The sequence below is a fragment of the Bos mutus genome, chromosome 4 (genome assembly GCF_027580195.1).
Source record: "Bos mutus isolate GX-2022 chromosome 4, NWIPB_WYAK_1.1, whole genome shotgun sequence".
In the NCBI taxonomy this organism is placed as follows: Eukaryota; Metazoa; Chordata; class Mammalia; order Artiodactyla; family Bovidae; genus Bos; species Bos mutus.
The window spans coordinates 12,328,312-12,472,490 of NC_091620.1; the positions used below are offsets into that span (position 1 = coordinate 12,328,312).

A 144,179-nucleotide genomic window follows, 5' to 3' on the forward strand; every position below is an offset into this window, starting at 1 on the left:
GCTTTTAAAGCAGTCCCTGTTTCCTGCAGCCCTCTGGCTCTCCTGTACACAAGCCCTGCTGGCCTGAAAGCCAGTGGGAGGTCACTAATTTAGGCAGGTCCCCAAGAATGAGGCTGGAGAAGCCTGCCCCAATCTTGAATGGGCTACCTCTAGTTATAAGGCTACTAACCTTTGTATTATGTATACGTATTATGTATATGTATTATGTATAGTAATACTTCTTTCTTAGAAGAGAAAGTGTGATAGAAAGGTAATGTTTGCTTTGGGAGGATATTTCTCTGTGGTCTGGAATATATAGATATCTATAGGGTCCCAACTGTGGTGTTGGAGAAGACTCTTAAGAGTCTCTTGGACTGCAAGGAGATCCAACCAGTCCATCCTAAAGGAGATCAGTCCTGGGTGTTCACTGGAAGGACTGATGTTGAAGGTGAAACTCCAATACTTTGGCAACCTGATGTGAAGAGCTGACTCATTTGAAAAGACTCTGATGCTGGGAAAGATTGAGGGCAGGAAGAGAAGGGGACGACAGAGGATGAGATGGTTGGATGGCATCACCGACTCAATGGACATGAGTTTAAGTAAACTCCGGGAGTTGGTGATGGACAGAGAGGCCTGGCATGCTGTAGTCCATGGGGTCGCAAAGAGTCAGACACGACTGAGCGACAGAATTGAACTGAGGGCCCCAAAGGTATACTTTGAGAAGGACCTTGGGCTTGCTCTGATAATCATTTATTTTATGAAAGTCACAAATTTTAAAAGTGTTAACTAAAACTTTATATGTGTAATTGATAAAGGCAGTAAGTCTTTTGTATGCCAAGAATCTAAATCCATTTTAACAAAATTATGAGCTAAACAGTAAATGAATTTGCTGCCATTCCGGTTCAAGCAAATTGATTTGGGTGATTTTTTAAAATGGATATTAAAAGTGAAGACCATATAAAAAAAAGTGAAGACCACATTGACCAATCTGTCCTTACATGGGAAAAGACACATAAATATGTTTTTTAAATTAAAACTAAGACAGAAACTGAGTTTGCCTCTATTGGAATAATTTCACTGTTACAGTTGATGGTCAGGAGGTGCGTAGCTCAGTTGGTAAAGAATCCACCTGCAATGCAGGAGACCCTGGTTTGATTCCTGGGTCGGGAAGATCCCCTGGAGAAGGGAAAGGCTACGCACTCCAGTATTCTGGCCTGAAGAATTCCATGGACTGTATAGTCCATGGGTTCGCAAATAGTCGGACATGACTGAGCGACTTTTACTTTCACAGGCGGTGCAAGGTTTTCTAGGTGGCCACAAGGGGGAGACAAAGAGTGAGCAGAGAATCAGATTTATTTAAGATAGGAATCACTTTAATTCTTGTTAGCATTGCTTATTGTTTCATTTCAACAATATTCACCTCAAGGATGAGGTTTTTTGGTCCCATTTACTGTGACAGATCACTAATTCTTTAAATTTTTTTGGAAATTAACCATCCATCCTTCTAATCAGTTGGCAATATTATGCTTGTGGGGTAAGATAGAGGAATAGTCCTTTTTATTCTACTTTCTTTAATAATCCTATAGTGATTTGTTTCCTTTGTAAATTATCCAATTTGCTAAAAGTCTGGATATTTCAGATATTGGATCTAATAACCTAGAGGACCTTGGGTTTTGTGCTCCTTTGTCCAATAACTCTCAGAAATGAGGATGGAAGTTTGGGTATCCTTAAGAGAGAAGGCAATGGCACCCCACTCCAGTACTCTTGCCTGGAAAATCCTACGGATGGAGGAGCCTGGTGGGCTACAGTCCATGGAGTCGCTAAGAGTCGGACACCAGTGAGCGACTTCACTTTCACTTTCATGCATTGGAGAAGGACATGGCAACCCATTCCAGTGTTCTTGCCTGGAGAATCCCAGGGATGGGGGAGCCTGGTGGGCTGCCATCTATGGGGTCACACAGAGTCGAACACGACTGAAGCGACTTAGCAGCAGCAGCAGCAGCAGCAAGAGTGAGCAAAGGTCACTTAGACAAAACCTCTGAGTTTAAGACAAGCTTCCTTCTAGGACTCCACCAAGTTGTTACATGAAGCATGGCTCTTTAGAATTCTCCAGGCTGGTCTTGATACTGAGGGCTGTGTGGCTTGGATGAATGACCCTGCGTGTGCATGTGCTAAGTTGCCTCAGTCATGTCCGCCCTATGGGATGTAGCCTGCCAGGCTCTTCTGTCCATGGGATTCTCCAGGCAAGAACACTGGAGGGGGTTGCCATGCCTACCTTCAGGGGATCTTCCCGACCCAGGGATTGAAACTGCATCTCTTGCATCTCCTGCCTTGGCAGGCAGGTTCTTTACCACTAGTGCCACTTGGGAAGCCCCTGAACGACCCTTATGGGTAAATAGTTCCTATTTGAGTAACTAGAAATAACCTGTTTGGATTTTGGTAGTGTTTTTTTAATATTTCTTTTCATTGGAAGATAATTGCTTTATAATCTTGTGTTGGTTTCTGCCATTCATCAGCATGAATCATCCACGGGCATACAGAGGTTCTCTCCCTCTTGAATCCCCCTCCCACCACCCACCCCTCTGGATTGGCACAGAGCACCAGGTTGAGCTCCCCGTGTTGTCCAGCAACTTCACACTAGCTATCTATTTTACACGTGGTGATGCGTTTTATTTCAGTGCTACCCTCTAAATGCGTCTCACCCTCTCCTGCCCCTGCTGTGTCCATTTGTCTGTTCTCTATGTCCGAGTTTAATTCCTGCCCAGCAAATAGGGAATTTTGGTAGTTTTCATCTGGTCATCTGGTGATTCAGTAGCCATACACATAGTTCCATGCAAGCAGAGCTGCAGGTTGTGGCAGACGCAGTAATATCGTTCAGTATGCTCGTTAAAATTGTGGGTCCTGAGTACAACTTCCAGGGGGGAAATGTGCTTCCTTCCCTGAAAAATGGAGACAGCCATAGTACTTATTCTGTAGGACTGATGTGAGCATAAACAAATAAAAAGTACTTAGAACAGCTCCCAGCAAATGGCATTTATTGGCAATTCACCAGAACTGCGTTGACATCCTTGAGAGCAAGTATGCTCTGGAATACAGAATACTCGGAGTGTCCCAGCTACACACAATGAATTCTGAACTTAGAAACAGCAGCAGAGACACAGTCTTCCTGTAGAAAGGAGAAAGGTGCTAGATTCTACTCCAGGGCACCTGGGGGAAAATCAGGTTTTGTCTTTGTCTCTGTGGCAGCCTCTTCAACCCAGCTTTATCCATTCCCTTACTCATCCTTAATGTCATGGCTAAGAACACCAGTTCTGGAGTTGAATTGCCTGAGTTCAAATCTTTTCTCTGTATATAGGGAGGTTAATCACATGCCAGGGCAACTGGAAGATCAGGTACCGATACATTTTTGGAGGCTAAATTTGATATTTAATAAAAATTCAATAATGAGCATGGATAAGCCCAAACCTTATTGAACTTCCATTTTTCCAGGTGAATTTTTTTCTAAATGGAAAATTATCCATGGAAGAAAGCTCCATGAGTTTGTCATTGCTATGGGCTTCAGTCAAGCCCCGACTCTTCCTCTTACTGGCTTTGTGACTTCAGAAGTTATTTAATGTCCCTAAGTGTTCCCTTTCTCAGCTATGAAGTGGGGTAATGATACTACCAACCTCAAGAGGTCTGTGGTGAAGATTATACAAGGTAACTCATAGGAAATGCCTCTCACCAAGCCTGGGGCATAAAGACTGTTCATTATGTATTAGATGGCGTTACTGCTCCTTCAGTGAACAAATATTTATTGATTTATTCTCCCATTTTATTTATTTATTTTTTTTTTCACAGGTTTAATGGGTTTAATAAGTTTACCCCTTCAGGTCCTATTTGCAGCACCCAATATTCCTTTGAAACACCAGACAGACTCAGCAGTGGCCAACAGTCAAGATCAGACCTCCAGAGTTTAAAAGTTCAGGTTCTCTGAGCATCCGTGTTGCAGTGGCACTTGTCCGAAATTGGTACCTCCCTATCTCTGGGGAGCTTTAAATGTACCAGTGAAAAAAGCTTTTTCCCCTGCAAGGGGAAGAAGGAAAGTCATTCCTCAAACCCAGTGGAGTTCTGGCTGAGGTCTTTCTTCTGTCCCGTGTCTTCAGGCTTGTGTTTTTGTTTTTTTGTTTTTTTTGCAGTGGAGCAAGAGACCAAAATCTAACCTGAGTTACAAGAAACAAGACAGTGATGGCTATAAAGGGAGTGACCAGGAGCAGCGGAGCCTCCTGTCCCTCCCACATCCAATATATGTGCTTCACAGAAAAACAAAAAAACAGGTCCACAAAACACAACAGCTAAAATGACAAAAGTCCATTCATCCAAGGGCGGTGGGAGGCAGAAGGGGAAATGGAAGGGAAATGGCACAGGGAGAGAGTATTCAAATCAGTCCAGGCACGGGGCTGGCAAATGCTAGGAAAGAGCTGCAGAAAAACCTGTGGTCCTTTCAGACTCACCAGTGTTTAAAATCCATACTGGTCGCAGGAAGATTCTGCCTTATGTGCACCAGAGACAAGAATCTGGATTCCTCAGAGAGAAGGGAATGTGGGCAGGGCCCTTGGCAGGGTGGGCCCTGCCTTCCCTGGGAGAGGTGGAGGTGAACCAGAGAAGAGCCGCCACAGCATCCTTCCGATCCCACCCGGCCCCTCCGGATGGCGGGTGACCGACTCAGCGGCCTGTGGCAGCCTTCAGTTTGGCAGGAGACGGGTGCGGCGAGGGTAATTTTTCTGCAGAAGTGGAGCTGCTCAGGGCCGACTGTAGGTAGACCGTCTTATGGAAGAGTGTGTTGCTTAAGAAAACCACCAAGGAGAAGAGGTGCAACTGGAAAAGGTATGCTTTGCCAGGGGTCTTTGCTTCATTGGCGCTGATAATGAATAAAGGAAAGAGGATAGAGAAGAGGCAGCCACTGACAATGTAGGAGGACTGCATTGCTGTGAGAAAAGCCAGGGGCAAACCAAATCCAAAGTAGTAAGGCCAATTCCTTTCTATGTTTGATAACCGCTGGTGCATTTCAATTCCTTTATTGAACCAACGATATTCGAAGCAGTATAGTGAGTAGAGGAGAGACATATGCAGGAGACTAACCAGCTGACCAACAAGATGGATGGGAAAGAGACTCACAAACATCCCCTGGAGAAGGAAGAGAGCCTGAAGCAAGAGGTTGAAGAGCATGTCAGCAATTATTTTGCTGACACTAGGAAATGGGTGAGGTTTCCTCCCAGATACCTCGAATGCCAAGTCCGCTATATCCTGAAACCAAATCGCGTTGACGACTTTGCTGAGCACAAAGAGGGGGAGCACCCAGAGAGCACTGAAAATTGATGTGAGGAAGAACTCCAGCCACGACCAGACATCCCCGTGTAGCGATGGGTCACCAATAATCTGGGCCGTTACTGATTGAAGGACGGGAATAAACACTCGATAAAACAAGAGGAGACTGAACCAGAAAACTCCACCATTCCAAGCGCAGCACTGAAAAATTCTGCTCACAATACGTGGTTCACTCTCCTGCTTCCTCTCTATGCTCTGGGCTCTCCTCTGAGCCAGGATACTGCTTGCCCTTCTTCGACGCTGCTCCTCTCTCTTTTGTTGAATTCGAGCATCTAGCTTTGAGATGGTACAAATTCCCCAGATGGAGTCTTTGATTCCCCTGGCAAGGTCCTGCAGAAAGGTTTTGACACTGTCAGCCATCTCTTTACCGCCCAAACTATAAGCTACACAAAGGAGAGAGAAGTGTCCCCAGATTTTTCATTATGAAGGACCCGGCAGCTTCGCCGCCGCGGCTCCGGCTCCGGCTCCAGCCGGGTCTCTCGCCCACCGAGGTCTCCTCCGAGCCCCTCCGCACCGGGTCGCACGCTCCCGCCCGGGCGCTGCCAGGGCCGGGGCCGCTGCACCCGCACTGGGCATGCCCGGGCCGCACGGGGCCGCTGGGAAGTTGGGCGGGCGCCGAGTTCCTCCCATTTTATTTTTTAATTGGAGGAAAATTGCTTTACAGGGTTGTGCTGGTTTCTGCCATACAGCAATGCAAATCAGCCATAATTATGCATGTATCACTTCCCCCAACTCCCTCCATCCCACCCCTCTAGGTCATCGCAGAGCGCTGAACTCAGTTCCTCGCATTCTAGAGCTACTTCTCACCAGCTGTCTATTTTAAGCTTGATCGTGTATGTAAGTCAATGCTACTTTCCCCATCAGTTCGCCTCTTTCCTTTCCCCACCGTGTCCACAAATCCGTTCTCTAGTCTGTGTCTACGCTGCTTCCCTGCAATAAGTTCACTAATACCATTGTCTAGATTCCATATATATGTGTTAACATACAATATTTGCTTTTTTCTCTTTTTGACTTCACTCCGTATAACAGAACAAATGTTTATTGACCTTTTTTTCTGTCAGAAATGCACCTGACGAAGGACATGAGTGAAATAAAAGGAAATTATCCTCGAATTGGGAGAAGGATGTGTTGATGGGCTTCAGAGAAAGACATTCCCCAGGTCCGTTTGCCTGAGGGGCCACTGTGTCTTCGACAAAGCCCAGGGAGTGATACTGAGAACAACAAAACTATGGTTTAAAAACCAGGCTCGAGGAAAATGGCTCAGTGTACACTCTGCTAATCCTGGAGATGAATCTCTAACTGGAACTCCACCCAGCCAAAGAGCCAGGATGGACTGGAATGAGATGATAAGAAAGCTCAGGGGATGCTGGGTTGTGGGGCGGTCAGTGAGTGTGATTAACTCGGTCTGCTACAACGCAGAACGCTGTTCCATCGGAGCCGTCTCAGCACTGCTGCTGTTGAGGACTCACAGTGCCTTGATTCCACGGTGACCAGAGGAGCCAGCTGCCTGTTTTGTGCCAAGAACCAACAGGCTGATGGACTTGGTAGGGCTGCTAGAGTGATTTTCACCTTTGGCTGGAGCAAAAGGACTCGAAGATGAAACTAACCAAGAAGACCAAACCCCAATAGTGTTGTAACCTCCAGCTTGAGTTCACACCATCTCATTTGAGTTTACACCATTCCTGGGGTGAAGTTATATCCCAACATCCTTCCAGAGACAGGAGAAAGGACGCACAGGATGGGCTAGGATCTTGAAGACTATTATTGACACCACATCTGGGCACAACATTCATATTCACTAAATACTTTCACTCAAGTGTTGGGAGCCGTGTTAGGCATTACTGACAAAATGGAGGCACCGCCCCCAGCCCCCTCTCCTCATTCTGCAGGCACGGATCCCAGATCCCGGGATGAAGGAGTTAGGCCTTGTAAATCTGACTTGTCTTTTCCTCTCCTCGGCTGAGTTGACTGAAAAGGAATATTAAGGTGCTTATTATTCTTAAGAGGAGCATGAGAAGGCACAAAGCCTTCTGCAGTTGTGTTCAGAAAATAATTCATAAAGTTAATTATTGACATTTGTTCAAGGACTTTTACAAAAGAGTGTTCCAGGATGAGCACACAGGCTGTAGCTTGAGGCCATGGGAGGGATTGATATCTGAAGCCTATTTGTGAGGAGAATGTCTATGGCAAAGGAGTTTACTGAATTTAGGGCTTAGAAATAATTAAAATAGTTAGAAGTTAAAGATTTAAGGAATGGTGTAAAGTTAGCATATTTTACTATAGCTTATAGAAGTTAGGAATTTTTAGAGGCACTATAGCTAGAAGCCTTTTTAAGAGATAGTGAGCTCAGGATGTTAGGGGCAAATAGGATTTAGGAAGATAAGTAGTAAACTGAGGAATGTAGCATGAGCTACAATGTAATCACAAGTTAACTATAGGACACATTAGAGGAGGTAGATAATAGATGACAAGGCTGATCCCCAGAGAATCACTGAAGCAGGAACTCTGTTTGAAGAGCAACAATGATTTATGGAGATAATAAATCTGGGAGAGGGGGAACTGAAAATGTCAAACCTCTGGCCTAATGTTTTTGTAAAAGTATAAAAGAGAATCTTAAACTTGGAATAAATAGGCGGTCCATAGAAAACTGAGAGGCTGTCTCATTTCTCTTGCCGACACCGTCATCTTTTCAGGTTGAATCCCTGGTTGCTGGAGTTGAACTCCGGCCAGTGGCACCCAGAACAGGGGACACTGAAGAGGAAGTAATCTCGGAATGTAACGCGGGACGGTTAGGTTTGTACCTATGGGTGGCCGGCGCCCCTCTGCAGTTTAGGCAGGGTGAGGAGGGTACAGAATCAGTAAGAACATTCTCTAGAAGAATGGGTCTTTCTGCATCTAAGAATAGACAAAAGTTTATTGAAATATTACTTCATATGTTAGCCCATAGAGGCGTTAAAGTAAGCACAGGAAGACTGTCTAAATTTCTACGTTTGTTTTATACTTTGCATGGGCCAGAAAAGGTTCCTATAGATGCTTTTGCTCTGTGGAATATGATTTATAAAAGTCCTGGACTCCTGTCATGAGGCCGTTAGATAGCCTATGAGGGAGGCTATAGCGGTGGATGGTGGGTCTCCACCTTCTGCGCAGATCATGTTTTCTGCCATTGACGAAGAAAAGGAGAGAGACTGCTCTACCTCCTGAGGAAGGAGAGGGTTTACAGGACGCTGTGGCCAGGGGCCCTGGCGAGCCCCCTCCCCCTTTAAGCAAACCTTTAAAAATTTATCCACCACTTTCTGATTTAAGGCGACCACTGCCACCTCCACTTGTGCCTCCCAGGGCCCAGGAGTTCCCCATTTTGCCTCCAAAGCCTCCCAGAGCATTGCCTAAGGCTAAGAAAGATAAAGAGTTTTTTTTTTTTTTGAAACAAAGGAGCTTTTAAAGCAGACGCATGCACAATATACAGAGCCTGCTCCTTGGAAAAACCCCCTCAGGGGGCCTCACCCAGGCTCAAAAAAAAAAAAAAGAGAGAGAGATTAATCGTAATGGAAACGATTCTACAAATAAAAAATGTTTCTCTTGTGGCCAAATGGGGCATTTTTGCTGGCAATGTCCTGCCAAGCAGGGACAACAAGCCGTGCCAATCAACCCCAGGTAGCGCAGGACTGGACCTCAGTTCCACCACCACAACAATATTAACCCCTGACCGGTTACTCCGATTCTAATGGGAGTGACTGGCCCCCTAACTGAGGGCATTGTAGGACTTGTGCTGGGGCGTAGCTCGCTTTCTTTTCAAGGAATTTCGGTGGTGCCTGGTGTGATAGATTCTGATTATACTAGGGAAATTAAAGTTTTGATCTCGCTGCCTACTAAAACTGTGCAAATTAATAAAGGTCAAAGAATAACACAGCTTTTGCTTTTACCTTATTATCAGACAGGAGAAACCTTGACTTCTCAAGCTAGGGGCCCCAGAGGATTTGGATCTAGTGATCTGGCTTTTTGCGTGCAGGAAATTACAGCTTCTAGGCCTTTAAAAGATCTTTTAATTCAAGGAAATAAAATGTCAGGGCTGTTAGATACTGGAGCAGATGTCTCTTGCATTGCTGGAAAAGATTGACCCTCGTCCTGGCCAACATGCTTGACCAGTGCCGGCCGGGTAGGTATAGGGTCAGTGCCTTCGGTTGCTAAGAGCTCACAAATTTTGACATGGTCAGATGAGAAGGGGGCACAAGACACTTTCTGTCCATATATGATTCCTTCACTACCTTTTTCTTTATGGGGGAGAGATATATTATCTCAGATGGGAATGCTTTTATATAGCCTGGATGAAAAGGTTACTAATCAAATGCTGCAAATGAGGTATAATCCTGATAAGGGGCTTGGTAAAGATCAGCAGAAAATTGTTTCTCCATTAGAGGCGGTTCCTAACAAAAATACAGAAGGTCTGGGATATTCAAATTTATCCTAGATGCTGTTGCTCTTGCTGCCGACCCTATTACCTGGAAATCTGATGATCTGGTGTGGGTGGAACAATGGCCTTTAACAGCTGAAAAGTTACAGGCAGCTGAGGATTTAGTTATGGAACAACTGGCAGCTGGCCATATAGAGCCTTCTAATAGCCCCTGGAATACTCCTATTTTTGTTATTAAGAAAAAATCAGGAAAATGCAGATTGTTACAAGATTTGAGGGCTACTAACGCAACTATGGAAGACATGAGGGCCCTCCAGCCAGGCCTCCCTTCCCCAGTGGCTGTGCCTTTTCAGTATAATGTGATAGTTATAGATCTACAGGATTGTTGCTTTACCATTCGCCTGGCTGATCAGGATTATAAATGGCTTGCTTTCAGTCTCCCTTCAGCTAATTTTAAACAGCCCTATAGAAGGTTTCAATGGAAGGTTTTGCCTCAGGGAATGAAAAATAGCCCTACCCTGTGTCAGAAATTTGTAGACCAAGCTGTGCAAAATGTTAGAGGAAAGTATAAAGATCTATATTTGATACATTATATGGATGATATTTTGGCAGCTCATAAGGACAGAGCCTTGTTGCAACAAATTTTATCTGAATTGATTGAGGCTTTGGAAAACTGGGGTTTAAAGATAGCTCCAGATAAGATACAAGTAAATCCTCCTTTTTCTTATTTAGGGAGGGTATTAAATACCCATGCCATGAGTCATGCCCTGTGGAGTCATTGCAGCTGTGGAGAGATCGTTTACTAACTTTAAATGATTTCCAGAAATTATTAGGGGATATTAATTGGATATGCCCACGTTTAAAACTGACTACTGCAGATTTAAAGCCTCTGTTTGATTGCTTAAAAAGTGATCCTAATCCCAGTTCTAAGAGAAAGTTGACTAGTGAGGCAGAGTGGGCTCTTGTTAAAGTGGATCAGGCTTTAAATGATCAATTGATTAGGATTAATATTACCAGAGGATGGGGTTTAATTATTCTCGCCACAGAGCATACACCTACAGGATGCTTGTGGCAAGAAGGCCCATTGGAATGGCTCCATCTACCAGTGACCCCAAGAAAAATAGTTTTATCTTATCCCAGCTTGGTGGCACAATTAATTATAAAAGGTAGAAAAAGACGTGTGGAACTTTTTGGAAAAGAAGCAGCAAATATAGTGATTCCATTTAATAAGGACCAACTGCAATTTCTTTTACAAAATAGTGATGATTGGCAAGTTGCCCTGATGGATTTCAGGGGTCAAATTTTGTTTCATTTGCCCTCAAGCCCCCTATTGCATTTTTTGAAAACACATCCAGTGATTTTTCCAAAGAAATTTTCTATTCAACCTCTGGAAGAGGCAATTTTGGTTTTCACAGATGGTTCCTCTAATGGTAAAGCAGTCACAATTATTGATGGAAAATCCCATGTTCAGGTAACTGAAGAGACATCAGCCCAGAGAGCTGAGTTGAGGGCGGTTATTTGGGCTTTTCAACATTTAAGAGACCACACCTTCAATCTTTTGACTGACTCCTGATATATTGTCGGGTTATTTCCTCATATTGAAACTGCTAATATTCTGGAAAATAAGACTACCATCTTCTCCTTGTTATTTGATTTACAGAAGGAAATTAAGCATAGAGATAAGAAATATTTTGTGGGGCATATTAGAGCCCATTCCGGCTTGCCTGGCCCTTTGCATGAAGGAAATGCCTTGGCAGATGCATAAAGTAATTGCTTTAAACTTACACGAAAAGATTGACAAGGCCAAAAATTCTCACAAAATTCATCATCAAAATGCAGCTGGTTTAAGGTATGAATTTCATATCCCTAGGGAAGCAGCTAGACAAATAGTTATGTCCAAATTGCCCAACATTCTGAGGCCTTAGGCCGAATGCTCTCTGGCACATGGATGTAACCCACATCCCGGCCTCTGGAAAACTGTCCTTTGTGTATGTTACCGTGGATACCTCTTCTCATGTTATTACAGCCTCTGCTAGATCAGGTGAAGCAGCAAGAGATGTAATTCAGCACTTGTTTCAGTGCTTTTCCCAAATAGGACTCCCCGAACAGATAAAAACAGATAATGCCCCAGCTTATACTTCTGCTGCTTTTAAGAGATTTTGTCAACAATTTTCTATAGTGCATTCAACAGGAATACCTTATAATCCCCAAGGCCAAGCCATAGTGGAAAGGGCGCACCAGACTTTAAAAAGTGAGATAGCTAAATAAAGACAGGGAGAATTTAAATATTCCTCTCCACATCATGTTTTACACCATGCTATGTTTGCAATTAATCATTTTAACGTGGACACACAGGGGCAGACTGCAATGACGAGACACTGGACTCCTAAAGGGGCTACGACTCAGCCTCTGGTTAGGTGGAAAGACCTCCTTCCAGGAGAGTGGAAAGGGCCAGACATACCGCTAACTTGTGGGAGAGGGTATGCCTGTGTGTTTCCACAGGATTCCACTTCTCCTGTTTGGACCCCTGAGGTTACTAAGATCCCTGGGGTCCTGGAGTCCTGGAGTCCGGGACTGAGGAAAGATGGGGAGACCAGAAGCTCATCGAGTCCAGACCTGAGGGAGCCAAGGAAATGCCAAAGGGCGAGTGACCCTTCACCTGAGGCTTCACCGCTAGTACATCGCTTCAGGCACCTGGCGCTTCAGGAGAGACATGCTGATCGAGTTCAACCGTATTCTGCCCCACCTCATGTACCTTACCTTAAGTATCAGAGCTTAAGTATGATGTCGCCGTCATCGTACTTAAACAACCACCTCCAGCACGGTACCAACTTGGGGCCAGCTAAAACATCTTGCTCAGCGAGCTGAAGAATTAATAGAAAGGGGGAGATATGAGGCCACTCCTATGGTACTCTGCTTGCTGTGTTGGCTTGTCAGCCGAGGCCCTCCAGCTCAGAAAAAGTTCATTGGGCTCATTTGCCTAATCCACCTTCTTTCTAGCCTGTTGATTGGATGAATGAGCCCATTCGTGTTTTTGTTAATGATACTCTTCTTTTGGGCGGGGCTTCCATCTATCCTAATAATGTTAAAACAGTGGTCAGCACTCCCTTCAATTTTTCAGGCGTGTCCGTTTATCCACCTATTTGCTTTGCCATACCTTCCTCTCTACAAGGAGCAGCTCCAGTTTTGAATGGATACATTAGCACTTCCTTGAAAGGCATGCTTACTGATTCTCTGAGAAGCGATGGCAGGAGAGACTTTTGGTCTTTACAGCTGCTGATTCCAGGGGCGCAAGAAAGACTATTTGACGACTTAAAAAAGGCAGCCCCTCATTTAAAGGACTATCCGAGCTGTGCACTCCCCACTTCTGACTCTGATGAACAAGGACTACAGGCCTGGGAAAGCATAAGCAGAATTTCTGGCTTTCCTCGTTGGAAAGAATGCATGTACGCCATAAAGTTATCTATTCCCATTGCTGCCACCAGACATTTTCTGACTGAATGGGGGTGCCCCTATCTTTCAAATCAATGATGGGACTTGATTTATGTAGAACGTTATAGGTCCACATGGAATAATTCATTTCTCCCTATGCCTTTAGTAATTACTAGGTGGCATGCTGATGGATGGGTTCCTCCTTTAGTGAGCTTCGATGGGACGGGTCCCATGCAGCCTGAGTTATGGAAAGGACTGGCTGCCATGGCACCTGTGACTTTATATAGACCTTTAAATGAACAAAGATATATCGTACGGGCCTGCTTGCATTCTCCCTATGCCTTTTTGTTGGCCAGCAATCAGAGTGATTTGGAAGTTTCTGAAGGAGAAACTGTTTACAATGTTATATGTGTGGATTGTTTTATATCAAAGCGTGTTGATGGGAATGATTATAATAATTATAAGGCTGCGATGATTGTAAAGCAGCCACCATATTTGATGGTTCCTGTGAAATTAGAGGGACAATGGTTTGATGATTATGCGTTGAAAGTTTTATATGAACTTAATGGCTTAATTTCTTGACCTAAGAGATTCATTGCAGCTCTGGTTGTGGGAATAGCTGCCTTGATTGCCAGAATTGCATCAGTTACAGTTTCTGCTGTTGCGCTGTCAAAAGAATTGCATACGGCCTCGTTTGTCGATCAGCTGTCCAAAACTGTCTCCGTAGCTCTTACTATGCAGGAAATTATAGATAAGAAAATAGAAAATAAGGTCAATGCTTTAGAAGAAGCTGTTCTGCTTATGGGGCAAGAAATTACAAATTTAAAAATTAAATTGTCTTTAAGGTGCCATGCTGAATTTAAATGGATGTGCGTTACCCCTCTACAAGTGAATGAGTCCAGGCACTCTTGGGAATGCATTAGAAATCATATTTTAGGCATCTAGAATCATTCAGATTTTAGTATTGATATTTCTAAGTTTCATCAAGATATTCAGAATATGAAACAGGCGGAGTCTGACTTTTCCTCTCAATGGCTTTCTAATTCCCTCTTCTAAAATCTGGAGGGGTATCTTTCTACATGGATCCTTTTCTACAACAATGATTAATGCGGCCATGTGCTTATGCCTGTTAGTTCTGATTTGTGTAATAGCCCCGTGCCTTTTCAGGATACTCAGCCGAAGTGTCTCTGCTCTACCTACTGAGTTTTATACCTATGCTCTAAAAAATAAAAAAGGGGGCGATGTCGGGAGCCGTGTTAGGCATTACTGACAAAATGGAGGCACGGCCCCCAGCCCCCTCCCCTCATTCTGCAGGCACGCACCCCGGGATGAAGGAGTTAGGCCTTGTAATTCTGACTTGTCTTTTCCTCTCCTTGGCTGAGTTGACTGAAAAGGAATATTAAGGTGCTTATTGTTCTTAAGAGGAGCATGAGAAGGCACAAAGCCTTCTGCAGTTGTGTTCAGAAAATAATTCATAAAGTTAATTATTAACATTTGTTCAAGGACTTTTACAAAAGAGTGTTCCAGGATGAGCACATAGGCCGTAGCTTGAGGTCATGGGAGGGATTGATATCTGAAGCCTATTTGTGAGGAGAATGTTTATGGCAAAGTTTACTGAATTCAGGGCTTAGAAATAATTAAAATAGTTAGAGGTTAAAGATTTAAGGAATGGTGTAAAGTTAGCATATTTTACTATAGCTTATAGAAGTTAGGACTTTTTAGAGACACTATAGCTAGAAGCCTTTTTGAGAGGTAGTGAGCTCAGGATGTTAGGGGCAAACAGGATTTAGGAAGATAAGTAGTAAACTGAGGAATGTAGCATGATTTACAATGTAATCACAAGTTAACTATAGGACACATTAGAAGAGGTAGATAATAGATGACAAGGCTGATTCTGAAAGAATCACTGAAGCAGGAACTCTGAAGAGCAACAATGATTTATGGAGATAATAAATCTGGGAGAGGGGAAACTGAAAATGTCAAACCTCTGGCCTAATATTTTTGTAAAAGTATAAAAGAGAATCTTAAACTTGGAATAAACAGGCGGTCCATAGAAAACTGAGAGGCTGTCTCATTTCTCTTGCCGACAGCGTCCATCTTTTCGGGTCGGATCCCTGGTTGCTGGAGCTGGACTCCGGCACTCAGGCACTGAATGCAAACGTCAAAGAGGTAGACTTTGAAGGGAGATTTAGTTCGCAGGTTGTCCACACAAAACTGGGCTGAAGAGCTCCCTTATGTGCACACAGGTGGTGATCAAACATGTTTTTTATCCCCATGTCATGAATAAGAATCCAGATGCACAGAGAGTTGAGTGACTTTACATAGAACCAAAGCTGGTTCACAGCCATCTCCATTAGAACAGCCTGTCTCTCTTACAATCAGAAAGCTTCTGAGAGCTAGAGATAAAAGGTTTGTTCAGGGCCAGCTGGGGTGAGGGAGTGATATCAGATTACAATGTCATAAATAGAAGCCAAGAGCTTGCAGAAACTCAAAGAAACATCCTCTGCAGGAAAGCGAGGATGGTAAAGCAAGTCTCTGGGTGGCAGCGAGCATAGAGGCAGAGATACGAGAAAAGAAGCACAGCGGTGTTTTTCTGAGAAAGCTGGTTTCATTTTGTCTTAGCATCTTAAAGGACTTCCTGAGGACAGGAGGCAAAGGAGGATTCAGGCTCAGGGCGCACTAGCAAGAAACACAGGGAGGTGGAGTGGGCGAGTGATCACCCCCGCCCTTCTGTGGTCACCCCTGTTCCAAACACACACTGCTGGGTGCCCACTGTTGACATCGCAGTCTAGATGTACATCCTCATGGGATTTTCTTCCCACTCAGGCAGACAGGCCAGGCTAGAAGCCACTTTCTCCTCGACGGGCCAGCCCCAGGCCTCAAAGAACGGAGCCAGGTTCTTCTGCACCTTTTCAGAGAACTTCCTCACCCACAGGTTCATCTTGCCAGGGTTGTCATTGGGGATGTCAGAGAGGGTCTGGTACTCAGCAAAGAGCTGGGTGAACGGCTCCCACCCAAAGGCCTCCTGGAGCTGGAAAAGGAGGAAGGGGCAGAATGAGGTGTAAGTCTGTGAAATACTGCAGCATGCATGTTCACGAGTGTATCTCATTTCCTGTGATTTCTGTGTATGTGTTAAGTCACTTCAGTTGTGTCCAACTCTTTGCCATTCCATGGAGTGTAGCCCACCAGGCTCCCCCGTCCATGGGATTCTCCAGGCAAGAATACTGGAATGGGTTGCCATTTCCTTCTCCAGGGGATCTTCCTGACCCAGGGATTGAACTCGCATCTCTTACATCTCCCGCACTGGCAATGGGTTCTTTACCATCAGCGCCACCTGGGAAGCCATTGCTAGCTTTGCTTCTTTACTTGCCCCTGTCTCCCCATCTCACTTCTGATCATAAACAAGATCGTGTTGGCTCAATCCACTTTTTGGTCACAAACCCTGTACCCTTTGAATCTAGTAGGGGGCTACACAAGAAACCTAACTGTGAAAAGAGGTAAACCCTCAACAAATGACGCTTATCTCTGTTATCTGTAATTTCTTTAATTAAAAAGAAGTAGTATTCTCAGTTCCCAAGTGTTTTCTTGACTTAGGCATCAGATAGATTTGAGCTCGATTGAGATGGGAATTCGGTCCCCAAATCTGGGAACTTAAAATATCTTTCAGACATAATAAAATCTTTTTTTTTTTTTCTTGTTTTTCAAGCCATCTCAGACCTGTGACTATTTTCAAGGCTACCGTTTTTCTCTACAGGACACTGCTTTTGGAGCAAAACAAGAAATTAGCAGGTATGTCACAAGCGGTTCAACATATGAGTGACTCATACTTCATAGGGAAGAACCTACCTGAAAGCCATGGGTAGGAAACTCTTATTTGCTAAGATTATAGAAAGTTTTGATTCCTTGGTGGCTCAGACAGTAAAGGGTCTGCTGTAATGTGGGAGACCTGAGTTCTATCCCTGGGTTGGGAAGATCCTCTGGAGAAGGAAATGACAACCCACTCCAGTATTCTTGCCTAGAGAATCCCATGGACAGGGGAGCCTGGTGGGCTACAGTCCATGGGGTTGCAAAGGGTCAAACATGACTGAGCGACTTCACTTTCACTTTCACTTTCCACAGAAATTTAGAGCTAGCAGTGATCTTGGGGTTTCCAAGATCTCCTCCTTTTGTGGAGGAGAATCCTCTGAGTCTGGGGTATGAAACCGCAGGGACAGGTGCACTTTGATCAGCTTCCCTGTGATCTCACGGCTGTGTCCTCACTGACGTGGCCTGGTGAGTCCTCCTGCTCATCTCTATTAATACATCACCACACTGAACATATTATTACACATATAACATTATGAAACATCTGCAGTGTGTCAGGTACTGCGCTAGGCCAAAATGATTAGGGCTCTCGTCCTTCTGGAGGTCCCTGGTCAACCCGAGAGACGGATGTGTAAGTAAACACATTACAAAAGAGGCTGGCTTGTCCAGGAGATGATGTCGGGAGAAGAGGACAAGAGAGCTGAATTCCGACAGGTGATGTGACAGGAAACAGACAAGACGTTCAGCACATTTCAGCTGCAGGAGAGAAGCATGGGGAGACCAGAAGCCGAATCGGCAAATGAGTTCTTAGTGGGAAGCGGCTCCGTAAACTGCAGGATAATTAAGGAGGTGGGAAACTGGGAGCTGGAGTGTTGGTGAAGGTCTGATGATGAACGGCCTTCGTCACCCATCTAAGCATTTCCCCTTTCTTCTGAATGTGAAGGAGCACACTTGAGGGACTTAACCATGGAATATTCAGATTATTTTGGAGTTGGTGTGGAAGGTGGATTGAAGGTGGTTGAAGCAAGATGGGGGAAAAACTTAAGAGGCTTTTGGAGCGGACAGGAGGATGCAAAGGATCTGGGCTAAGGCAACGGCAGGAGGAAAGAAGGGAAGAAGACCTACCGCAGGTGGAGAAAACAGAAGGTGCCCATCTGTCCTGAGACCAAGTCTTGGACTCCAGGATGAGAGGTCTCCCCAGAGCTTTTGCAGAATGATACTCATGGTGAGTGGGTCAGCAGGTAGAGAGGAATGAGGGCTTTGCCTTACACTTCAGTGGCAACTACCATGTGGGGTCTGTTTCCCTGCAATCCTCAGACTGGCTCTAGAAGAATCCAGATCTGATACAATGCAGTTATCTCATTGACTGGGGCTGTCTCTCACTCAGATCTTCAGAAAATGAATGAAAAAAGAAAAATCAAAGTGAGGGTTTGGATGTGCAAAAGCCTGGGCTTGTCACTCCTGACCATAGGTTCTGGGCCCATCATTTAAATGTGTGATGTTTGTCAGGATGCTTAGACTCTCTAACTCAAGTGTGGCTGTGAAATGTGAGCCATGACCATTATTTAGAGGGTCATAGCAGACAGGGCAGGAGATCTGACTGGGGCGTGGCTTTCACAGCTTGAAAATATTAAACTTCAAAGCAGGATGGGAGAGGGGAAAGGGATTTCTGCTTATGTCACAGGAAATCAACTCACTTTGAGACTTTGGTGTTCTTCTGTTGGGTTGGTTATTTACTTATTCATTCTGAAGACACTTTGGCTTCAAGTGGGTGGTGGAAACCTGACAATTTCGTTGACAGTTACCTCCTAAGAGGTCTTCTTGTGATGCAGTTGCCCCTCACACTATGAAGGGATGCAACACTCACTTGACCCCATAAAACTAAGGTGAGAGAAAGCAAAGCAAGACAATCACCATTTCCAAGGCACTCGTTAGGGGTCAAAGGACAAGCCAGTGAGTGGGAGAGACATGACTCAGTCTCAGGGGTGTTTTACTCAGAGTATCTGCTCTTGCCTGATATACCCAGAGACTGTATGTCTCTCTAGTTATTTTTTTCTCATAATAGTTGTCATTTTCTCTTACATACACAAAAGCACAGGATGTGAGTGGGGCAGGTGTCATTATCTGCATTTTAGAGATATTTGACCTGAGAGGCACCACCCCACAGCCAGGGAAGGTGGTGGGCAGGCTGGTGGGGGTGGAAAGGACTTGGAGAGTTCCTGAGATCTGGGATGCCCCATGATGGAGGGTCTGGGGGCACCCATCTCCCTGAATTTCTGCTCAGTACCTGCAGATATGTTTCCAGAGCTGTCCACACTTTCCAGTCGCACAGGGGGGCTCCCTTCTCCAGGTGTGTTTTGATCCTATTCTCCCGTTCTGGAGGGCTCAGAGCGGGGTGGGCCTGAGCCCTGGGGATGCCCAGGACCGTCTCGTGCACATACACCGACCACAGGTTGCAGGTGGCCTCGGTGGTGTGCGGGGGGAACTCCCACTGCTCCCGCTGCTGGTTGTGGCCCAGCTCGTGCACGGGGCCCCAGAGCCCGCGGCTTCTCATGCCCGTCTCATCGATGAGCTCCGACACTGACTCCAGGTGGCACATGATGGGGTAGCCCGAGTGCATCCAGCCTGGGAACACAAAGGCAGAATGAGGCACGGGGGGAGGGTCCACCCAAACCCATCTCCCTTCGTTCCTCTCCACTGGGTAACTTTTCCTCACCATCCTGCCTGCACCCGATAATTCCAGAATCTCCCTGCTGACTTAGAAAGCTGATGCCCCCCTTGACTTGGTCCAAAGAGTGCCCAGCCTCCTTCCCATACTTCCACTCTGGAGTTACGCCTCCCGCTTTCTCTGGCCCCAAAGAATATTAATTCTTTACATAGCCATTCCCACTATAATTCAGTGCTTCCTTTCGTGTGAGTTTCCTTTGCATGCCAGTCTGCAACATTAGGTCTTGTATCCAAATCTGAGATCCTTGAGGCTAGGCAGTGTTATTCCTTCTCTTGTAGAAACCACTGTTGTCCAAATTCAACAATGCTTTTTAACAATGAAAATCTTGCCCTTTGTTAAAAGATTACAAATATGGCCAAAGGAATTTTTTTGAATTTTTCCCCCTTTTTTTAAGCAAAAGATGTCCTTCTTTTCTCTGCTGCTGCTGCTAAGTCACTTCAGTCGTGTCCGACTCTGTGGGACCCCATAGACAGCAGCCCACCAGGCTCCCCTGTCCCTGGGATTCTCCAGGCAAGAACACTGGAGTGGGTTGCCATTTCCTTCTCCAAAGCATGAAAGTGAAAAGTGAAAGTGAAGTCACTCAGTCGTGTCCGACTCTTAGTGACCCCGTGGACTGCAGCCCACCAGGCTCCTCCATCCATGGGATTTTTCCAGGCAAGAGTACTGGAGTGGGGTGCCATTGCCTTTTCTCTAAACCACTAAGTACTTAGTATTAAGTCTTTTTACCCCCTCTTTTCATTGCAAATCTGAATTATGGTTGAAGGAGATATCTCAGAGGTTATAATCTCTCCTTGAAAGAATCCTCACCAGCATCTTGAAGTCCTAGTACCAGTTTTTCTGAGACTGTTCCACCCTTCTGTGAATTCTTACCCTGTAGGTGAACATGATTTACCTTTTTGCATGTAAACATCTTTTCATCTCCATGTCTTCAGTGTAGTTTTCTCCCCTTACTTTACTGTTAAAATTATGCCTTACACATATTAGATATTTTAAAAGGCAAAATAAAAGTCAGCAGAAAGGAAGCAATAACAAAGATCAGACAGAAAATAACTAAAATAGAGTCAAAAACAATGGAAAAGATCAATAAATCCAAGAGCTGGTTTTTTGAAAGGACAGTCAACAAACTCTGGCCAGGCTCAGGAGAAGAGCAAGTGGACCCAAGTAAACAAAGTAACAAATGGTATTTCTCCCACAGAGATACAAAAAATCCTAAGAGAATCACCAGTCCAGGTTTGATGCAGGATACAGGATGCTTGGGGCTGGTGCACTGGGATGACCCAGAGGGATGGTATGGGGAGGGAGGTGGGAGGGGGGTTCAGGATTGGGAACACGTATACACCCGTGGTGGATTCATGTTGATGTATGGCAAAACCAATACAATATTGTAAAGTAATTAGCCTCCAATTAAAATAAATAAATTTTAAAAAAGGAGGGGAAAAAAAGAATACTATGAACAGTTACATGCCAACAACCTGGACAAGAAGAAATGGACAAGTTTCTTGGGCCAGTTTCTAGAAACACACAGCCTGTGCAAACTGCGACAAGAAGAAACAGACAATTTGAACAGATCACTCACTCACTAGAAGTGAAACAGAATCGATATATAGAAAAATACCTCGGTACAAACAAAAAGTCCAGGACTGGATGGCTTCACTGAGGAACTCTACCCAACAAACACAGTAGAATTTATACCGATCCTTCTCAAACTCCCAAAAGACCGAAGAGGACAGAATCCACCCAAAACCATTCTAGGAAGCTGTCATCACTCTGATACCGAAACCAGACAAGGACACTACAGAAAGGAAGGAAGAAAGAATGAAAGAAAGAAAACAACAGGCCCAAAGAAATGCAAAATAGTAAAGAAAAGGTGTCTACCCGCTAGGAGCATCCCTCTGGAGCACCTACCGGCTGAGATCTGCACATCAGCAACAATCCTCTCTGGACGGCGGAAAGGGAAGGGCTGGGCCGCCAGCCTGGCTATAGCCTCCATCATCTCATCCCAGAGGCGGAGCAAGGGCTCTGGGTCCTCCAGGGCCCGCAGGTCTGCAGTCGGCACCGTCAAGATGATGTTGTCTGTCGCCAGCTCTCCCCAGGGAGCCGGGCTCTCCTGAATACAGCTCCTCCACGCCTCCAGGGATGTCTCACCTAGGCATAAACATCACGGAACCGTCCCCCACTTCCTCCACCTCCCTTGAACTGACCAGGAGGAGGACACTGAGATAAGGGACGATTACCATGCACGACTACATGCTGTGCAGAGAAGGACGGGCCCCCAGACCCTCCCCTCTGTTCTGCCCTGAAGTCTCCATGGACACAGGGATTTCTCATTGCTGCCTCCACTGCCATCTCCAGCAGTCCCTTCTCCTCCTGTCCACCAATCCTTTCGCCTCCGCTCCTTGGCAACCAGCCCACAACTACACAGCATTCCCTGCTCTCCTCCTCCCCTCCACATTCAGTCCACTCACCCAGCTTGTAATACGGGGCAGGCACAGCCCTCTTGATGGTGATGGACACGGGCCCCAGGTTACAGCCCGTGGGCACGATGACGTAGAGAAGGCCGCCCCAGAGGTTGGAGACCAACTGTTCGGTCCTGTCCATATGGCACTGGTGAGTCACCACAGGGGCTCGAGACAGCTTGCTGGCACTCATCAAGTCGTCGGTGTGGCAGCCAATCTGTAACTGGAAAGGGAATTGCACCATGCTGGTTCCCTGGGCTGTGGTTGCGGGGTTGTGTGTGGGAGGTTCTGAGAAAACTCCAGCCTCCCCTTTCTGTAAGTGGTGCATGCAAACCATGAGATGGTAGCACTCTAAAAGTCATATGCACTGAACGGTACGTAGAATCATATTTCTAGGGATTTAAACAGCTCCACAGTGGACTGACTTCCCTGGTAGCTCAGTAGGTAAAGAATTTGCCTGCAGAACAGGAGACCTAGGTTCGATCCCTGGGTTGGGAAGATCCCCTGGAGAAGGAAATCCCATGGACAGAGGAGCCTAGCGGGCTACAGTGCATGGGATCGCAAGTTGGACATGACTTAGCGACTAAACCACCACCACCACCACAGTGGACCACCATCAGGCAGACCAGACATAACCCTGAGGCTGATATTGATTAGCAGCTCATGGTGCCTCTGTACTAGACAGAACCTGGGCTCCTACACCAGGGATCAAGCCCCTGAGGCGGTTCTGATGCCGGGAATAAGGCAGAAGGAATCCTTGGCCGCCCTTCGTGCCAGACAGGAGGCCCATCAGACACAGTGGGACATGGGATGAGGGCTCATCCCGGCCTCCCTTCCTGCTCAGACAGATAGAGTGCATCTTGTCTGGAGGCCTGGGACTGTTTTTCTCAGGGTTATTGCAGGTGAGCAAGAGAAGGGAGACTGACCCCCAAGAGACCCTAACCGTGGTAGGAAGTGACCCTCAGAATTGAGGCAGGAGCAATTTTAATTTGGCATCATGGTCTATTTTTGTGAGTGATGGGGTTATGCACACCCTTTAGGGATGAAGGTAAAGATGTAAAACCCAGAAAGGCTGGGCTGGGGAAATGCCTGCGGTTCAGAATATGTCTGGTGTCCTTTCCCCCACATTCCCGTCGGAAGGTGGAGAGCTGAGGGCTTGTCTTAGAGGACTCGGTCTGAGGTGAGGAGCTCTACACATGCACTCAGTTGGGTCCTCCTCTCTGCGACCCCATGGACTGCAGCCCACCAGGCTCCTCTGTGTCCATGGGATTTTTCCAGGCCAGACTACTGGGAACGGGTAGCCATTTCCTTCTGCAGGGAGTCACTCCCTTAGGCTCCCAGAAGCTTAGCTGCTTCACCTGTAACGTGGGTAGTACGATGCCTTCCTGCACTCTGGCAGAAGAGCAGTGAGCTGGATGAGAATGAAAGGAGGCAGTGGTGGGGTCCGAGCCTTACCTTCAGGCCGGCGCAAGCTGCAGCTTCACACAAGCAGACTTCTGTAAGTTGTCCGTTTGGGAGGTAAAGCCCTGTACTCATCCAGGCATCATCGCCTGGGTGACAAAAGGCACAGCAAAGGCTGAGTTATTCCCCTGCTCCGCGCCTCGCAGCACCTCCCAGAGGTACAGCCCTGCCCTGCACACCTCAGCTCATCCATGCTTCCTGCCTGAAGCCCACCTAAGCCCAGGGCAGAACCCCACTCCCATCTCCTTGAAAGTGCCTGATGGAGAAAGGAACTGGCCCACCGAACCTTCAGCCCCTACAAGATCCCACGGAGCCCACGAGCCCCCTGCCTGTCCCCCGCCAGGCCCCTGGTGGCCTACTTGGGTTGCGTGCATTGATCTCCACTGTGTGTTCTGATGGGCACAGACTGGAGCCGCAGGACCAGGCTCCAAGCCCCTGTGCCAGCTCGGAGCAGTCAGTGCCGGAGCGCGCCAGCTCCGTGGCCAGGCAGAGCACCACCGCCTCACAGGAATCACCGGCCACCGGGTTCTCCCGGCTCACAGCTGGGAACCCCGAAAGACGCAGCCGCAGCTGCTTCCTCAGGAGCTGGTGCAGGGAGGCATAGGCAGGGACCCCCTCTGCGGGAATCTGGAGGAAGGCGGCTCCATCCACTCTCAGTTTCGCCAGCCAGTTCTTCTCCAAGTTGCCACCCTCGAGGTTCAAGGTAGCCTGGAATTCAGACAGCGCCTTGCGGAAGTGGTAGTTCAGGCTGTCGGCGGAAAGGACCGGGAAACAGCCCGGGTCCAAGGTCCAAGGTAGGATGCTGAGGCCAAAGCTGTTCAGTATGACGTTACCGGGGAAATCAGCCAACGCGGAGCGGCCAGGGTTCTGGGAGGCCCACCACCAGGCGTGGCCCCCGATCAGCAAGCCACCCCCTTCGGCCACGAACTCCTGCAGCTGCTTAGCCTCCTTGTCGCTGTAAGCTGTACAGCAGTAGACGCACACGTCACTTGTCAGATGGGGCTCAAGACTGCACTCAAGACCATGCTCCAACAGCAGGGTGTGCAGTTTTTCTAGACTGGTGTTCACCCCAACTTTGCCTGTCTGGCCTTTGGCCAGCCAGCGCACAGCATTGAGTAAAAAGGGTCCCAAACTGGGAGCAGAGAGCATGCCCTCATGGGCAGCCAGGACCACCCGGCCCCGGCCATAGCGGGCAGCTGCCAGGAAGCAGCGGAGAGAGGCATCTAAGCCCAGGGGGAAGGCCAGGGCCCCGTGCACCAGCAGCTGCGAGGGGAGTCCCCTCGTCCCGATGTCGAGCTCCGAGATCCCTTCCAGGAGCTGCTGCTGATCCTGCCTGAGGTCCTCCCCACACCTGGAAAAGGAACAAAGGGGCTGCTCTCAGATGCGGAACCACTGAGACCGGCTCACTGAATACAGAAATCTGGAAGGGTAGGAGGTTACACAGTTCACAGCAATTTTCTCACTCTCATTAATAACACTGGAGATTTGAGTCACTCGTGTGACGCACTTGATTGCAGTGGTCTGGAACTGAACTCACAGTATCTCTGAGGTAAGCTTACTATTGAACATAGAAATGAATGAAGTTAAAAAGTACCTCTATTCTTCAGAGTAACATTTCTGTAAAGAAGGCAGTATAGAACATCAAATCCCATTCTCCACATGCTAGCTCTGATCTAGGAATGTGTTACAAGTAAACTCTTCATACTACACTTGAAGATTTATACACTCTTTTTAAAGGGCTTCCCAGGTGGTGCTAGTGGTAAAGAACCCACCTGCCAATGCAGGAGACATAGGAGACAGGGGTTCAATCCTTGGGTCGAGATCCTGCCATGCCTGCAGGAGGGCACGGCGACCCGCTCCAGTATTCTTGCCTGAAGAATCCCATGGACAGAGGAGCCTGGTGGGCTACAGCCCACAGGATCACAAAGAGCCAGACACGACTGATGTGACTTAGCGTGCACTCTTTTTAAAAAGTGTCACTTAAATATGATGACTGCATTTACTACTTGTTACTGAGAAAAAGAAAGCTGACTGCCGAAGGATTACTGCTTTTGAACTGTGGTGTTGGAGAAGACTCTTGAAAGTCCCTTGGACTGCAAGGAGATCCAATCAGTCCATCCTAAAGGAAATCAGTCCTGAATATTCATTGGAAGGATTGATGCTGAAGCTGAAACTCCAATCCTTTGGCCACCTGATGTGAAGAACTGACTCATTGGAAAAGACCCTGATGCTGGGAAAGATTGAGGGCAGGAGGAGAAGGGGATGACAGAGGATGAGATGGTTGGATGGTATCACCGACTTGATGGACATGAGTTTGAGTGGACTCCGGGAGTTGGTGATGGGCAGGGAAGCCTGGCATGCTGCAGTCCATGGGGTTGCAAAGATTTGGACACAACTGAGTGACTGAACTGAACACACAGAGGGGGCTGACTCACGTGCCATAGTTTGCCAAACTCTGATGTAGAATCTAGATCAAACTTCTAATTTACAAGAAATATAGGGAACAAAGGACTTTATTCAACTTCACGATAGGGATTCAGTCAGCAAAACACAGACTTTTTTCAAGGAAACACATTCTATACTATGGGGAAACTGTTCAGGACAAAGTACCTAGTTTCCTTAAGAAAAAAACAGCAAGAGATAAAAAGATTGGAAAGAAAACTCAGTATTATATGAGACATAGAAGTCATATCAAGCTATCAAAATATTTGGGTTTTAATAAAAGATCAAAAAACTGTGAAAAAATAAGACCATTATGGAAATGGATAATGACATTAAGAAATTATTACTTCTTTTAGATGTGATACCTTCTGGTTATGTTTTCAAAACATAAACAAAACAAAAGGTACTTCAGATTCCGTGGCAGAGATGAAAAATGTAGGCGTAGATGAAGAAAAACAAGAAAACAGGTTTAGTTTGCTGGATAGGAGTCCTTGGGAACTATTAAGAGGAATTAGTTGGTGAGATTTACCTGTTTGTCCCTCAGACTTAAAGAGAAGTTGGAATGAATCAGATCCACCCTGGTTCTCTGAATAACTCATCACCTCCCAACCTTTTCAGAGGGAACCAAGTCTAAGCGTGCCAGGCCTTGGGGCTGGGGACACTGCTAACTACTTTCTAAATGTGTGTCTGCCCTTCCTTGACTGGTCTGATCTCCAGTCAAGATCAAACAAGTCATTCCTAAACAAGGCAACCCTGAATATTTATTGGAAGGACTGATGCTGAGCTTCAATACTTTGGCCACCTGATGCAAAGAGTCAACTCATTGGAAAAGACCCTGATGCTGGGAAACATTGACGGCAAAAGGAGAAGGGGATGGCAGAAAATGAGATGGTTAGATAGCATCATCGACTCAATAGACGTGAATTTGAGCAAACTCCAGGAGATAGTGGAGGACAGAGGAGCCATGTGTGCTGCGGTCCATGGGGTTGCAGAGTCAGACACAACTTGGCAACTGAACAACATGCCCTTCCTCACAGCAGAATCTTGATTTCTTCAGAGGTGCCAAATATTCAGCTCTTCAGGCCCTCTGGCAGCTAGAGTTGGCCAGGTGAGCTAATTTTGGCCACTGAAACATTACAGAAGTCTGATAGTCAGGGCTCCCAGAAAACATATTACTATCTGCATTAAAAGAGACATATGCAGCACGTATATTCATTATAGCTTATTCTTGCTGGGGTGTAATTATATTGCCAAAAATAGTAGTAGCAATCTTGAAATCATAAGGATAAATGTGAAGCATCATCATAGGGAGGGGTGTGGGTCATGGAAGTGGTAAAGGGGAAGAGAGACAAAGATAGAGGGAGATTGGGAGGGAGAGAGAAAGAGAGAGCAAGAGAGGGAATGAATGAATATGCATGAATGAACCTGGGTTATCATAAAGCAGGGAGTTAATGCCACAGCCCTGATTATCTGCCTGGACTTTGTTACAGAAGAGAAATAAACTACAAGATCAGTCCACTACAGCATGGCTTCTGTTACCCGTGGCCACGCACACCGAGTCACTGATTTAACGAGCTACACAAAACCACAAATATCCAAAACTCTGACCTCCTCTAATCTTTCCTTTCCTAGTCCTGTAAAGCTCCCTAAGTGGCAACAACCATCCTTAAAAGTATTTGATCATGGAAATCTCGACTCCTGTCCTCTCTCCTCACTCCAGTTCAGTTCACCAGCCAAGCCTGGAGGCAGAAAGGAGCCAAGGTACTTGTCTCCCTCAAGCTGTGTCTCTGGCTATCACTGTGTCTTCTCTTGGGCTCCAGTTCCCATCAGACATCCCTCCATCAGGACTCCCAGCTCTCCTGCTGAACAGGCCTAGCATAGCTCCAGCCTTTACCACTAAGCCACCTGGGAAGCCCCCACCCTGCCTAACCCAGGCATCAGACAGACTGATGAATAAGACAAGCACTTCTAACAGATCGATTGTTGCTCTGGCCACAGCCAGCAGGAAAAGTGAGAACTCAGCCCTTCCTGGGCCTTAGTGCATTATAGTTGTCTTTACCTTTCTTTCTGGTGGTTCTGAAAAGCAGTAGAACACCATGTGTATTAAAGCGGAAGCTCACTGATGAGGATCAGATTTATTGTGGACACGCATCAGACTCCCGGGAGGGAAACACCACTTACCTGACCTGGAGAGGGATCTTGGGCACCTTCTTGGAGACCTTGAAGCGGCCTTTGACCCCGTAGGTGTCAGTGAAGTACACTCCGGCCACACTGGTCACCTGGTTCCCTGGGAACTTGGACAGCACCTGGTCACTACCGTGCTGACTGGCCCAGTGCCAGGCCTGGCCCCCGATGAGCAAGCCCGCACCACGTTTCACAAACTGGATCAGTTCCGCAGTCATGGTGTCATTGTAGGCACTGATGCAGTAAACCCCCAGGGGTTCTGCTGGTTCTGGGTGAACCTGTGCCTCCACCCCGGAGCCCTCCAGGATGTGTGCTAGTGATGCCAGGGATGGGTGCACACCAACAGGCGCCCCAGGAGAGGGAGAGAGCCAGCGCACTGCATTGAGAAGAAACCGGGCCAGGCCAGCATCCAGCAGATAGCCCTCGTGGGACACCACCACCAGGCGGCCTCGGCCATAGAAGGAGGCCGCAATGAGGACCTGGCCTTTATCGTTCACCATCACTGGGAAGGCAGCCTCTCCAGTAAGAAGGAGTTCACTGGGAACAGGGCCTTCGGGTAGCTCCCAGCTCGTCACTCCATCCATGAGGGCCTCAAAGGCAGCCGCAGGAGTTGTCGCCATGGTTCAGTGAGCTGCAGGAGGAGAAAGCAAAGACTCAGCTTGGTCAGAACAAAGGAAGAAATGTGTGGGGCAAAAAAAAAAAAAGAAAGAAAGAAAACTAAATGCATTCAGGGACTGCCTTGGTATTCCAGTGGTTAAGAATCTGCTTGCAATCCAAGGAACACAGGTTTGATCCCTGGTCCGGGAACTAAGATCCCACATGCAGCAGGGCCATAAGCCACCCTTGAGCCCCAACAGTGAGCTGGTAGAGAGGATCCCACAAGCCACAGCTAAGACTTTATGCAGCCATAAATAAATACATAAATAATGCATTCAGATGAAAACCACTTGTTAGGTACCCCAAGTGGTGGAAGGCCCGGGGGTTCAGCAAGAAACACAACAGACAAGGTCCCTGCCTTCACGAATCTAATATTTGAGAAGGGGAAGGACAATAATTAGGTAGACAAGCAGATAAAATGCAGCCATTAATAACTGTTAGATGAAAATAAAAGTTATGTGATATCCAGCAACCAGAAAATTACTTTAGATGGGGTTACAGTAAAGGCCCACATGAGAGAGTGACATTGAAGCTAAGACCTGAGATTTAAGTTGAGACCTGAAATGCTGCAAGCGAGCACTTTTTTTTTAACTTTTTATTTTACATTGTATTGTGGTATAGTCGATTAACAGTGTCATGATAAGTTTCAGGTAAACAGTGATGGAGAAAGTGAAAGAAAGTGAAGGTGAAGTCGTGCCCGACTCTTTGTGACCCTAGGGACTGTGGCCTGCCAGGCTCCTCAGTCCGTGGAATTTTCCAGGCAAGAGTACTGGAGTGGGTTGCCATTTCCTTCTCCAGGGGATCTTCCCAACCCAGGGATTGAACCCGAGTCTCTCTCATTGCAGGCAGACACTTTACCGTCATTGCAGGCAGACGCTTTACCGTCTGAGCCACCAGGGAAGCCAAAGAGTGATGGTAATGTAACTCAAGCAGACACATACATGTATCCATTCTCTCCCAAACTCCCCACCCCTCCAGGCTGCCACATAACATTGAGCAGAGTTCTCTGTGTCATACAGTAGTTGTTTATCCATTTTAAATATGCAGTGTGGATATATCCATTAAAAACTTTCAAACTATCCCTTCCCCGCAGCCTTCTCTCTGGGAGCTTTTTAACAGAGAGAAGCCCCATGGGGGCTGGAGGAGCAGAACCTGAGTGGTGTGAGGGTGGGGCTGGATTCCACAGGAGCAAGAAGATCAAAGTAAGAGTTAAGCTGAGATGACTCAGGACATTATTTCTCTGGACAAAAAGGTCAGTTGACCTTTCAGAAACAAAATTCGTTCTGGTAGCTCTGACTAAATGATTGGGAAACACCTCCCAGTTTCTTAGGTCTGCCCTCACTAGGGAGTTCCCTACCTCTACTTTGGGGAACATTCTGAGGTTCCCCAGGACTTTGAAAATTTGGTGCGCCTAAAACTGAGTTCATTTTTCCCTTCAGAGCAGCTCCTCTTGGATAAACTATACACCAGTCTTCCCATTTGTATAAAGAGAATAGTACATCCTTTGGAGGATTGTTTTGGAAGATAAAGAGAATGCAGATAAAAACGTCCAGTGTCAGGTATGCAAGGAGAACAGAAATCACGAGTGTCTGTCCCTCTACTGTGCTTTCTGGCCTCTCCAAGTGACAAGAGCCAGGTAGCAGGTGCGCTGTGTGCCCCAGACCTCATCCAGCAAAGCCCTGGAGGACTCTCCTGGGCACTGGAAGACCTTCTCACCTGGGCAAGGGTCCAGGGGCAGCCCTGAAGTGGCGGTGAGCTGATATGGGGGAAGCTTCCCCTGGGGTAGAGCCATCCTAGGTGCATCCTGGAGCCCCTCATGGGTTACCCCAGGAATTGGGCTCGAGCTGCCCACAGCGATAAACAGCTTAGTGAGAGGTCCTTCCTTACTGGACCAGGGTCCTTCCCGGTTTCCTCCTCTCCACGTCCTCACTGTGCAGTTCTGGGCTCACTTCCCAAGTAAACTACCTGTGCTCAGGTCCTTCTATAAGGCTTGGCTTTGGGGAACCATCGAAACTGACACACACCAAACCCTTCCCTTCCAAGGAATCGCCTCCCTCCTGTTTCCATACACTGTCAGCCTTGCCCTTGTTTTTCCCACTTATCAAATACCACTCCCTTCAACTTACATTCTTATCCAGAGGAGAGCAAGCTGGTTTCTGTCCCTAAGATGCATTCTGTAGTCTCATCTATAATCTTCCTCAAGCATCTTGTCCTCATTAGTTTCATCCACTCCCCCAGGTAAAGCTGAGTGCCTCCCCCTGGATTTTAAGCCTGCAGAGTCTGGGCTTTCCACAGTTTTCTAAACTTTTTTTCCTTTCACTTTCACTACCAATTCTCTAGAAGGCTTGGCTCCTTAAGCATGCCCAGTATTCCTCATAAAACTCCAGCTCCTTTTCTTTCTTTTTTTTAACTATCCTTCCCATCTGAGGGGCTTCCCTGGTGGCTCAGATTGTAAAGAGCCTGCCTGCAATCTGGGAGACCTGGGTTGGAGCCCTGATCCAGGGATCCCCTGGAGAAGGGAATGGCAACTCACTCCAGTATTCTTGCCTGGGAAGTCCCATGGACAGAGAAGCCTGGTGGGCTACAGTCCATGGGGTTGCAAAACGTCGGACACGACTGAGTGACCAAACAACAACAACAACCCATCTATTGCCTTATTCTGAATATTGCCCGCAGGAAAGTGAATTCACAAAAAAGTACCAGTCCCAGCTGGAGTATGAAAGCCAGAGGGTGAATGGTTTCCGTATGTGGGTTTGGATGGAAAAGCGCAGCGAGAGATCAGGAAGTCTGAGGTCAAGCCTCTGACAAGACAAGTGAGCTCTTTCATGAATCTGAGCCTCCCTAGCTTTACAGGAAAAGCACCAAAAACAAAACAAAACAAAACAAACAAACAAACCCCGAAAACCACAGGAAATGAGAAAAAAGACATTCTCAGAACTCTGACTGCAACTGTTACTACGTTCGCATGCATGCACACGCACCCACAAACACACCCCCATACAACCACACATCTTCTGTCAAATTCTTGACCCAGAAATGCAAAGAGGCGAAAGGAAAGCGTTTCGAGACAAATGAAAATAGGGAAAGGAAGGGCGAGAGGAAACCAGAACGTGAACCTAAGGAGACCAGAGACACCGCGACTGCCCACCGCCTGGAATGATCTCCGGCCTGCATCTGGCACCTGGGGGCGCACCGGTCTCCGCAGGTCCTCGGCCCCCGCCCGAAGCCACCTACCCTCCAACTGACGCGCTTGACCCGCGAACTCACGCTTCGGCGGGGCGGGGTGCGGGGAGCGGACCAGGGCGCAGGTACAGATGCGGAGGCGCTTCCTGTGCGCAAAGACTTGTAGGCCGGGGGAGCGGGGCGGGCCGGGGAGGGGGCGGGTCCCGGGGGGCGCGTCCCTCCCGGAGCCTCCGCCCCGCGGCCCCGCCCCGCCCGCCGCACCCGGGGAGGTGCCCTGGGGGATGGGCAGCCCTGATCATGGACACCCCTGGGGGTCAGAACTCCTGCTTCCCCAGACCCTACGAGGGATCCTGTTGTGTGCGAGGGAGCTGGGCAAAGTTGCTGTCACGTTTGATGAGGAAAGCACACGCCGAGTCTCCAATAAGAGACTCGGGGCGGACAAGCCAACAACACCGTGACCCTCGACCCGGGTCGGCTTTGGCCCCGCGTGGATCGGGGCCCCTTCCCCTCCAGTCCCGGATGCGGCGCCCGAGAACCGAGGCTTCCGCGTCGTCCCCACCGGGTTGCTCCTGCGTTGAGGGCCTGTCCCCTGGTGGTCAGTCTCCCGCCGTGCACCGTGTGCCGGGAGGGATTCGCGGGGATCCACGGAGTTCCATCAGAACCGTCTGGGACTGTAGACAGGAATGTTGCCCAGGGATGTGCTTGCTGGCAAGGAAACGTGCCTGTTAACAACATCAGACACGTCCACTCCAGCTGAAGTGATAGAGGGGCTGCGGCTTGAGTTTCTACCCAAGAGGAGTGGGAAGGTCTAAATCAAGGTTAAAGAGGCCCAGATTTGCTGGGAATCTGATTTTGCAGTTTTGCGCAGTCGATACACTATATTTACTTTCAAGGATTTTTTGTTGTTTGTTTTGTCCGGAGAAGGCAATGGCACCCCACTCCAGTACTCTTGCCTGGAAACTCCCATGGACAGAGGAGCCTGGTAGGCTGCAGTCCATGGGGTCGCTAAGAGTCGGACACGACTGAGCGACTTCACTTTCACTTTTCGCTTTCATGCATTGGAGAAGGAAATGGCAACCCACTCCAGTGTTCTTGCCTGGAGAATCCCAGGGACGGGGGAGCCTAGTGGGCTTCCGTCTATGGGGTCGCACAGAGTCGGACACGACTGAAGCGACTTAGCAGCAGCAGTAGCAGTTAGTTTTATCTTGTTTGTAGAAGGAGAGAGTGACGGTAGGGGTGGGGCAAAGGGTGTAGTTGAGGGTGATTGTAAAGATGTGGACTTGAGATCCCTATTTTATAACCTGTCTCTCCTTCTGGGCTAACACTGGTTATACATGGAAATCATTGCTCTGTTTATGGAGTTACTGGATGTGTCTGTTTTTCTTAAAGGATCGTGACTGTCTGTTTACAAAATTACTTAAAAGCATCCATTAATGTCACATCCTCATTGAATTTTCACATGTACTCGACACTTCACTCATATTCCCTTCTGTCTCAGATCTCGAATCTTTGTAAAACAGGTGGTACATCCTCCAGTATCTTCCTATCCAGTTCCATTTTTTCTATTTTCATTTTTTAAGTTTATTTCTAACTTCTTCTTTGATAAAGATACACTTGGTAAACTCCATTTCTTAAAAAAAATTTTTGTTGTTGTTGTTTTCTTTTAGGGTATATAGCCTATTAACAGACAATGTTGTGATAGCTTAAGGTGCACAGGAAAGGGACTTGGCCATACGTATGCATGTATCCGTTCTCCCCCAAACTCCCCTCCCATCCAGGCTGCCACATAACACTGAGCAGAGTTCCATGTGCTATACAGTAGGTCCTTGTTTGTTATCCATTTTAAATATAGCAGTGTGTACGTGTCCATCCCAAACTCCCTAACTATCCCCCCACCATCCTTCCCCCATCCTTCCCCTCCCCTGCAACCATAAGTTTGTTCTCTAAGTCTGTGAGTCTCTTTCTGCCTTATAAGCAAGTTCATTTGTATCTTTCTTTTTAGATTCAACATATAAGAGATGTCATCAGTTCAGTTCAGTTCAGTCGCTCAGTCGTGTCTGACTCTTTGCGACCTCATAAATCGCAGCACGCCAGACCTCCCTGTCTATCACCAACTCCTGGAGTTCACTCAGACTCATGTCCATCGAGTCAGTGATGCCATCCAGCCATTTCATCCTCTGTCATCCCCTTCTCCTCTTGCCCCCAATCCCTCCCAGCATCAGAGTCTTTTCCAATGAGTCAACTCTTCGCATGAGGTGGCCAGAGTACTGGAGTTTCAGCTTCAGCATCATTCCTTCCAAAGAAATCCGAGGGCTGATCTCCTTTAGAATGGACTGGTTGGATCTCCTTGCAGTCCAAGGGATTCTCAAGAGTCTTCTCCAACACCACAGTTCAAAAGCATCAATTCTTCAGCACTCAGCTTTCTTCACAGTCCAACTGTCACATCCATACATGACCACTGGAAAAAACATAGCCTTGACTAGATGGACCTTTGTTGGCAAAGTAATGTCTCTGCTCTTCAATATGCTATCTAGGTTGGTCATAACTTTCCTTCCAAGGAGTAAGCATCTTTTAATTTCATGGTTGCAGAGATGTCATAAGATCTTGCTCCTTCTCTGTCTTACTTCACTCATGACACTCTCTAGGTCCATTCATGTTGTCACAAGTGGCATTATTTCATTCTTTTTAATGGTTGAGTAATATTCCATGGTGTATGTGTACCACATCTCTTAAACTCCATTTCTTGCCTCTCTGTATAGAACATGTCATTTCTTCACTGCAGGTCACCCTCTCCTTTGCCAAAAATGAGGTTCAAACTTCGAAATCCAGCTTCTGATTCTACCATTTCGTTTCTTCCCCAAGGTCACTGGTGGACGCCTTTCCAAATCTCATCTCCACCCTGCCTCCTGGTCTTCAGTACACATTGGGTAAGTAAGTGCTGACTGAGTTCATTTTCACTCTTTGCTCTTTAACATCGAGGGAGGAAACAGACAGAACAGGCTCTGTCTTGAAAGCAAGACTCCATCTTGGGCTGGACTGTGGACTTTGAGCTGTATGCCCAGTATCTATGGAAACGACGTACCAGCTGGAAAACCAGACCCCCCAGATGGAAGAGCCCCAGGGCTCGTACCTATACTCTCTGTTGCCTGAAAGAATACCCTAATTATCTGTGTAACCAAATAGAATCATAAATTCTATTATGCTTATGGGGTATGACCACAAGCCTATTGATAAGTGTCCACTGTTAACTACCTAGGCTTAAGGCATATGAATCACGGGTTAACTTTGATTATATCTTTCTTTTCCTTTGTTCAGACTAGTTTCAGGGAATTTCAGGAGGTGGGTTTGGACACATACACTTAGGATATATAAGGTTTTCAGAAAAACTGGTTGGGGTCCTTGGCTAAGAGGAGACTCTGCCTTGGGCCTGCCAGTGTAATAAACTGCACTCCACTATCTGCATTTTCCTTCTGAGTGAGTTTGTTCCCCAGAATGCGTGGCTACAACATTTGGTGCATTGGCCAGGAAACTCCTCACTTTGGGGAGACAAATCCCATTTGGGACTACTCCAAGGCCTTGCGACTCGAATCATCTAGAGTGGGGAATGTGCTTCACCCTTCTGGAAGGATTTTGCTTCTCAATGCCTGGACCTTTCGTGTTAGCAGGTAGTGGACGGCAGCAGGGGAACTGAGCGCTCAGGTGAGGAGGAACCCACCCATCAGGGTGGAAGAAGGGGCCTGACCACCACCCTGGGAGGGACTAGAAGGGGCATGGACCCACAGGAGCCTGGAATAGGCAGGTGGCAGCGATTGCTTGGTACACAGGTTGACGAGTGTGTTAGAGCTTAGGAAGGAAATTTGTGAATGTCATTTAGGGGGTGGTGTCCACGCTGTCTTGGGGAGAATTATTACCAAGCAATCGCCAGGGAGTTGTTAGAAGAAACTTGGTCTTTGTGTGCTTGTATTCTGCCCTCCCTGAGGAGGTGTCCCATTTGCTGTGAAATTCTTGACCCCCTCGGAATTATCAGGCTAGAAGGAGGGGAATACATCAGTGAGTACCAATTGGCTTTTCTGGAGACGGCCTGGGACGTGGGATATTTAACCCATCTGTCTTTTCGTCCACAGCTGATCAAGCCTACCAAGCCAGAACGGACTTTAAAAGTTAAGGGAGAAACAGTCTTGGACCACGTGGTGTTCTGATTTGGCCATGCCAACCGACAGGTGAAGACATGCCGATCCCCCTTCTCCCTCTGGGATCTGGCAGGTAAGGCTCTTCTCACCCCATTTAGGAAGGAAATGGAATGGCAATATAAGTGTTTCATTGAGTGGGAATATCAGAAGTACATAGAGTACTGAGAACTTCATAGACAGAATGAAAAGGAAAACTAGAAGACAGTCCAAGAAGGTAAGCAAGATGGGGGGAAATGAATCTAAGGCAACTGTATTGGAGTACATGATTAAAAGTTTAAAGAAGGGATTTAGAGGAGACTATAGGGTGAAGATGATGCCTAACTGCCTCCACATACACTGTGAGGTCGAATGGCCCCCTGTGGGAGTAGGATGGCCACCAGAGGACACCATGGACTTAAAAATAGTGGAAACAGTCTATACAGTAGTCACAGGAGAGTCAGGACACCCAGATCAATATCCATATATTGACTTGCGGCTAGGGTTAACTCAAGACCCTCCTCTGGGACAAGGTTCTATATCCAGAAGGGAAAGGGAAAAATATTAATGGCACAAAAATTGACTGATGATAAAAAAGAAATTCTACAGGATTTGGACGGGGATGACCTGCCCCCTCCCCCATACTGAATGATGACACGCCCGCCTCCCAGTGAGTGCACCACCAGGACCAGAGGCCGCCTTAATGCCTGATCCACAGCCAGGTGAAGTTCCTGCAGCAGACGCTGCTCCTCCGCCAGCTCTCCCGGAGATCGTAGAGCCACAGTTTCAGCAGGCTCTGATCCCAGAGATGGAGACTTCTGGTAAATGCCCCCAGGATTCCACCCCAGCCAGATCTCCTAGATTGTATCCACCTCTCCCAGTGAGTACTGATGAGAAGGGGGAAGAAAACACAGCAATTAGAGGCTGCGCTCCACCAAGGAACAGGGGGAAAGAATCCCACTACAGATGCCCCTCAGAGGCTACAACAGCCTCCATTTCAGGTCGCATGGGGCACTACCATCAGCCCTCTGTAGCCTAGTATTACCAGCCATTTTCCTTTGCGGATATATTAAACTGGCAGAGACACGCTCCACCGTACTCGGGGGAGCCACAAGCCATGATTAGGCTAATGGAGACTATTTTCCGAGCCCACCGCTCTACATGGGATGACATAATTCAACTACTAGTCTCCCTTTTTTTACTGAGGAAAGATACAAGCTCCTAACAGAGGCCAGAAAATGGTTAAGAGAAATGGCACCTGAGGGTACTGCAAACCCGCAGCGGTGGGCAGAACGAGCCACCCGCGATGAGAAGCCCAGCTGGGACTGTAACACAGAGGAAGGGAGGGGCCACCTGGAGAGATATCAGGCAGCCATTTTACAAGACGTCAAGAGGGGGGCCCAAAAACCTATGAATATGGTAAAACCCTCTGAAGTTATTGAAAGGGAAAGCGAATCACCCTCTGAGTTCTACAAAAGACCGTCCGAGACCTATAGACTTTATAGATCCAGAGGCTGCTGGGTCTCAGATGGTGATAAATGCAGCCTTTGTGTTTCTAGCCTACCCCAAAAATGTCAGATGGGGGGACACCAAGGGACTCATGAATTTTTATACATCCCTGAATGCCCAGTGCCTTTGTTGGGAAGAGACTTGCCATCTAAATTGGGGCCACAAGTGACCTTTCCCCCCACGAAAGACCCACTCTTCAAGTGGGCTCAACCACCTATTTACTCTTCCTCTTGGGAACCCCTCAAGATGAATGGAGGTTGCACAATCTCCTGGAAGGGAAACTGGACAAGCTGAGCAGTTGAGAGAGAGAGTTAACTCAACAATTCCCCGAGGTCTGGGTGGAAGACAACCCCCCTAGGCTTGCAAAACAAGTCCCACTGGTAATAGAACTCAATCCCGGTACAATGATGTCCGAACCCGCCTTGGGCCTGCCAGACCTTGCTAAGCCGTTTACTCTTCACATGACTGAAAAGGACAAGGTGGCTATGGGAGTGTTGTCCCAGACTATGGGGACACGGGATAGACCTGTGGCTTATCTCTCAAAACCACTGGACAGTGTTGCCACTGGGTGGCCGGGATACTTACGGACAGTTGCTATGGTTGCCTTACTGGTCCAGGAGGCAACCAAGCTGACTTCAGACCAAGATTTGATCGTAAAAGTCCCACACGAGGTCAACACTCTCCTGTGAGGGGACCCCCATAAATGGCTGTTGACATCCCGGATTACTCAATACCAGGGACTGTTATGTGAGAAGCCCCACGTTACTATTGAGCCTTGTCAGGCCCTGAATCCAGCCACTCTCCTTCCTGTGGGAGAAGGTGGGCCCTCACATGATTGCAAGGAAATCCTAGAAGTTTATGCCAGCGGAACTGACTTGAGAGACCAGCCAAGCCCGGACCCAGAGTGGGTCCTGTACACAAAGGCACCAGCCTGGCGAAACAAGGACGACGACTGTCGGGATACGCAGTAGTCACGGAAGAAGCCATCGTTGAAGCCAGCTCTCTGCCATCACGAACTGTGTGTCTAATCTGGGCCCTCCAGCTCTCAAAAGGCAAGAAGACAAACATTTACACAGACTCCAGGTACGCTTTTGCTACTTTACATGTACACGGGGCTTTATATAAAGAGCGAGGTCTTCTGACAGCCAACAGAAAGTGTATTAAAAACAAAGAAGAAATCTCGACTCTATTAGATGCTGTATGGGAACCTGAAAAGGTTGCAGTGATGCATTGTTGGGGTCACCAAAAGGAAGACACCCCACAAACGGGGGGAAACCGACTAGCAGATAAAGCCGTAAAACACGTGGCTGAGAAATCTGGGCCTGCTGGTGGGGGATCTATCAGAACCTTTGTACTCTCAAAAATGCCTGAGTTAACTTTAACTCTCCCACAGTATACCCTGGCCCAAGACCAGCTGGCTGAAGCAGAAAGGGCCACCAAAAATGAAAAAGGGCAATGCTGCCCCGGGACATGAACAAAAACCTCCAGGAATACAGATAAAAGGCACTCTAAGTGGACTTTAAACCCTGCTGACACTCATGGTATGTACCTTCTCAGGATGGGTGGAGGCCTTCCCCACCCCAAATGAAAAAGCAAATGAAGTGGCTCACTGTCTGCTTTGAGAAATAATCCCCGGATTGTGTTCCCAACCAGTATAGGATCAGACAACGGCCCTGTCTTTGTACCCGACTTAATTCAACAGGTATGTAAAGCTCTAAATATCAAGTGGAAATTACATACGGCATATAGGCCCCAGAGTTCTGGGATGGTGGAACGAACCAACCAGACACTTAAAAGAGACACTCTCCAAGTGGATCTTAGAGACTGACTGCTCCTGGGTGGACTTGCTTCCAAAGGCTCTGCCCAGACTCAAGATGACCCCACGGTCGCATGGGTCGCATGGCTATTCTCCGTATGAAACTGTGTATGGGAGGCCCCCTCCCATTGTAAAACAAATTTGCCTCAGGTAAGGGGAGATGAGATTTCACAGCAGATGGAACAACTGGGTAAGGTAATAAATCAGGTAACTAAGTTTATACAAGAAAGGGTGCTATTCCCCCTTGGGGAACAGATTCACGAATTTGTGCCCGGGGATCAGGTATGATGAAGAACTGGAAACACTTCTCCTTGGCCCCACATTGGAAGGGTCCATATACTGTTGTTCTAACCAGCCTTACTGCAGTTGAAGTTGTAGGTGTCACTCCCTGGGTCCACCACATGAGGGTGAAGAGAGCATACCACGTAGACCCAGAGGACGCTGAGTGGACTACACAACAGGACCCCACTGATCCCTGTGAAACCAAGATCATCTTAAAGAAGAAAAAGAGATGAAGCTCTACAATTAACTGCTGCTCCAAGGACTTGCTGTTATCATCTTGAGACTAACCATAGTTTCAGCACAAAGAGGGACCTGTGGTATAATTAAAGTTGAATGTTGTGTATATATTCCTGATTTATCTGGCTATATATCAGCCACCCTAGATGACGTGAAAGGTCAGGTAAAAGTTATGTCTGATGATAATCTTCCTTTTTGGACTTCAGTCCTATCTTGGGTGAAGGGTGATTGGTGGAAAACTATATTTACCATTATTATAGTTGCCTTGATAGTTCTGCTTTCTGGACCCTTTATTTTACAATGTATTATGAACTTTGTAACTCAAAGGTTGATGTCGTTCTCCCAAATTGGCGGTCGGAGAGTCAGGGTGCAATATATCCCTATGAATGATGCTCATACTATGAGTTAAGAGCATCAAGAGGTGGGGAATGAAGGAGGAAACAGAACAGGCTCCATCTTGAAAGGAGGACTCCATCTTGGGCTGGACTGTGGACTTTGAGCTATATGCCCAGTATCTATGGAAACGACATACCAACTGGAAAACCAGACCCCCCAGATGGAAGAGCCCCAGGGCTTGTACCTAGACTCTCTGTTGCCTAAAAGAATACCCTAATTATCTGTGTAACTTAAGAGAATCATAAATTCTATTATGCTTATTGGGGTATGACCACAGGCCTATTGATAAGTGTCCACTGTTAACTACCTAGGCTTAAGGCATAAGAATCACGGGTTAACTTTGATTATATCTTTCTTTTCCTTTGTTCAGACTAGTTTCACGGAATTTGGGGAGGTGGGTTTGGGCACGTACACTTAGGGTATATAAGGTTTTCAGAAAAACTGGTCGGGGTCCTTGGCTAAGAGGAGACTCTGCCTTGGGCCTGCCGGTGTAATAAACTGCACTCCACTTTCTGCATCGTCCTTCTGAGTGAGTTTGTTTCCCAGAATGAGTGGTTACAACAACATAATGCTGTATTATTTGTCTCTTTCCCTTTGGATCTCTACCAAAATATACTTTCAGCATTTTAAAGCATTTTTTTTTTTTTTTTTAAATTCTTTGAGAGTAGGGGAAGCAGGAATGAAGTGCTGGTACATATTTTAGTATGTTGTGAAACACTTCTCATTTTGGGTGGGATTGTGTTTCCCCAAAATTCCATGTTGAAGTCTCAATTCTCTGTACCTCAGAATGTAACCATATTTGGAGGGAAGGTCTTTAAAGAGGTGACTGAATTAAAATGAGGCCATTGAGGTGGATCCCTAATCCAGTATGACAGGCGTCCCCGTGAGAAGAGGATGAGACATTGGGAATGCTCTCACAGGGAGGACAAACCGTGTGAGCTCATGGCGAGAAAGTGAGGGCCTTAAGCTGTAGAGAGAGTCCTCAGGGAAACCGAACCCTGCCAGGACCTTGATCTTGGACTTCTACTCTCCAGAACCACGAGAAGTAAATTCCTGTTCTTTAAGCAAAAGGCAACTCAGAATTACCTAATCAGTAAGTTCTGTCAGTAAGTTAGTGGTTCAATTAGTCTACATCATACAATGTGTTGACTAAAAAAAGATGCACACGGTGAGAGTTTTCACTTAAGTGTTTATTTGGAGCAGTATGAGCACTGCAGCCTGGGACGCAGCACCTCAGATAGCTCTGAGAAACTGTTCCAAAGAGGTAGAGGGGAAGGACAGAATGTATGTGATTCTGGTAAAGGGCAAGCAAGTACATGCAGTCCAGCACATATTTTTTGTAGAAAGCTTTGGTGGTCTCGTGAAGCTTCTGCTAGTCACGAGAAACAAGCATCATCACAAAGGATTTTAGTGCTTTTCTAGAGATGAGGAGATACAAGAATTGGGCTCATAAAATCGGCTCCTGAAAATATCTCACTATCTGAAGACTTGTCCTGCCAGTTTTCCAGGAGCACAGAATGCCTTATTTCTGCTCGCCACCCTGAACTCCTTCAGGGGGTGTTGAAAATCAGCAGCTGTAGCAGCACATGATTTAATCCTTGAAGAGGTGGATGGCAAGAGCTGATGGCAAGTGTCAATCTGTAACTGACAAGTGGAACCCTTTCCTACTGTTAAAAGAAATAGAGTAAATCTGCAAGTACTTGTATGCAAATGTTGAAAAGCTTAATGTTTAAAATGTTTTGGTTATGGGACTTGCCCGGCAATCCAGTGGTTCAGACTCCACTTTCCAATGTAGGGGGTGGGAGTTCCATCCCTGGATGGGGAACTAAGACCTCTCATGACTCACAGTGTAAAAACCCAAAACATATGACAGAAGTAACAGATTCAATAAAAGACTTTAAAAATGGTCCTCATAAAAGAATCTTAAAAAATAAAATGTGTTGGTTAGTGTGTGTAGTATTATCTTGTTAATGTTATTAGAAAAAGCTTTTATATAGATACGCAGCTGTTGCTGCTGCAGGGGGTGTGTGTTAGTGTGTGAAGAACTTGATAACCATGATTATCTCTAGGATATTTGGGAATGGAGAATACTTTTTATCTACTGTAGTTCTTTTTTAAATATAGTTTTTATTTTTCTTTCGGTTTTATTGATATATAACTGATGTACAGTGCTATGTAAGTTTAGCGTGTGCAACATAATGATTTGATTTATATATGTCATGAAATGATTATCACAATAAATTTAGTGAACATCCGTTATCTCATATAGATGGAAAATTAAAGAAATAGAATTTTTTTTTTCCTGTATGATGAGAACAGTTAGGATTTACTCTCTGAACAACCTTCGTACATAAGGTATAGCATGTTTATTATCTTTATCATATTGTACGTTATATCTTATTTGTGTTATAACTGGGAGTTTGTGCCTTGTGACTGCCTTCATCCAATTTGCCCTCTTCCCATACCTGGCCTCTGGTAACCATGAACCTGATCTCTTTCTCTATGACTTTGTTTGTTTTTGAAGTTGTAAATGATCCACAACATCATGGTAGTTTGTATATAACATAGTGATTTAAGGAAAGTTACAGTATTTGGTACCTGCCACCTGACTTCCCAGGCGGTGCTAGCAGTTAAGAGCCCGCCTGCTAATGCGGGAGATGAAAGAGGCGTGGGTTTGATCCCTAGTTTAGGAAGATCATCTGGAGGAGGGCATGGCAATCCACTCCAGTACTCTTGCGGGGAGAATTCCATGGACAGAGGAGCTGGGTGGGATACAGTCCACAGGGTTGCAAAGAGTTGGACACGACTGAAGCCACTTATCACGCACACACGCCTACATTTAAAATAATCACCTTGATAAATCTAGTTGTCATCTGTTACTGTAGAAAGATATTACATAATTATTGACCATATTCCTCATGCTGTACATTTCATACCTGTGACTCATTTATTTTGTAACTAAAAGTTTGTATCTCTCAATCTCCCTCACCTATTCCCCCACATACCCCCTCTCCCCTCTGGCAACCACCTGTTTGTTCTCTGTATCTATGACTCTTTTTTGGTTTAGTTACGTTTATTTGTTTTGCTTTTTCAGTTCCTCATATAAGTGAAATCATACAATATTTGTCTTTCTTGTCTAATTTATTTTAGTTAGTTTAATACCCTCTAGGTCCATCCATGTTGTTGAAAGTGACAAGACTTCATTCTATTTTATGGCTGAATAAGGGAATGGCAACCCACTCCAATATTCTTGCCTGGAGAATTTTCATGGACAGAAGAGCCTTTCGGGCTACAGTCCAGGGGTCACAAAGACTTGGGCACTACTGAGTGAACTGACTGAGTTGCAAAACTTCCTCCTACCAAAGTGCAATCTCCTTTTTGTAGAAAATGACTCCTTTTTTCTTATCTTAGTTCGGTCATCACTTCCTTAGAAAAAGACTTTCCTAATCTCCAGACTATACTAAATCCTACTTCTGATATGCCTACACTAAATACGTGTGCTTCTTAGATCTTATCCAGGCTGTGATTTTACATTCATTTGTATAATCATTTGATTAACAGTCTTTCTCATAGGCTTGTATGCTGAGTGTAAAGTCTGTCTTTTTTTGCCCACTATTGAGTCTGTTTCATTTCTGGTATGTAGTATCTTAATGAATACATAAGTGTATGTTGAGTAAACATGTATATAGTGAATGTTCAAGAAATGTCTGATGAATTAGTGAGTAAATAAGTCTTTTGTCGCTAGTAGAGACCTATTTGGTAGAGAACCAAATGCAATCAGGTTTCAGAAAGAAAGAACATGCAGAAGCCTATACAAGGAAGATGATCAGATAAGACAGATGGGAATTTCTGAATATTTCAGAGTGGAAACCAGATGTAAAGCGGGGTTAGTTGAGCTCTTGATCTCATACCAGGAAACAACTGAGCTTTGGGAAGCAAAGTGGGAATTGGACACTGAGGGTGGTCAGGCAAGTTTCATGTCAGTGCTGAGTTCAAGGTCTCTTTTGTGAGTTTGTTCTCTTAAGTTTTAACTAGTTTCTACTTACAGCAGCCTCAGTCTTTATGGTGAAGTAATATTTATTAATATTTTTGGCCATATTGTTCTTAAGGACGAATGAGAAGATTAAAGGGTTTCAAACAAAGGTGGTTTTCCAGGGTCAGACAGCAGAAGAAGCAGGCCCACCATCTACCATTTGGGAGCAAGGCTGCTTGAAGAATGGAAATGAAGTGACACGGGAAGAACATAAGGGTCCATTTAAAAAACTGGGAAATGAAAGATCGTGACCAGCGTGGGTCCAACTAAGTCATGTGAAGGTGAGGACCCTCAGGCCCTTCCTCCCACCCAGGAGAACACAGAAACTGGTCCATGAAAGTCAGCATATTCTCACTGGGCACATATTCTGTGGTACACTCTAGGAGATGGAGAGGATGCTGTGGTCAGTAAATCTAGGGAGGGGAGAAGACAGGAAACTACGGTATCAGATGGATTTATCTAGGTGCTGAATTGGCTGCAAATTAAGTGCAAGGGAACAGAAAGGAAGAAGCAATTATTTCTAATCAGGGTATCAGAAAAGAACTTCCAGAGGTAACACTAAAACTTAGCTTTGGAAAAATGTGCATTACAATGTGAAGCTGTCATAATCCACAGCATGAAGGTATGAGTGTGGAAAGCTTAGTTTGAAAAAGAGAAAATGTTCATGGTGAGGGAAGCTTGTTAACAAGACATATCCAAAGTGGTAGCTCTACAGAGCTGGGCCAGGTTTTAAGCGATTTTGGCTGGTATGATAATGGGTTTGGATTGTACTTTCCAGTTTCTAGGAAAAGGTTTTTAAGAAATGTCATGTAGGAAACACTGAGGTTTCCTCCTCAACATCTATCTCCTACTTCACCTCACTTGTCCTTTCTAACCCAATTCCAAATTTATTCAGATAATCCACCTCTTCCCTATGAGATTCAGGGGGATATGAAGCTAGTTCCAGTTCCAAGGTTAGATATGAATTAACTCAAGCCAAGCATGCTAGTACATACCCTTTGCACTGCAGCGACTGGCTGTTTGTGGGTTATAAGTAATATAATACTTCATTGCCTAGCATATACAGTAATTGTACACATTGTCTAGCATATACAGTAACTGTACACAAATCAGTATTGTCATTGTTACTAGTGGCACGTCAGTCCATTTCTGTCAAAGAGAGGAAAAAAATCTTCGCAGTAATTCCAGTTTCCCGCATGTGCTTTCCAACTACGGGCTAGCATTAATAATGCTAGTCACTGGCCTCCTGCTTCGATTATTTTTGGTTATGAGTTAAATTTAACATGGTCCCATGTATTCTTTCCCTGAAGGGCCTCAAGGATTTGGGAAGGATTAGGCACACTCTAATTTAGGAAGAAAGATGGATGAATCCACCTATGTGCATTTACTGGTATGAGTCACTGGGGAGGTTAATTAAGTCAATGAAATGATCCAGAACAGGTGTCCATGGCTGTTTTAAGAACAAGTGCTTTGATGGCGGTGAAAATGCACGGCTCAGCTCTCCAACTGCAGGGAGCGGGTATGCAGTTGACAGACGGCCCCAGCTGATGTGTTCTAGAATCCTCGGCGCCAAGGCCACACTGCCCAGGAGCTTCTGCTGGCCAGTGATTAATTATGGTGGGGATACTAAGGAGAGGGGTTTCCCAGGTAGCTCAGGGGTAAAAGATCTGCCTGATACAACTTAGCAACTGAGTGTGCACACTAAGGAGACATGGGGCGTTATTTGGCAGGTGACTTTTGCTCAAGGACTCTCCAGAGGCCTTGACAAAACTTTCTGAGACCTGCACTGCAATGTAAGTCCTTCCTTCTTTCACTCTCTCCTTCACTGAGGTTACAAGGACATCACAGTCTGATGGCCCTTCCAGTCTCCTCTGGCTCCCTTTCTATTTTCTCTCACAAGTGTTTCCATGAATAAACCTTAATAAACCTCCTGTATACCTGACCTTATCTGGCTTCTGCCTCTTGGAGGACCCAGGCTAATAGAAGTGGTTGTATCTCCTAACATTAAAATGCTCGTTTATTTATTAAAATTGTGTTGTATTCTGAGTAAAGGGCAAAGTCATCAGCTTGAGAGTATTTAAGAAAGACTCATCCACTACATTTTTCTTTCTGTAGTAAATGTATGATAACTTCTATTCAAATTATGGGGCTTCCCTGGTGGCTCAAAGGTAAAGAATCTGCCTGCTATGCAGGAGACTCACGTTCGATCCCTGGATTGAGAAAATCTCCTGGAGGAGGAAATGGCTACCCATTCCAGTAGTCTTGCTTGGAAAATCCCATGGACAGAGGAGCCTGGTGGGTTATAGTCCATAGGACCCTATGGCTACAATCCATAGGGTTGCTCAGACTGAGCGACTTGAGTATGCACACATTCAAATTACAGCATGGTCTATTTCCAAGGGCAAGTTTCTTCCTGCATATTTATTGTAGGAGACCGGCCTACTAAAAGGCATGAGAAAAGAATTAAACAATCTTGCTGAGAGGACATGGCTCAGTATGCAACTCCTGAAGGAATCCAAGAAGGAACAAAAAACATCTTGAAAGCAGGACGTGGGCCTGGGGATGGAAAGCCATCAACAGACGGTTCCTAGCTGTGGCGGCTGGGAGGCACATAGAGATTTACTGGGTCTTTGTCCTTGAGGCAGAAAAACAGGGATATGAAAATGTTAAATGTTAACTGCACGGGCTTATCATTGAAGGCCACCTGTCCTGCTATGCTCACGTAAACACATACAAGCAAGTCTCAGAAAGCATAATAAAGCAGACTTGAGATCAGTTTGGGCGTCTTCACCCCGTCGTGGCGTTGGTCCCCTGATCCCTGCTGTAACTTTCTTGAGTGTTTCTCATTTTTTTGCCACACCGCACTTTTGTCTAGCTGTACTCAACAATTTATTTAAAGCAATGAAGCTAAAGTTTGCTGGCCATCTTGACAGGTGGCCAGCCTGAACTCAGAGCTATAAAGGTTTTCATATTCTCTTTGGTCTATTTGTGAAATTCATATGGGCTTATATTGGCTCCTGTTTAAATCACAGAGACTTCACAGATAGTAGGAGTGGGCATAGGTACAGGCTGCTATATTGTCGATGAGGAGGGGAGGATCTTCTATTTCTCTGGGTCCTCTTCTTAATTTGAATGTTTTTATACTGCCACCTTGATCATTTTGCCTTTCTTTCCACACTGTCAGCACTGTCTCAGTTCTCAAATTATTCTAAATGCTTTGGCAATCTGTGAAAGTGTATTTCATGTCCAAATTTAGGCAGTTCATACAAAGAAATGTTTAATGCCTTCATGCACATATTTCTTAAATAATTATATATGAGTTCCTATATAGTGCAGATGAATGGAGTTAACTTTCTGATGGCCTCCAGGTATACATACTTGTATTAACACAATCCTTAGCTCCTGACACTGTCATCACTGGTCAATGCATACCTTATTTGTATTTTACTTATTTATTTCTGATATAATGAGACCTATGAAGCCAACCACCTAACGTGACACTTGAACATTGGAAATAACTTATACTGCCCAAGATTTCCTTTCAAAGAAATGCTTCTCTTCATAGCATTGAAATCACAAGAATCCAAATAAGTGACGTTTCTATAACTCTCTGGAATTAGAAGTGGAATTGTGTTTGTGTAGCTAGATGTCTGAGAAGTTTAGGATCACCCCACCCCTTCTCGACAGCACTTGGAAGACTGACTCCAATCATGTGCATCAGTGAAAGAAATCTGTTTCAAAATGGAAGCCAAACAGGGGTCCAAAATCTTTGGAGGAGTAAAGAACACAGGCATGAACGAGTCCTGAAAGTGTTACTTTTGTCAGCAAGGTGGTGCTACTGGTAAAGAACCCATCTGCCAAGGCAGGAGATGCAAGTTCAATCCCTGGGTCTAGGAGATTTCCTGAAGGAGGCCATGGCAACCCACTCCAGTATTCTTTCCTGGAGAATCCCGTGGACAGAGGAGCCTGGTGGACTACAGTCCACAGGGTCGCAGAGTCGGACACGACTGAAGGGATAGCACGCACTCAGGGCAGTATTTGATTACTTACTGGCCTGTTAAGTATGTACATTAGGGAGGCTGTGACCTTGAGTGAGGACATTGGTTTAGCGAGTAGGTAAATCAGAGAGTGATATTATGAAGAGGAAATATGAATAAGAAGGATTTCCAATACATGCAGCTGCTGAAGACTGGCAGTAAGGTCAGTACTCATTAGAGTGCTCCAGTTGGCCTTGAAAGGTAGATGGTAGAAGAAAGTTAACGATGAAGAAGGAAGAGCCACCAAGAGACTAGGCATGGCAGTAGACATGAAACTTGGGAGCCCAAAGGTGTCCACTGGATGGTTGACTGTTTCTCTCAACTGCAGGGATCCAGTAGTCACGTATGGATGTAAGAGTTGGACCATAAAGAAAGCTGAATGCCAAAGAATTGATGCTCTTGAACTGTGGTGTTGGAGAAGACTCTTGAGAGTCCCTTGAACAGCAAGGAGATCCAACCAGTCCATCCTAAAGGAAATCAGTCCTGAATATTCATTGGAAGGACTAATGCTGATGCTAAAAGCTCCAATACTTTGGCCACCTGATGCGAAGAGCTGACTCATTTGAAAAGATCCTGATGCTGGGAGAGATTGAGGGCAGGAAGGGGATGAAAGAGGATGAGATGGTTGGATGGCATCACCAACTCAACGGAACTGAGTTTGAGTAAGCTCCAGGAGTTGGTGATGGACAGGGAAGCCTGGCATGCTGCAGTCCATGGGGTTGCAAAGAGTCAGACATGACTGAGCGACTGAACTGAACAGAGAAAAAACAGCTGAAAATCAATTGTAATGTTGAGGCAACAAGGCAAAGAACATGCCAAGGAGACTGACAGATGAATAGAAATCCTCTGATATCATCTGGTCTCATATACAACTAAAACTTATCAAAACCATCAAACGATAGTTCAGGAAAGCTTACATCAGGGTCTTGAAATGCTCCTAGATTAAGAGACAAACATCATGTACCTTCTTGAGAAAGAACACATGTTGGCGATTTTCATGAGCACCCTGTTGAACATTCATTCACTTAACAGGTACTTAATCAGCAGACACACGGTGAGTCAGGGACAGGCTTTGTTTTCTGTAGAACACCTGTAGAAGCAAGGCAAGAGGAAGTGTGTCTGAATAATTGGAGGTTACTTAGTGTGGTTAGAACTAGAGAGTGATGGGCAGACGTGATGAGCTTGGACACCTTGGATGGATCCAGTTACTTGAGGGCCTTATAAGCCATTTTAAGGGTTTTGATTGGATTGTATCTTAGTCAATATGTAGCCATGGAAGGATTTTTATTTGAGTTTATTAAAAATTTCTCAGAGTAATACATGCACAAGGTAAAAAATTAAATAGTACAGAAGGACTTAAAATGAAAAACACAGTTTCCCACTCCACCCTTTTAATACTAGTCCCATACCCTAGAGGTGATGCATTTAACAATTTCTATTTTTAGATATTCTGTTAACTAATTTCCTAACATTAAATAATATGTTTGAACAATAATTTCTTGACTTATTAACTTTAGACCATCTTTAATAATTCCCCATTACAAAAGATAAGGATTTAACTTATGCTATTCCCACCTTTCATCTGCCTATCCTTTCCCAATTTTTTGATAGATGCACTTTTAATGCTTCTATTGGTTTAATTTATAATTTTGAACAGTAACTAATCCTTTAGTCCTTGTCCCATTAACTGTAGACTTTTCACCCCCATTTTGAATGGACAAGTAATTCTACACTTCTCTCCACCACTCTTCCCTCAATGAATTCTCAACCTCTTTCTGCTTTCTTTTTCCCTTTATAAGATAGGTTACTTTCAGTTTCATTTCTGGATAAAAGATTAGGCCTCTCATGTTTTGTTTACAGGCTGATCAGAGCACTGAATACCAATAAATAGTATCTACATTATTTTGGCTTTGTAAATACTGTTTACTGAGAGTTGGTGGCTCAGCAGTAAAGAATCTGCCTGCCACTGCAGGAGACCTGGGTTTGATCCCAGGATTGGGAAGATCCCCTGGAGAAGGAAATGGAAACCCACCCCAATATTCTTGCCTGGGAAATCCCATGGACAGAGGGGCCTGGCGGGCTACAGTCCACGGGGTCACAAAGAGTTGTACTCAACTTACCGACTAAACAACAGCAAAGTAGAAGCTAGGATATTTTCTTCCAAACATATCCAATGTCATGATTCCTATGTCACTTGAAATGAAATATACCTACCGCCAATGACAAATCCAGTCTCTTCTTACATTTCATGAGTAATTTTTGTTATCATTATCTCATAATTGGACTTGAATTTAACATGTTTTTGTTTTGTTTTCCTTTGTGTTTATTAAAGAATGCATCTCCTCCATTTCTTAAACATTCCACCTTCTCAAGGATAATGTCTATGGCACAGAATCAGAGAGTCTGAGACCATGCACTCTCATCTGAAATGGGTCTCTTGGCTAATGGTCACTCTAGAGTGAGTCTTCCCGTTGGCTAATGGTCACTCTAGAGTGAGTCTTCCTGTTGGCTAATGGTCACTCTAGAGTGAGTCTTCCTGTTGAATAATGGTCACTCTGGAGTGAGACATCCTGGGTGAGATTCACTGTCTTCTGGTTTCCATTTCTTCCTCTTTCCTGATTTTCATCTTCATTTTGCTGCAGATCTTCCTTAGCAGGTGAGAGAGAACTTCCTTTCCAAGTGCAAAGAAGGTAGATGTTCTGAAAACTTGCATGTCAGAAAATTTCCTTCATTTGGCTTGCTATGGAATTTTGGGTACAGAGATCTTCTGTATGTGAAGACGTTCCTCTATTGGCCTATATCATTGTGTTGCTGGTGAAAAATCTCCCAATCTATTTCTCATCCCTTTTTCGTTGAGCTAATCATGATGACCTAACTTTATCTTTTCTCTTGGTACTTCCAATATCTTTGCTCCATCCTTAACATTCCAAAATTTCACATGTGTCTAGATGTAGGTTGTATGGGAGTCTTCTCAATTTGGAGACTTAGTTATTTCTGTTCAATTGTTTTTATCTTCACAACATTTTCTATGTTCTCTCTTCTAGACACTCCTAACAGTTAGATACTGATTGTCTATGTCTTTTTCCCCCCCTCTCTTTATATTTCCTATTTCCTTTTGCTCCACATCTGGGAAGATTCCCTCAATTTTATCTTAGAGTCTGTCTACTAAATATTTTTGGCAGCCTTATTTCAGTTTAAGGGTTTCTTCTTCTTTTCAAGGTTTTCCCTTTGTAGCATCCTGTTTTTAACCTTACAGATGCACCTCACATCTCTCCAAAGATACAGATATTTTAAATCATTTTTCCCAAGTTAACTCTGTTTCCCCCAGAATTTGTTATATTTTTCAAATCTCTTGAATCCATGCTGCTTTCCTGGTCCCTTCCCCAACCACTCCCCCTAAGGCTCAATGTCTGGGAATTCCTAGCCGACTATTTTCACTGAAGAATCAATATGACAGTTTTTTATAGAGTTGCTTGGGCTCCCTCTGCAGTTGTGTGGTCTGTCTGCTTCTGCAGGATGTCTTTCTGTGACTGAAAGCACTTGGTTACTTGAGTAGGGATCTTGGCTGTCAGCAGAGAATTAGCTAATAGGCTAGGGGCTCATTTATTTCCATAAAAGAGAAATTTACTTTGGAGCACCAACTCCTACCTCTCCTCAAGCAGTTTCTTCGATTCCTTTACACAAACAACACCAACAGAACAACCACAATAACAACAGACTTGAAACCAATGGTGGGTTGCCTGTGTTCTGTGCACACAGGTTGGGGTAGAATGGGAGGGGAGTCAATTTCACAACTGACATAATTCTTTAGTAAATAGACTTTTCAGGCACCCAAGTCCCTTTGGGGTTATGTGTCCAGACCAGCTTATATTCTGCCTGCAAGGGGCTGCACTCTTTCATTATGCTGCCTTCCACTTTCTCTCTTCCAGGAATGTGCTGAGATCTTCTTCACTTACAACCAAATTCCTTCAGTTTTCTTTGCTGAGATGAGTCAATTCTCTTTTATGTTTCTTGACTTCAGTTTCAGTGGGGCCTGGGGAGGGAGGGAAGTAAACTTACATGTTCAGTTCATCATCTTAAATTCAAAGTCCCGCCGGAAGCTTTTAGACTGGGCAGTGACATGGACAACTTGCCATTTGTAAAAAGGTCCCCGGGGCTATACTGCTGAGAATGGATTAAAGAGGGTAAGAATCAATATAAAAATAATTCTAAATGACTGAGGATCTAATTTTCTTTCTGAGAACACAGCAGGTCTGGGACACTTGGGAGTCAAGATGCTTTACCTCACAATAGCCAGTCGCTGAAAATCCAATAAGCTAGTAGAGCACTTTCATGGTGCCCTAGGGAGGACTGAAACCTGACGATCCCAGAACCCAGATGACTGGGCTGATATTAAAAGGATCGTCCCAGCACTGTCCATTGGGAAGCAAGTACATGCAGCCAAAGTGCTGGCAAGTAAGGACATAAAGGTCCTTCTATTTGCTGCTTCATTTCTTCATTTACTCATCTATTTGCTTGTTCAAAGCACTGTAGTTACTAACACTCATTCTGTAATCAGAATGCCTGGGTTCAAATCCCAAATCTATCACTGACTCGCAATAAAGACTTAGGCAATGTACTCAATCTCCATAAAGTCTAGTTCATGCATTTGTAAAATGGGGGCTGTAAATTTCCATTCCATAAGATTATTGTGAGGATTAAATGAAACAACCTATCCTTGGCACATACACAACAGCCCACTAATTGACAGCAGTTACTTTAAGTGCTGAATGAATATTCAGCATCTATGTTTAAAGAATCCATATGATAGATATTTGAGAAGGGAAAATAATTCTAGTACTGAGAAATGACACAATAAAAGAATCCAAAGAAAAATACCATCTATGTCAAATCCTGTTGTCTGTGCTTCCACCCAGTTCCTAATAAAGCAAATAAAACAGTGTCTTAAAGCAACTAAATCAAAAGACGTAGGAAGGAAAACTGGCTGGATGCACACAGCTTTTATCCTGAAGCCCCAGCTCTAGCTGAAACTACAAAGAATTTTGAGGTTCTCAGAAAGATTGGAAGAAAAGTTAAGAAAATCTCTGAATGCATTATAATTAAATAAAATCTGGGTCAGCCACATCCAGTTATCTTATTCCAGAGTAAAGATTTCTATTTGCACACAGACTTTGTCTGCCAAACAGCAATAGGAAGCTGTGTCACTACGGAAACACAAACACCACCACTGCTCCTTGTTTGCTAAGCACAAACATCCTCACGGTCTCGTTCTGGCTTTTCAAGTGATTTCCATGCTTAATCAAAGAAGGGATTGTACTGGAGAGATGGAATTGAAGGAGACCGAACCCCAAACAGCTTTGAAAATCCCCATTGTGAATACAGAGACCTGCCTTTAGAGCATAGGGCAGTGTACCAGAATCCTCTGAGTCTGCATACAGGGTAGGGTGGAGCAGGATTAATTCATTGCATTTGTAAAAATGCCATCGCAAAGTGAAGCCCTGGTCTAAACTGATGGGAGTTAACTGATACGAACAGTGGCTGCTGGCATTTTCTCAGCGCCTACTAACTGCCAGGTACAGTCACTTTTAGAGGTACTAAAATTTAATCCTCACAATAGTCCTATGAAATAGATCCCACTTTGTAGAAGGGGAAATTGAGTCACAGAGAAGTTGAGGAGCTTGCCCAAAGTCTTATAACTAACTGGTGAAAGACCCAGGACTTGGGTGCAGGGGGCCAACTGTGAGAGACAATCCTAACTCCTGGGCTGCGGGCAGAGAATGTGGACCAGCACGAAAGAAAACCACCCCTTCGAGTGCATGCCCAGTGTCCACACTCCTCAGAGTCACCCGCCTAGGTCTTCCTTGCAACCCCGTGAGGCAGGGATCTTTACCCTCACCCCACATGCAACGAAATGGGAGTTCAGAGATAAAACGACTTTCCCAAGAGCTAACCCTGGTTATATGGGCTCTTCAAATGGCACTAGATGGCTTTTCACAGCTTTTGGAACACTACTCAAGATACAAAATATATGAGTTCTCAGGGAGCTGTCTGAATATCATGGTCAATTAGTGTTTCCATTGAGTTCTATGGTCAGGTTTGGGGGAAAATGATAAAAACAAATCAAGTCCCAGGGAGTCCTCAGGGTGATAGTGACCCACAGAAACAGAGGCCAAAGCTCTCAGCACTGGCCCAGCACAGGGTCAGGAGGGACTCTGATAGCCGAGAGCAGAGGAACGAGCTCATAAATGGAAGGCCACGCTCCTGAGGATTTCTGATTCCACTTTATGTCCTTAACCCAACCCCGGAGATGCTACTAGGATCCAGGGGCAATGAGCTGAGAGGGCAAGGCTAGAACTAAGAGACAGAGGTCGAGGAGTGAATCCCCATCTCTGCCTACCTCCCCAAACCTCTCTACCTGCCACCTCGCTGGGCACTCCTTACATCTGTGTGAGGAGGTACAATTTCATTATATTTTCCTTCCATTCAGGCAGATAGGCCAGGCTGGTTGCCACTTCCTTCTGGATCGGCCAGGCCCAGGCCTCAAAGAACGGAGCCAGATTCTTCTGCACTTGGTGGGAGAACATTTTCACCCACAGATTCATCTTGTCGACGTTGTCTGTGGGCAAGTTGGTCTGGTTCCTGTACTCGGTGAAGAGACGGATGAACGGCTCCCACCCAAAGGCCTCCTGGAGCTGGAAAGACAAGGAGCAAGCAGGTTGAGACATCTGATTGGCAAAAGACCCACCGAACACTCTGAGTGAATGAATGCCTTTAACCCCTTAAACCTCAGCTTCATACCCATCACTGACCCTCTCCTCTTTCACCTGCTCGCCTCATGGGCTACTTTCGTATTCTGATGATGAGAAGGGTCTCTGAGCCAGCACAGGGCTCAACACAAAGCAGATCCTCAATGAATGACAGTCCAGTGGTCAAAACTGCACTGATTAATATCAGGATTTACCACCAACATCATTATTCATCTCTCACTAGACTATGAAAGTAGTAATAGGCTATTACATGAAGATTTGAAATTGGCTGAAGTGCAAAAATCCATTGTCTCTCACAGTTGTAAAGTTAAACCCCCACAACCTGGGGACTGCCACCGCAACCCTGACATAATCTGCACTAACAGGAGGTCTCTATCAATTTGCAAGGTGACCAAATGGTCTTTAGGAAAAACAGTGAGTCCAGGAGAAGCAGAGGACAATATATAGTCTGTGTGTGTACTGTGTTCAGTTGTGTCCGACTCTTTGTGACCCCGTGGACTGTAGCCTGCCAGGCTCCTCTGTCCATGGGATTTCCCAGGCAAGAATACTTGGAGGGAGTTTCCATTTCCTTCTGCAGGGGATCTTCCCAATTCAAGGAGTAAACCCACATCTCCTGTGTCTCCTGCACTGCAGGTGGATTCTTAACCTGCTGAACCATCTATAGTCTGGGTCTCTAGAGTTAAGAGTAAGGCAGAATTTTAGGTAAAGACTGCCATCTCGGTGCCATTGGAACCGCCATTAGAGCTCAGAGGGACATTAGCAGTTCCAACCTCAATTCAACTTCACCGAGGAGGAAGTTCTCCCCAAACACAGGGTTACAGCAGTCTCTTGGCAGCCTCCCTGTCATTTTCATGGTGGAGGGGATCAACTCGAGTGAGAACTCGAGCAGGTGCAGGGACCAGAAGAGGGTGCGGTTGGCCTGAGGCTGAGTTCCAGGACCCAAGGTGATAAAACCCTCCTTAGTGAGCTGGGACCGGATCCAGGGACTGAGGGGCTGGAACTGGGTGCTGGGTGATAACTGAAAGGCAGGGGCCACCCCCACGTCCAGTCCAGTGAGGAATCATGGCTTGCTTATAACATGGAAACTGAGGCACAGACGAGTCATAATGAGAAGACAGTTTACCCACCTAGGGGAAAAAAAAAAAAAAAAACAGCTCCTATCCCACACATTGTGTATGCGTATGTATGCCCACGGAAGTGTGGCTGGCTTCACGGAGCTATTCAGACAGCAGTTTGGTTGCAGTCTCAGGTATGCCTGGGTTTAGAGCCGTGACAGTAGCTATATTTGTAGTATTACCTTTGCCTCTACCGTTTTTAACTTTTCTTACCACTTTCTGTTACTGTTCAGTCGCTCACTTGTGTCCGACTCTTTGCGACCCCATGGAGTGCAGCATGCCAGGCTTCCCTGTCCTTCACTATCTCCCAGAGCTTGCTACCTACTCTCATAAATCTCTTCACAATCCCAGGGTGAATGGTGCGGCTGATGCAATTACGTCCGCTTTCGGGTGGTGCAAAGGGATGCTCTGGGGTATCATCCACCAGGACCTTCAACCCTGGACTTTGTCAGAGCCTCCCGCAGCCTGCGGGTGAGGGGCAGATTAGTGAGAGGTGACCCCCGGGCACCATGATACTGTCTGCCCAGGGTCCCCCCACCAGTGGGGCTCCCACCGCACCCCCCCGATGCTGGCCCAGTACCTGTAAGTACGTCTCCAGGGCCGTCCACGCATTCCAGTTTTTCACATTGGGACCCTTGCCCAGGTAAATTCGGACTCTCTTCTCCCGAACCGGGGGCCACAGAGCAATGTTGGCTCGTCCTCGAGGGATGCCCAGGACCGTCTCGTGCACGTAGACACACCACAGGTTGCAGGTGGCCTCGGTGGTGTGCGGGGGGAACTCCCACTCCTGCCGCTGCTGGTTGCGGCCCAGCTCGTGCACGGGGCCCCAGAGCCCCTTGGTTCTGATGAGTTTCTCATTGATGAGCTCCTGCACCGACTCCAGGTGGCACATGATGGGGTAGCCTGCGTGCATCCAACCTGGGAAAGGCAGGAGGGGGAGGAGAGGGTCAGGGCGCTCCCCACCCACCTAATTCTCCTCTGTACTGTGTCTCCCCAAACACCCAGAATGCTCAGAAAGGCAAACCCAGACCCTTCCAGGCTTTTCTCCTTATCTTCTCATTCTGTAAGAGTGCTTTCGTCCTCACTCTGACTGGCTATAGATATGGAGGCAGGTTTGGGATCACTGTTCACGTTACTATTCAATTTTTTTCTGCTTCTCTGAGAGTGCCCTGTCCACGTGGACCCGTCATTATACTCTTCTCCTCAAAATTAAGAACTAGTGGTTCCCCTTTTCAATATTTACATGTGGAGCTGTCCAGGCTGGCACCTCTTTACAGTGATCATCTGAGTACGCCAAGGGCACTAGAGTCCAGAGGCGATTTCCGTGGTTCTTTAATTTTCACACGCTCTTCATTTTTCAGGCCTCCTGACCCACTGGCAAATAGCCCTTTATTCAATGCTTTCTCCCAACCCCTGTGACCCAGGAAGAGGCCCTCTGCTATCTTTCTCCACTCCCTAAAGTCCCCTGACGAATGCCTGTGAAAGCCCAGCCCTTATGGTCTGCACCATTTCCACTGTTGGATAAGATCTCTTGACATGCTGACTAAAACTGTTACACATTTTAACATACTGTGTACATACAGTTGTGTGTTGTTCAGTCACTCAGTCGTGTCCGACTCTTTGTGACCCCATGGGCTGCAGCATGCCAGGCTTCCCTGTCCTTCACCATCTCCCGGAGTTTGCTCAGACTCATGTACATATGGTTCTAGGGCCTGCTTTTTATGTGCCATATAACGCTTCCCTGGTGGCTCAGACAGTAAAGAATCAGCCTGCAATGCTAGACACCTGGGTTCGATCCCTGGGTTGAGAAGATCCCCTGGAGAAGGGATAGGTTACCCACTCCAGTATTCTTGCCTGGAGAATCCCACGGACAGAGGAGCCTGGTAGGCTACAGTCCATGGGGTCACAAAGAGTTGAATACAACTGAGCGACTTTCACTAACTAATCTCATCATATTTTCCTATGCTATCAAAATATCTCTTTAAATGTCTTCCTAGCGTCCATCGAAAGTACATTACTTAACCATCCTGTAACTGTTGGACACTTAGGGGGTTTCTGATGTTTTGCTGGGGGAGACAGCCAAGTCTCCTTTTTAATGTATTTTTTCCCTTTCTATTTAAATAGCAAGGATTACATCGCATGTGCTAAGTCACTTCCGTCATGTCCAACTCTTTGCGACCCCATGGACTGTAGCCCACCAGGCTCTTCTGTCCATGAAATTTTCCAGGCAAGAATATTGGAGCAGATTGCCTTTTCCTCCTCTAGGGGAATCTTCCCAACCCAGGGATCAAACCCGCGTCTCTTGAGTCTCCTGCCTTGGCAGGCTGGTTCTTTCCCACTAGCGCCACCTGACAAAGCAAGGCCCTGAGGGGGCAGCGTGCACAGAGGTTTGCCCCAGGCACTCACCAACTGAGATCTGCACGTCTGCAACGATCCTCTGAGGCAGACGCAGCGGGAAGGGCTCGGCCCCCAATCGGGCCACGGCCTGCATCACCTCATCCCAGAGGCGAAGCAGCGGCTCGGGGTTCTCCAGGGTGCGGAGGTTCGCGGTCGGCACCGTCAGGATGATGTTGTCTGTGGCCAGCTCTCCCCAGGGACCTGGGTTCTCCTGGATCTGCCGCTTCCACTCCTCCTGGGTTGTCTCCCCTGGAAGACAGGCCACAGGGCTTGAAACTCACTTTCCCAAGTCCCTCCCATGAATGCATACCGCCTGAACCCCTCCAGGAGGAGAACACCAAGGCCGTCAATAACCACATACCCCTCTAACCTTCTTCTACAAAGGCCCCAGGGATGTGATGTGGTTTGGTCTTTATCTCCTTGGCCTCAAATCTAAGGAAGCAGACCTCCCTTCCCTCTGCCAGTCCAAACCTCTCTCTCTTCCTACACCAGGCAGCCCCAGAGGGCCTCCTCACCCCCAGCTCTCCCTGTGCCTTGGGGTTCGCTCCAAGGCATCCACTCACCTAGCTTGTAGTAGGGAGCACGCACAGCTCCCTTAACCGTGACGGGCACGGTGCCCAGCTTGCTGCTCTGAGGCACGATGATGTACAGGAGGCCCCCCCAGAGGCAGGTGATGGACTTGGTGGGTTTGTCCAGGCAGCAGCGGTTAATCACCAGGGGGCCTCGGAACAGCTTGCTGGCCCTGGTCAGGTCATCGGTGTGGCAGCCAATCTGTATCTGGAGCAGAGAGATCCCCGAGGAGTGTGACCCTGGGGCACGTGTGGGCGGAAGGGGAAAGTGCCCAGGACAGGGGGACAGGAAGGGTCATGGGTCCAGGAACCCCAGCTAAGTCCAAGCATCCCACCATTTGTAAGCCCTGTGTTTGAAACCCATGAAATTGTACCATCCCTCAAGGTTGTATGGAACAGACTCTGTTAATCTACTGGCAAGGGGTCAAACAGCTCTATTAAGGGTCCTGCTGAGACGCAGACCAGAGGGGCACCAGGTATGACGCAGATGCTAATTCTGGGGAGAGCCACTCCCATACAGAGTCCCTTGGTGTCTCTGTAACAGAGAATCCTAGGCTGGCTGTTCCCTGGGAGTGAATCTGGCTTTGGGAATGGGCAGAGGGCATCCTGCCTTCTGACCAGAGAGAAGGCCCAGGAGGAAGCAGTGTGACTGGCTGATGCAGTGAAGGATTGATTCCGTTCTTCCTGTTCTCCAAGGCCCCTGTTCCTGGGCCAGTGGAGTGACCCCTGTCCTCAGAGGTTTCCTGGGACTGTTTTCCAGGGTTTATGCTAAACAAGTTCCAGGATACATACAGGCACAAAATAGATGCTAACCATCACAATGACCCTCAAGGGGGACAGAGCAGGACGGTATCTGAATTTTGCAAATAGGATGTGTGTGTGTGTGTGTGTGTGTGTGTGTGTGTGTGTTTGTGAAAGTGACAGAGCCGGAGCGGACTGGGCAAGTGTGTGACGTCCCAGGGAAGAAGCCTGAGTGTGTAGCACCTCATGCTTCCGTGTGAGATGTACACGGGATGAAATGTGAACTGAGATTTACTAGATGCCACTGTATTTTAGGGCACCATCCATCTGGTATCTTTCTTCTTCCCACCTGTGACATTTAAGCTAAAAGCACAAGACTTGAGCCAGAAGTTGGTCAGGGCTGAGCCCTGGGGCTCTGAAATGTATCAAATCCATACATTTAAATCAATCAGTTAGATGTTCTGCCCCTTAGCTGTTTCATCCTAAGCAACTAAAGGGGCAGAAGTACATGCCCTCTATTGCCAACCGGGAGGAAAATGCAACCCACTCCAGTCATCTTTCCTGGAAAATTCCATAGACAGAGGCGCCTGGTGGGCTACAGTCCATGGGGTCGCAAAGAGTCGGACACGACTGAGAGACTAAACGACAACATTGCCAGTAGGGTGTGTAGGAGGATTGAATAAGATGCCGACTATGAAAGCAGGAGCATCTGGCTTCTGTGTTATGTGGGGGGATGGGGCATGCCTTACCTTCAGGTCAGCAGAGGCGGCAGCTTCAGGCAGGGAGACCTCAATAATTTGCCTTCCGGGTATGTAGAGCCCGGTGCTCATCCAGCAGTACCTGGTGCCTGCCAAGAGTCAGGGAAGAGCAGGCGTTATCCTACCCGACACAATTCCATCTGAAGCCTGCTCCCAGAGTCCCTCCAGCAGCTCTGCCTCCCTGGCTCTCATTTTCCAAGCATTCCCTAAAACCCCAACCTCATCCTCATTGAGATTTGCACGGCAGAGGCTGGAGATGGCCCCGGAGGTGACGAGACCTCAGCTGAGCTGCGGAAGTCATCCCCCCACGTTCCCACCTGCCCCGCTCCCATCTACCCCTCCTTCCTCACCTGGGTTGTTGCAGTTGACCTCCACGGTGATGGGAGATTCCGAGGGGCGCAGATAGGGGCTGCTGTACATGTCTTCAATTTCGGGGACTAATAGAGACAGGTCGCTTCCCGAGTGAGCCAGCCCCGTGGCCAGGGAGAGCATGGCACCCCGGCAGCAGTCGTTGATGACGGGATTCTCACGGGTCGCCACCGGGAGCCGATAGCGACTCAGCAGCTTCCTTAGAAGCCGGTGCACCGACATGTAGGCGGGGATCTCCTCTGCGGGGATTTGCAGAAAAGCCGCGCCGTCCGGACCCAGCTTGGCCAACCAGCCCTTCTCCACGTTCCCTCTCTTCCTGCCCATGATAACCTGGAACTCAGCCAGGGTGGAGCGGAAATGGTAGGTCCTTATCCCTGCCTTGGGAGTACGAAAGGGCCCCGGGTTGAGGCTTTGGCTGGTGATGCTAATGCCAAAGGGGTTGAGGAGGAGGTTTCCTGGGAACCGCGCCAAAGGGGATACGCCTGGGTTCTTGAAGGCCCACCACCAGGCCTGGGCTCCGACAAACAGGCCCCCGCCTTCGGCTACAAACTCCTGCAGCTCCTTGACTCCTACATCACTCACGGGCTCAAAGCAGTAGACACTGGCATCGCTGGTCAGATTGGGCTCAATGCTGGTGTCTATGCCCCCCACGGCGAGCAGCCCACTCAGAGTCCTCAGCTCCGTCTGCACCACGATCTTGCCTCTGCGGCCCGCGTCCAGCCAGCGGACGGCGTTGAGCAAGAAGGGGCCCAGTTTACCCACGGTGAATAGGACCTTGTGGCCGGTCACGACCACCCGGCCCCGGCCGTAGCGGGCAGCCGCTATGACACAGCCGTGGTAGGAATCTAGCCCCAGGGGAAAGGCTAAGGCCCGTGCACTAGCAGCTGGGATGGGAAACAGTCCGAATTGGTGATGTCCAGCTCAGAAATCCCGTGCAGGAGCTCATCTCTGTCCTCGGAGAGATCATCCTCACAACTGCAAAAGACACACGTGTTCTCTGTTACAAAGCGCTCAGCACAGCACCCAGCATGTAGCAAGCGGCAGACTTACTAATATCATCTTTAGCTCTTGCCAGAGAGCTAGGACAGACCTGAGGTCCCTGGGTGCGGAGACTTGTTGGAGGGAAGACAGAGGGCCTCCACAGATTGATCCTGCTCTATCCTTCTCTGTGTATTAACCTGCCAAAGAAAATCTTGAAAGAAGTCCTGCTGGGTTTACTCAATACTGTATCTTAAATAGTCTGGATTTAAGTGTCTGTTCAGTCTTTTAAGCACTATATGAAGAACTGAAGGAGAAATCATGGTTTCATTCTGCTAAGGGGGCTTATTTATAATTTCATGCCACTAGCTTTCTGCAAATAAAGCAAACAGCTGAGTTCTCGTTAGTGGCTCGAGTGAAGAACCACTATTATCCCAAAAGGCTGGGCAAGGAGCTGACTGGCCTCAACTCTTGTAGGACCCTCTTGTTACTTGAACACAAGAGGACTGACTGTCTACACCCAGAATTCCATACATTCATTCTGGCCCAACAGGAGCGACACATATCCATGCTATAAGGCTCTTCTCATCACCAACTGTTTCTGTCTCTGTGTGTGTGCATGCTCAGCTGTGTTTGACTCTTTGCAACCCTTTGGATGGAGCCCACTAGGCTCCTCTGTCCATGGGATTCTCCAGGCACAAATATTGGAGTGGGTTGCCGTTTCCTCCTCCAGGGGATGTTTCTGACCCAGGGATTGAACCTGCATCTCCTGCATTGCAGGCAGATTCTTTACCTGCTGAGCCACTGGGGAAACCTCAACTGTTTCTAATCTAAGGGTAACAAACTCCTATAAGGCTTCAGGACTCCTATAACCCCAAAATGGGGATTCAGCCCCAGATAGTGGGATTATGAAGGTGACGAGGTAGAGTGATCTCTCTCTATAAGCTTGAGATCCCAGAGCTGGTTAAGCCCCTCTCACTGATTGTGTGACTGTATGGTCAGAGGCAGCTGTAAGGAAACACTGAAAAAGGGGAGTCAGGTAGTGGCATGTCTGTAGTATTTGTGTTGTACTCTCTGTGGTTGGCAGAGCTGTAATTAACTGATGGGGAAACTACAGTCCTCTTAGTAGGCCCAAACCTTTCCTGAAGATAAAGGCATCACCCTACAAGATGGCTCTCCAGCTCCTTGAAGCACTAACATTAAAACCACTCATCCAGCTGTTTTTGCTCTGATTCCAAAATCACCAGACAACCTTGTGATTACAATATTGCTTCTAGTGATCATTTGCCTAAAGAAAGAAGTCATTCTTTCTTTATAGAGCAGCCAGGGTGGTCTATTTTTTGTGGCATTTATATTTCTCCAGCAACATCTTAGTATATCTTTAATTTGCTGATTTTATTATATATATTAATAATAATATAATTATGATATATAGATACTTGCATTGTATAGAATATATTTGCATATATAATCTACAACATATAAAATACAATACATAATACAATGTATAATTGTATTATATTGTATATAATATTGTCTATTAATAAATAAAAGTATTATTGTATATAATTAATAATAATTTGTGCTTAGTCACTCAGTTGTGTCTGACTCTTTGTGACTCCATGGACTGTAGCCCACCAGGCTCTTCTGTCCATGGGGATTCTCCATGCAAGAATACTGGAGTGGGTTGTCATGCCTTCCTCCAGGGGATCTTCCCAACCCAGGGATTGAGCCCAGGTCTTCCACATTGCAGGAGGATTCTTTACCATCTAAGATACCAGGGAAACCCAATTAATATTAATATATATTAATAATATATATATAATAAAATCAGCAAATTAAATATATACAAAGATTATACATACAAAATTAAGTACAAAATGTTTTAGTTCTTATAATGAGTTCTGCTCATAAATTTCAAGCAATTAACTGTCTTACAAGTGTAGTCAGTGAAAAGGTGATCTACACTGGCATTAAGGTTTATACACTAGCTTGTTACAGCAAAATGAGAAACACTGAATGTGCCAAGTTGAGACCCAGACACTGTGTCAATAGTAGGCTTCATCAGCAGGACCCTAGGTGAGGTCCTGCTCACTGATGAGGCTGGGACATCGTCATTTCGTCTGTTATTTCCAACAGCCACGACTTATGTGCAGGGGAAGACAAATGATTGTTTCATTAAAAAACTTGAAGTGGATTTTGACTTTTCCTGTCCCTCTCTGTTTTGAAATGAAACAAAAGTTACATAAAAAAGAATAAAACCATGATAGTACTAGATTTCAAGAAGGGTGCAGTCAGCAAACTGGGACAGGAGGTATTAATAGGAAAGATAAACCAAACAAAATCAGATTGATCAGAAACCTAAGAGAAAAGAAGAATCTGGAGCTGCACATAAGTGAAAGAGAAGATCAAGAAAACAAAAACAACAGGGGTTATCATTTGTCCTGAGAAAATGTACTTCAGTAACCAATAATGACCAATCTAGAAATTCAATGCCATTTAACACGTAAACAGAAATCAAAAATATTTGATGAAAATTAATAGCATGAAATATAAGCACCAATCTAAACAAAGGGAAAACCAACTCCCTCCAAAATAAGTGATAACTGGAGAAGGTCCTAAATAAATATTGTATATCATTGGAAAGTTTTGAGATACATTATCTCTCTGCAGGAAAAAAAAGGAGACAGGCTGCTATAAAAAGTTAATAATCAGAATAAAAATATAACTGCCAAACAGACAATCCTATTTAATACAAGGGCAGAAAAATAAGTATTGATATAGCTGAAGACTATGAATAAACCAATAGGCAGGTTGAGTGAAGTGATTCATTAAGAGAAAATGAAGGATAGATAAGAAGACTAATGGCTAGCAAGAAGTTCTAAAAGCAAAGAACAAAGAAGAAATAAACATTTAATTTGATGAAAATTTCTTTGTGCTGAAAAAAAGATCTGAGTTTTTACAATGAAATGACATTACCGACTCTATGGACATGAGTTTGAGAAGGCTTTGGGAGTTGGTGATGGACAGGGAAGCCTGGTGTGCTGCAGTCCATGGGGTCACCAAGAGTTGGACACGACTGAGCAACTGAATTGAACTGATTATATGAATGCAAATCCGTATAAATGAAATAGAGAAGGTCTGGTCAATTCATAGCAAGTTTATGAGCTTCAAAGGACAAGGGAAAGCAAAAACCAAACTACCTACAAAGAAAAAAGTGAAATCAGTGCCCTAAAAATAGTATTTCAGTGCAATGAAAATATTCTGCAGCAAGACTCTTCACTGCATAGGGAATACTGAAAGTGTCAAAAGGATTACTGAAACTCACCACTCACTAAAGGTTTTCAGAGAAGTGACTTGAGGTTACGCTGTAGGTCTAGAAAAACAAAAATGAATACAATATAGGAACAGATTGTCTACACGAAGCAGTGATGGGCAAAAGTGCCCATGTACTGTATAACTAATGCTGAAAAACTGCTGATAAAGTTCTTGTGATATTTTATGTGATTGGCAAGAAATCACTCTGAATTAATAGGAGACACAATATTAAAAACAAAGCGAACAAAGAAACAAAGCTAAGGCAAAACCAAATTACAACCAGAAAACCAGATGATTTCAAAACTTGGGTAGTAAGGAGTGAGCACAGAAAAGTGTAAGGATGGGAGAAATGGAATTCTTGTTTTGAGTGAAAAGGTAGATTATAAAAACAAGTTAATTGTCAACTCAGACAGAAAAATGTACATTTGTTAAAAAATTAAAGGCAACATGGTAAACATGGGTATTAATGTATAATAAAAGGTGGCATTTTATATTACTGGGAAAAGAGGAACTGGACCTATACGTCACCCAAATACATAGTAAAATTTTCAAATGTATCAGAGATATAAATTTTACAAATGAAACCACACATGCACTGAAAGAAACCAAGAGTGGAATCTTTCATTATCTCTGTTGTCCATTGTTCAGTCATGCCCAGCTCTTAGCGACCCTGTGGACTGCAGCATGCCGGGTTTCCCTGTTCTTTTACTCTCTAGGGGTGACGAAAGCATTCTAATTATGACCTCCAATCAGAGGTGATAACAAAAGATTGACAATTATTATACAGTGTTTTGATCACTTTAGCTTCCCAGTAAATCTGGAAATTATGTTAGTTATTTTCACTTGCATTTAATTTTAGAACCAGTTTGAACTTTGGTTGGGATTGGACTGAATCTATAGCTAATTTGGGGGAAAATTGACATCTTAAAAATACTGAGTGTCCTGATCCATCAACATGGTGTATTTCACTATTTCTTTAGGTTTTATTTAATTTCTCCCAGTGATGTTTTGTGATTTTCAGCATACATGTTGTGTGACACATTTTGTTAAATTTATTTGCTAGTATTTCATGATGTGGGACCCTGTCTTAACAGATATTGTATTTTTAATTTCAATGATCAATTACTACTATATAAAAATACAATTTATTTTTGTATATTGACTTTGTATCCTGAAACCTTGCTAAACTCATTACAGTGGCTTTTTTTTTTTTTTGCAGTTTTAAGAATATTTTACATAGAAAATCATGTTTTCTGCAAACAAACATAGGTGTGCTTCTTAAATTTAATCTCTATGCTTTTTTACTTGCCTTACTGCACTGGCTAGAAACTTAAGTACAATGTTATATAAAAATATCCTTCCTGGCCTTGTTCTCAATCTGAGGGTATTTCACCAGAAAGTATGCTCTTGGCTATCGGCTTTTCAAAGAGGACTCATCACACTGAGCAGTTTCCTTTTATTTCTGCTTTGTGGAAATTTTATCATGATTTGATATTGAATTTTGTCAGTTCTTTTTTTCTGTCTGTGTGCAACTATTGAATTATATGATGTTTCTCATTTATTTTGCATTAAGAAAATAAACTGTGAATTAATTTGATATCTGAATGTTAAACCAGCCAAGCAGTCCTAGAACAAGCCTTATTTGTCATGATGTCTTATCCTTTTTGGAAGGAAAGTTATGAGCAACCTAGACAGCATATTCAAAAGCAGAGACATTAGTTTGCCAACAAAGGTCCATCTAGTCAAGGCTTTGGTTTTTCCTGTGGTCATGTATGGATGTGAGAGTTGGACTGTGAAGAAGGCTGAGCGCCGAAGAATTGATGCTTTTGAACTGTGGTGTTGGAGAAGACCCTTGAGAGTCCCTTGGACTGCAAGGAGATCCAACCAGTCCATTCTAAAGGAAATCAGCCCTGGGTGTTCTTTGGAAGGACTGATGCTGAAGCTGAAGCTCTAGTACTTTGGCCACCTCATGCGAAGAGTTGACTCATTGGAAAAGACTCTGATGCTGGGAGGGATTGGGGGCAGGAGGAGAAGGTGACGACAGAGGATGAGATGGCTGGATGGCATCACTGACTTGATGGACTTGAGTCTGAGTGAACTCCGGGAGATGGTGATGGACAGGGAGGCCTGGCGTGCTGCAATTCATGGGGTCGCAAAGAGTCGGACACGACTGAGCAACTGAACTGAACTGATTATCCTTTTTACATATCATCATCTATTTACAATATTTTATTAAGAATTTTTGCATCTATGTTCATGAGGGACATTGCTCTGAGTTTTCTTGTCTTACAATGTCTTTCTTTGGCTTTAATATCAGAGAAATACTGGTTTAATAAATCAAACTACAAAAACTTTCCTCTCCTCTTATTTCTGAAAGAGTTCATATAGAGTTAGTATCAAAAAAGACACAGTGCAAACTATAAGCAGTGATTACCTCTGGACAGAAGAATTAGTAGGAGGCAGAGGTGGGGGATGAAGGTCTTTCACTTTTTACTTTTCATCCTTTGGGACTATTTCTTTTTTTCCCAGTAAGCATTTATTTTGAAATTGCAGAAGGGAAAATGTTTACAAAAAGGAAAAGAAAACTCAATTGTGATTTAGCAATTTCTTTTCTAAAGTGGCACATCTTCCCACTTGAATTCACTCTCTAAAAACTTCTAGTTTTGTGAGAACCAGTTAATACAATTTTATTATAAATGGCTAGGAATGTAGTAAGAAGCACAAGGTTTGGTAGGTATGTATGTTCACCCCACCTTGCTGGGTCATGACCTGACTTTAACATTGGCAGTTAGCATTCTATCTATCCTAGCAATGACTTCCAAGGACTTGTGGATCCTTGTTACAAATAAGTTTATTAATATCTGTTCAGATATTTTATCTGCCTGCAATGCAGGAGACCTGAGTTCAATTATTTTCAGAACTACTTGGGGACTCATATTCATGTTGATTATCTTCAGTAATTTGGCAGGTTACTTATTTCACGTAGATAGTCAATTTTCAAAATTCTGAAATCTTCTTAATCTGGAATTCAAAAGACTGTTTTATATACAATATCCCTTGACTATCTTTCAAAATGAAGTGGAGATTATCTGTCTATCTATATATGGTATCAACTTCTGCTGCTGCTGCTGCTGAATTGCCTCAGTTGTGTCCAACTCTGTGTGACCCTATAGATGGCAGCCCACCAGGCTCCCCGTCCCCGGGATTCTCCAGGCAAGAACACTGGAGTGGGTTCCCATTTCCTTCTCCAGTGCATGAAAGTGAAAAGTGAAAGTGAAGTCGCTCAGTCGTGTCCAACTCTTAGCGACCCCATGGACTGCAGCCCACCAGGCTCCTCTGTCCATGGGATTTTTCAGGCCACAGTACTGGAGTGGGGTGCCATTGCCTTCTCTGGGCATCAATTTCTAATGTCTGCCGGTTCAGGTTTCATAGGAGTGTTTTCAAGCCAAGGAATTTGGAGCATGTGGACATTTCAAAGCATGACTGTTGTTCTACATTCTTTTCTCTGTATCTCTAATGATTGTGAATATACACAGATCACTGAAGACTGAAAACCATTCTCAATGGAGTAATAGCTGAAATGAGGTCAAGGACCTTCTATTATACTCAAGTACTTTCCATTTAAAGAGAGAAAGAGAGTGGAAAGCACACGCTAAGTCACGGTGCGTAAATTGCTAGCTGCAACCTCAGGTTTCTGAGTTCTACTGAACCTAGATATCACAGACTTCTTCCTACAACAGGTACTTGTTTTTTGTATTTCCTCCAAGCTGGTTATTGGAGATGTTTCTGCACTTCTGATTCTCAGATCTCTGGAAATAATTTTCTTGAAATAAGAAATAATGCCTGAGATTACAGCACATACTCAACAAAAATGCTGGCCTAAATGAATGGATGAATGAACAAACACAGAACAAGAACTCTTAACAGAAGCCTGAGATTTGTGTTAAAATGGGACAAGGGCCTTCTTATCCAAAAATAGAGCAAACTATTGTTGAGTCTCCCAGAACCTCCCTTAGACTGATTATCTAATGATATGTTTAATCAGCATAAGTCTCTTTATTGGTAATGCCAATTCCATGTCTAGCCCTTGCTTGGTTAAATGCATAAAGAGGATAAAACATGGCAGCTGGTCCTGCTGCTGCTGCCTCAGTTTGATGGAGGAAATAGGAAAAGTATCAGTTAAAATATCAATAGCTTATACAACTGGAGTAGAACACATGACTTGGGGCAAAGCAGCATAACGATGGATGCCAGGTATATCTCAATGGTTGGAAACGATATTCATGACCTCATATGCTTATATACCATAACATGAAGGCTAATGTCAAAACAAAGCATTTTAGATACTTTGAGGAGAAGGCAATGGCAACCCACTCCAGTACTCTTGCCTGGAAAATCCCATGGGTGGACGAGCCTGGTAGGCTGCAGTCCATGGGGTTGCTAAGAGTCGGACACGACTGAGCGACTTCACTTTCGCTTTTTCACTTTCATGCATTGGAGAAGGAAATGGCAACCCACTCCAGTGTTCTTGCTTGGAGAATCCCAGGGACGGGGGAGCCTGGTGGGCTGCCATCTCTGGGGTCGCACAGAGTCGGACACGACTGAAGTGACTTAGCAGTAGCAGCAGCAGGTACTTTGAACGTGTTTCTTAATTCACTGAATTCTTACAACCACTCTTAAAGGTAGTCATTATTAATCCTGCTTTAAAGATGAGGCTTACCTGTTGCTCAAGGTTTTAGAGCAAGCAACAGACATTATCTAGGAACTTATTAACCTCAGATATGCAGATGACACCACCCTTATGGCAGAAAATGAAGAAGAACTAAAGAGCCTCTTGATGAAACTGAAAGAGGAGATTGAAAAAGTTGGCTTAAAGCTCAACATTCAGAAAAGTAAGATCCTGGCATCCCGTCCCATTACTTCATGGCAAATAGATGGGGAAACAGTGGAAACAGTGGCTGACTTTATTTTTGGGGGCTCCAAAATCACTGCAGATGGTGATTGTAGCCATGAAATTAAAAGATGCTTACTCCTTGGAAGGAAAGTTATGACCAACCTAGGTAGCATATTAAAAAGCAGAGATATTACTTTGCCAACAAAGGTCCGTCTAGTCAAGGCTATGGTTTTTCCAGTAGTCATGTATGGATGTGAGTGAAAGTGAAAGAAAGAAAGAAATTGAAGTCACTCAGTCATGTCCGACTCTTTGCAACCCCATGGACTGTAGCTTACCAGGCTCCTCTGTCCATGGAATTTTCCAGGCAAGAGTACTGGAGTGGATTGCCATTTCCTTCTCCAGGGGATCTTCCTGACCCAGGGATCGAACCTGGGTCTCCTGCATTGTAGGCAGACACTTTACCATCTGAGCCACCAAATGTGAGAGTTGGACTATAAAGAAAGCTGGGCACCAATGAATTGATGCTTTTGAACTGTGGTGTTGGAGAAGACTCTTGAGAGTCCCTTGGACTGCAAGGAGATCCAACCAGTCCATCCTAAAGGAGATCAGTCCTGGGTGTTCATTGGAAGGACTGATGTTGAAGCTGAAACTCCAGTCCTTTGGCCACCTGATTCGAAGAGCTGACTCATTGGAAAAAACCCTGATGCTGGGAGGGATGGGGGGCAGGAGGAGAAGGGGACGACAGAGGATGAGATGGTGGATGGCATCACTGACTCAATGGACGTGGGTTTGGGTGAACTCCGGGAGTTGGTGATGGACAGGGAGGCCTGGCGTGCTGCAATTCATGGGGTCGCAAAGAGTCACACATGACTGAGTGACTAAATTGAACTGAACCAAAAGCTGGCCTCCACTAAAATGGTGCTTTTCCCAGTAGATATGAAATCTCTTACTAGAATCCTGAGTCTTGAAATGAGGCTGTGTTTATGACAGTGGACCCAGTATTTGTTTGAATGAATGCGTAATAGAAAGGTGGCTCTGCACACAAAGTGCAACAGCCACTGCCTTCAGAGCTGGAGGCAGAGTGGAGGCCAGTGAGGATAAGTAGAAGGAAGAGTAGACATTGCTCAGTGAACAGAGTCTGGTGGTGTGGTCATACCGGCAACACGTGGCTTCAGTCCAGTTCAGTTGCTCAGTCGTATCCAACTCTTTGCAACCCCATGGACTGCAGCACACCAGGCTTCCCTGTCTATCACCAGCTCCTAGAACTTACTCAAACTCATGTCCATTGAGATGATGATGCAATCCAACCATCTCATCTTCTGTTGTCCCTTTCTCCTCCTGCCACGTGGTGGCTAGTACCCTACAAGGAGACCATGGTTCTTTCTAGGCAGGAAGTAAGGGCAGTGACTCTGAGGCTTGTGTCCTGACATCTGTGGGTGTTCTTACCAGGCTAAAAGTGGATCATAAGGCTTTATCACTTAGGGTTTTATTTTTATGATCATAAAAGTAGTAATTTCTTCTGTTGAAAATTTGATTCATTTTGATAAGGCCTGTGGACAGTTTACTCTTAGAAAGTTTACCCTAAGATCTTATTTAGAATGTATTTTAATAAGAAATGTACAAGTAACAAAGTCAAAGCTATCTTAATTCACACTTGCATGTTCAAATGTGGGTTTAAAAATAAATAGCAAGACATTTGGGCAGAGTAACTAAATCCACAGGGACTTTCAATGTGAACTTGATGGCCAGTGATGGAAAGAACCTCTGTTACTGAATTCTAATAGAAGCATGTTGGTGTCTAGTGTTGTCTGATACTTCTAAAATGAACTGACGATATGTAATACAGTATTACATAGTTACAAGATGACTGATGAAAGATCCAAAGCTTCAATAGAAACCAAATGATTAAATAAATGAGGTATATATTGGCATTCACATAAATGCCAATTTTAAAGATTACACAGAATGTAATAATATATAATTGTTTTTATATTTTTAAAGATTACATAAAATGTAATCTATTTTATAATTTTAATAATTACACAGAATGAAAAATGTGTATGAGCAGAATTCAAAACAGCATGTATATTAAGATGACAAGGGTATAAAATTATGAATGAATGGAAAGAGATGAAAACAGTTACATTGTGGGTTTATGATTTAATAATTTTAAAATAAAAATTAGAAAGTAAGGGATCCAGCAATATTGAAAAAGTAGTTTAAAATAGTATGCCATGAAGAATAATCATAATTCAAAAATACAGCTGGCCTTTGAACAACACAGGTTTGAAATGTGTGGGTCCACTTCTATGCACACACACATGATTTAACCACAAAGGAAAAAATTTCAGATTCAGAGAGATACAGGCATAACCAAAGAAAAAACAGGTATGATTTTGATAGAGAAAAACATCTTTTAAGGAAACTAACTTAACTAAAGGGGATTATGCTGTTAATGGAATGAGGCTCAGGTTTTACCTTGCTGTTCCGTAGAATGGAGATCTTTGTAAGCAGAAGTTTGATCAACCTGATCAATCTCTGTGTCTCTGAATAACTCTTTTCTCACTGCACATGTGAGTATGGAGCTGTGGGGTGTTCCAGGAGTACCATGCCAAGGAGAGGCCACAGATCTTCCCCAAAGTCTCTATACTAAACCTGGTGTGCCCTCCTCACCCAGTCCACCCTCACCTCACTCTGCACCCATCAGAAATACCTATGCTTTTTGCTCCAAGGATGCTGAGAGTTTTCATGTACAATATAAGGCATGGCCTGGTGTGATTTTTCTACTGCTAGGACTACTCCAGCTTCTCATCTCTCTCTTCATCCATCCAATCATCCATCTAATACGTGTTTACTGAGCACCTACTAACCATGTTCAATACTGTATGAGGTGCTGGAGGACAATGTGAATGGAACAGGTTGGGTGATGTCCTCAAAGAACTTTCCATGAAGCCTGTCCCTGAATCTATCACCTGCCTCCTTCATTCTCCATCATCATGTCTTTTGCTCCCAGAGATAAAGTCATCTCTAAGGTTAAAGATGTGCCACCTTTCTGTATCTCAGCTTTTGAATTCTCTAGCTCTTCAGTTCAGTCAGTTCAGTCGCTCAGTCGTGTCCGACTCTTTGCGACCCCATGAATCGCAGCACGCCTGGCCTCCCTGTCCATCACCAACTCCCGGAATTCACTCAGACTCACGTCCATCGAGTCAGTGATGCCATCCAGCCATCTCATTCTCTGTCTTCCCCTTCTCTTCCTGCCCCCAGTCCCTCCCAGCATCAGAGTCTTTTCCAATGAGTCAACTCTTCGCATGAGATGGCCAAAGTACTGGAGTTTCAGCTTCAGCATCATTCCCTCCAAAGAAATCCCAGGGCTGATCTCCTTCAGAATGGACTGGTTGGATCTCCTTGCAGTCCAAGGGACTCTCAAGAGTCTTCTCCAACACTCTCTAGCTCTTACTTCCATCCTAATCCCATCTGGTTGGATATTTCAAAACTTTTCTGAAAGCTCTCTAGACTTTATTTGTTTTCCTTTTCCTTATATTTCATTTGCAAGCAACCTTGACCTATGACCTTCCTGGATCAGTCATGCCAACCCTGAGATTCAGCAATATATACATTTTACTAGGTCTTCCCTGTAGCTAAATGGTAAAGAATCTGCCTGCAACACAGAAGGCCCGGGTTCGATCCCTGGGTCAGGAAGATCCTGTGGAGAAGGGAATGGCAATCCACTCCAGTACTCTTGCCTGGAGAATCCAATGGACAGAGGAGCCTGGCGGGCTACAGTCTGTGGGATCGCAGAGCGTGGGACACGACTGAGCGAGTAACACTACTACACTACACTATACATTTTATAAGCTAGATGCTGGGGGACACAATGCTTACTAAGGAGTTTCTCCCATCCAAGAGCTAAGTAATCTGGTCTGAAAATGTAGCAGCAACAAGGGACCCTGCCGTTCCTGTGTCTCAGGGTATTTTAACACTCTGGTTGACTTATGATGAATCTATGTTTGAATGCCAAATTCTCTTCTGTTAGCCTTGGAGTAGCCTGAAGACAGAAGCCATGTGTCTGCTTTTTAATCTGGGACCAACGTCCCGTGGGCTAATGCACTCACCTCACCAAGACTGGGATCTTGGGCATCTTCTTAGAGACTTTAAAGAAGCTCGTGTCTCCTTTGTTGTCGGTGAAGTACACACCGGCCACGCTGGTCACGAGGTTCCCTGGGAACGTGAACAGAACCCTTTCATCATCGCCCTGGTTGGCCCAATCCCAGGCTTGGCCTCCAATAAGCAAGCCTCCTCCACGTTTCATGAACTTGACTAACTTCTCAGTCATGGTTTCATTGTAGGCATCAATGCAGTAAACGCCCAGGGAGTCTTTCACTTCGGGCTCAACCTTTGCCTCCACTCCAGAGCCCTCCAGGATTTTGGCCAGAGGTGCCAGGGAGGGGTGCACACCCACGGGAGCCCCGGGGGAAGAGCAAAGCCAACCCACTGCGTTGAGGAGAAAGGGAGTGAGCTGGGCCTCCACCAAGTAGTCCTCGTGGGACACCACCACCAGGCGGCCTCGGCCATAGGAGGAGGCCGCGATGAGGACCTGGCCCATGTCATTCACCATCACCGGGAAGGACGCTTCTCCGATAAGAAGCAGTTCACACGGGACGGCGTCTTCGGGGACATCCCAGCTTGTCACTCCATTCATAAGGGCCTCGAAGGCAGCAGACGGAGTCGCCATGGCTGGACCGGCTTCTGCAGAGAGGAAAGCAAAGACTCAGCCTGGTGAAGAATCGGTAAACAAACAAACGAGCCAAGCAGTTCACTCTTCCCTAGCTGGGGCAGCTCTTCCCACTGAGCAGATGAGACCGACGCTGTGAACAGACTCAAGCACTCAAGCACTCAAGGCTGTCGGTGTCTCCAACCCAGGAGACCCTGTTGTGCCCTGTCCATTAACACTCTTACTGTCAAACTAAGTGAGCTCCACGCATTTCCGTCACAGAAGGAAACAAACAGGAGTTAAGAACAAAGGCAGAACTGTGTCTCCAAAGACATACGTTCAAGTACTAACTCCCAGTACCTGTATGACCTTATTTGGAAATAGAGTCTTTGCAGATTCTTGCCTGAAAAATCCCATGGACCGAGAAGCCTGGTGGGCTATAGTCCAAAGGGTCGCAAAGTGTCAGACATGCCTGAGTGACTAAGCACACAATTTAATGACTGGAGCCTTTAAAAGAAGAGGAAATTGGGACACAGGTACCCAGGGAGAGATACACAGGCTATGAGAACATGTAGGCAGGTATCAGGGTCTCTGTGATGTCTCAATGAGCCAAGGAATGCCAAAGACTGCCGGTGAACACCAGAGGCAGGCGAGACACATGAAACAGACTCTCCTTCAGAACTTCCAGAAAGAACCAAACCTGTCAACACTTGGATTTCAAACATCTAAGCCTCTAGAACTGCTACAGAATACATTTCTGTTGTTTTAAGCTACTCAGTTTGTGGCACTTTACTGCAGCAACCACAGGAAAGCAACACAGTGGTGCAGCGCGCTGTCTCCCCACCCCCGTTCCACCCCACTCGGCGCTCACACTGATCATATTAATCTCAGCGTAGGCCCAGAAAACCAAAAGCAGAAAGTAATACATTATGAATTGATAGCAGATTATTACTTGCACCCAGACATAGCAGCAAAAGGTGTATATGTTGATGGATGTGCAGTCACAAAAACCCTCTGCTTCTTCACCTTGAGCTCCCTGCTTAAGGTCACTCTGCACTCTGACCTCCTCTATGTGCCCTTTACTGAAGCACTTCCCTCATGGACAGACTGTTTAACAGTCAGGACAACCAGTCCTCACCATCCTCCGTGACCACTCAGTGGCTCTGGACAATGCTGCTCCCTGGTCCCCGAGGCTCTTACCACCTCTAAACTTATGGCCAGGCTCATGGTCTGCAACCTCTTGAATCGCTTCCTTCCTGGCCTCTCCTTCCCTCTTCTGAAAATGCAGAGATTCCTTAGGTGTTTATCTTTGGCCCTTACCTCTTTTTCCTTGTCTCACTCAAGGTATGATGGCAAAGCAATTATTAATACACGCTTAGGCTCTGGAGTTAGGCTGTCTGGGTTTGAATCTCAGCTCTGCTGTTTACTAACTGAGATCAGGCAACACTTCTCAGACTTGGTTTCCTCATTCATTAAGTAGGAAAAATGGCATCTACCACACAGGACTGTTTTGAAGATGAAAGGAATAGCATTGGTTAAGTGCCCTTCCATTATTTATTTTATTGCCTAAAATTACTTGATCTAAAGTATATTTTTTATATATATATATATACACACACACAGATATATGTGTATATATATCTTTGCTTAAAATTACTAGATTAAGAGTAATTTTATACACACACACACACACACACACACTGTGTGGGCTATAGTCCATGGGGTTGCAAAACAGTCAGATGTAACTTAGCAACTAAACAACAAACTACTATATATATAAAATGCATATAAATGCATGCGTGTGTGCTTAGTCACCCAGACTCTTTGCGACCCCATGGACTGTAGCTCCCCTGGCTTCTCTGTCCATGAGATTCTCCAGGCAAAAATACTGGAATGGGTTGCCATTCCCTTCTCCAGGGGATCTTCTCGGCCCAGGGATAGAACCCTCGTCTCGTGCATTGCAGGTGGATTCTTTACAGTCTGAGCCACCAGGGAAGCCCATATATATATAAATATATATATATTTATATGTATATGAGTATCAATTACTTATTATACATATATATATATGTGTGTATGTGTGTGTGTGTATATAAATCTTCGCTTAAAATTACTTGATTAAGAGTAACTATTTAAGTATGTGTATTGAAACTCCAGTACTTTGGCCACCTCATGCGAAGAGTTGACTCATTGGAAAAGACTCTGATGCTGGGAGGGATTGGGGGCAAGAGGAGAAAGGGACAACAGAGGATGAGATGGCTGGATGGCATCACTGACTCGATGGACGTGAGTCTGAGTGAACTCTGGGAGTTGGTGATGGACAGGGAGGCCTGGCGTGCTGCGATTCATGGGGTCTCAAAGAGTCGGACACGACTGAGTGACTGATCTGATCTGATCTGATCTGATAATAGGAAACTCTTATAAAGTGAAAAAAATCTAATGTTAGATTTTTACCAACACTGGATTAAGTATTTATTGACTTTGATTTTTATAGAGTTCATATTTTAGAGCCAATACTAACACTACTGATTATCTTTAGTTAAATATTTTGATGGGTTCTTGAAAAAATCCTTGGCATAGCCCTTGTCTGTGCCTTCCCCAAGCCACGGATGCAAAGGCCCTGGTCCTGACATAACTAATAAACGCAAGAGCCCTACTGAAAGTACATTCTGCCATTTGTAACTGTCTCAAAACTACAAAGTCTTAACTTTTCCCCCTCCAAATTAGCTCCTCTTGGGTAAATTCCATAAGCTCGAGGTCCCTAGTTGTTAAAGAGTAATCTGCACCCCACAGAGAAGATACAATCAGCAGAGAGTTGGTTAATGAGGGCTTGTCCTGCCCCTGCTCCTCCTGGGGTCCACAATCAGCCGGGACAGCAAGCACAAGGAGTCACAGTTGTGTCTCCTCTCCCTCCTGCTCCACATCCAGCTGGCCATAGCGTTGTCCATCATGGTTTCCAACACACGCTTCCGCTAACCTAGTTTAGGTCCTCAGTAATTCATTCCTGGACAAAAGCATCTGGCTTCTACGTCATCAGTATCTGTTCTCACCTTTATTCTTCTACAGTCACAGATTGTATTATTTCCCAGAAAAGAAGACCCAGAGCTTCATCTTTGCCCACAGGGGAAAATCTGAGCTTCCTCCTGGGGTTTAAGGCCTCCAGGTCTGGTTGCTCCTCACTTTCCAGCGTGTCTCCAGCAGCTTCCAGGATACTTGGCCTTCCTGGGCCTGCTCTGCTTTAACTTGAGATTCTCTTTCCATTCTCTTTCTTCTGGTTCCCACTCCCATATCTTTCAAGCCACCAAAATCCCCCTTCTAAGAGAAGCTGGTCACAGAAAGTGAAGTCGGAAGTGAAGTCGCTCAGTCGTGTCTGGCTCTTTGCGACCCCATGGACTGTAGCCTACCAGGCTCCTCTGTCCATGGGACTTTCCAGGCAATAGTACTGGAGTGGATTGCCATTTCCTTCTCCAGGGGATCTTCCCGACCCAGGGATGGAACCCGGGTCTCCCGCATTGTAGACAAACGCTTTGCCGTCCAGAAGAGGAAACTTAAATAGCCAATTAATCAATGGAAATATGCTCAATCTCACAGGAAATTGAAATAACATATATGTTTTTCCATAAGCTTATATGAAAAGAAGTGGGGAAGGGGGCAAAGAAGAAAGAGGAAGAGGAGGAGGAGAAGATGAAGATAATTGACATCCCAATGTCCCAGAGGCTTTGGAAACACTAGCACGGTCTGTGAAAGGCCTGAGAATCTGAAAGCAATCTGACAGGGGCAACTCAGTTTCAAAGGTGTGCCCATCCTCAGACCAGCAAACCTAATAACCTTTCTTACAAAAATCAGAGCAGCAGTATGAAAGACACACATACAAGGTTGCTCACCACTACACAAAACTACAAATATAGATAGATACACGACAAACCGAGACGTGGAGATGGACAGATGACAAGGAAGGCTTCCCAGAACCAGTTTTTGACTCCCGAGGGTGCAGGATTGCTGATCCAACTTCCCCATACCCCCCAGACAGGCCATGGTGTCCACCGTGAGACCCTGGGGTGCAGCCCCTACCCACCACCCATACACACTCTGCAACAGCTGCCATACTGTCGGTAGTGTTGATACTCTGAAGTCGCCTAGAGCAGGGGACTCGTAATTTTCTCTCTCTAGCTGTACTCTAAGCTGGTTCATGGGAGAAGAAATATCTGTGGAGAAGTGACCAAAGGCATGGACAGGTGGTCTGGAGGTTTGAAAAGTAGGGAACAAGGGAGAAGAGGGGTGATTTCCTGCTGAGTTGGTTCCTGGGCTAGAGGGGTGGTGGCCTGAGGGCAGTGGGGTTTGGGAAGAAACACCGGAGCACGCCCTCTACGTCAGTTTTCCCCTTTCCTGCACTGTGAGTGAGGCTACTGTGTCAGCCCTGATCTGATAGCAATGCTGTGAATGTGGCAAGACAAGTTTTGAGAGGGAGAAATGTTCGAGTAAAGTATGATAATTGGTATTACAAAGCTATTACAAAGAATAGAGTTAAATCCAGTTTTCATACCTAGAAGAATGTCCCAGATACATCTGAAGTAAAAATTTCAAATCACTGCAATATGTAGGACACAAACCCACTTTTATATGGATAGAGAAACTAATAATAGTAATTTTAGGAGTAGTAACGATATAGTGCTGACCAGGCTCCAAGCATCATTATAAATGCTTTATATACATTATTTAATTCTGACAATAAACCACTGAGGTATGTGCTGTCACTATTCCAATTTTAAAAATAGCCGAAACCAAACAACAAAAAAAAACAGAAAACTTGATGGCCAGAGGATTTGCTACTTGGTTAAGTCACATAAGTGGTAAGAGATCGATTAACCATTCAAACCCAGGAAGTCTAGTATTGCAGTCCATGTTCTTAAGTACCAGAAACACATAAGTCTGTTACTCGGAATTTTACTGTTGTTGCACAGTTGCTCAGTCATGTCCGACTCTTTGAGACCCCACAGACTGCAGCCCACCAGGCCTCCCTGTCCTTCACTGTATTCTAAGTTGCTCAAACTCATGTCCGTCAAGTCGGTGATGCCATCCAACCATCTCACCCTCTGTTGTCCCCTTCTTCTCCTGCCCTCAATCTCTCCCAGCATTGGTGTCTTTTCCAATGACTTGGATCTTTACATCAGCTGGCCAAAGTATTGGAGCTTAAGCCTCAGCATCAGTCCTTCCAGTGAATATTCAGGATTGATTTTCTTTGGGATTGACTGGTTTGATCTCTTTGCTGACCAAGGGACTGTCAAGAGTCTTCTCCAGCACCGTAGTTCGAAAGCATCAATTCTTCGGTGCTCAGCCTACTTTATGGTCCAACTCTCACAGCCATACATGACAACTGGAAAAACCATAGCTTTGACTATCAGTTCAGTTCAGTCGCTCAGTCGTGTCTGACTCTTTGCGACCCATGAATCGCAGCACGCCAGGCCTCACTGTCCATCACCAACTCCCGGAGTTCACTCAGACTCATGTCCATCGAGTCGGTCATGCCATCCAGCCACCTCATCCTCTGTCGTCCCCTTCTCCTCCTGGCCCCAATCCCTCCCAGCATCAGAGTCTTTTCCAATGAGTCAACTCTTCGCATGAGGTGGCCAAAGTATTGGAGTTTCAGCTTTAGCATCAGTCCTTCCAATGAACACCCAGGACTGATCTACTTTAGAATGGACTGGTTGGATCTCCTTGCAGTCCAAGGGACTCTCAAGAGTCTTCTCCAACACCACAGTTCAAAAACATCAATTCTTCAGTGCTCAGCTTTCTTCACTGTCCAACTCTCACATCCATACATGACCACTGGAAAAACCATAGCTTTGACTAGATGTACATTTGTTGGCAAAGTAATGTCTCTGCTTTTGAATATGCTATCTAGGTTGGTCATAACTTTCCTTCCAAGGAGTAAGCGTCTTTTAATTTCATGGCTGCAATCACCATCTGCAGTGATTTTGGAGCCCGCCAAAACAAAGTCTGACACTGTTTCCACTGTTTCCCCATCTATTTCCCATGAAGTGATGGGACCAGATGCCATGATCTTCATTTTCTGAATCTTGAGCTTTAAGCCAACTTTTTCACTCTCCTCTTTCACTTTCATCAAGAAGCTCTTTAGTTCCTCTTCATTTTCTGCCATAAGGGTGGTGTCATCTGCATATCTGAGGTTATTGATATTTCTCCCAGCAATCTTGATTCCAGCTTGTGCTTCTTTCCACCCCACATTTCTCATGATGTACTCTGCATATAAGTTAAACAAGCAGGGTGACAATATACAGCCTTGATGTACTCCTTTTCCTGTTTGGAACCAGTCTGTTGTACCATGTCCAGTTCTAACTGTTGCTTCCTGACCTGCATATAGGTTTTTCAAGAGGCAGGTTAGGTGGTCTGGTATTCCCATCTCTTTCAGAATTTTCCAGTTTGTTGTGAGCTACACAGTCAAAGGCTTTGGCATAGTCAATAAAGCAGAAATAGATGTTTTTCTGGAAATCTCTTGCTTTTTCGATGATCCAGTGGATGCTGGCAATTTGATCTCTGGTTCCTCTGCCTTTTCTAAAACCAGCTTGAACATCTGGAAGTTCACGGTTCACGTATTGCTGAAGCCTGGCTTGGAGAATTTTGAGCATTACTTTACTACCATGTGAGATAAGTGCAATTTTGCGGTAGTTTGAGCATTCTTTGGCATTGCCTTTCCTTGGGATTGGAATGAAAACTGACCTTTTCCAGTCCTGTGGCCACTGCTGAGTTTTCCAAATTTGCTGGCATATTGAGTGCAGCACTTTCACAGCATCATCTTTCAGGATTTGAAAGAGCTCAACTGGAATTCCATCACCTCCACTAGCTTTGTTCGTAGTGATGCTTTCTAAGGCCCACTTGACTTCACATTCCAGGATGTCTGGCTCTAGGTCAGTGATCACACCATCGTGATTATCTGTGTCATGAAGCTCTTTTTTGTACAGTTCTTCTGTGTATTCTTGCCACCTCTGCTTACTATCTTCTGCTTCTGTTAGGTCCATACCATTTCTGTCCTTTATCTAGCTCATCTTTGCATGAAATATTCCCTTGGTAACTCTAATTTTCTTGAAGAGATCTCTAGTCTTTTCCATTCTGTTGTTTTCCTCTAATTCTTTGCACTGATCACTGAGGAAAGCTTTTTTTATCTCTCCTTGCTATTCTTTGGAATTCTGCATTCAGATGCTTATATCTTTCCTTTTCTCCTGTGCTTTTCACTTCTCTTCTTTTCACAGCTATTTGTAAGGCCTCCCCAGACAGCCATTTTGCTTTTTTGCATTTCTTTTTCTCAGGGATGGTCTTGATCCCTGTCTCCTGTACAATGTCACGAACCTTATTCCATAGTTCATCAGGCACCCTGTCTATCAGATCTAGTCCTTTAAATCTATTTCTCACTTCCATTGTATAATCATAAGGGATTTGATTTAGGTCATACCTGAATGGTCTAGTGGTTTTCTCTACTTTCATCAATTTAAGTCTGAATTTGACAATAAGGAGTTCATGATCTGAGCCACAGTCAGCTCCCGGTCTTGTTTTTGCTGACTGTATAGAACTTCTCCATCTTTGGCTGCAAAGAATATAATCAATCTGATTTCAGTGTTGACCATCTGGTGATGTCCATGTGTAGAAACTTCTCTTGTGTTGTTGGAAGAGGGTGTTTGCTATGACCAGTGTGTTCTCTTGGCAAAACTCTATTAGTCTTTGCCCTGCTTTATTCCGTACTCCAAGGCCAAATTTGCCTGTTACTCCAGGTGTTTTTTGACTTCCTACTTTTGCATTCCAGTCCCCTATAATGAAAAGGACATCTTTTTGGGTGTTAGTTCTAAAAGGTCTTGTAGGTCTTCATAGAACCGTTCAACTTCAGCTTCTTCAACGTTACTGGTTGGGACATAGGTTTGGATTACTGTGATATTGAATGGTTTGCCTTGGAAATGAACAGAGATCATTTTGTTGTTTTTGAAATTGCATTCAAGTACTGCATTTCAGACTCTTTTGTTGACCATGATGGCTACTCCATTTCTTCTAAGGGATTCCTGCCCTCAGTAGTAGATATAATGGTCATCTGAATTAAACTCACCCATTCCAGTCCATTTTAGTTCGCTGATTCCTAGAATGTCGACGTTCACTCTTGCCATCTCCTGTTTGACCACTTCCAATTTGCCCTGATTCATGGACCTGACATTCCAGGTTCCTATGCAATATCGCTCTTTATAGCATTGGACCTTGCTTCTATCACCAGTCACATCCACAACTGGGTATTGTTTTTGCTTTGGCTCCATCCCTTCATCTTTCTGGAGTTATATCTCCACTGATCTCCAGTAGCATATTGGGCACCTACCGACCTGGGGAGTTCCTCTTTAAGTATCCTATCATTTTGCCTTTTCATACTGTTCATGGGGTTCTCAAGGCAAGAATACTGAAGTGGTTTGCCATTCTCTTCTCCAGTGGACCACATTCTGTCAGAGCTCTCCACCATGGCCCATCTGTCTTGGGTGGCCCCACACGCATGGCTTAGTTTCACTGAGTTAGACAAGGCTGTGTTCTGTGTGATCAGATTGGCTAGTTTTCTGTGATTATGGTTTCAGTGTGTCTGCCCTCTGATGCCCTCTCGCAACACCTACAGTCTTACTTGGGTTTCTCATCCTGAAAATCTATGGAGGCCACATTTCAACAAGCTAACACTGACTGCATAGGAAAGGAAGAGGTGAACAGTATTCGTTCTCCTTATATAAGTCTGTTGTTGTTCAGTCACTAAGTCATGCCTGACTCTTTGCGACCCCATGGACTGTAGCACACCAGGCTCGTCTGTCCTCCACTATTTCCTGGAGGTTTTTTTAAAAAATTAATTTATCTATTTTAATTGGAGGATAATTACTTTATAATACTGTGGTGGGTTTTGCTATACATCAAAATGAATCACCCATGGGTGCACAGGTGTCTCCCCATCCTGAACCCCACTCCCTGCCCCATCCCTCTGGGTTGTCCTAGAGCACTGGCTTTGTATCTCCTGGAATTTGGTCAGACTCTTGTCCATTGAATCAGTGATGCCATCCAACCATTTCTTCCTCTGCTGCCCCCTTCTTTTGCCTTCAGTCTTTTCCAGCTTCAGGGTCTTTTCCAGTGAGTCAGTTCTTTGCATCAGGTGGCCAAAGTATTGGAGCTTCAGCATCAGTCCTTCCAATGAATATTGATTTCCTTTAGAACTGAGTGGTTTAATCTCCCTGTTGTCCAAGGGATTCTCAAGAGTCTTCTCCAGCACCTCAATTTGAAAGCATCAATTCTTTACCACTCAGCCTTTTTTATGGTCCAACTCTCACATCCATACGTGATTACTGGCAAAACAATAGCTTTGACTATATGGATCTTTGTCAACAAAGTGATGTCTCTGCCTTTTTAATATGCTTTCTAGGTTTGTCATAGCTTTTCTTCTGAGGAGTAAGCATCTACTTCCTTTGAATTGTTGTATGTATTACTATAATAATTAAAAATAGCATTTGCATACACACTAAGTCACTTCAGTTGTGTCCAACTCTTTGCAACCCTATGGACCACAGCCCACCAGGCTCCTCTGTCCATGGGATTCTCAGGCAAGAATACTGGAGTGGGTTTCCATGTCCTCCTCCAGGGGATCTTCAAACCCAGGGATCAAACCCAAGTCTCATTATGTTTCCTGCATTGGCAGGCGGGTTCTTTACCACGAGTGCCACCTGCAAAGCCCCAGAATAGCACAGATAATACAAATTCAGTCAAGTAAACCCATTAAACAATTGAATATATAAATGATTAGATTCATCAACTGATTCTATTTCACTCATCCTAAAACATCTTTCTTCATCTCCCAATAAGTTATGCATTTGTCCACCAATAAATCTGATTTCCTCCTCTGTGGAGGTTCCTTGAACTTTGCAGCTAATTCTATCCCTGCTTTAACCAGCTAACAGTGACCCCAACATTTGATTTTTAAACCAAACGCTTCCTTCTTGTGTTTGAATTCCTGTCTGCCCTCCTAGCTTTATGAGCACAGATGGACACAGCCTGGGGGAATCCTTATTTCTCCCCTTAAGTTCATCTTTGGTTGTCCTTATGGGTCCTGCTTTCCCTGCTTTCTCCAGGCCCACTAGCTAATGAAACCCAAGGTACTTCTAAAGCAGAAGGTATCTCGGGCACAATTTGTAACTTAGGGGATAAAGCTTTATAAGTCCCTTGCCTCTACTACAAAGAGGCCCCATGGTACATGCACAGGGTCTCCTTTTAAGAGCTGCATCTGTAAGAGAGAGAAGGTAGAGGGCTAGCTTTGGATACTGTATCACACCTACATTATAGCTTGATTTTAAGTCCCCGAAGTAGAATAAGTATCTGAGGTCAGGGGACATGTTTTATATAGTTGGATTCCACCCCCAGGAATGAACAGGTACTCCATAGATGAATGACTGAATGATGGATGTGAGTATGAAGGGCAAACTTGGGATCACTTCCACAGCATATAGCTACTCTGGCCTTGAAAAATGATTCATATCACAGACACCAACTCTACAGGTCCTGGTCCATTTTTACCAGCAACCTCTTGTTTCTTTTTCTTTACATGTCTAATATCTTTTCCAGTGTCCACCATCTTCTGCTAATAGTAGCCATAATCAGGGTGGGTTCAACACCTTTCACATTCTGTTTTAGATATTACCAGTTCAATCTATTGATTTGATTTTCACTTAAAATGGTTTAATCCATACATTTAAAAGAATATGTAATGCACATAGAGGGCTTCCCAGATGGTATTAGTAGTAAAGAATCTGCCTGCCAGTGTAGGAGATGCAGGAGACGTGGGTTTGATCTTGGGTCAAGAAGATCCCCTGGAGAAGGGAATGGCAATCCACTCCAGTATTCTTGCCTGAAAGCCCCATGGACAGAGAAGCCTGGCGAGCTATGGTTAGAAGGGTCACAAAGAGTCTGACACCACTGAACACACACACACTAATGCACATGTTAGAATACGATGTTAAAATAATCATAGAACAATACACAAAATTAAACTTCCATATACCAATCACCTAGCCTAAAAGACAGACCATTATTAATATCTTTCAAGGCACTCTGGTGGCCTTCCAGAATCAATTCCTTCCCCATCTCCATAAACGTAGGCATTCAAGACTTTGCTTTTTCTATTCTTCCAGTCCAACCTTAATGCAGTCTTTTCTTAATCCCCAAGTTCCCTCCGGGGGCTCTCTGTCTTTCTCTCACTCATATTCGCCCACTTTCCTCACTCGGTAATTCCCAGGAAACTCGAGTAACGGAAGAGTGTGGGCCCAGGAATGAGACCTGAGTTTCTTGTTTTTAAATCTACCTGCCGCTTCTTACTGTTGATCAGCCTGCTTTCCAAGGTGTCTATCACATGGACAGTGTGGGAGAGGTCAGTCAGCTCTGCGGCGGCTGTCAGCACTAAAGTTCTGGTGTGGGATCCCTCTCCCACTTTCCCCTTCCAGGCTCTAGGTCGGCCAGATTTTCTTCCCTAGGCCCGGAGCCAGTCAGCAAAGAGCGTGTCGGTGACGTCAGAGGAGTGGAGAGGGGGTTGAGATGGGGGAAGCAGGGGGCGGAGGGGTGAGGGGAGGGGAGACCACGGAAAGCTCGCGTGCATTGGCATGGAATTCTCAGGCCTGAGGGCAGGGAGCTTAGGGTGGGCTGGAGGGACACAGATCATCCGCCCCTGTTAGACACACACACACACACACACACACACACACACACACCCCAACCAGTCTCGGGGTAGGGAGGGGAAGGGGCAATGAGAGTGGGCGAGGGATCTCAGACCCAGAGACGGTGTTTGCAAAGATCAAAGGGCAGGAGGACAGAAGTGATGTTCCATCCCCAGCTTCCGGTGTGTTCCCGAGCAAGCCCTGCCACCACCCAGGGGCTACGGCAGGCTCAGCCGATAAAGCTGCGGATGAGAGGCTGTTTGTTTCTCTTAGGCCAGGCCTGCGCGTAACTCGACCACACAAAGCAATTAAACAAACATCAGATGTCAGAACCCGGAGAGAAGCAATGCGGCAGGAGGGACGCAGAGCCCGAGAGCCGAAAACAATCACAGGAAGGGGGACGCAACAGCGAGGGGGTCCGCCCCTCTTTTTAGGTACCCGCAACCTTGTCCCCCGCCGGGCCCGCGCCTCTCGGCCTCCGGCGCCTGCCTCCCTCTACCGATCTCAGCGCACGGCCACCCGCCCCTGGTCCGGCCTGCGGGGTGTTAGGAGAGGGCCACTCACCAGGTCGCCCCTGCAGCTTCCACGGAGGCAGCTGGAGCAAGCAAGGATGCGTGCACAGAGGGGCCCTTGGTTCTCCGGGGAAGGCACGTCCTCGCAAACAGCTCTGGCCGAGCGAGCTGGGCGGAGCCCGAGGGGGAGGAGGGGAGGGGCTCCCGACCAGTCTCCTCCCCGCCGCCCACCCCCCCAACCCGCTTCCTCCTGGGCGGGGCCTCGAGCCCTAGGGGCGACGCTTGGCAGGGGACAGCACTTCTTTGTGTCGCCGGCCCAGTGGGCTTGGCATTGCGGTGGCTCCCATCCGGACAGTGGGGGTGGCCGTTTTAATAAAGACATATACTTCTCTGACTATTCATTAGTAGAGGAAAAGGCTGAACAAACCATAGGATACAGCCTACAGAATATTATTCAATGCTTATGAAAAGCTTAGATCTCCAATTCGTAGGAGGAAAGTACTGGACGTATTGCCTAGGGAAAAATAAAAGTGGTAGAAATTGTTCAATAGGCTCTCGTCTTTATAATAAAAAGCAGTCTTGCGTATATTTGTATTATGGTGCGTGAAAGGACAGATTCATCTCTCCCTGCTAATATTGTTTAATCTGAGGAATATCGAAGGGCAATTTTTACATACTTCTGCATCATATGTACGGTTATGTGTTACTTTTGTAAATTAAAAATAAGAATATATTATATGTCAAGCTACCAAAATTGGCTGAAATTTATTCTGTGTACCTTTCAAATCCTCTCTCTTTCTTGAAGTCCTTTCTGATGACCAGCTGACAGTTGCTTGTCCCTTCTCAGAACTGCAAGTTCCTACTTTGTGTGGTGACTTCGCCGAGCTCAGGTGGTACTATACAATGGTTAGGAATTCAGACTGTCACCAGATGATCCGGAATCCATCTTAGTGCTATAGTTTACGGGCTAGGTGACTTTGCACAAGTTACTTAATTCTCTGTGCCTCAGTGTCATGACCTATAAAATGGGGATGATAAAATTGGTACCTATGTTACAGTCCAAGGCTTAAATCTGTGAGTGAATACCAGAAAGTTCTTAGATCAATGTCTGGCAAACAGTAAGACTATGAATGCTTGTTAAATAAAATAAATACTCTGGTCATCCTAATATTTGATGGCATACAATGTTTCAGGAAAATGCATACCTTTTAACCTTGAGTAAGATTTTGGTCCAAATCCAAGTCATTTTTTCTCTCCCCATCTCCCTTCAACCCCCTTTTCCTAAATTGAATTGTATGAACAATATTCAATAGGATCATGTATGTTAGGTGAGCTCACTGGCAGGATTTACATAGAGGTAACACCAGAAATCAAGGGATCCCAAATTCAGGATCCTGCTCAGTGGAGGGGTGATGGCAAGGAAGTCTTTTACCTTCTCCAGGGGCCAGGGTTCTCAGCTAAACAGGGAGGGTGGCTGACTTGTTTGTTAAGACCGTTTTGGGTCTGAAATACCAAGATTAGTAGCACCAATATAAAACCCCAAAACACCGAGTTTCATAAAAAATGTAAAATTCAAAACAAGAATGCATATATTACTTACATACAAATAAATAATAGAAGGACAAAACTATACATGGGAGGGATACAACCTAACTTACCTCTGAGGATGGCGGTGTGAGAGTTGGTGGGGAAAAGGCTTTAAACCTCATATTGTTTCTTAAAAAGAGATACACAGAGGGAACGAGGGATTGACGTTGAGAGGGAAAGAGGGAGCTGAAGGAAAGGTGATCTGATAAATCTGCTGTGTTGTTTTCTGTGCTTATCTGTTGTTTTGAGAGTCTATTATGAAAAATGTTTGGAAAGGGCAAGGATGCATTAGACTCTCGATGGCTACCTTCCTGGACGAGAAATACAGCACTAAAGAAATAAGGGCCAGAATAGTAGGAGGAAAAAAACAAAAGCCAGAAACAGACATGGAGAAACCTCAGGGAATTCTCTTTGAAAGATGTCTGGCTTATTAGGCCCAAGTGGTCTCAGGCCGAACACCCGATCGCTTTCTTAGCCCCGCTGGACTCACTGTCCCCACGCCCCCGGCCGCTTCCCTTTCCCAGCCCAGCCCAGCCGCAGGGACCTCCGTCTGTGCTCGGTGGCCAGAAACTTTATCTGTACAAGACTCACCCGTTGTCCAGCAATATCCACACCCGCTACTTCAGAGGGGGAAGGGGCTCCTCTGCAGAGGTGTGACACGAAGAGGGGGCACACAGTCCAGGATTTGATAACTGGGGGAGACGGCGGTGGAACCTGCGGGTGAAGGTGGGCCGCAGTGGGAATGGGGGAGGGAGGAGGAGGCCGTCCCGGTAGCTGATTGGCGGACGCAACGGTTGGGGCGGAGCCTGGCCGACATCCCCCCGCCCCTCAAACCGCAGAGGCCCCGCTTTGTGTGTTTCTGTGCGAAGATGCCGCCGCTGATCCAGGATGGAGACCCTTGCCCCAGCCCTGGCAGGGAGGCAGGGCAATTTGTCAAAAAAGAAATCCATGAGACTGTTTACCAGCCAGCGAGTTGGTTAATAAATAATGATAGATCTTTATATAAAATAATAAAGCTGTTTCAGTGAAACATTAATGATCCTACTTTAGTATGTTTCTGTTTTTCTAACAGGAAAAATAAGGATATATTTGGCTACCTTAGAAAGTGGGAAGGGTTGACAGGTAGTTTTTTTTCCTCTGCTGCTGCTGCTAAGTCTCTTCAGTCGTGTCCGACTCTGTGCGACCCCAGAGACGGCAGCCCACCAGGCTCCCCCGTCCCTGGGATTCTTCAGGCAAGAACACCGGAGTGGGTTGCCATTTCCTTCTCCAATGAATGAAAGTGAAAAGTGAAAGTGAAGTTGCTCAGTCGTGTCCAACCCTCAGCGACCCCATGGACTGCAGCCCACCAGGCTCCTCCATCCATGGGATTTTCCAGGCAAGAGTACTGGAGTGGGGTGCCATTTTTTCCTCTAGAAATTTTGTATTTTTTAAACGTTAAAAAAATACTTTGAAGTAAAAAAATAAGACTGTTTAGTAAAACCACTCAACGTATATATCCAGCAGAAATGCATACATATGCCACCAAAAGACATGTACTAGAATGTTCAAAGTAGCACCATACCATCCTGGAAGCTACCCAAAACCTACCCTTCCCTGCTTTCTCACGCCTACCGCCAGCCTGTCACTATCTTCTATTATAAGAGTCTTAAATATGTTTTCAGACCAACAAATATTGAGAATTTATCATCAAAAGGTCTGCTTTAAAAGAAATCCTAAAGGATATATCTCAAGAAGTGATAAAATAATCTTAGCTAAATAATCTGAGATGTTAAGACAAAATGATGAGAGACTTTCTGTTCTATCACTGAGAAAATTCCTTGTTTTGGAACAACTCTTCCATTAAAAACAGCAATAAAAGTTGGGTAAAATATAGGAAACAAGGGAAGACTTTGAAGAGCAAACAATATAAACAGAACTTGAGACGCTACAATCCTGAAGCAAGGAAAACACAGGATATGAACTGTATACTTGCTATGGCTTTATTTTTTTAGAGCATTTTCCAGTTCACAATGCAGGATAATTGAGGCCAAGCAGGAAGTGTCAGTCTTACTGGTTCAAGATTACCAAATGAACTGGAACTCAAAAGGTAAAATTTCAGACAAGAAGAAATCTCAGAGATGTAAATCTAAAAATCTATGTACAAATTTCCCTAAGTCACTGACTGATTTCTAAGCTATGCATGCACAGGGAGAGACCCAAAAAACTTGCAGAAAATAGTGGCTAAAATGCCAATCAACTGAGCAGTCATTTCAGTAGTTCTAGTCTTATGGAAATATGGAGATCAAGCCCCATCAAAGTGATTCTTACCAACACTCTGCTTTCAGTTAAGAGGTGAGAAAAAGCAAGGCATATGATTAAGAACAATGCATAAGACGTAAGGTCTATGCTCTTGGGTAGAAGAAAAATCTGAAATGGATCAGTTCTAAGAAAGCATAAACTAACCTTTGATACTATCAAAGTAATCTTCTGTTACTTTATCTGTCTCCCACCTCAAAAAAATAAAATAAAATCCTCTTTGGAAAAAAATAACATCAACTAGAACTTCCTGATTTTTCATTCGTGATGTCTGTGTCTAATCAAAAATTTAGAAGGAGGCTAAAAATAAGGATGAATTGTAAAGAACTCAAGAGAAACAACAAAACATAGAAACAGACTTACAAGTGGTTTAGGCATTTGAGTTCTTAGACAGGAACTGAATTTAAAATAACTGTGATTAATGGAATGTGTTCAAAAATAAGAGAAACAGGCTGGAGAATTCCAGTATAGAATTAAAACTGATAAAATGTTAAAATAGAAATTTTAGAAATAAAAATAATCATTGAAATCAGGAATTCAAATACACATGACCAAAGAATTGGTGAACTGCAACAGGAATCAGTAGAAACTATTCAAAAATAACACACAGAGGAAAGAAAGGATGATGCATAAGGAGATGAAAAGATATAGAAAGAATATAATAAGAATTATGAGACAAAGTAAAAGGTGATGACGTGTAATTAGGCTCCCCGAAGAAAAGGAGAAAGAATGAAACAGAAGCAATATACTGATGATTAATGACGGAAAGTTCCCCAAAGGACTGAAAAACATCAAAACTCAGATTGAGAAAACTCTCCTCATTCCATAAGCAGAATAAATAAAGAGAAAACGACACCTAGGCAGATTATAATCAAATGCTAAAAACCAATCTTAGAGAGGAAATCTGTAAGTTAGTGAGAAATAAAGGATGATTTCCATTTAGAGGAACAATAATGCATATGGCTTTTCAAATGAAATGATAGAAACCCAGAACACAGTGGTATTGCTTTAAAAAAAGAAAAAAGGTAATCTGCCAACCTAAAACTCCATGCATAGCAAAGATATCCCTCAAAAAGTGAAGGCAAAATAAAGACAATTTTAGATAAACAAAAGCTGAGAGAATTTGCTAGCAATACAATATAAAAAGCAGTTCTTCAAGATTAAGAAAAATGACCCCAGATGGAAGTACATAACAATAGAAAGGAATCAAGAATCCTGGAAAGAGTAAATACATAGGCAAATGTAAGTCAATATTGACTATTTAAATAAACAAAAGCATTTTATGGGATATAAAAGCATAAAAATATACAATAACAATAGCACAGCTGCAAGATACACTGGAATTTGTGCATTGAGCCTTATACATACCCTGATACCAAAGTCAGACAAGACTACAAGAAAGGAATATTACAGGCCAACATCCTTGATGAATATAGATGTAAAAATCCTCGATAAAACATTACCATAGTGAATCCAACAGTACATTAAAAAAATCATACACCATCATCAGTTAGGATTTACTAGAGGTATGCAAGGATTTTTCAATATCTGGAAATCATTTCAACTAACAAAATGAAATATAAAATCATCTCAGCAGATGCAGAAAGAGCATTTGACTTTGTCACCCAGGTGGAGGGTGACAACCCTCCTTGACAAAAATTGTGAACCAACTGGATATAGAAGGAATATACATCGACATAATAAAAGCCATATATAACAAGCCTATAGTTATCATACACAAGAGTAAAAGATTGAAAGTTTCTCCTCCAGGATCAGGGACAAGATAAGGGGTCCCTCATTTTTTTTCCCAATATAGTACTCGAAGTTCTAGCCAGAGAAACAAGGTAAGAAAAACATATGCCATCCAAAACGGAAAGAAGCTAAATTATTTTTATCTATAGATATGTCTGTTTGCAGATGACTAAATTCATTTATTAAGCTTTTCTATATATAAATTTGCAATCAGAGACAATCCAGCATTATTAATTCTTCCAATCCATAAACAGAATATCTTTTTATCTGTGTCTTCAATTACTTTCATCAGCATTTTATAGTTTTCATTGTAGAGATCTTTTACCTTCTTGGTTAAACTGTTGTTGTTGGGTGTGTGCTCAATCATGTCTGACTCTGTGAGACCCCATGGACTGTAGCCCACCAAGCTCCTCTATCCATGGAATTTTCCAAGCAAGAATATTGAACTGGGTTGTCATTTCCTACTCCAAGGGATCTTCCCTACCCAGGGATCGAACTTGTATCTCCTGCATCTCCTGCATTGGCAGGCAGATTCTTTACCACGGGGCCACCTACTTGCCTTTGGTTAAAGTGGTTCCCAAATATTTACTGATTTGATGCTATTATAAATGGGATTCTTTTTAAAATTTCCCTTTCAGGAAATTGCTAAATTGCTGTTAATGCAGAGAAACACAACCGATTTTTCTAAGTTGATTTTGTATCCTGTAACCATATAGTCAACTGACCTTCAACAAATGTGCAAAGCACACACGGTGTAGAAAAGATAGTCTCTTCAATAAACAGTGTTGGAATAATTGGATATTCACATGCAGAAAAACAAAGTTGAATGCTTCCCTCATACCAAATACAAAAAGCAACTCGAAATGCATTACAAACTCAAACATGAGATCCCAAACTGTAAAGTTACTAGAAGAAAACATAGGAAAAAGCTTAACACTGGGCTGCACAATAAATTTTTGGATATGACCCCAAAAGCACGGGCAATAAAAGCAAAAGTAAACAAGTGGGACTATGTCAAACTAAAAAGTGTCTGTACAGGGTGGGAAGCAACAGAGTAGAGGGACAACCAACAGAATAGGAGAAAATATTTGCAAACCATATATCCAATAAGGAGTTAATGATATCCAGAATACATACGCAATTCAAACAGTTCAGTGCCAGGAAGATAAGTAGTTCAATGAAAAATAAACGAAGGACCTGAATAGACATTTCTCAAAAGAAGATATACAAATGGCCAACAGATATATGGAAAAGTACTCAAATCCACTAATCATCATGGAGGTATAACGCTAAACCACAAGATATCACTTCACACCTGTAAGAAGCGTTACTATCAGAAAGACAAGAGATGACAAGGGTTGGTGTGGGTAAGGAGGAAGGGGACAGCTTGTGCACTGTTGGTGTGAGTGTAATTGGTTCAGTAATTGTGGAAAACAGCATAGAGACTTGTCAAAAAATTAAAAATAGAACTACCATCTTATTAACAAGCCTAGTTCTGGGTGTATATTCAAAGGAAAATAAAACCAGTATCTGGAAATAATATCCACACTGCCACATTCATTGCAGCTTTATTCACAGTAGCCAAGATATGGAAACAACTTTATTCATTAATCCGTCTGATAAGTGTCTATCACATGGATTAATGGATAGAGAAACTGTGGTATATATACACAATGGAATTAATTTAGCTATTTTAAAAAAGGAAATCTTGCTATCTGTGACAAATGGATGAACCTTGAAGGCATTTTGTTAAATTTTGAAATAATGCAGGCACAGAATGACAAATACCGTACCAACTTCATTTATATGTGGAATATAAAACAGTTGAACTTACAGAAGCAGAGAGTAGCATGGTGATTACTAGGAGCTGGGGAGAGGTTGGAAATGAGGAAATATTGATTAAAGATTGCAAAACTTCAGATATTCAGGTTGAGTAAGTTCTGGAGATCAAATGTATAGCACAATGACTATTAATTAACAGTATTGTATAACATAGTTGAAATTTGCTAAGACAGTAGATCGTAATTGTTCTCACCAAAAGAAAATGGTAAACTATATTAGCACTGTTGGTGGGAATGTAAATTGGTATAGCCACTATTGAGAGCAGTATGGTGGTTCCTTAAAAAAGCTAAAATAGAGCTAACATATGATCCAGCAATCACACTCCTGGGCATATATCCAGAGAAAACCATGGTTTGACAGGATACAGGCACCCCTGTGTTCATTGCAGTGCTTTTTACAATCAAGGGTTCCATTTTCTCCACACTTTCTCCACCATTTATTGTTTGTGGACTTTTTGATTATGGCCATTCTGAATGGTGTTAGGTGCTATCTCATAGTATCTTTGATTTGCATTTCTCTAATAATTAGTGATGTTGAGCTTCTTTTCATGTGCCTGTTGGTCATCTGTATGTCTTCTTTGGAGAAACATCTATTTAGATATTCTGTCCATTTTTTGAATAGATTGTTTTTTTATATTAAGCTGAATGAGCTGTTTGTGTTTTGGAAAGTAATCCCTTGTCGGTAGCATGTTTTGCAAATATTTTCTCTCATTCTGTGGGTTTGTTTTTCATTCTATTTATGGTTTCCTATGTTGTGCAAGAACTTTTGATAAACAGATCTACAATGAGAAATTTTAAAATTCACCATAGCAGTGAAAGATTTTAATGTATCTGTTTTTGTAATTGATAATTCAGGCAGATAAAAAATTGGTGAAGGTATGGCACATATGGATTGCATAATTAAAACACTTGTTTTAAAGGAATATATAAGACATTATATAATTAGAGGCCACACATTATTTTCAAGCAAATAAAACTGACAATTTGCTAGGTTATAAAGCTAACTTCAATAGTCCAAAGGAATTGGTATCATAATTCTCTGAATCAATTATAAATTAGCTAGACAACATTTACTAGAAGATGATAAAATATTCTTTCTGAAGAGATTGTAAACTAAAATACACATTTTAAAAAATTCATGGCTCAAACAAGAAGCCATAATGGAAATGATAAATATTTAAAGCATGATAGCAAAATATTCATATCAAATCTTGTGAGATATAGCTAAACAGCAGTGACACAAATTTATAGCCTGAAGAGCTTATGTAAGAACAACAGCTCAAAATTAACGAGCTAAGCATACACCTTAAAAGCTCAGAAAAGACATAACAGAGAAATTCAAAGAAAGCAGGAAGAAGTAATAAAATAGATAATAATTAAGAGAACAGACAGGGTTTTTTTTTGTATGTGTATGTGAACAGATGTATGTGTATGTGAACAAAGTATTCCAAGTTCTGGCAAAATTAATCAAACCAAAAAGAGAAAGGAAATATATAAAATCTGTTGCATTAATTTTGGTTAAATATTTTGGAAAATACAATTCATGAAAACTGACTCCATAAGAAAACCTAAATAGTCCTATAATCCTTCAAGTAATTGGATGAACAAGTTTAATGACCTCTGACAAACTAAATTCCAAACCTTGAGTGTTTTGCTGGTGATTTGAAGCAATATTTGACCAGATAATTCCAATCTTGCACAAATTCTCCCAGAAAACAGCAACAGTGAGAATACTACTCATCTTATTTTATGAAAAGATATTGACAACAGGTAAGGTTAGTACCATAAAGAATATTTACAGGCTAATCTCAATTTCCACATATAGATGCAAATATCTAATGTTTATCATTATATCTACATATAAAAGTTATCACATATTTAGCATAGTTTATTCCAGGAATGTAAAGTTGATTTAATATTAAAAATTGAATACTGAACCTCACCAAAATAACATACTTAGAGAAAAAATTAATATGAGAAAATCAATACCCATAGTAGAAGCATTCAACAAAACATTTTACTCACAATAAAAATGCTTACCAAAAGAAGAACTGAACTTTCTTATCATTGGACAAAGCATTTACAAAATAACCATCCTGAATGCAATATTTAAGGCTGATACAGTGACATCTTTTACTTTATTATCTTAAGGATAAAACAAGATGCCCCTCCCTACTTTTATTTAACATTACACTGGAAGTCTTAGCCAATGTAATAGGACAGGAAAAAGGAACTGAAAGTGTAAGGATTAGAAAAGAAAAAACAAAACTGTTATTATTTTCAGAACATATGACTGCTTTTGTAGCAAATGTGATGCTATAGGTAAATTCAGAATTATTAATGCAGGTTATCATGTTTGATACATAAACAACATATAAAAGGCAATTGGATTTCTATACACCAGAAACAAACAATGGGCTACAAAATATAATCTTTATAAAGCAAAATATTTATAATAGCAGTGAGAATATAATGTACTTAGAAATAAAGTTAACAGAAGTGAGCAAAAGGGAACAATGAAAAATATTAAAAAACATACACAACACTAAAAAAAAATAGTGATAAGCTAAATAAATGGCATTATATACCAAGTTCATAGATGGAAAACTTCACCTTGAAGAGGCCATTTCTCCCCAAATTGATACATAGAATTAATGCAATATCAATAAAAATTCAAACTCCTTGCTTGTTTCCTGTTTTGAAGAACATGACAAGTTTGTTTAAATATTTATATGGAAGGTCAAAGCTCCAATAATTGATTTTTAAAAAATCCCTTGAACCAGAAGAAGGATGTAGGAGAATATTTCCTACCAGATTTAAAGATTTATTATATGACTACTGTAGTTAAAAGCAATTTTGTATTGGTAGTTAGACAAATAGATAAAGAACGAGAGTAGGCAGTTTAAAAGAAACTCATGTATATATGAAAAACGTGATTCATATAGATCACTGGTGCTGGGACAGTTGATTGTTCATATGGAGTAAATAGTATAACAAGAAACTTTCAGGTGGATTACGACATTACCAAATTCAAAACTTTACAAGTTTTTGGAGAAAAGTAAAGTAAAATTGAAATTAAAATTCAAACTTAATTCACTGGCAGAGATAGAAAGACATACAAAGAAAGAAAAGCTAAGCACCAACTAAAAGCAGATATTTGCAGCATGTACAGTTAACTAGGTATTGATTAACATCCAGATTGTATAAAGAAAGCATTCCAATAAGACAATAAGAAAAACAACCCTATATGAAAATGAATAAAAGGCAGGAAGCAGAATTTCCCAGAGAGAAAGCACAATAGCTCATCATTATATAAAAATATGGTCAGTTTCATTAGTTATCAGAGAAATGCTAATTAAAATAAAAATAGAATGCTATTTCATGCCTATTAAACTGGCTAAAAATGAAATTTGATAATGCCAAATTGTGACAAATATGTGTAAATAGAGGAACTCTCATCTGTTGCTGGAGAGTGCAAGCTGGCCTAACACTTTGGAAACAGTTTATCAATCACCTAATAAAGTTGAATATAAAGAAATCTTATAACCTAGTAGTATAACCTAAGTGTACACTCTAGGGAACAAGAGTGAACCAGAAGGCACGTACAAGATAGTTAGAGGGCATTATTTATTAATATCCCTTGTAGTGTATGTGTGTGTGTATATGTTAGTCTCTCAATTGTGTCCGACTCTTTGCGACCCCATGGACAGTAGCCCACCAGGCTCTTCTGTCCATAGGGTTTCCCAGGTAAGAATACTAGAGTGGGTTGCCATTTCTTTCTCTAGGGATCTTCTCGACCCAGGGATTGAGCCCCAATCTCCTGCATTGAAGGTAGATGCTTTACTCTCTGAGCCACTATGGAAAATGAGACCTAACAATCCCTGCCTCCAGATATTCATGAGGTCTTGTGTAACCTTCTCACTTTGAGTTTGGGCTGGAACTAGTGACTCACTTCCAATAAAAAGAAGATGGCAAAAATGATGGTATGTCACTTTTGAATTTAGATTACAAATAGACTCTGTCTTGTCTTTGTGTCTGGAAGCTTCACACTGGTGGAAGCAAACTGCCATGGTATGACCAGGTCTTATGCAGAGGCCCATGTGGCAAAGGACTGATGTGTCCAACCAAAGCCAGTGAGGCCAAGAGGTCTGCCAACACTCATATTAGGTGAGCTTGAAGGGGATTTCCTTCAGCCAGCTTTGAGATGACTATAGCCCCAGCCAACATCTTGCTCATAGCCAGTGAGACAGTGAGTCAGACTCCCAGCATAGCTCCTCCTGAATTCTTGACCCATTGAAACTGTGAGATACAGCGTTTCTGTTTGTTTTGCTGTTTTAAGCTGCTAAGTGTTGGTGTAATTTGTTATATAGCAATAGATAGTTATTAATAATACAAATCCCAAATGAGCAATAGCCAATAAATGTAGAATGGATAAAGTATGTTGCTGTTCAATGCCAAGTTGTGTCCAACTCTTTGCAACCCCATGGACTGTAGCATGCCAGGCTTCCCTGTCCTTCGCTATCTCCCAGACTTTGCTCAAATTCATGTCCATTGAGCTGGTGATGCTACTCAAACTATAAGCAGTGAAAATGAAGAAATCATCACCAGGGGTGAACCTCAAAAACCCAAGAATACATATAGTATAATGCCATTAATATGAAAGTAAAAAATAGGGAAAGCCAACACATATATATGATTTTGGAATATATTAGACACTTCCCTTGTGGCTCAGCAGTAAAGATCTGCCTGTCAATGCAGGAGAAGTGGGTTTGATTCTTGAGTTGGGAAGATCCCATGGAGAAGGAAATGGCAACCCACTCCAGTCTTCTTGCCTGGGAAATCCCATGAACAGAAGAGCCTGGTGGGGTACAGTCCATGCAAAAAAGAGTCGGATACAACTTAAGCGACTAAAAAACAATCAAGGAAAGCAAGGACATGATTAATACAAAAGTCAGGATAGATATTATATCTCAGAGAAGAGAGAAGGATGGGCATGACTGAGGATACAGAGGAGCTTCTAAGCTATGTTCTATTTCTTGACCTAGGAGAAGGTCAGGCATTCACTTTGTATGTTTTATATATCTTTTATTTGGAGAAGGAAATGGCAACCCACTCCAGTATTCTTGCCTGGAGAATCCCATGGAAAGAAGAACTTGAAGGGCTATAGTCCATGGGGTTGCAAAGAGCTGGGCATGACTGAAGCGACTTAGCATGTAAGCACATCTTTTATTAATGTTTACAAAAATCAAACCAAAGAAAAAAAGAAAGCAAAGTATAGAAGTGAAGTCAATTCACAAATAAATATTTTGAGGAATGGAAGGATGGATGGGTGGTTGGTCAGCTAGACAGATTCATTCTGCCCTTTTAAGTCTAGTTGGGACTGGCACTTCTTCCAAGAAGTTCCCAAGATTATCTGATTCGTAAATCTTTTTCTCCTATACAAAAGGCCTCGCCATTGCAGGATGAGCCAACTCAGTGGCCAGCTGGGGGATGTTTACCTGGGAACTGCTGAATTCAGCACTGACTGCCTCAGGCCCAACGCATTGCAGGCGAAGCTGTCCACCCGGTTCCCCGCACCCACTCTCTCGCCCCTCGCCCTTTCCTCCTTTGCCGCAGACACACTCAGCTCCGGATGGCGCCTGGAGCACTTGAGGGAGGAGAGGACTTTCACCTTGGGTTTCTGCAGAAGCCAGCTACCCCCAAAGAATTCAAGAGCAAGTCCCCAGGAGGCGAAATGCATCGCCTCCAAGGTTCCTTTCGGTTCAGATCTCCATGGCTCCTTGCGGGAGCGCAAAAAAAAGCACAAGAAAATCAGGGGGTCCCTTATCCCCAGACAAGCAAGGGTGAATAACAATGCACCAAGAAGGGGACTGAGATGGAGCCGTTGGGATTCACCATGGCAGGGGCCGAGAGGTAAACAGCAAGCAACTCCCGGTGGACTCGTCCGCTGCCCTCCCCTCGAAGACTGCAGAAGCCCCGTGGCAGTCCCCACGCCTCCCGGACCCCACACAAACGCACGTCCCGGGCATCCCCCCACGACGCCCGTCTCCCCGCGCGGCCACCCGCGCTGTGGCCTGTGTCACCGCCAGGCCTCTCTTGTCCAGAACCCATCGTGGGCCCACACTCACCCTTAGCCCCGTTATTCCCTGCAGCGCGGGTTGGGGGCAGAGGGCACCGGCTAGGAGGGGGCGGCCGCAGTTCCCAGGGGGCAAGAGCGCCTCAGGCGAAAAGGGACTGGGCGGCTGACCGAGTCCAGGGACGTGGAAAGGACAGGGCGGGACGCAAAGGAGGCTGTCCCGGGAGCTGATTGGCGGCCGCGGCCGTGGGGGCGGAGCCTGGCCCACCGCCCCGAATCGCAGAGGTCCCGCTTTGTGTCAGTTTCTGCAGGAAGATGCAGCCTCACATCCAGGATAGAGACCCCCGCCCCCGCCCTGGGAGTGCAGCAGGGCAATTTGCTGTAAATCCGTCAGACTATGAACTAGTGAGAGGTTGAAAATGATAATGCATTATCATAAAGTATAATGCACAATTATTTCCAAGGGCAAGTTAAGTCTATGAGTCCTAGGCATATTTTTAATTAAAAGAATAAAGTTGCCTTAAAATGGAGGGTATAGTTACATTCTTCCATAAGAAGAAATCAATCTCACTTTGCTTTTATGGAGAGAAGGGATAAGAATGAGGAAGTTGACTATTGATACTTATCTTCATAACCACTGAATAGTTTTAAAATGTCACGAGTTGTCTTATAAAGCAAATAAAAGGGAAGGTATGAAAAATTTTTGCTAACCAACGGATAGGTGACAGATACTGGGCATGAGGCAGAGAAAGAAAGACATGGCTGTTGAAAACCTGGACTCTGAAGTGCCTGCCTCATCTTTTACTTACTAGCCTGGTGTGCATTCCATTCCTATGGCTGCCCTAACAAGTGACCACAAACTCAGTGCCTTGAAACAACACGTTTGTTATCTTGTAGCTCTGTAGGTCAGAAGTCCAGAGAGAGAGCGAGCGTCTCGCGAGGTACATCAAGGTGTAGGCAGGGCTCATTGTTCCTTCCGTAGCCTCTAGCGGACTATGCATTTCCTTGCCTTTTCCAGTCTTGAGAGGCTGCCCAAATTCTTTGGCTTGGGGCCCTTGCTCCATCAGGCAACAATCTTATCCCTTGGACCTCTGTTTCTGTCGTCACATCCTGTTCTCTGCTTCTCCTCTTCTATTTATTTCTGAGCAAGTTTGACCTGTTAGTTCCTTTGTGCCCTGGATCCAAAAGGTCTCCCTCAATTCTAAATTCTACTGCCTTTTTTATGCTCATTTCCCTTCGGTCTTTCTGTTCATCTCCTCCTTTTTGCATTGTTCATCTTTGTCCCCCAGATAATTTTTTTTTATGTAGGTAGAACATGTTATCAAAACACTTGCCTCGTTCTCTTCCACTCAAAAGTCTGCTGCTACTCGGAGCTCAGAGTTGTTGACATACACGTGACATATGTGAGAAAGGACTTCCTAAACTCCTAGGAGCGGTCAGTACAAGATCTCAGTCCGCCAGAGCTCCCCTCGCCCTCCTTTCCTCCCCAGGCCCAGAGCCAGTCAGCAAAGGGTATGCTGGTGATGTCAGAGGAAGAGGGGTGAGGGGCAGCAGCAGGGGGAGGAGAGGAGCTGAGCAGAACAGCCGGGTCCCCGTTGGCCAGGAATTTGCTGGCTGAAGTCTGTGTAGTCTGCTTGTGTTTTTGCAAGCTGGAGGAGGTTCACAGGCTTCCCTGGCTGTTTCCTGCCAGCCCCCAACACACACACACACACACACACACACACACACACACACACATGCGCGCGCGCACACCCCCTAAAGCCTGGAGGGCCAGTGATCTTGGCCTCAGGAATTTTGTACTGAAACCCTGTGATCATACTTTATCCCAACCCGTGCTCACCCTTTCTGTTGCCTGTGTCTCAGTATTCCTTTTTTTTTTTTTTTAATACAGGTAGAAATTGGATGATATATTTTAACTCTGAAACTCTGTGACCAATTGCACAGAAAAAACAACCCCAACCGGAAATGGTGGACTCTGCAGGTGTGTCTGGGGAGAGTATGGGTGAGCAGACATGTTGCCTGTGTGCTGTCCATTTTTGAGAGGAGCAGGGATATGGCAAGAGAGAAATGCAGCTGTCTTGGCGGAGAGAATGAGAGAGAAAGCTCAAGGGTAAGTCTGCAATCTCTCAACACCCATCTGCGTCCACCAGGTCCCCCAGCAGCCCCACCTCTCAACTGCACATACCTGCCCAGACATTGGCTTTTCCTTCTACCCTCAAAGGACTCTGTAGTCAGAAACTACCTCTTTGGGCCTGGGAGGGAGGTTGCTCACATCTGGAAACCTCTGAGAAGTCATGCCCCCTTGTCTGCCCTTCAACGCCAGAGCAGACTTTGGCAGGGAAGTGCCAAAGTCTTGCCTGTTTTCAGTAAAGGAGGCAAAGGAGAAGGGAGCAGAGGTTGTGAATGCAAACACAAAGGTTGACCCTGCCCTGAGTCAGGGGAATTCTTCCTGCCTTCAAACTGGGACGTGTGGCTTTTTGCCCTGCCTGTAAACTCCAGCTGAAATGTGGGCTCTTCCTGAGTGTTGTGCCTGTTGACTTTCAAACTGGAATTAACCATTAACTCTCTTGGCCTCCAGCTTCCAGACTCACCCTACAGAGTTTTAGGCTTGCCAGCCTCCATAATTGTGGGAGCAATTCCTAACATTAAATAAATCTTCAGCTATGTATCCATCTATGTGTCTATCTATCCATCCATTCACCTGTCTGTCCTATTGGTTCTGTTTCTCTGGAGAGCTCTAATACAGCCCCACCCTCCCCTGAGTTACTCATCTGGAACTTGCTGTCCAGTACTATGTACCCGCCTCAACTGCTTCCAGCCTCCACATGGCTCTGTTGCTGGAACTCCTGAATACAAGCCCCTCCAGGGGCTTTTCTTTATGGAAGTAAAGAATGAACTCAAGACAGGTCTTACTCCCTGTGTTTCCTTGTGCTGTTTTCCCCTTCACCACCCCTTAGAGATCTATGTTGTACAGCAGAAAGGGAGATTTCAGTACACTGATTGTAACTCTTCACTCTAGTCTGGGATAAAACTCATAAATAAATCTACTCCTGGAGAGTCTTTATGGTTGCTTCCTTCTCTCCCCATTGTCTTCCTCATCTCCTCATATGATCTTCCATATGAAATCTTATAGGAACTGAAATAGATGTTTAAAATTGAATTATTACAAACACCACTGAAGAAAAAATTTAAAGCTTATGCTTGGGATATTTTGTGGGTTGAAATCAAGTTTTCTCAGTCTTAAGTAAGAACTTCACTGAGAAATAAATATAATTAAATTAGGAACAGTGGGAGGATGGGAGAAAACTGGAGGAAGACTGATTAAACTGTAGAATTTTTTTTTTTTTAAGAAATATTAAGTGCCATCTCTTTTTTAGGATAATGACTTCCTTATTTTTATGAAAGCAATGCATTGCATAAAGAGATGGGCATAAAGGAAAAATAATAAAGAGGATCATATTGTACATAGTATTTTTAATATAAAAGGTATCAGTCTTAGGTAGTTTAGGCTGCTATTACAAAGATCAACTGGGTGAATTAAGCAAGATATTTATTTCTGGGAAAGACTGAAGGCAAAAGGAGAAAAGGGTGGCAGAGGATGAGATGGTTAGATAGCATCACCAACTCAATGGACATGAATCTGAGAAAACTCAGGGAGACAGTGAAGGACAGGGAAGCCTGAAGTGCTGCAGTCCACCAGGTTGCAAAGAGTCGGACGTGATTTACCAACTGAATGACAAAAATTTCTCATAGTCCTGGAGGCTGGGCAATCTGAGATCAAATTGCCAGTAGATTTGGTGTCTGGTGATAATCCTCATCCTGGTTCATAGTGTCTTCTTGATGTCCTCACATGGCAAAGAAAGCTCAGATTTCTTCATCCCCTTCCTAGGGCAGTAATCCCATTCTTGAGGGCTCCAGCCTCATGACCTAATGACCTCCCAAAGCCCCTACCTCCTAATACCTTCACATTAGTGTTTAAGATTTCAACATATGAATTCTGGGGGACACAAACATTCATTCTCTAACAGTATTATTTTTAGCCTAAACTGAATTCAACAAAGAAGCTGAAGAACTACTCAGGTAAATGTTTCACCACAACAAGAACATCTGAATATTGCTAAGTGTTCTGCACCAGGATTTCCTTTCCTGGGCTCAGCGTGTCCTCTCTTCAGAGCATGTTATGTTTGAACCTTGGAAGGCCTTGAGTGCTACAAGTTTCCTTGTTCTTTGCCAAGACCATGGTGGAGGTAGAGAGAAGTTTCTACCTCTCAGATTGTACTCTGACTTTTTCCCAGGCTACTCCCATGTCATTCCACAGACTCAGAACTAGGTAATATCAGTGAGAATACTTAGCATTTGGTACACTCACCTTCTTTCCTTAGTACAATTTCTCAGTGATGGGGTTGTTGGAAACGTGAGTGAGAGTAGCATTTAAGCATCATTCCAGGATGAATCAGAATCTAATTTTTTGTAGAGGCAGGATCTAGAACCTGGCTTTAAATACCCATTTTTATGTAAGACGTGACTTGAAGAGAGCCTGGTATACAGCAAGGGCAATGCATTTGTTATTAAATTATGTTCACTTTCAGAAGTTTGTGAAATGAGGTTGTGCCCCATTCCTTCTTTGCTGTATGTTAAGAAATATTTCTTTTGTGCTGTTACACCTTTCTTTAGGTTAATTTCATTAAATATTGATGGAAGGGAATTTTGGGACCTGGCCTGCTTCTGCCATTTTTACTTGGAAATTCCTCCAGTTACCATCTAACAGAAGTGAGCATTTATGTGAACCAGCACATTTCTGGAAAACATCTGTTTTCTTTTATAAAATTCTCAAGTGATCACACTTTTTACTTTAACTGTAAAAAGTCTTATGAGTCATTTTTCTCCTAGTCACTCAAATATATAGTCTGCAGTCTCTTTTCTCTTGCTTCTCTCTCTCTCTCTAAATCCCATTTGGAAATTCAAGTAAAGTGGTTTGGAGAAAGAGAAAATGACCTAGCATCCTTCTAAGGGAAGAAAAGCTACCTATTTTAAAGAAGGATCCAAAAAAAAGGTTGACACTCTTGGTCAGTGTTCAGGCTAGGGTTCTCCTGGGAGCCACTCTTGGACATGTCCTGGCTTATGGAAGTTATTGATGATGGTACTACCAGGGGCTGGGAGTGTGGGAAACTCCAGATCCACTCAGTTTCTTCTAACTAGCTTTCAGCCAGGTACTCATTCCCTCAGATTCAAGGCCTAGATTTCAGGCATGTAACCCTGGGCAAGGACTAATGCTAAAGCTGAAACTCCAGTACTTTGGCCACAGATGCGAAGGGCCGACTTACTGGAAAAGACCCTGCTGCTGGGAAGGACTGAAGGCAGGAGGAGAAGGGGACAACAGAGGATGAGATGGGTAGATACCGTCACTGATTCAAGGGACATGAGTTTGAGCAAACTCCGGGAGATAGTAAAGGACAGAGGAGCCTAGTGTGCTGCAGCTCATGGGGTTGCAAAGAGTCAGATATGACTTAGTGACTGAACAGAAACAACAAATACTAAAATATATAAAATCCGGAATGAGTGAGGCATCTTATTCAATTTGTTCTGCTTTTTCTAATTGATCCAGTAGATTTCCATATTTTAACTTCTTACGTTTGTGGAATGTATGTCCTTTGTTGTATTAAGTTCTATTTTCAATAAGCTGTTTATATTTATTTAAAAATGGAACTTTTATTTCTGGTGTACCTATTAAAATGTGTGGGACAGAGTTCTGTGGAATAGCAATCGAGGACAAACTGGTCTATGGATTGCTTTTCTTGTTTTAAGTCTGCCAGGCTTAGTACTAGAGCTGTGTTAACTTTCTAGAATCTGGACACGAATAAAACTTTGTTGATATTTTGGTTTATCATATTGAAATAACATGTTTCATGATTATAAAACATCCTGTTCATTACAGAAAATTGGGAAAATATAAAAAAATCAGGGAACAAAAATATTTAAGTCACCTAAATATATTCCCAGTACTAAAGATAACTGTGGTTAACATTCTAACCACTTTTAATTTATCTATATCTATATAGGTATCTTTCTTGAATTTATATATGTTCAGATACTTATGAAACAAATTATTGTGTGTGTGGTATGCAGTTCTATGTTGTATTCTTTTCACCACAATTTCCCCATGACATTTCCCCATGACATTAAATGTTCTTTAAATATATTTTCGATAACTGTATAACAGTTCCGCTTATTGAAATTACACTTATTTTCCATTTTGAAATTAGGTGATTCCAGAAATTTGCTAGTCAAAATAATCTTGTTAAAAGCATCTGTTTTACTTACATCTTGATCTGCATTTCTGATTATAGGATGGATTCCTTGCAGTAGAAGTAAGGAACCAAAAGACATGGCATTTAGAAGATTTTTGATACCTAGTACCAATTTATCCTCTAGAAATATTTTATATATTTATACTCTCAACAACCCAATATAAATGTATTCTTCTGGACTTCCAGTGGACTGTCTTCTTTTCTAAACCTTATATAAGCTTTCTACATATTACCTGAGATCCCTTTTGGTACAGATAGAAACAGGTGTGGCCTAATAGGCTTTCCTTTCCTTTCTTTTCTTCTGAGTCCAACACATATAGAGCCTAAAATGAGAGAAAGGTATATTTTCTAATATAAACCAGGGTATGGAGAGGTTCAGAGAAGGCAATGGCACCCCACTCCAGTACTCTTGCCTGGAGAATCCCATGGACGGAGGAGCCTGGTAGGCTGAAGTCCATGGGGTCGCTAAGAGTCAGACACGACTGAAGCGACTTTAGCAGCAGCAGCAGCAGCATGGGGAGGTTATGAAGATTTACTAGCTTAAAATCAGATTTTCTGTTCATATATTGGGTTAGCCAAAAAGTTCGCTGGGTTTTAAGTAAAAATAAAAGACACATTTTTCATTTTAACCAAGACCATTGTTGAACAATGTATTCCTTCACTGAACGAACTTTTTGGCCAACCCCATACTTGCTACACAAGGCTCCAGATGGCAGCGCCAGGCAAGGCAGTCTCTGCACACAGCCCCTGGCGCCATCTTGGACTGCAGTGTTGTGAACAGCCTCTTTGCACACGGTCCCCAGCTGCCATCTTGGATTGCAGTGTCGTGTGAAGTGCTTCTGCACACTGCCACAGAGCTGAGCTGATGGTGGTAGCTGTTCCACACTAGGAACTCTGGTCTGAAGAACCGAGTATAAGACCTCTACATGTGGCCCCCTGTGAGCATGTGAAACTGGACTCAACGCAAAAGGGAAAAAAGGTTAGGCTTTATCTTATTAACCAGATTCTATTTTTTGCCTGAAAATTGTTAATGGGCTGCGCCAGTGACCCTTCTGGGGCAGAACACTGGTTAAAAATGGCCCAGATACTTCAAGGGGGCGTTTGTGAGGCTGTGGTGGGGCCTGCAGCTGTGGCCTCTGTCTCCCCAGAGAGGCTCTGTGGAAGCAAAGTTGGCTTATGGGGCTTTGGATTCAGACTCGGTTTTCTCAGAGAAGAGGGTGCTGAGGGCAGGTGCCCAGGAGCAGAGCTGCCTTTTGTTTGCTCTGCTGCCAGGATCCTGGTAGGAGAATGAAGTGAGTGGAGATTGCAGCCACACACTGGTATTAATATTTTCTGTGTCTAATGTGTCCTGTTCCTGCTTCTGCTCTGTTCTGCCATGAGATCTTGGCTTTGTGTCGCCCAGCCCTCCAGCTGGGTTGAAAATGAAGGTCACTCTTCCCCGTTCCCCTGCCTTCAAGCTTGCACCCTCAGGACAGGTTCTCCACAGTCTCCCCATGGGCCTGGTCTAACTAAAGAAGGGATTTGTCCAGAGAGGCATCAAAGTTTACTCAGTCCTTTGTGTGTTTGTGTGTGTGTGTATTTAGTCACTCAGTCCTGTCAGACTCTTTGCCACACCATGGACTGTAGCCCTCTAGGCTCCTCAGTCCATGGGATTTTTCAGGCAATAATACTGGAGTAGGGTGTCATTTCCTCCTCCAGGGGATCTTCCCTACCCAGGGATAGAACCCACCATGTCTCCTGTATTTCGGGGTGGGGGGGCGATTCTCGACCGCTAGCACCACCTGGGGAGCACACTCAGTCCTTTACTTATCTTTTCCTTCCTGGTGAGAGTTTTTTTGGCTCCCTCTTCCATTGTCACCTTTCTAATTAGGATATATCCCCTCCCTCACCGTCATTTTGCAATTCTCAGAACTAGAAAGAAAACCATTAGGAAAATCAGAAAATGGCATTAACCTGTACAGAAATGCCCTTGGTTCTCAGGAAGCTGAGGGTTTAACAAGAACCATGGATACTCGCATGCAATGGAAGTGATCAAATGGCCTAATTTTATTGGATTAATTCTAACTGCCCCGAAACTTTATTCTGAGACTCTAGGCAGGTCTCTTGAGCTCTCTTGGCTTCTAGTGGGGATAATGAGACCTTACCTGAAGTCAGGGGCAGGACCATGGTCTCTGAAGGCCCCTCAGTACTAAGATCTACAATTCTATGAATACTCTCTAAATTCCCAGAAACAAAGTCACAATCAAACAGAATTTCAGTATTCCCACTCTCTACCGAAGTGTTCTGAGATAAGAAATGCTAAAGAAATGAGATGTTATATAAATCAGAATGCTGCTGCTGCTGCTAAGTCGCTTCAGTCGTGTCCGACTCTGTGCGACCCCATAGACGGCAGCCCACCAGGCTCCCCCGTCCCTGGGATTCTCCAGGCAAGAACACTGGAGTGGGTTGCCATCTCCTTCTCCAATGCATGAAAGTGAAAAGTGAAAGGGAAGTCGCCCAGTCATGTCCGACTCTTAGCGACTCCATGGACTGCAGCCTACCAGGCTCCTCCATCCATGGGATTTGCCAGGCAAGAGTACTGGAGTGGGGTGCCATTGCCTTCTCCTTAAATCAGAATACAGATCTCTAAAATAGGAAGGACTGAGAAAATGTATATGCAGATTTCTGACTATCAGTGAATGGGCAAAAAATTCTAATTATGAAATGAAATTATACCGAATTTTCTGTAGCCAATCATAAATGCCCTAAAAATGTGGCCTGATTCAGCCAAGGCACAGACAGGAGGCATTTAGAGTCAAACACAACTGAATGACTTGCTGGCATAACCAGCCTGGAAGCCATTTGGGGTTCTTTTTGCTAATGTATAATTGAAGTGGAAGAGAAGGAAGCCAAAGCCAGGGAGAAATATGAGACTCAGGATAGAATGGCTGAGGCCGCATCTTGGACCCAAGGTGCAGTTCCAGAGTTTGATGTCAGTCTGTCTGAAGCTGACAGACTGACAGATTAAACTGATGGTGGCTCTTTGCTTCTAAAGGCAGAGAGGACTGAGACGGCAAGACACACCACTTGGGCCAGGAGAGGATGCAGTAGTAGAGAGGCCATCTCAACATTTATTCTTCATGAAGACTGGATGGGCATGAGATGATCGACTTTACTCTCCTGGGCAGAATTCACAGGAAGCTAAGTAAAGTCTTAATAGTCCATTGGATGATTTTGCTAAATCAAGTTTGTTGTTGTTCAGTCGCTAAGTTGTGTCTGGCTCTTTACGACCCCCTGGACTATATAGCACACCAGGTGTACCTGTCCTTCACTATGTCCCAGAGTTTGCTCAAACTCATGTCTTTTGAGTCAGTGATGCCATCCAACCACCTCATCCTCTGTTGCTCCCTTTTCCTCCTGCCCTTAGTCTTTCCAGCATCGGGCTCTTTTCCAATGAGTTGGCTCTTCATCTCAGTTAGCCAGAGTGTTGGAGCTTCAGCTTCAGCATCAGTCCTTCCAATGAATATTCAGGGTTAATTTCCTTTAGGATTGACTAGTTTGATCTCCTTGCAGTTCAAGGGACTCTCAAGAGCCATTCTCTTCTCCAGGGGATCTTCCCAACTCAGGGATTGAACCTGGGTCTCCTGCATTGCAGGCAGATTCTTTACTGTCTGAGCCACCAGGGAAGTCCAAATAGAGGTTGGGCATTTGAATGAAAGTCCTGCCCAATTCATTATTGATCAGCCAACCTTCCTTGACCCTTGGGGATTCCATTATCTCCTCTGAAGGATTTGGCAGTACCTGCTTTTTAAAGTGAGGTCATTACCTGGAATATAGGGCTAGAAATGGTTTTGCATGCATCTTGATGATAAAATGAAATGCATCTCTGTCTCTCTGTGTAAATCTACCTGAATTAGGTCCTATAAAGCACTTGGTTGTTGCTTTACAAGCAAATTTGGGAGTTTCTGAATTTTTCTTGTTATGAACACTTGCTTCATTTATGATCAATTTATTCTCCATACCTTGACTTAAATTTTATTCTATATAAACAGAAACTTCATTTCAATTAAAATTTCTATTGAAAGTTAAATTTCGGGGCAATATCTGAAGAAAAATGTAACTACAATTAGACTTCTAAATTAAATTTAAAATTCAACTTCTCATGTTACTATATACGTGAAAAATTCAACAAAGATGGCAAGGTGATTAAGGCCTATATTTCAGATGGGTAAGTTTACACACCTCTGCTTAGAAGATGGTAGTTTCTTTTGATATTGGATCCTTTAAAATGGGAAAAAACACCAATTATCATTTTATTAGAAATATAAAGAAATATGTAAAATGGTACAAGGCATTGCTTTTAATTGTCATTATCCCTTTGGTCTTCTTCAGTCTAGAAGAGTTCTTCAGTCTCTCCCATTATGACCTTGAAACCTTTGAAGACTATACCAGGAATTTTATATATTTTCAATTTGCTTTTCTCTGCTATTTCTTTGTGATAGTTTCAGGTGCTGCATTTTGGCAAGAGTATCACAGACTGCAGCCATAAAATTAAAAGACGCTTACTCCTTGGAAGGAAAGTTATGACCAACTAGATAGCATATTCAAAAGCAGAGACATTACTTTGTCAACAAAGGTTCCTCTAGTCAAGGCTATGGTTTTTCCTGTGGTCATGTATGGATGTGAGAGTTGGACTGTGAAGAAGGCTGAGCGCCGAAGAATTGATGCCTTTGAACTGTGGTGTTGGAGAAGACTCTTGAGAGTCCCTTGGACTGCAAGGAGATCCAACCAGTCCATTCTGAAGGAGATCAGCCCTGGGATTTCTTTGGAAGGAATGATGCTAAAGCTGAAACTCCAGTACTTTGGCCGCCTCATGCGAAGAGTTGACTCATTGGAAAGGACTCTGATGCTGGGAGGGATTGGGGGCGGGAGGAGAAGGGGATGACAGAGGATGAGATGGCTGGATGCATCACTGACTCGATGGACGTGAGTCTGAGTGAACTCTGGGAGTTGGTGATGGACAGGGAGGCCTGGTGTGCTGTGATTCATGGGGTCGCAAAGAGTCGGACACGACTGAGCGACTGATATAATCTGATCTGATCTGATCACAGAAGTGATACTGCTCTTCATTCTATTGGATGTTCCATGATTTTGATTTTTCCTTTTACTAATGTTTATGTTCATTACTTGATTAAGGTGATGTCTGCTAAGCAGTTGAGAAGTTGTTTCTTTAGCAAAAATCCATTTGGTTCTCTTACAATACCATCCTCCAATGCTGTTTTAATTTAGTTCATTCCACCTTATAACCCCACAAACATTGTTTCCAAATATGGTGGCAATGACGTATCTAAGCTCTCTGAGCTAGTTCTATTTGTATTTACACAGTTTTGAGGTCCTGTTAGCTTTCTTTATTTGATTACTCAGAACACTTTCCTTTCCTTTTTTTCTTGATACACAGTATCACTTCTCTCTAACTTCTATCTAGGAACACTGTACATTGGTTTCCAATATCTCACTTTGAACATACACATTAATGTACAGAAAGTATATTTCTTCAAGTTTACACAACCCATTATAGGGAAGACTAATTAGAAAAATCCTTTTAGTTGTTATAAAAACAAAATAGAATTTATGTATTAGAACTATTTGTCTAAAATAGGTTGTTGGGAAATCATATATAAAATGCAATTTTAATTCTCAAAAGAGATGAAAAAGTTGATGGGAGAGTAGGAAGAAAGTGGGATGGCCAGAATAGACAAGGGGGGAAAGCTGTGCCAACATCTGCCACCATGAGTGGAGACTGTGCCTGGGTCTGGATGCCACATGCATGAGTGCTGGGTGGTGATCACCATCTCCAGTCCTCCAACAGGTATAACCAGTGGGTGAGAGTACTCAGCTCCAGAGGTTGTGAAGTAGAGAGAGCAGGTGGAAGGAGTGAACTTGGAAACTCTGCCTGTGCCCTGTCCTTAATACCTATGTGATGCTGTCCTTTTTCTTCTCTGGACCTCAGTTTTCATGCTGTGAAGCAAAAAGGGAATATTTCAGGACTGCAAGATGCTGAGATGAGAAATAAGGCACAAGAGTAACACAAAGAGAGTAAAACAGAAACAGATGATCAAGAAACTTTTGCCTGCTTTGGGCTCACAGAGTCTTTAACCCATGGACACACCTTCCTGCGTCCCACACTTTCAGAAAGATCTGAGATTCCAACCACAGAAGTGCTCTGTCTGCCTTCCTCCCCACCCCCACCCAAGGAACTGTCCATCGGTCCTCTCATTCCTGACACCTGTTAGACAACTTGCTGTGTTCCTGAAACTCTTAGAGGTAAATGTTTCAGTCTGTGCTTCTGTTCCTGTTCAGAATGTACTTAGAAGGAGATTCATTGTCAGAGAAGCAATGAGGAGACAGATCAAGAGTGCAGGGTTTAAAAAGTAGGAAAAGAGAGTTATTTATTTTTATTTTTTAACTTTACAATATTGTATTGGTTTTGCCATATATCAACATGAATCCGCCACAGGTATACACGTGTTCCCCATCCTGAATCCTCCTCCCTCCTCCCTCCCCGTACCATCCCTCCGGTCGTCCCAGTGCACCAGCCCCAAGCATCCAGTATCATGCATCGATCCTGGACTGGCAACTCATTTCATATATGATATTATACATGTTTCAATGCCATTCTCCCAAATCATCCCACCCTCTCCCTCTCCCACAGAGTCCAAAAGACTGTTCTATACATCAGTGTCTGGAAAAGAGAGTTAAAAGGAGAATTATTGCCCATAGAAACCTCTTTCATTCCTGCCGGGCTTCATTGAGGCCTGAGGAGCTGGCGCTTTGCTGTGGAGACACTTCTGGTTCAAGAAGATTTATAGATGCAGATCATGAGGCCCTTATGCTTTAAAAACTCATAGAGCTGAGTGAAAAGATATTACAGAACTATGAAAAAATATTTTAGTGTTGTTAAAATGTGTTTTTTTTTTTTCTTTTAAAGGATCAAGGCCGACATGGCTTTCTCACTGAAGTACCACGAGAGTCATCGGCACAGTTGGAGGTGGTGAGTTTCAACAGGCTTTTGAAAATTATCACAACGGGCTTTCAGGTAAAGGAGCACACAGGAGAAGGAAGAGGTGGTTTTGCACTAAAATACATAAATAAGTACAATTTAAAAATTGAGCTGCCTTCTAGGAATGGAAAGACTTAGTCATGGGCTTGGGCTCCCCAATGGCATTCGGAACACCATACACCTACCTGCTCACAGAACTGTTTCAGTGGGTGGGGCAAGAAGAAAATATTTCCTTTAGGCATACTAACACAAAATCAAACCTGTTCTTGCAATGAGCTTCAAATGCCAGTAAGAGAATATGATGACTGCAGTGGCAGAAGGCAGGAAAGCAGCTGGAAAAAGGCTGTCTAAAGAGACTATAATTAGCAGTTTCCCTAATTATCCACATGGTTTACCATGTTCCATGCATGGGCTCTCAGGTTAGTGCAATTTGGGGCTCAGCTTAGGGCTGGGGGTGAGAGAGGGTTTATATCTTTAAATTTCAAAGATTATTAAAGGCTTCCTTCTGTGGAAGGAAACTCAAAGAATATCTAAAGGAAAAATATGGTATGAACCCCAAATTAAAGCCCAAAGTGAAATATTTCCATTAAGAATTTAAAGGGTAGAAAGATAAAAAGAAATCTTCCGTCATTATGAGATCCAAAGAAAGCTACTCTTAACATTAACAAAATTTTTCTGCCTTCTCCTCTTTTTAAAAACATATTTGCAAATTGCACTTAGTTAATCAGTTATTAAAAGTAAGTTTTTGGAAGTAACTGTAGATTCACAGGAAGTTGTAAAAAAATTTACAGAGAGTTTCTGTGTATTCTTCACCTAGTTTTCCCTACTGGTAATATCTTAAGTAGTTATAGTACAGTATCACAGCCAGGAAACAGACACTGGTACAATCCACAGAGCTTGTTCCAACTTCACCAGTTCTGTATTCACTCATTTGTGTGTGTGTATATATAATTCTGTGCTGTTTTTTATCACATGTGTATATTCGTGTAATCACCACAGTCAAGATACAGAACTGCTCCATCAGTACAAAGCTTCCACATTCCAACCCTTTACAGTCACATACACCCTAACAACATACAATTTTAATTTTTGCACTCTTTCACTGTTATGGCCCTAGGGAAATATTACTGAACAAGCAAAAATCCCTGCTCTATTGAGGAAATACAGAAAATACAAAAATTTTCAAAATGAATACAGGTGTATCTTGGGGATATTGCATGTTCAGTTTCAGACCATCACAATGAAGTGAATATTCAAATAAAAAATAAACAAAACATGAATTTTTTGGTTTCCCAGTACACACAAAAGTTATGTTTACCTTATACTGTGGTCTATTAAGTGTGCAATAGCATTATGTCTTAAAAAAGTGTGTGTGTGTACACACGTGCTCAGTTTTGTCCAACTCTTTGAGACACCATAGACTGTAGCCCACCAAGCTCCTCTGTCCATGGAATTTTTCAGGCAGGAATACTAGAGTGGGTTTGCATTTCCTACTTCAGGGGATCTTCCCAACTCCAGGACTGAACCTGCGTCTCCTGTACTGGCAGGAGGATTCTTTACCACTGAATCACTTGGGAAGCCAAAGAAGAAAGGCTTTCCCACCCTTGATTCAAAAATTTTATTGCTTAAAAGATGTTAACCACCATCTGAGTCTTCAGGGAATCATAATCTTTTTGCAGTAATAACATCAAAGATCACTGATCACAGATTCCCATAATAAATATAATAATAATGGAAAATTTAAAATATTGCAAAGATTAGTGAAATGTGACACAGAGACACAACATGAGCAATTGGTGTTGGAAAAATGGTGCCAATAGATTTGCTTGATGCAAGGTTGCCACAAAACTTAAATTTATTAAAAAAACACGTATCTGGGAAGTTCAGTAAAATGAAATATGCCTGCAGAAAAAAAATTAAAAGGACAGGGAAGCCTGGTGTGCTGCAGTTCATGGGAACTGCAAAGAGTCAGACATGACTGAATGACTGAACAACAACTGGAAAGAACTACTCATGGATGTTTTCATGATTTTAGGAAAGGCTGCTGCTAAGTCACTTCAGTCGCGTCCGACTCTGTGCGACCCCATAGACGGCAGCCCACCAGGCTCTGCCGTCCCTGGGATTCTCCAGGCAAGAATAGTGGAGTGGGTTGCCATTTCCTTCTTCAATGCATGAAAGTGAAAAGTGAAAGTGAAGTCACTCAGTCGTGTCCGACTCTTCGAGACCCCATGGACTGCAGCCCACCAGGCTCCTCCATCCATGGGATTTTCCAGGCAAGAGTACTGGAGTGGGGTGCCATTGCCTTCTCCGTTTAGGAAAGGCACGTCTCTACAAATCTAAGAAGCTATCTTCTGGGTTTCAGGCAGATGGGACAAAAAGACTGAGGAGATTGAGAATGGGAAATATTAAAGATTTTTTCAGATAATGAAGGCAGATAGAAAAGCAAACCAAATAACAAACCAAAACCAATTCCACTTAGCTCTTGGTGCTTAAGCTAGGAAATTGACTCTGGCAGGGACAGAAGGCAGGTGTTGAAAAATATCAGAGAGGCAACTGCTGACAGATAGTTTGAAGTACTTTTCCTGATTATCTGTGTGAGTCATCCTTTTATAGGTCAAAGTTATGCTCATGTTGGTGCATTCAGGTCAGGGCAGGACAGTGACCTGAGACTGAAGCCTTGAAGTTCCATGGGTTAATCTTTTTGACATTCTTTGAGGGTCTCCTCCCTGTGGTTATAGCCTGGGCACAAGCTTTTTAAAGAAAAATCAAATAGACAAAAAAGGAAATTCATTGTTTTTTTTTCTTTCTTCTCTTATAGCATGTTAACAGAAAACTGGAAAGAAGAAAAAAACCAGTCATTATCGCACTCCTGTTGTTTACCAAGTTTCCACATGTCATACTCATCCAGTGTTGATAGCTGAAATTGCGTGCGTGCGTGATTAGTCACTCAATCGTGTCTGGCTCTTTGCAACCCCATGGACTGTAGCCCACCAGGCTCTTCTGTTCATGAGATTTTTCAGGCAAGAATACTGGAGTGGAGTGCCATTTCCTCCTCCAGGGAAATCTTCTTGACCCAGGGATCTGATCTGTGTCTCCCATGCCTCCTGCATTGCAGGCAGATGGTTTTCTGCTGAGCCATAGGGGAGGCCAAGCAACAGATGGAAACTTCAGCTAATTAAAGCTGAAAATGCATCTATTAAGGGGTACAAAATAACTCATAGAGTCTCTGAGAATCAGTCTTGGAGTTGACCCGTGTCTTGCAGAAGGGTCAAAACTCATTCTGCAGAACTGGCCTGGTGAGGACAACACACCAAAGTCTTCCCTGAGCCTGGACGGTGTATTGTGTGTTGCAGATACCCCTAGGGCAGTGTCATCACTACTGATTCTAGAAACTGGACTTGCTACTGCTTCTAGTGCCAGCCTTTGTTGTTGTTGTTCAGTCCCTAAGGTCTGTCCAACTCTTTGTGACCCCCGTGGACTGCAGCACTCCAGGTTTCCTTGTCCTTCACTGTCTCTTGGAGCTTGCTCAAATTCATTTCCACTGAGTCAGTGATGCCATCCGACCATCTCATTCTCTGTCACCCCCTGCTCCTCCTGCCCTCAATATTTCAGCATCAGAGTCTTTTCCAATAAGTCAACTCTTCCTACCAGGTGGCCAAAAGTATTGGAGCTTCAGCTTCAGCATTTGTCCTTCCGATGAGTATTGAGGGTTGATTTCCTTTAAGATCAACTGGTTTGATCTCCTTGCTGTCCAAGGAACTCTCAAGAGTTTTTCCAGCACCACAGTGCGAAAGCATCAGTTCTTCAGCACTCCACCTTCTTTATGGTCCATAAAGAAGATTTGGACCATAGCTTTGACTAGATGGATCTTTACCAGCAAATGATGTCTCTTCTTTTTTAACATGCTGTCTAGGTTTGTCGTAGCTTTTCTTCCAAAGAGTGAGGATCTTTTAATTCCATGGCTGCAGTCACCATCTGCAGTGATTTTGAAGCCTGAGAAAATAATGTCTGTCGTTTCCATTTTTTCCCCCATCTATTTGCCATGAAGTGATGGGACCAGATGCTATGATCTTAGTTTTTTGAAAGGTGAGTTTTAAGCCAGGTTTTTCACTCTCCTCTTACACCTTCATCAAGAGGCTCTTTAGTTCCTCTTTGCTTTCTGTCATTAGGGTGGTACCATCTGCGTATCTAAGGTTGTTGATATTTCTCCTGGCAATCTTGATTCCAGCTTGTGATTCATCCAGCCTGACATTTTGCATGATGTATCTTGTATATAATTTAAACAAGCAGGGTGGCAATATACAGCCTTGATATAGTCCTTTTCCAATTTGGAACCAGTCCATTGTTCCATATCTGGTTCTGTTGCTTCTTGACCTGCATACATATTTCTCAGGAGGCAGCTAAGGTGGTCTGGTATTCCAATCTCTTTAAGAATTTTCCAGTTTGTGATGATCCACCACAATCAAAGGCTTTAACCTAGTCAGTGAAGCAGAAGTAGGTATTTTTCTGGAATTCTCTTGCTTTTTCTATTGTCCAATGGATGTTGCCAATTGGATCTCTAGTTCCTCTGACTTTTCTAAATCCAGTTTGCACATCTGGAAGTTCATGGTTCACGTATTGTTGAAGCTTAGCCTGAAGGATTTTGAACATTATCTTGCTAACATTTGAAATGAGTGCAATTGTATGGTAGTTTGAATATTCTTTAGCACTGATTTTCCTTGGGATTGGAACGAAAACGGACTTTTTCCAGTCCTGTGGCCATTGCTGAGTTTTCCAAATTTGCTGACATATTGAGTGCAACACTTTTACATCATCTTTTAGGATTTGAAATAGCTCAGCTGGAATTCCATCACCTCCACTAGCTTTGTTCATTGAATGTACTGTAAGATTTTATTTGTATATAATTCTTGAAATGCTAAAACTATAGATAGAGAGAACAGATGGTAATAACCAGCGGTTAAGGAAGGAAAGTTATGACCAATCTAGACAGCATATTAAAAAGCAAAGACATTACTTTGCCAACAAAGGTTTGTCTAGTATAGGCTATGGTTTTTCCAGTAGTCATGTATGGATGTGAGTGTTGGACTAAAAAGAAAGCTGAGCACCAAAGAATTGATGCTTTTGAACTGTGGTGTTAGAGAAGCCTCTTGAGAGTCCCTTGGACTGCAAGGAGATCCAACCAGTCCATCTTAAAAGAGATAAGTCTTTAATGTTCATTGGAAGGATTGATGTTGAAGCTGAAGCTCCAATACTTTGGCCACCTGAATCAAAGAGCTGACTCATTTGAAAAGACCCTGATGCTGAGAAAGATTCAAGGTGGGAGGAGAAGGGGATGACAGAGGATGAGATGGCTGGATGGCATCACTGACTCAGTGGACATGAGTTTGGGTAAACTCCAGGAGTTCTTGATGGAGAGGGAGGCCTGGCATGCTGCAGTCCATGTGGTTGCAAAGAGTTGGACAAGACTGAGCGACTGAACTGAACTGAACTGAAGGAGAGGGTAGAGGCTGGACAGAAATAGATGTGGCTATAAAAGGAAAACATGAAGGATTCTTTGGTGATGGAAATGTTCTGTATCTTGACTATATAAATGCCAACATGTTGTGATACTGTATTATTACATTATCATATTAATCATGCCACATGACTATAACTACATAATTACATTATGTATCATACTATTTTATGATATTGTACTGTAGCTTTCCAAGATGTTACCATTGGGGTAAACTGGTCAAAGGGTATAAGAGATACTTCTGTATTATTTCATATGACACATTGATTTACAATCTAAGTACAAACTTTAATTAAAATAAAGTTTGAAGAGGCATAGAAGTTTCATCCTTCTCCATCAAGAATGTTGGATGACCTTATTGTTTTTCCATTTTTTTATTAATTCCTGATATTCTCTTTGTCAACTTTTTGTAGATTTAGATTTTATTTAATATAAATATAATTTAGTGGCTTAAATAGGTGATTATCTTAATTTTTATACAATTTAAAGGTTACTTTCCATTTACAGTTGTTATAAAATATTGGCTATATCCCTCATGTTGTGCTGCTGCTGCTGCTGCGTCATTAAGCCTATCTTCAGTTCAATTCAGTCACTCAGTTGTGTCCAATTCTTTGTGATCTCATGGACTGCAGCATGCCAGGCTTTCCTGTCCATCACCAACTCCTGGAGCCTACTCAAACTCATGGCCATAGCATCAGTGATGCCATCCAACCATCTCATCCTCTGTTGTCCCCTTCTCCTCCCGCCTTCAATCTTTTCCAGCATTAGGGTCTTTTCCAATGAGTCAGTTCTTTGTATCAGGTGGCCAAAGTATTGGAGTTTTGGCTTCAGCATCAGTGAAATGCCAGCAAATCTGGAAAACTCAGCAGTGGCCACAGGACTGGAAAAGGTCAGTTTTCATTCCAATCCCAAAGAAAGGCAATGCCAAAGAAGGTTCAAATTACCACACAATTGCACTCATCTCACATGTTAGCAAAATAATGCTCAAAATTCTCCAAGCCAGGCTTAAACAGTACATGAACCATGAACTTCTAGATGTTCAAGCTGAATTTAGAAAAGGTAGAGGAACCAGAGATAAAATTGTCAACATCCGTTGGATCATTGAAAAAGCAAGAAAGTTCCAAAAAAACATCTACTAAATAGATGGGGAAACAGTGGAAACAGTGTCAGACTGTATTTTTTTGGGCTCCAAATTCACTGCAGATGGTGATTGCAGCCATGAAATTAAAAGATACCTACTCCTTGGAAGAAAGTGAAGAGGAACTAAAAAGCCTCTTTATGAAAGTGAAAGTGGAGAGTGAAAAAGTTGGCTTAAAGCTCAACATTCAGAAAACGAAGATCATGGCATCCGGTCCCATCACTTCATGGGAAATAGATGGAGAAACAGTGGAAACAGTGTCAGACTTTATATTTTTGGGCTCCAAAATCACTGCAGATGGTGACTGCAGCCATGAAATTAAAAGACACTTACTCCTTGGAAGGAAAGTTATGATCAACCTAGATAGCATATTCAAAAGCAGAGACATTACTTTGCCAACGAAGGTCCATCTAGTCAAGGCTATGGTTTTTCCTGTGGTCATGTATGGATGTGAGAGTTGGATTGTGAAGAAGGCTGAGCACCGAAGAATTGATGCTTTTGGACTGTGGTGTTGGAGAAGACTCTTGAGAGTCCCTTGGACTGCAAGGAGATCCAACCAGTCCATTCTGAAGGAGATCAGCCCTGGGATTTCTTTGGAAGGAGTGATGCCAAAGCTGAAACTCCAGTACTTTGGCCACCTCATGGGAAGAGTTGACTCATTGGAAAGGACCTGATGCTGGGAGGGATTGGGGGCAGGAGGAGAAGGGGACGACAGAGGATGAGATGGCTGGATGGCATCACTGGCTCGATGGACATGAGTCTGAGTGAACTCTGGTAGTTGTTGATGGACAGGGAGGCCTGGTGTGCTGTGATTCATGGGGTCGCAAAGAGTTGGACACGACTGAGTGACTGAACTGAACTGAACTGATTGCTTAATTGACTACACCAAAGCCTTTGACTGTGTGGATCACAAACTATGGAAAATTCTTCAAGAGATGGGAATACCAGACCACCTGACCTGCCTGCTGTATGCAGGTCAAGAAGCAACAGTTAGAACTAGACATGGAACAATAGACTGGTTCCAAATCAGGAAAGGAGTATGTCAAGGCTGTATATTGTCACTCTGCTTATTAAACTTATATATAGAGTAAATCATGCGAAATGCTGGGCTGGATGAAGCATAAGCTGGAATCAAGATTGCCAGGAGAAATATCAATAACCTCAGATATGTAAATGACACCACCCTTATGGCAGAAAGCAAAGAAGTACTAAAGAGCCTCTTGATGAAAGTGAAAGAGGAGAGTGAAAAACCCGGCTTAAAACTCAACATTCAGAAAACTAAGATCATGGCATCCGTCCCATCACTTCATGGCAAATAGATGGGGAAACAATGGAAACAGTGACTGGCTTTATTTTTTTGGGCTCCAAAATCAATGCAGATGGTGAGTGCAGCCATGAAATTAAAAGACACTTGCTCCTGGGAAGAAAAGCTATGAACAACCTAGACAGCATATTAAAAAGCAGAGACATTACTTTACCAATAAAGGTCCATGTAGTCAAAGCTATGTTTTTCCAGTAGTCATGTATGGATGTGAGAGTTGGACTATAAAGAAAGCTGAGCACTGGAGAATTGATGCTTTTGAACTGTGGTGTTGGAGAAGACTCTTGAGAGTCCCTTGGACTGCAAGGAGATCCAACCAGTCAATCCTAAAGGAAATCAGTCCTGAATCTTCATTGGAAGGACTGATGCTGAAGCTAAAGCTCCAAAACTTTCGCCACCTGATGTGAAGAACTGACTCATTGGAAAAGCCTATCTTACACCCAATAATTTGTACCTCCTTTTCCTACACCCATATACTGCCCCTCCCCACTTCTCCCCACTGGTAACAACTGGTTTGTTCTGTATATCTGTGGGTCTGCTTACTTTTTGGTATATTAACTAGTTTGTTGTATTTTTTTTTAGATTTCACGTGTAAGTAACATGATGCAATATTTGTCCTTTGCTGTCTGACTTGACTAAGTATAATGCTCTTCTAGACCATCCATGTTGCTGCAAATGGCAAAATTTTGGTTTTATTTGTGCTGAGTAGTATTCTATTGTGTATATATACATGTACATATATACCACATCTTCTTTATCCGTTTGTCTGTGGATGGACACTTAGATTGGTTCCGTATCTTGGATTTTTACATCTGTCTATGTGATGCTATTGCTTTTGGAGCTTAAGTAGTGTCATGAGACATGTACTAGAATGTCTGTCATACTGGCCATGCTCACGGAACCCACGAGACCATGTGTGCATATATTGGGGACTGAAGCACATCTCTCCCATCTCTAGGAGAAGAAATAAGGGCATCTGGAGCTCAATGGGGAGAATTGGTATTTACACTAGATTTAGAGGCAGGCCCTGTCAGTTCTTCCTAGATTGGGACACTGAAGGTTAAAGTTTGATTTGGGTAACAGGAGAACATCCTAAAATCTCGGTGAGCTGGCTTCTTTGACTTTTTAGAATGACCTAGGGCTACAACGTAGATGTTGGTGGGAGAAGGATGGAGAACAGCCTTCCACAGGGAGAATGGCAGCGTGGAGGCCCCGCCCTTTTAAATTGGGAGCGGGAATAGCAATTACCATTCTGATGCACGGGGCCCCTGAGGGGAATCCATTGGTCCTGCATTGCCAGTGAAGCGGCTGCCAAAGCTCATTAGGTCTGTGTTGGAGCTGTTTTGGAGCTCTTGTCAACTTCCTCCCAGTAGTGTCCCTCACAGTCACAGTTAGTCTCAGGTGACTTACTGGAGCCCAAGGAATTTGGGAGTATCTATTCTATATGGTCCATCCTTTTATTGGAAAAGAAAACTCTTTAGATCAACGTAGACATAAACAGTAGCAGAGATGTTTATTTTGTCAGACACTGATTAATGTTTGATAGACGTCAATGTCATGTGGAAGTGTGGGTTTAGAAGATATAGAAACAGAATTGATGTGATTTGTTAAAGATTTTGGATTAGGGATGCGAGGGATATGAAACATGGCCAGCGAACGCTTCTTATTCTAAGTATCATAACAAAAGTATATAGTAAAATAATCCTGTTTTGCAAAGGCAAGAGGCTTGGATATGATATTTTTCAACAGACTTCTCCCAAGGTTTGGAACTCATACAAAGAGATAAAGACACTTAAGGAGGAAACCTAGAATTATGAAACCCTTAGTTAGATATTAGTATTGACAAACAGATGGTAGGAATATTAGCACATTACATGTTTAGACAAGAAAACATAAATTGCTTTAAAGCTATTATTATTTGTGAAGGGTTTGATACTCATGATACTATGCTTTTCCTTTTGATAACAGGCAAATTAAAATGTAAAGCAATTAATGGTTTATGCAAAGACCTTTAGCATGTAGGGATTGAATTGGAGTTAGGTCTAGGTCGGTCTCCTAACTCTCATCCTGGGGTTGATTTCTCTAGAATTAGCTGCAGAGACTGCACTGTGGTGACTTGCCCGAGAGAGGGAACTTGACTTCAAGAGAACTCTAGTCTTAGAAATGGGACAAGACATATAAAGAAGGTGAGAATTCTCATGATGAAACCATAAAGATATTTCACCAAAAGTGAATGCTAGGTTGCACATGTTTGAGAAGCTGAATTTAAGACATTGGACTTGATTAAGTGAAAACTCAGGTAACCATATCAGGCTTAAGAGGTTAACCCAAAGAGAAAAAAACAATTAAGTGATCTTTTAGCATGTCAAACCCATTCTTGAGATATCAACCACCCAAAGGGCCCTGGACTCTCTGTTTCCCTACATGGAGATGACACAGATATTACTTCTCAAGATGGGTACACTCAATGTCTACATCAATCACTTCTTGAATCACAAGTCGGAAAACTCTTTCTTTAAATGAAAGTGCCATTTCTCTGGACAGCTCAGCTTTATAAAGGTATGACTCATTTCTTTTGATCAGCATGAAAGGAACATATCTGCAGGTATATAAGCATGTGGGATCCACAGTTGAGAATTCTGCTTCTGTCCTCAGGACTTTCACTTGTCCTGTCCAGGACCGTTTAGAATCCCTTAGATTCTGTTTAGAATCAAATAGGTTTAAGCTTAAATGGACACTTTTTAAAAATTTAAACAAAAAATCGTAACTGACTAAATTGAACTAGTTAGTTGTATTAAGTTACATAAAATATGTTGTATTAGGAATCTTAAAACTCATTTTCTGTTTCCATTTTTTTGTCATAGAGCGAAGGCATTTTGGTTCTATTTGTTATATTAATAACTGGACTAATGGGAGAAGGCACACAGAGATACTTTTAATTAGGGTCACCAAAGGTTATATTGTAACAATGAATAATTGGTCTTTGCTCTCCAAAGGTCATATCTGATTTTTCCTATAATTTCTGTGTCCCTCATCAACAACCCCCCCCCACCCATTTCTAAGGGTCTCAGTTTTCTACTCTTTCATGACATATTTTAAAGGAGCACAATAAATTCAATTAATTCATATTTTAAAATCCTATTTAGAATAATTATGTCTAAACAGTTCACAAAGAAGACACTCAATATAAAAGGAATAAATACAGATGCTGTATCTATTTTCTTAATCTACTAGGTGTCTAAGGTAGGACTTTATGACTATAGGAACCAGGAATATTTGAATACCAATGTATTAAAATTTAAGTAATCTTAAAACCAAAACAATTTAAAAAATAAACACACTCTTTATTTTAAAAATAAATGCACTCTTTGATGGGTTAAATGTAATTTGCCAATTTATCCATGATAAGTGTTTAAGTATTAGTAGAGTTTTAATAATAGAATGTTTTGCTCTGAAACATGCACAGGACATTGAATGCTACAATTAATGTAAAATATAATGATTCTCCTACTCAGGATGTTTTAATTCTATAAGCAATTACATATCCAAAGATCTGTTAGCTATTTAAGGCTATAATTAAATTTGCAATTTGGAATGATCAGTCTGGTGAAAAAGTATCGGCTGCTTTCCAGTAGGCACAGGCTGAATCAGAGAGGTTAAAAAGGAATTTGTTGACCCTTGAGCAACACAGCTTTGCATTGTGTGGGTCTCCTTTTATGCAGATTTTTTCACTGTAAATATTACAGTTCAGAAAAGGTACAGCATTGCATCATGAAAGTGTGGTTGAGTCTGCTGAAGTGGAGGAAATGGGAGTGCAGAGGGCTGTCTGTAAATTATACTTGGATATTCAGCTGCACCGAGGCTGGTCACCCCTAACCTCCTCATTCTTCAAGGGTCAATTGTAGCTTCAAAGCAGGAACTGTTAGGCTTTTAGAAGTCACCCTTTCCCTCAGATGTGATGCTGACCTTCATTTGTAGTCATGTGAGGGCTGTAGTAGAGAGATGTGCTGGTGAGAAAGAGGAGCACAGGGAGACTTGGGCTGCATGCTCTCCAGGCAGCTTGTACAGCACAAAGGGGAACAGATAACGTACTCCTCTGTTGTCTGCTACCTCCCAGAGTTTGTCCAAACTCATGTCATTGAGTCGGTGATGCTATCTAACTGTCTCATCCTCTGCCAGCCCCTTCCCCTATTTCCTTAAATCCTTCCCAGCATCAGGGTCTTTTTCAGTGAATCAGCGCTTCACATCAGGTGACCAAAGTATTAGAGCTTCAGCTTCGACATCAGTTCTTCCAATGAATATTCAGGGTTGATTTCCTTTAGAATTGACTGGTTTGATTTCCTTGTTCAAGAGTCTTCTCCAGCACTACAGTTTGAGCAGAGGGGAAGGGTAATATTCACAATTGAAATTCCAACATCCAGGGAAGATGGCACTTCATCCATGTTTGCAAAATCATTCAAAAACAAAGTGTCTACTTATTATGCATATCTGCTAAATACTCAACAAAAGTTAAGATTTGTTTTCCTCTTTTAATACTAGGAAGCTTAAGAGATTATTTTCATACTATCAGTTTTACTGAGATTGTATATACACGCTAGATCATATATAGAGTTATGTATATTCCTATACATATGTATAGGAAAATAAAAAGAGCAAGTCAGAATGAGTAAAAAAAATAGGGTAGAAAAATAAAAAGAACAAGATAAAATAGCCCTCTTCCCCTTCCAAAGACAGAAGACACTAAATCTCAGAGACTCATAATTTCCTGGAGTTTCAAAGCATTCAAACCAACATCTTAGATTTCAGATCTATTCAAGGTTTTGCTTCGTTTATTTTAACTGTGGAGGGAATATGAGGAAAGCACAACATTTGTTACTCTGTCTCTCACAGGGCACAGCTCATGCTATACCTGGTAGTATGCTACTACTGAAGTATGATGACAAGTAAGTTTATAAAATACTTTCCCATGTTATCTACACTCGAGCATACATGCACTTTTAAGTTATGCAGCATTATCAAATTTGGTATGCAAAAGTTTAAATTTCTAACCCAATCAAGCATCTAGTAAGTCATAAATAAAGATTTACATTCAGGTTCCCAAATTTCCAGATTTTTCTAGCATTTGCCAGTCTTACTTGTTATACATCTGCCTCTTACAAATCCTTTAAAAATATTTTATTTATACATTTTACCATATTTTATGTAGTAGGTACATAGAAGGAAGTCTGCGAACTTCAGACCATGTTTATCTTCCTTGTTAATCATTTTACTTCCCATTGTCATCTGCACTTCTCCCCTCTCTGGAAATTGCAGTAATTTAGAGCTTCCAAAAATTGCTCAGCATTATTTCCAAGGCTTTGACTGACTCTATGAGATCACATCATGTCCAGAGGAAAGTGCTAGCCTGTCTCTTATGTAGAGTAGATATAATACATAGTACAATCAGGCCTGTCTTCTTGGTCCATAAATGGTCTAGAATATCTGGTCAAGGTTGGCCAATCATTATGTTAAGCATTCTTCTAAGAAGTTATTTTTATGATTCTTTAATTCAATAGCATCTGTTATTTCTGACTCTCTCTGCAGATTAATAATCCTGTTTTTTATATGGGAGCAGATAACCAGACTTGGGTGAGAGGATTCATTCTCCTTGGCCTGTCCAGTGACTGGGACACTCAGGTCGCTCTCTTCATCCTGTTCTCAGTCACCTACCTGCTGACCCTGCTGGGGAATGTCCTCATTGTTCTTCTGATCAGACTGGACAGCCGACTCCACACTCCCATGTATTTCTTTCTCACCAACCTCTCCCTTGTTGATGTCTCCTATGCCACAAGCATCGTTCCTCAGATGCTGGTGCATTTTCTTGCGGAACATAAAGGGATCCCCTACGTGAGCTGTGCAGCCCAGTTATTCTTCTCCCTGGGCCTGGGTGGGATTGAGTTTGTTCTCCTGGCCGTGATGGCCTATGACCGCTATGTGGCTGTGTGCGACCCCCTGAGATACTCGGTCATCATGCACAGAGGGCTCTGTGCTAGGCTGGCCATCACATCCTGGGTCAGTGGCTCTGTCAACTCTCTCGTGCAGACCACCATCACCTTTCAGTTGCCCATGTGCACAAACAAGTGTATTGATCACATATCCTGTGAACTCTTAGCTGTGGTCAGGCTGGCCTGTGTGGACACCTCCTCCATTGAGGTGGCCATCATGGTTTCTAGCATTGTCTTGCTGATGACGCCTTTCTGCCTGGTCCTCCTGTCCTACATCAGGATCATCTCCACCATCCTGAAGATCCAGTCCACAGAAGGGAGAAAGAAAGCCTTCCACACCTGTGCCTCTCACCTCACAGTGGTTTCTTGTGCTATGGCATGACCATTTTCACTTACATCCAGCCCAATTCCAGCCCTTCTGTGCTTCAGGAGAAGCTGATCTCTGTCTTCTATGCCATTTTGATGCCTGTACTGAACCCCATGATTTACAGTCTAAGGAACAAGGGAGGTGAAGGGGGCCTGGCAGAAGCTTCTGGGACAATTATCTGGATTAACGTCAAAAGTGGCGACTTGATAAATCATGAGCATCACTTAGACAAAAGAGCTTTGCCTGTGTGTTCCCCACTTAACTCTGATATGAAGCTTCAAATTCATTGCCCTGGCAACCAGGAATTGGTGATTCTGGGTTAGAGTGTGGGACATGGGCATATCTCTATGTCATGGCAGCATGTTTAGAGAAATAAAGCACTACTGTAATAGAACTGATCAGTCTCCATTCATACAACCCTAGAATAATGAAAAAAATACCATGTTTTGCTTTATAATTTTGTTTGTAATCATAGGCCTATTGATGGATCTTACTTTGGACTATTTGTTCTTTTTTTTAAATTTAGAAATATGTACTTTGACTTCCAAATGCATAACTCTTTTTTAAAAACCAGGTGACCCACTCAAATGACTAAAATTAAGAATATTGGTAGTGCTGAGTTCTGGTACAGATATGGAGCAACATGAACTCATTGTTGTTAAGGGTATAAAGTGGCAGTTTCTGTCAAGGGTATAAAGTGGCAATTTTTTATAAAATTAACCATAGGCTTACCACATGACCCAGCAATTTTCCTCTTAGGAATCTTCCCAGGAGAAATGAAAATTGTCTAAAAAATGACTTGTGTATAAATGTTCATAGTATTTTTGCTCATAATATCACTGGTCCTTATTAATCCAAAAATTTTTTACAGCTTTATTGTGTTTTCATTGGGAACAAAAGCATTTTTACCTTTTAGACTCACCAAAAATAATGTGTGGGATATATATCCATATCCAGTAATTATATGAATTACTGTTCTGAGGAGAGTGTTGCTATCAAGGCTGATTAAAAATGTTTTTGAGCTTGACCTTTGAGATTTGGAGATAAAACTCAACCTTTGGGTCCCAGAGGTGACTCAGAATAGTCAAGTAAAGGTCTTGTTTTACCTGGATAGAATATGACTAAAGGTGAATATACACATGGCTAGGATTGGCCCAGGAACAGCTACATTTCAAACTCTTTCTGATAGTAATATAAACTGAGAGTAATTTAACCTCACAGTTTATGAAGAATTTGACAGGGTACCATTTAAATGTTAAAACTCTTCAACCTCTGAAAAATATCTTAGCTCTTTTCCTAGACTTTGGACACAAAATAGGCACATAAAATTTGAAATAATGTATAAAATTTTTAAGGTGTATTTAATCTAAAAGAAAGATTCCTCATCCAATACTGATGTAAAATAAGACAGACTTAATTTGGTGAACCAAGATGGTGGAGTCAGCTGTGCGGATGTCAGCTTCCTGTCTCCATAGAAACACGTTCTTCCATCCTCCCTCCTCCACACACAGGGCCCTAGCTCGTCTTTGTAAATCTGCCGAGCTGAATTAGTTTAGACCTCACCTCTGAGAGAAAGCCTAAATAAAAGAGGGGAAAGTAGTAATTGTACAAGAAATAAAGGGAAAGGGGGAGAAAGAATACCATAGCAGCTCATCTTCATACTCCCTTGAAGACTTCTCAAAGTTCTTTCTTCCATTGTCTCTTCTTTGAGTCAGTTGATGTGCAGTTCTACTTGTGAACACACATCTCAGTGTTCAAACAGAGTTGATATTTAACTGTACCTTAAAAAGGGTTCAAGTGGAGACCAGAAAAGTAAGGGAAAGTTATCCAGATGACAACAGTCCAGACCAAGGTGCAGACAGCCTGGGAAAGGTGCAGAGCTGGGAGAGCATGGAAGTTCAGAAACGGCCCACAGCCTCACTTGCAGCGCAGAGAGGATAGAAGATGCAGGCAGTAGTGAGGGTGAAGCAGGCAGGTAGGAAGTGTCAGGGTACAGAGGGCACTGATGCAAGATTATCTTCTGACTTCATCTGAGACCAGTGGGGAGCTAGTAGAAGAAAATTAGTGGAAAATACAAGTATACGCATGTCAATTATACACACGGTGCTTTAAGAAGGGGAATTTCTATGCCTGGTTGAGATATCTGTGACTCTTCTGCAGTCTTCATCTCACGACCCCTTTGCCTGCACCAGCCTCCACTTTGCTCGTCACCCCTTCCCCCAGCTTCAAGGTCAGCAGCACAGTAAACCTTTCTCTGAGTCTGATCCTCTGCCTCCACTTTCTTTTCCCCCCCATACGCCTTAAGCACAGTTTGTGTGCTATGCTTAGTCGCTTAGTCGTGTCCAACTCTTCGCAACCACAAGGGCTATTGCCCGCCAGGCTCCTCTGTCCATGGGGATTCTCCAGGCAAGAATACTGGAGTGAGTTGCCATGCCCTCTTCCAGGGATCTTCCCAACCCAGGGCTCAAACACAGTTTACCATATTTTAATTTTTTAGCACATTTTACCATATTCTTATTTGTATGTATTTATTTTAGAAACTTTATTTTTTAATTATTTATTTTCAATTGGAGGATAATTGCTTTACAATATTGTTTTGGTTTCTACCATACATCAGCATGAATCAACTATAGGTATACATATGTCCCCTCCCCATGGACCCCCTCCCACCCCATCCCACCCTTCTAGGTTCTGCCTCCATTTCACATCTCTTTCTATTGTCTCTGTTCCCATCATTGTGCTCGCTTAAAGATCCATCTTCTACGTGGGACCCCTAAGATTATCCAGAATAGCTTCCATGTTAAGATCCTTAATTTAAAACATGTGCAAGTAATTTTTAACATAAAAGGCAGGATATTCACACATTCTGATAATCAGGGCAAAGACATCTTCAGGAGGTCAGTCATTATTTAGCTTATCACAGAACCTATTCAGCTTGGACACTTAGTTTTTCCCCATGACCCCAGTAATCTTCAATAGCTCTCTTACTTCTTGATGTGATACAATATACAATCCTATCTTTTAGATTTCCTGCCTTATAATGGGGATTATTTCTTCAAGAAGCCCTGAAGAATTCCATTATCATTTCTTGAAATCTAGGTCTGCTAGAAAATATTCATTCAGGTTTGTTTATTTGAAAAGGTCTTTATTTCTCCTTTATTCTCAAAAGATACTTTTTCTACACAAAGAATTCTCTGATGACAGCCCCCCCCAACTCACCACCACTACCTCAGACTTTAACTTTATCCCTCCTGGTCTTCTGTTTTGCATAGTTTCTGAGAAGCATTCTACTTTCAGTTTTACTTCTGTATGTGATGTAACTTTATTTCAGGCTCCCTTCTCGATCTTCATTTACCTTTTAGATAGAATATCATATGTCCACGTTTTTGTTTTTCCCTATTTTGCTGAATTTCTTGGTTTTGTGCTTTCAATTTCTTTCATTATTTTTTTTCAGTCACTATATCTTCAAATATTTCTTGTATTCCTTCTATCTCTGTTTTTCTGTTGGGATTTTCCAATTTCACATATGTTAGCTTGTTTGCTATTGTCCCACAGGCCTGGAAGAGTCTTTTCTCTTTTTATCATTATAATTTTTTCCTCTTTGTGCTTCAGTTTTGCTAATTTCTATCAGTTCATCTTTTTTCTTACTGATCATTTTTTGATTCTATTAAGTCTACTCATAAGCAGTCGTTAGTTCTTTGACTATGTCCTTCACACCTAGCATTTCAACTTAATTTCTCTGTGTAGTTTTCAGTTCGATGTTGAAATTTCTCAAGAATTTATGACAATGTTTATCCTTTCTTCTAGACCTTTTAATTTATTTACGAGTCTTATTTTAAACCCCTGTGTGATAGTTCCTGTAATCCAAAATTATCTTTTTGAATTATTTTCTTTCATTTCGGAATATTTTCTTCTGTTAACCTTTTATTCAGTGACATTTACAAATTTTTTTTGCCTTTTCCTCTGACCTTTAATTTAGATTTACAGCTTATGTTTTTCACATAGTATAATAGACTCTAACATAAATAGTATAATGCTTTGAAATGGACACATTTCTTCAGTTTGACACGTGTTTTATAGATAGTATGAGAATCAACACAGTCATCGGATGAGCTGGGTTTGAGTTTTGTGTTTCTATGGTCATTGGCGGTTGGAGAGTTCCTTCTGCTCACTGCTATGGCTGTGGCTGCCTTCTCTTAGACCTGCACCAGGTAGAAGGCTTTCTGCTTTCTCTGGTTTTTCACTTTCCTGCAAACATTCTTGCAAGGACTGTCCTAAATCTGTAGAGAAAACATTGAGAACTGGTGGAACTCCTCTTTTTGCCATGGCTCTCAGCCATTCTATACTCACCACACCCCACGCTTGAACTTTAGCAATTTGTTGAATCAATTTTCACTCACTAGTTTGGGGGCCTATTTTCCTTCCATACTGTGACCCATGTAAGTCAGAGCTCACATCCTATCTTTTCCTGGATGGATTTCTCCTTCTTGAGATTTATGCTATTTGGCTGCCCTGCAATCTCAGTTAACCAATGATTTCATGGGTAGTTATGATTTTGTAGTTCACTGAAACATTTCTTGTTTTAGATCAGATCATATCAGTCGCTCAGTCGTGTCCGACTCTTTGCGACCCCATGAATCGAAGCACACCAGGCTTCCCTGTCCATCACCAACTCCTGGAGTTCACTCAGACTCACGTCCATAGAGTCAGTGATGCCATCCAGCCATCTCATCTTCTGTCGTCCCCTTCTCCTCCTGCCCCAATCCCTCCGAGCAACAGAGTCTTTTCCAATGAGTCAACTCTTCGCATGAGGTGGTCAAAGTACTGGAATTTCAGCTTTAGCATCATTCCTTCCAAAGAAATCCCAATGCTGATCTTCAGAATGGACTGGTTGGATCTCCTTGCAGTCCAAGGGACTCTCAAGAGTCTTTCCCAACACCACAGTTCAAAAGCATCAATTCTTCAGCACTCAGCCTTCTTCACAGTCCAACTCTCACGTCTATACATGACTACTGGAAAAACCATAGCCTTGACTAGACGAACCTTTGTTGGCAAAGTAATGTCTCTGCTTTTGAATATGCTATCTAGGTTGGTCATAACTTTCCTTCCAAGGAGTAAGCATCTTTTAATTTCATGGCTGCAGTCACCATCTGTAGTGATTTTGGAGCCCAGAAAAATAAAGTCTGACACTGTTTCCACTGTTTCCCCATCTATTTCCCATGAAGTGGTGGGACCGGATGCCATGATCTTCGTTTTCTGAATGTTGAGCTTTAAGCCAACTTTTTCACTCTCCACTTTCACTTTCATCAAGAGGCTTTTGAGTTCTTCTTCACTTTCTGCCATAAGGGTGGTGTCATCTGCATATCTGAGGTTATTGATATTTCTCCCGGCAATCTTGATTCCAGTTTGTGTTTCTTCCAGTCCAGAGTTTCTCATGATGTACTCTGCATAAAAGTTAAATAAGCAGGGTGACAATATACAGCCTTGACGAACTCCTTTTCCTGTTTGGAACCAGTCTGTTGTTCCATGTCCACTTCTAACTGTTGCTTCCTGACCTGCATACAAATTTCTCAAGAGGCAGATCAGGTGGTCTGGTATTCCCATCTCTTTCAGAATTTTCCACAGTTTATTGTGATCCACACAGTCAAAGGCTTTGGCATAGTCAATAAAGCAGAAATAGATGTTTTTCTGGAACTCTCTTGCTTTTTCCATGATCCAGCGGATGTTGGCAATTTGATCTCTGGTTCCTCTGCCTTTTCTAAAACCAGCTTGAACATCAGGAAGTTCATGGTTCACATATTGCTGAAGCCTGGCTTGGAGAATTTTGAGCATTACTTTACTAGTGTGTGAGATGAGTGCAATTGTGCGGTAGTTTGAGCATTCTTTGGCATTGCCTTTTTTTGGGATTGGAATGAAAACGGACCTTTTCCAGTCCTGTGGCCACTGCTGAGTTTTCCAAATTTGCTGGCATATTGAGTGCAGCACTTTCACAGCATCATCTTTCAGGATTTGAAAGAGCTCCACTGGAATTCCATCACCTCCACTAGCTTTGTTCGTAGTGATGCTTTCTAAGGCCCACTTGACTTCACATTCCAGGATGTCTGGCACTAGGTCAGTGATCACACCATCGTGATTATCTGTGTCATGAAGCTCTTTTTTGTACAGTTCTTCTGTGTATTCTTGCCACCTCTTCTTAATATCTTCTGCTTCTGTTAGGTCCATACGATTTCTGTCCTTTATCGAGCTCATCTTTGCATGAAATGTTCCTTTGGTATCTCTGATTTTCTTGAAGAGATCTCTAGTCTTTCCCATTCTGTTGTTTTCTTCTATTTCTTTGCATTGATCACTGAAGAAGGCTTTCTTATCTCTTCTTGCTATTCTTTGGAACTCTGCATTCAGATGTTTATATCTTTCCTTTTCTTCTTTGCTTTTCACTTCTCTTCTTTTCACAGCTATTTGTAAGGCCTCCCCAGACAGCCATTTTGCTTTTTTGCATTTCTTTTCTATGGAAATGGTCTTGATCCCTGTCTCATTCCATAGTTCATCAGGCACTTTATGTATCAGATCTAGGCCCTTAAATCTATTTCTCAGTTCCACTGTATAATCATAAGGGATTTGATTTAGGTCATACCTGAATGGTCTAGTGGTTTTCCCTACTTTCTTCAGTTTAAGTTTGAATTTGGCAATAAGGAGTTCATGGTCTGAGCCGCAGTCAGCTCCCGGTCTTGTTTTTGCTGACTGTATAGAGCTTCTCTATCTTTGGCTGCAAAGAATATAATCAATCTGATTTTGGTGTTGACCATCTGGTGATGTCCATGTATAGAGTCTTCTCTAGTGTTGTTGGAAGAGGGTGTTTGCTTTGACCAGTGCATTTTCTTGGCAAAACTCTATTAGTCTTTGCCCTGCTTCAATCCATATTCCAAGGCCAAATTTGCCTGTTACTCCAGGTGTTTCTTGACTTCCTACTTTTGCATTCCAGTCCCCTATAATGAAAAGGACATCTTTTTTGGGTGTTAGTTCTAAAAGGTCTCATAGGTCTTCATAGAACCATTCAACTTCAGCTTCTTCAGCGTTACTGATTGGGGCATGGACTTGGATTACTGTGATATTGAATGGTTTGCCTTGGAAACGAACAGAGATCATTCTGTCGTTTTTGAGATTGCATCCAAGTACTGCATTTCGGACTCTTTTGTTGACCATGATGGCCACTCCATTTCTTCTGAGGGATTCCTGCCCACAGTAGTAGATATAATGGTCATCTGAGTTAAATTCACCCATTCCAGTCCATTTCAGTTCGCTGATTCCTAGAATGTCGACATTCACTCTTGCCATCTCTTGTTTGACCACTTCCAATTTGCCCTGATTCATGGACCTGACATTCCAGGTTCCTATGCAATATTGCTCTTTACAGCATCGGACCTTGCTTCTATCACCAGTCACATCCACAGCTGGGTATTGTTTTTGCTTTGGCTCCATCCCTTCATTCTTTCTGGAGTTATTTCTCCACTGATCTCCAGCAGCATATTGGGCACCTACTGACCTGGGGAGTTCCTCTTTAAGTATCCTATCATTTTGCCTTTTCATACTGTTCATGGGGTTCTCAAGGCAAGAATACTGAAGTGGTTTGCCATTCTCTTCTCCAGTGGACCACATTCTGTCAAGATGGAACCAGTTCAGCAATATGTGAACCATGAACTTCCTGATGTTCAAGCTGGTTTTAGAAAAGGCAGAGGAACCAGAGATCAAATTGCCAACATCCGCTGGATCATGGAAAAAGCAAGAGAGTTCCAGAAAAACATCTATTTCTGCTTTATTGACTATGCCAAAGCCTTTGACTGTGTGGATCACAATAAACTGTGGAAAATTCTGAAAGAGATGGGAATACCAGACCACCTGATCTGCCTCTTGAGAAATTTGTATGCAGGTCAGGAAGCAACAGTTAGAAGTGGACATGGAACAACAGACTGGTTCCAAACAGGAAAAGGAGTTCGTCAAGGCTGTATATTGTCACCCTGCTTATTTAACTTTTATGCAGAGTACATCATGAGAAACTCTGGACTGGAAGAAACACAAACTGGAATCAAGATTGCCAGGAGAAATATCAATAACCTCAGATATGCAGATGACACCACCCTTATGGCAGAAAGTGAAGAGGAACTCAAAAGCCTCTTGATGAAAGTGAAAGTGGAGAGTGAAAAAGTTGGCTTAAAGCTCAACATTCAGAAAATGAAGATCATGGCATCCGGTCCCACCACTTCATGGGAAATAGATGGGGAAACAGTGGAAACAGTGTCAGACTTTATTTTTCTGGGCTCCAAAATCACTACAGATGGTGACTGCAGCCATGAAATTAAAAGATGCTTACTCCTTGGAAGGAAAGTTATGACCAACCTAGATAGCATATTCAAAAGCAGAGACATTACTTTGCCAACAAAGGTTGTCTAGTCAAGGCTATGGTTTTTCCAGTAGTCATGTATAGACGTGAGAGTTGGACTGTGAAGAAGGCTGAGTGCTGAAGAATTGATGCTTTTGAACTGTGGTGTTGGGAAAGACTCTTGAGAGTCCCTTGGACTGCAAGGAGATCCAACCAGTCCATTCTGAAGATCAGCATTGGGATTTCTTTGGAAGGAATGATGCTAAAGCTGAAATTCCAGTACTTTGACCACCTCATGCGAAGAGTTGACTCATTGGAAAAGACTCTGATGCTCGGAGGGATTGGGGGCAGGAGGAGAAGGGGACGACAGAAGATGAGATGGCTGGATGGCATCACTGACTCTATGGACGTGAGTCTGAGTGAACTCCAGGAGTTGGTGATGGACAGGGAAGCCTGGTGTGCTTCGATTCATGGGGTCGCAAAGAGTCGGACAAGACTGAGTGACTGATCTGATCTGAATGCTCTTTCTAGCTTTCTGGAACCTAAGTGGAAACTAGAACAGTCTCAACTAATTAACTTGGTTTTTTTAGAGCTGTTTTAAATTCACAGCAAAGTTAAGCAGAAAGTACGGGAAATTCCCATGTATGTCCTACTGCTCCCTCCACCCCTCAACACACACACAACCTTTCTAGCATAACCAATTTGCATCCAAATGGTATATTTTTATTTACTTTATTACTTTAAAAATTTTGGTGATTAAATTATCTTTAAAACTGAGGCATAATGGACATACAACATTATATTAGTTTCAGTTGTACCATGTAGTGATTCAGTGTTTGTATATATTGCAAAATGATCACCACAAAAGTGCAGTTACCATCCATCACCATAACCATAACCAGGTAGTTACTAAAATTTTTTATTGATTGAGTTATGGGTATCAAACTATCCTTGCGTTCCTGAGATGATCATGGTGCATGACTCTTTTTAATATACTCATGTATTTCTTTCTCAGCAACCTCTCTGTTGCTGATATCTCTATACCACAAGCATTGTTCCTCAGATGCTGGTACATTTTCTTGCAGAACATCAAGTAATTCTACATAGGAGCTTTGCAGCCCAGTTATTTTTTTCCCTAGGTTTGGGTAAGGAGAAGGCAATGGCACCCCACTCCAGTACTCTTACCTGGAAACTCCCATGGATGGAGGAGCCTGGTAGGCTCCAGTCCATGGGGTCGCTAGGAGTCAGACACGACTGAGAGACTTCACTTTCACTTTTCATTTTCATGCATTGGAGGGGGAAATGGCAACCCACTCCAGTGTTCTTGCCTGGAGAATCCCAGGGACGAGGGGCTGCGGTCTATGGAGTCGCACAGAGTCGGACACGACTGAAGTGACTTAGCAGCAAGTGGTTTGGGTAAGTTTGGGATTTTCCCTCTGGCAGTGATGGCCTATGATCACTATGTGGCAGTGTGTGATTCCAAGTTACTGATGAAGAAGACAGTCCTCAAGGAATATACTGTATGATTTTACTTATATATAATTTTTGAAATGCTAAAATTAGAGAGAACAGATGGTAATAACTAGAGGTTAAAAGGAGAGGGTAAAGGCTGGACAGAAACAGATGTGGCTATAAGAGGACAACATGAAGGATTCTTGTGGTAAAGGAAATGTTCTGTATCTTGACTGTATCAATGCCAGTATGTTGTGATATTGTATTACTACATTATCATATTATATTATTCATACCACATGACTGCTGCTGCTGCTAAGTTGCTTCAGTCGTGTCCGACTCTGTGCGACCCCATAGACGGCAGCCCACCAGGCTCCCCCGCCCCTGGGATTCTCCAGGCAAGAACACTGGAGTGGGTTGCCATTTCCTTCTCCAATGCATGAAAGTGAAAAGTGAAAGTGAAGCCGCTCAGTCGTGTCCGACTCAGCGACCCCATGGACTGCAGCCTACCAGGCTCCTCTGTCCATGGGATTTTCCAGGCAAGAGTACTGGAGTGGGGTGCCATTGCCTTCTCCAACCACATGACTATAATTACATAATTACATTGTTTATCATACTATCTTATGATATTGTACTGTAGCTTTGCAAGATGCTTCCATTTCGAGAAACTGGTAAATCAGTATAAGAGGTACTTCTGTATTATTTCTTATGAAATGTTAATCTACAATCTCTATAAATATAAACTTTAATTAAAATAAAATTTGAAGAAGTGTAGAAGTTTAATCCTTCTTTGTCAAGAATTTTGGACAACCTTATTGCTTTTCCATTTTTTTTTATTAATTGCTAAAACTCCCTTTGTCAATTTATTGTAGATTTAGATTTTATTTAATATAAATATAATTTAATGGCTTATATGTGATTATCTTAATTTTTATACAATTTAAAGGTTACTTTCTATTTACAGTTGTTACAAAATATTGGCTCTATTCCTCATGTTGTGCAGTATATCCTTAAGCCTATCTTACACCCAATAATTTGTACCTCCTTTTCTTCCACCCTTATATTGCCCCTCCCCATTGGTAATCACTGGGCTATTCTCTATATCCATGAATCTACTTATTTTTTGATACATTCACTAGTTTGTTGTATTTTTTAGATTTTTTTTAAATTTTATTTTATTTTTAAACTTTACATAATTGTATTAGTTTTGCCAAATATCAAAATGAATCCATCACAGGTATACATGTGCTCCCCATCCTGAACCCTCCTCCCTACTCCCTCCCCCATACCATCCCTCTGGGTCGTCCCAGTGCACCAGCCCCAAGCATCCAGTATCGTGCATCGAACCTGGACTGGCATCTCGTTTCATACATGATATTTTACATGTTTCAATGCCATTCTCCCAAATCTTCCCACCCTCTCCCTCTCTCACAGAGTCCATAAGACTGTTCCATACATCAGTGTCTCTTTTGCTGTCTCGTACACAGGGTTATTGTTATCATCTTTCTAAATTCCATATATATGCATTAGTATACTGTATTGGTGTTTTTCCTTCTGGCTTACTTCACTCTGTATAATAGGCTCCAGTTTCATCCACCTCATTAGAACTGATTCAAATGAATTCTTTTTAATGGCTGAGTAATACTCCATTGTGTATATGTACCATTGCTTTCTTATCCATTCATCTGCTGATGGACATCTAGGTTGCTTCCATGTCCTGGCTATTATAAACAGTGCTGTGATGAACACTGGGGTACACATGTCTCTTTCCCTTCTGGTTTCCTCAGTGTGTATGCCCAGCAGTGGGATTGCTGGATCACAAGGTGGTTCTATTTCCAGTTTTTTAAGGAATCTCCACACTGTTCTCCATAGTGGCTGTACTAGTTTGCATTCCCACCAACAGTGTAAGAGGGTTCCCTTTTCTCCACACCCTCTCCAACATTTATTATTTGTAGACTTTTGGATTGCAGCCATTCTGACTGGTGTGAAATGGTACCTCATAGTGGTCTTGATTTGCATTTCTCTGATAATGAGTGATGTTGAGCATCTTTTCATGTGTTTGTTAGCCATCTGTATGTCTTCTTTGGAGAAATGTCTATAAGTTACATGATGCAATATTGTCTTTTACTGTCTGACGACTTAGCATAATTCTCTTCAAGACCATCCATGTTGCTGCAATGGCAAAATTTTGTTTTCTTATGTATTAGTAGTATTCCATTGTGTATATATACATACACACCACATCTTCTTCATCCATTCGTCTGTGGATGGCCACTTAGATTGCTTCCGTATCTTGGATTTTTAAATCTGCCTATGTGATGCTATCACTTTTGGAGCTTAAGTAGCATCATGAGACATGTACTAGAATGTCTATCATCCTGGCCATGCTCACAGAACCAATTAGACGGCACATACGTCAGGGGACTGAAGCACATCTCTCCCATTTCTAGAAGAAGAAATAAGGGCATCTGGAGCCCAAAGGGGGAGAATTGGTATTTACACTAGATCTAGATGCAGCCCTAGTCAGTTCTTCCTAGATTGGGACACTGAAGGCTAAAGTTTGTTTTGGGTTATAGGAGAACATCCTAAAACCTCAGTAAGCTGGTTTCTTTGACTTTTTAGAATGACCTAGGGCTATAATGTGGAGAAGGCAATGGCACCCCACTCCACTACTCTTGCCTGGAAAATCCCATGGACGGAGGAGCCTGGTGGGCTACAGTCCATGGGGTCTCGAAGAGTCGGACACGACTGAGGGACTTCACTTTCACTTTTTACTTTCATGCATTGGAGAAGGAAATGGCAACCCACTCCAGTGTTCTTGCCTGGAGAATCCCAGGGATGGGGGAGCCTGGTGGGCTGCCGTCTCTGGGGTTGCACAGAGTCGGACATGAATGAAGCGACTTAGCAGCAGCAGCAGCAGGGCTATAATGAAGATGTTGGTGGGAGAAGGATGGAGAACAGCCTTCCACAGGGAGAAGGGCAGCATGGAGGCCCTGCCCTTGTGAATTGGGAGTGGGGGCAGCAATTACCACTCTAATGCACGGGGCCCCTGAGGGGAATCCGTCGGCCCTGTGTTGCCAGTGAAGCGGCTGCCAAAGCTCATTAGGTGTGTGTTGGAGCTGTTTTTGGAGCTCTTGTCAACTTCCTCCCAGTAGTGTCCCTCACGGTCACAATTAGTCCCAGGTGACTTACTGGAGCCCAAAGAATTTGGGAGTATCTATTCTATATGGTCCTTCCCTCTGTTGGAAGAGAAAACTCTTCACATCAGCTTAGACACAGATGGTAGCATAAATGTATATTTTGTCAGACACTGATTAATGTTTGAGAGTCACCAGCGGCATGTGGGAGTGTGGGTTTAGAAGATATAGAAACAAGTGATGCGACTTGTTAGAGACTTTGGGTCAAGGATATGTAACATGACTGGTGAAACTGTTCACCCTAAGTATTGCTGCAAATGTATTAAAATAACTGCTTTGCTTAAGTTTTAGGCTTATGTACAATTTTTTTTCTGCAAACTTTTCAACTCTAAGGTTTAGTACTGACATAAAGATGAAGTCAGGGAAGCCCCAAAGTATAAAATTTTTAGTTCGGTATTGATATTAACTAGCAGATAGTAGGAATATTATATTTCCAGAAAAGATAACTGTCAATTGCTTAAAGCCTCATATTTCAATTTTTCTGAAGGCTTTTGTACCCAAGACATAGTTTTCCTTTTTAATAACAGATAAATTAAGATATAAGACAATTAATGGCTTATGCAGAGACCTTAGGAACTCAAGACAGTGAACTGGACTTAGGATCTAGGTCTCCCAGCTCATCCCAGGCTTGGTTCCTCAAGAATTGTCTGTAGAGACTGCACTGTGGAGATTTGGAGACAGCTGGAATTACCCTGCCAAAGAAAATCTTGGTGTTAGCAACAGGGAGAAAGACAAGAGATACAAATAAGGTGAGGATTTATCCACTGAGGCTGTAATGAAATATATCACCAAAGGTGAATGTCAGGATTGCACATGTTTGAGAAATGGGGTCTCATAATTGGTCTAAGATTGTGTGAAGTCAGGTCACCAAATCAGGTTGGAAGGAGATCACAGGACCTGAATGAGAATAAATTAATTGTTCTTTCAGTGTGTTAAACCCATCTTTGAGATATCAGCCACCCTGAAGACCATGGGTTCTCTGTTTCTACAGAGTAAGATGATGCAAATATTCCTTCTCAGGTATGATATGCTTGCTGTCTACATCAAGCAACTCTTCAGTCATGAGTCAGAGAAAATTTCTCTAAATGAAAGTATGGACAGTGTCTATGAAAGCGTCCATGGAATCTTCAGCTTTATAGAGATATGGGTGCTGAGTCATTTTGATCAACATGAAAGAAACACATCTGCAGGTTATGAGAGCTACCTTAATGTGTTTTTGTATTCAGGATTCTTACTTGTCCCAGCCAAGGTTGTCAAGAATGCCAACACTGAAGATCAAATAGCTTTAAGCTTGCTGCTAAGTCACTTCAGTCGTGTCCAACTCTGTGCGACCCCAGAGATGGCAGCCCACCAGGCTCCCCCGTCCCTGGGATTCTCCAGGCAAGAACACTGGAGTGGGCTGCCATTTCCTTCTCCAATGCATGAAAGTGAAAAGTGAAAAAAGTGAAGTCGCTCAGTCGTGTCCGACCCTCAGCATGGACTGCAGCCTACCAGGCTCCTCTGTCCATGGGATTTTCCAGGCAAGAGTACTGGAGTGGGGTGCCATTGCCTTCTCCGAGCTTTAAGCGTAAATAAACACAATTCTTAAGTGAATCACAATTGAATAAAGTTGAACTTTTTAATTTGTTGTTAGGCCATGGGAAATGAGTTGTACTGGGAATCTCAAAACTAATTTTTTATTTCCATTCCTCTGTCATAGAGAGAAGGCATTTTGGTAGTATTTGCTGTCAGTATTAATAAACAGACTAATGGGACAAGGCACATGGAGATACTTTTACTTAGGGTCACCAAAAGGTATATTTTAGCAATGAATAATTGGTCTTTGCTCTCCAAACCTCATAGCTGATTTTCCTTTAGTTTCTATATCATTCCTCATCCCTTCTCCATTTGTAAGCGTCTCAGTTTTCCTTCTTGCATCATCTATTTTAAAGAGTCATTAGATCAAGTAATTCACATCTTAAAACCTCCATTTTATGCTAATTATATCTAAAAAATTCAGGATAATATCAACATAAAAGGCATAAATTACTAATATTTGAGTTTCAAGAATTCATGATCGGGCAAGACGGAGATACTTTGTAACAGAATGTTTCAATGGCACCTTCATATTATATCACTTACTGTGTCACAATAATTTCCCTACATCCACCACAGACCATAAAGCACAGGCATGCAGAAGTCCTTCCTTTGTGTTGCTCATGTCTAAGATGAACCACAGGGGTATGTCATTCGTCAACACTATGTCTTGAGCAGGTAGCTTGGATTGTTTATTTTTGACTAGACAAAGAAAACTCAAAACATTTTGAGAGGTGTAGTCATGTAGTATGAGGAAGATATGGCCTAAGCATGTAAAATAGCTCCTTATCATTAAAGAAGCATTGCGTGCATGTATGCTAATAGCCCTAAAGCACCATTAGGTACCTGCAGAAAGATAAAGCAACTAGAGTTGGGACAAGTACTGAAAAAAGAACATAGACTGTCTTGTGGGGGAGGAAGCATTAACAAGACCA

The 144,179-nt window shown here is 43.5% G+C and overlaps 3 protein-coding genes, 1 long non-coding RNA gene and 1 other non-coding gene across 9 annotated transcripts; 1 reads left to right on the forward strand and 4 right to left on the reverse strand.

Annotated features, from left to right (window-relative positions):
* Positions 1–3,812: 3,812 nt before the first annotated feature.
* LOC102269204 (etoposide-induced protein 2.4 homolog) lies at positions 3,813–5,832 on the reverse strand. 2 transcript variants are annotated; one of them, XM_070368761.1, is made up of 2 exons: positions 5,036–5,832; positions 3,813–4,923 (listed from the first exon to the last, which is right to left on the reverse strand). In XM_070368761.1, exons 1-2 carry the CDS (start codon positions 5,704–5,706, stop codon positions 4,806–4,808), a joined length of 789 nt encoding a protein of 262 aa, XP_070224862.1. In that variant the 5' UTR covers positions 5,707–5,832; the 3' UTR covers positions 3,813–4,805. The 2 variants fall into 2 exon arrangements, with proteins under 2 accessions (XP_070224862.1, XP_070224861.1); XM_070368760.1 differs by having other exon boundaries at positions 3,815–5,832.
* Positions 5,833–10,347: 4,515 nt separating this feature from the next.
* On the reverse strand, positions 10,348–32,290 carry LOC102274325 (TRPM8 channel-associated factor 2). 4 transcript variants are annotated; one of them, XM_070369065.1, is made up of 8 exons: positions 32,153–32,290; positions 28,259–28,892; positions 23,995–24,986; positions 23,630–23,724; positions 22,184–22,397; positions 21,624–21,863; positions 19,278–19,615; positions 10,348–16,217 (listed from the first exon to the last, which is right to left on the reverse strand). In XM_070369065.1, the coding sequence occupies exons 2-8, from the start codon at positions 28,879–28,881 to the stop codon at positions 15,975–15,977; spliced, it is 2,745 nt and encodes a 914-aa protein (XP_070225166.1). In that variant the 5' UTR covers positions 28,882–28,892; positions 32,153–32,290; the 3' UTR covers positions 10,348–15,974. The 4 variants fall into 4 exon arrangements, with proteins under 4 accessions (XP_070225166.1, XP_005886788.2, XP_070225167.1 ...); XM_005886726.3 differs by having other exon boundaries at positions 32,186–32,272; XM_070369066.1 differs by having other exon boundaries at positions 32,067–32,187.
* A 17,565-nt stretch (positions 32,291–49,855) lies between these two features.
* Positions 49,856–87,615, reverse strand: TCAF1 (TRPM8 channel associated factor 1). The gene is given in 10 exon segments (XM_005886734.3): positions 49,856–52,610; positions 55,019–55,269; positions 57,040–57,377; positions 58,866–59,105; positions 59,420–59,633; positions 60,916–61,013; positions 61,275–62,162; positions 62,165–62,268; positions 74,596–75,229; positions 87,476–87,615. Coding segments are annotated over 9 exon segments (2,763 nt in total). The 5' UTR covers positions 75,216–75,229; positions 87,476–87,615; the 3' UTR covers positions 49,856–52,600.
* A 520-nt stretch (positions 87,616–88,135) lies between these two features.
* Positions 88,136–101,160, reverse strand: LOC138987592 (uncharacterized). Its single transcript, XR_011463939.1, has 3 exons — positions 101,027–101,160; positions 89,602–89,724; positions 88,136–88,441 (listed from the first exon to the last, which is right to left on the reverse strand). It is a non-coding gene; the product is annotated as an uncharacterized lncRNA (long non-coding RNA).
* A 26,739-nt stretch (positions 101,161–127,899) lies between these two features.
* Positions 127,900–128,853, forward strand: LOC102278192 (olfactory receptor-like protein OLF3). The gene has a single exon (XR_011463878.1). It is a non-coding gene; the product is annotated as an olfactory receptor-like protein OLF3 (transcript).
* The last annotated feature ends 15,326 nt before the right edge of the window (positions 128,854–144,179 follow it).

What these genes read in the sequence shown, in the direction of transcription:
- LOC102274325 (XM_070369065.1), bottom strand. Translation starts at nt 28,881, where the DNA reads ATGGCGACAACTCCTGCGGCTGCCTTTGAGGCCCTCATGGATGGAGTG. An exon ending in TGCCCCGTATTACAAGCTGG is followed by an intron (nt 21,864 to 22,183) that starts GTGAGTGGACTG and finishes GTTTATGCCTAG; the next exon opens with GTGAGACATCCCTGGAGGCG. An exon ending in CTCTGGAAACATATCTGCAG is followed by an intron (nt 16,218 to 19,277) that starts GTACTGAGCAGA and finishes CTCCTTTTCCAG; the next exon opens with CTCCAGGAGGCCTTTGGGTG.
- LOC102269204 (XM_070368760.1), bottom strand. Translation starts at nt 5,706, where the DNA reads ATGGCTGACAGTGTCAAAACCTTTCTGCAGGACCTTGCCAGGGGAATC.